The sequence below is a fragment of the Mustela erminea genome, chromosome 19, assembly GCF_009829155.1.
Source record: "Mustela erminea isolate mMusErm1 chromosome 19, mMusErm1.Pri, whole genome shotgun sequence".
Lineage (NCBI taxonomy): Eukaryota > Metazoa > Chordata > Mammalia > Carnivora > Mustelidae > Mustela > Mustela erminea.
The window spans coordinates 28,012,142-28,127,230 of NC_045632.1; the positions used below are offsets into that span (position 1 = coordinate 28,012,142).

The 115,089-nt window shown below is 43.7% G+C and overlaps 2 protein-coding genes, 1 long non-coding RNA gene and 1 pseudogene across 5 annotated transcripts; 3 read left to right on the forward strand and 1 right to left on the reverse strand.

Annotated features, from left to right (window-relative positions):
- Window positions 1-1,182: 1,182 nt before the first annotated feature.
- On the reverse strand, window positions 1,183-90,658 carry LOC116579626. Of its 2 annotated transcripts, XM_032325183.1 has the most exons (14): window positions 90,455-90,658; window positions 86,466-86,470; window positions 82,502-82,559; window positions 78,498-78,589; window positions 75,041-75,253; window positions 37,350-37,416; window positions 18,389-18,469; window positions 15,201-15,283; window positions 14,927-15,053; window positions 10,990-11,189; window positions 8,232-8,525; window positions 6,908-7,102; window positions 4,341-4,487; window positions 1,183-1,522 (listed from the first exon to the last, which is right to left on the reverse strand). In XM_032325183.1, the coding sequence occupies exons 6-14, from the start codon at window positions 37,406-37,408 to the stop codon at window positions 1,467-1,469; spliced, it is 1,242 nt and encodes a 413-aa protein (XP_032181074.1). In that variant the 5' UTR covers window positions 37,409-37,416; window positions 75,041-75,253; window positions 78,498-78,589; window positions 82,502-82,559; window positions 86,466-86,470; window positions 90,455-90,658; the 3' UTR covers window positions 1,183-1,466. The 2 variants fall into 2 exon arrangements, with proteins under 2 accessions (XP_032181074.1, XP_032181075.1); XM_032325184.1 differs by lacking the exons at window positions 82,502-82,559; window positions 86,466-86,470; window positions 90,455-90,658 and having other exon boundaries at window positions 8,232-8,507; window positions 78,498-78,737.
- On the forward strand, window positions 24,057-37,956 carry LOC116579628. Its single transcript, XR_004281351.1, has 3 exons — window positions 24,057-24,107; window positions 37,607-37,688; window positions 37,792-37,956. It is a non-coding gene; the product is annotated as an uncharacterized LOC116579628 (long non-coding RNA).
- Window positions 28,900-29,088, forward strand: LOC116580390 (annotated as a pseudogene).
- A 24-nt stretch (window positions 90,659-90,682) lies between the features above and the next one.
- On the forward strand, window positions 90,683-110,618 carry CNEP1R1 (CTD nuclear envelope phosphatase 1 regulatory subunit 1). 2 transcript variants are annotated; one of them, XM_032325185.1, is made up of 7 exons: window positions 90,683-90,816; window positions 91,912-91,983; window positions 95,427-95,500; window positions 99,162-99,275; window positions 99,765-99,874; window positions 100,000-100,054; window positions 109,249-110,618. In XM_032325185.1, the coding sequence occupies exons 1-7, from the start codon at window positions 90,792-90,794 to the stop codon at window positions 109,288-109,290; spliced, it is 492 nt and encodes a 163-aa protein (XP_032181076.1). In that variant the 5' UTR covers window positions 90,683-90,791; the 3' UTR covers window positions 109,291-110,618. The 2 variants fall into 2 exon arrangements, with proteins under 2 accessions (XP_032181076.1, XP_032181077.1); XM_032325186.1 differs by lacking the exon at window positions 99,162-99,275.
- Window positions 110,619-115,089: the final 4,471 nt, after the last annotated feature.

Consider the following 115,089-nt stretch of genomic DNA (forward strand, 5'->3'; position numbering starts at 1 on the left):
GAAATACACATCAAAACCACAATGAAATACCCCCCCACACCAGTCAGAATGACTAAAATTAACAAGTCAGGAAACAACAGATGCTGGCGAGGATGCGGAAAAGGGGGAACCCTCCCACACTGTTGGTGGGAATGCAAGCATGCGCAGCCACTCTGGAAAACAGTATGGAGGTTCCTCAAAAAGTTGAAAATAGAGCTACCCTATGACCCAGCAATCGCACTACTGGTTATTTATCCCAAAGATACAAATGTAGTTAACTGAAGGGGCACTTGCACCCCAATGTTTATAGCAGCAATGTCCACAATGGCAAAGAGCCCAGATGTCCACTGACAGATCAATGGATAAAGATGTGGTGTATACGTATGCATATATAATGGACTATTACTCAGCTATAAAAAGGAAAATGAAATCTTGCCATTTGCAATGACCTGGATGGAACTAGAGGGTATTATGCTAAGCGAAGTAAGTCAGAGAATGACAATCATCATATAATCTCACTCATATGTGGAATTTAAGAAACAAAACATGATCACAGGGGAGGAGAGGAAAAAATAAATCAAGGAAATCAGAGAGGGAGACAAACCGTTAAGAGACTCTTAATCACAGGAAATGAACTGAGGGTTGCTGGAGGGACGGTGGGTGGGGAGATGGGCTAACTGGGTGATGGACACTGAGGAGGGCACCTGATGGAATGAGCACTGGGTGTTACTTAAGACTGATCAATCACTGACCTCTAACCTCTGAAACCAATAATACATTATATGTTGATTAATTAAATTTAAATTTAAAAAAAGAAATGGACAAAAAATTTTTAAAAAGGGGAATGTGTTGATACAGAATATATGAGTGTTCATTGTATATGTTATTCAAATCTTCTGTATACTTCAATGTTTCATAATAAAAACAGTGGAACATAATGAAGTCAGAGTCTAAACGTAATGTGGCACCTTCCTGAAACAGAAAAATGACATTAGCAGAAAAGCTGGTAAAAAACGAATTAAGTCTACAATATAGTGAATATTCCTGTACTAATGCAAATTTCCTAATAAAGATACCATGGTTTTGTAAGATGTCAACACCAGGGCAAGTTGGATAAAGGGAGCTCCCCTTTATTATCCCTGGGAATTTTCTTAAATCTGAACTCATTCCAAAATAACAAGTCCTTAAAAAGTGGCAACCGGTATGTAAAAGCGAAAAGTTTTTATTTTATTTTAGTATGTATATAATTAACAACGTCAAGATTCAATTTCTGCAACAATGACCTTCCACACATCTCTACCTTGGCACAGACACTCCAAACAGAAAACATGTTTCCACGGGGCCACGTTACTGGGCAGAAGGGAAGCACATTCACACCCACGGCCCAGACACCAGACCCGTGGGATCAGACAGGGGCCTCGGTCCTGGAAGGAGGGTGAAGCCGCCATCTGGGCAGCAGCCACTCTGTTCTCCTGGCTCCGGGAGCTTTATTTCAGCAGAGATGGGTGCTGCGCCGTCTGCTTGTGCAGCACTGACTGAAGAGCTGCAAAGAGGAGGAACCAGCAGCATCAGTGACGTGTCCTGCCTCGTCTGCACAGGCCCAGCTGGCCCACAGCCCTCCAGCCGCGCCCACCTCTGCAGGCAGAAGCACACCCACCTAGCTGCGACCTCGGCAGGCGGACATCTGTGCCACGCTTGGGGCATCTTATAAGCTTTTCATGCATATTATCTCACTTAATCCTGGTGGCTGGTGCTAGACCTTGCCTTACAAAGCACTAGGGGACACCTGCCCCCAACACCACCTTCGCTGAGTTAGAAACACTTCACCCAAAGGTCCCTCTTTATCCACAGGAGATCCTGGTGCCTCTCCCTCTCCAGACATGCTAATACCCGACTTCTTCCAAAGCCAGCTCTTGGTTTCCCAGAAGCCCTGGGACAAACTACAACCATTCCTTCCCTCAAAATTTCTGCAGTCCTTCCACTGTGAAGGGAAGGATGTGGCAAAACTTGGACCCAAGCAAAACTTGACAACTTTCTGGACTGTGTGGTGGGTAAGAGCACTGAGCAGAGAGTCCCATGGCTGCTGTGCAGTGTCTGCCCCACCAGTACCACTATGTGACCCTGGCCAGGCTCCTCACCCCCTGAGCCTTAGTGACTCATGTGGAAAAGGGAGATGATCTCACTATGTACCTCGCAGGGTTGTTTGAAGACTAAATAAGATTACCTCAATGCCTGCCGCAGGACAAGAACTCAGTGCGTGGTAACTACTACCCTTATGCCTTGTATAGGCAGCCTCCATGTTTTCACTCTTGTTTTTTAAAAATGTTTTCTCGGGGGTGCCTGGGTGGCTCAGTGGGTTGAGCCTCTGCCTTGGCTCAGTGGGTTGAGCCTCTGGCTTGGGTCGTGGTCTCAGGGTCCTGGGATCAAGCACCACATCGGGCTCTCTGCTCAGTGGGGAGCCTGCTTCCTCCTCTCTGCCTACTTGTGATCTCTCTCTCTCTGTGTCAAATAAATAAATAAATAAATATCTTTATTTATTATTTTTTTAAGATTTTATTTATTTATTTGAGAGAGAGACACTGAGAGAGAGCATGAGCAAGAAGGTCAGAGAGAGAAGCAGACTCCCCGTGGAGCTGGGAGCCCGATGCAGGACTCGATCCCGGGACTCCAGGATCATGACCTGAGCCGAAGGCAGTTGTCCAACCAACTGAGCCACCCAGGCGTCCCTAAATAAATATCTTAAAAAATATATTTTAAAAATGTTTTCTCTATTAGTCCTGGAATCTGGGGCACAGAGGGCCATTTTAGGTAAGGAAAATTCTCAAAATTTCCCCAAAATGAGGTCTATCAGAAGAGGATCTTCAGAATGAAAGAGACTGTCTAGGTTCCCAGGAGGATAGGGATCATGAACCTATGCATGTTCCCTGTCTTGTCACCATTTTATAAACACACATCCATTATACCACAACCACAGCATGTACATCTTGCAAAACCAGATTTGACTAAAACACAGAAGATGAGACTTCACTTATTTTTTTAGAGTAAACTCTACCTCTAATGTAGGGCTTGAACTCACAACCTCGAGATCAACTAACAGAACCAGCCAGGTCCCCGAGGACTGAGACTTTAAAACAGCAGTAATTATCATGAAAAATGTGTCCTGCATGAAAAGCAGAGAGGGACAAAAGCTCACTTTCCTAAGAGCTGGGGTTTAGGCATCAAATCTCAAAAGAGAACTCAAACCTAACAATGAACCAAGAATAACTCTGGGCAGCGCCTTTACTTAGGCTCAGAAAGCCTGAATGACTAGAGATGAAGTCAGCAAAATGCCTGCTTGGCTGCCTTCCACCGCAGCATCGCAGCTCTCACCACCACCTTTGTGCCCTGGTGGGGTTGAGGGCAGCTTCGGGGCCTCTGGCCTCATCTCCCCCAGCCATACAGGAGGAAAGGGAGCACCAGAGAAGAGCTGGCCAGGCCTGCACTTAGAAAGAAGAGAGGAAAAGCCTGTCTTCCTGCGCAGACTCGGAGCCACAGCTGCATATCAATCAATCACTACCTTAAGTTATGACAGGTCGGGTCCCGGTCTACCTGCCAGGCAGCAGGGAGGCAGTGCATCTCCCCGAGCCAAGCAGAAACAAAGTGCACCCCTCCGAGTGACGTCAGCGATACGCGTGCACATGATTACATGACATTCAACCTCGTGAGAATATGCTCCCTTTGCCAACTTCTTGCAATCCTCCTGGAGAGTCACGGTCAAGGAGTTTCTTTTTCTAGTAGTGCTGGTTTCCCATTAACACCTCCCAGACCCTCAGTAATCTCCTTTCTTAACCAGAAGCTAGAAAAGCCCTACGCTCAGAGACTGAGACTGGCAGTAGTTTCTAGCGGCAATACTCTTCTGTGGTCTCCTTATTAGGGTTACCTTCTATTTTACAGCGACTGACAATAATGTCCATTTGTTAGAAATGTATTTTCCTTTTCAAGTACATCTGCAGCTTTAAAAGGGGCGGGGGGAAGACTAGGAAAATAGTAGGTTTCTACACTGTAAAAACATAACACACTTTCTTACCTACTGCTATAGCCTCTTGTCACATCCAGTAGCCTAGAACCACACTGACCACTTAGGCAGCCCCTAGCCACATGTGACTACTCTATAATTACTATGTGATGATACTCACTCAAATTAATTATACTTAAACACAACTGAAAATTCAGTTCCTCAGTCTTACCAGCCATGTTTCAACAGCCACATGCGGCCCACAGCTGTCACATCCAGCCACACAGCTGCAGAACATCTCTGTCGCAGAAAGCGCCAGTGGACAGCATGAGCCTAGAATGTCACTCCCAGCTCGCTGGCTACTCACCTGGAGGTGGTACTAGAAGGCCTGGTTTCTCCCCAAGCAGCGGACGCTTGGCACGCTTGGGGCGGGGGCATCCCAAAGGAGCAGGTCTCTTGGAGGGGGCTGCTGGGAGCAGGGGAGGGGCAAACAGACCTTTGGGATTGCCCAGTCCTGCAGAGAATGAAAAAACAAAACATAAACCAGAAGATATATGATGAAGGTGACTTCTGCTGCTCCCACAAAGGGACTTTTCCTTAATCTTTAGAGAAGGGCTGAGCAGGAGCACCTGCCACACACATAAATCTCAACTCCTCCGAGCTCTACCAAGCCCTCTCTGGGCCCAGACTAGGCCTCAGTGCTTATCCAGGGCCTCACAAACTAGAGTCTGGGGGCCAAAATCAGCCTGCTGTCTGTTTTGGTACGACCTATGAGCTGAGACAGTTTTCTCATTTTTAAATAATTATGCTTTCAGTGATTATAGAAGTACGTACACAATACCCTTAACTTTGCTTCTTGGCCTATAAACACTAAAGATAACGTATTTACTATTTGGCTCTTAAAAAGTTTGCGAACCCTTCATCTAGTCCACGTGTGCGTGCGTGTGTGTCTTGACATCCTGGTTCTCCACCCTCACCTTTCCACAAGTGGGATTTGTTCCAAATGTTCTCTTTGACACTCGGAATGTATTCTCTCAGCCATCAAACATTTTCCCGGACAGGTCATAAAAGCAGATACGTAACATACCTGAAGCATACTGTTCCCAAGAATCTAACATCCGTCCCCCCAGAACATCGGCCTGGACATGGTCCTGGGGGTCTCCCACATGGCCTAGCAACCTGTCACTCTCTCTCAGGCAGTCGATCTGCCCTGCCGTCCTCACCCAGTTGAACAGGGCATTTATTCCCACAGTTGATGCCAAGGCCCTGAGGCAGGCACCTAGCCCTATCTGAGGTCTGCATTTTTTTAAAAACCTTCAGCAAGGATGAGAAGCAACTCAGAGCAAAAAAAGCTCCCCCTGAGCCTTTCTTTTCTTAACTCACTGTCTTCTCACAGGAACCAGGTGTTAAGAATGTCCAGGGTGGACCAAGGGACTGGGCTGAGGCACAGGGGAGCGTGGTTGAGTGCAGCAGAAGGAAAGGAACAAGCACAAGGCATAGCAGGAGAGCCCCAGTTGTGACAGGAACAGAGAAGACTTGGAACTACACTCCCAATCATCCTAAAGGTCACCAGGTCAGAAAGGGAGGGGGCTCAGAAACGTTCACCCCTAGGGTGGATCTTCAACAGACACTGACTTCGCTAATAAGACATACACATGTACAGCGACCAAAGCAAAAGGACCCATTCTCTCTATTTTGATCCATGATAATAGCCAAGGTGGAAATATTATGCTCGTAAGGCTTTTGGGTAAAATGATCCCTGCTCACATGAAAGACCAAAGCAATATTTGACTCTTAGACACAAATGCATCCAGGGTCCAAGTTTTATTTGAGGCCCAGGAGAAAATCTGCCTTTCTATCAAGACTTCACTGCCAACTTTTGTCTTTAACATGGCAGACTGAAAACATGCTCTCATCCAGCTTCTTCTCTGCTCCCACTGTTAATACACAAGGAACACAGGAGAGGGGACAGAGTATACCAACGAATATTTGGAAGATGAGAACAGAAGGAGTGGGACTGCATTCCGGGTGCCTACAGAGGAGTTAAAACTTTTTGACCTTGGGGCGTCTGGGGGCGCTCAGTCAGTTAAGTGGCCAACTCTTGATTTCGGCTCAGGTCATGATCTCGGGGTTGTGGGGTCAAGCCCTGTGTCAGGCTCCCCACTCAGTGGGGAGTCTGCTTCTCTCCCTTCCCCTCTACTCCACTCCCTGCTCGCACATGCTCAATCTCACTCTCTCTCAATAATTAAATAAGTAAATGTTAACAAAACAAAAAACCTCTTTACCATCAAGAGGCAGGAAAGGCTCAGATACCAGCCACCCCAAGAACCAGAGGCATAATGGACACTGGGCTTGACCGGAACTTGGTCTCCCAAGTGGTTAGCGCCGCACCCAAGTCTCCTCCCAGAGAGAAGAGATGGATGTCTGGTAACAGGCTTGAGCGGCAGGATCCAGTCTGGCTGGAAGGGAGTCAACCCTGGGCATTTTCAGTTATGTAAGCCAGTCAGGTCTCCTTGTTTTAAGCTGAGTTAGGTCCCTGTCACTTACAATGGAAGGAGTCCACAGTAATACAACCTCATTTTAGGCAGATGTCAGATACTATTTATGCCAACTACTCAGAGAAGCCTGGAAAACACTATGGAATTCAGAGTGCATATTAAGAGAACTCTGTTTAAGCCATCCTCAATGTGGCCACCAACCTTGATAAGAAAGCTCCTCTACACGTCCCCCATGTTAAAACTTAAGCCATTCACTCAAGAGAAATGGCACCCACTGAAACCCCAGATGTCTCTTCTGGTCTTCTGAAATCTTAGCATTCGCTGTGACTATGCCAAAAGACACTGCAACTGTTCTCAACTGTCTGCTCTCTCAGAGCCATGCGCGTAGAGGCAGCAGAACCACTGTGAGCTCTTCCTCCTGGAGGGAGGCACTGACCTGGTGGTGGAAGGAGACCCCCTCCCGGTCTGTCCCCTAACAATGGGGACTTGGCAGGAAGTGGGGGATGAGGGCCCGAGAAGGAGGGCTTTCCGGGGGTTGGAAGAAGTGGAGGCGGCTTGCCCACGACAGAGGTACTCCTTCCTTGAAATGAGGAATGATCACTGGTAGCTGAAGACTCAAGTGTCTCAAAGCCTGGAAAAATGAAGAAAATGAATGGTCACCAGAAGTCTGCGGCAGAGGCTCAAGCTGCAAAAGGAACAACTCAAGGAAGTCAAAGAAGACCGTAATGTTTCTGACTTAGAGGTTTCTATGATCAAAGAGAAACAGAATGTTAACTAGACTTGTTGCGGTGATCATCAGAAGATATATACAAGTATCGAATCATTATGCTGTATACCTGAAAGTAATAGAATATGTCAATTATACTTAATCAATTAATCAATTAATAAATGACATAAGCACTCAGGGGGGAAAAAATGTGTTTCAAGTTTATGAGCACCCCCCAACACAACCCTGAGAAGAAGGTACAAAAATGTACAAAAATAAAATACATTTTGGGGCGCCTGGGGCCCCTGGGTGGCTCAGTTGGTGAAGGGTCTGCCTTCAGCTCAGGTCATGATCCCAGGGTCTTAGGATCAAGCCCTGTGCAGAGGGGAGTCTGCTTCTCCCTCTCCCTCTGTGCTCTCTCTTGGTCTCAAATAGATAAATAAAACCTTAAATAAAATCCATTCTACATTTTAAAAGATGAACGATTTCTTTAAAGCTTTAACATGGCCCTAGAAGTTCAGCTATGTTTCCCCATAGGGACAAGTGATTATTATTTCCTTCTCACCTACTCAACTCAAAACAAATAAACTGAAAAGTCACCATTTTAACAAGTTTGGCTCATAACTGGAATGCTCTTTACAATCTTCAAGATTAGGAACTACTTTTTTATGTTTACCATACACTTCAAAATAATCTACAAATGTTATCAATTAACAAGCTGAAACCTTTGAATCACAAAAGTAAACCCACAGGGAACAGAAACTATTTCCCACCTGTCCATCTATATAGAGAAGTCATCCTATTTATACATTAAAAATCTGATTCAAAAGGAAATTTAGCTTAAAAAAGAAAAGCATTTTAGTCTATAAAGGTTACACATTAAAAAACTGTGTAATTCCTGTGTGGAACATGTTCCTATCAGACACCTTTACATTACAGAAGTACAGTCTCTCGATTAAATAAGAAATTCTTAGTTTTACTTTCACATATGGATTTGCTGAATAGGATTTCCTGGGGTTTAAAATGGGGAGGGAAAACAGACAGTGCCAAATACCTTCCAGGTACCCTTTCCTGGTCTTCAGGTAGTCGATGAGCAGATTCAACTCATTCCTGTACAAATGCATGCCCTCACTCAACAGGAAGAGGAGGTGCTGAATGCCCGAAGGGACGGAGTAGCTGGTCAGTTGCTCCCGGGCCAAGAAGTCATCTGCCAGATCTCCAGCCTGCAAAGCAATTCCAGCACGTTCCTGCTGCTCCCGTTTCGAGAAAAATCTCCTGTATTCTTTAGCCACCAGGTCCAGGGCATCTTCCAGGGGCATATGACGATGTACTAGGGACGAGAAAGAGCCTGCTTTATATCAAATGGGCGCCTGGATTCCTTTTAAAATCAGAAAATAACATAGTTAATCCAACTACGTGTTGTTTAAGCTGTGTCAGCTTTCAGTACAGATGTGACTGTCTACTGATCCAACTGGCCTGGGACCCTCCAAAGCAGGTGCCTGTCAATTTCAAAATCAAACATTACGTTGTTTCAAAATTATAACAAGTGCAGCTTGATTTACCTTTTCCATACAGACCCGCTTTTCACAGTTGGACAGCTTCACGCTATACTGAGAGACAGAAAGAGAATGGAAATAGGTGCCATGTGTATCAATGGGAATTCTTAATGCTAAACAAATCTAGCCTAAAAAAAAGGCAGGATGCAACTTTACCCATTGCTGGCTACTGGGCATGTTTAAAGCAGAGAAAAAAAACCCTAAAAGTGAAGGCGTTTGATTTGGTTCCAGCAATCCAGTGGATAACCTGAGACAAGAATGATTCACAGAAGAAACAAAGAAGCAGAGAACAGAGCCTTCAAAGAAGCGAGCAGGTGAGACATGGGGCTACTGGTTTTCACTACATGCCTTTTAGTGTTAATCTCTTCACTCTGTACATGTAATACGTGGATAAAAGGCAGACAGACACACAGACATGTGGTGCAGGACTTCTACACTCTGTCACTGTAGGCTGAGGAGTAACCCACAATCTTCTGCGTGGCTCTGCAGTCTTTAGCTCAGGCCTCTGGGATCTTAAATCATGTTAAAAGCCTTTCCAGGTCAGGTCAGGAGTGCTCCAGGCCCTAAATACTACATATAAAATAAATTCTAGACACTAGGAATGGCTTTTACATAACTTAATGGCTACAGTCAATGCATAGGTGTCTCCTAATCTCTCCTGGGTTTACCTGCTGAGAATAAGACTTCATAAAAGTTTCATTTTAGATGAGAGGCCCCTACCCTGTCTTCCATGTATCACATCTGAACAAATTTAGGATCCAAGGGGCACTATGGAGCTACAGCGGAAATGATGGTATTTGGTTAAACCTTAAACTGTTTATGAGGCTTACATTTAGGAAGAAATATGAATGTATATTTGCCTACAGGTGCTGAAGTTTCACTGTTTGACTGTCTTCTTACATGTTTGTCTCCGCACAGAAGCAGCTTCATGGGCTTCTGCATAATGGCTGCGTGCAAGGTATAAAACACCACTGCCAGAAATAATGCACGTCAAAGAGAGGCCTACTTACTTTAGTGGTTATTTCCTCAGCGATCTTGCATGAATGTAAACAGATGTGATTAGTCCTCGGCACAACCTGTTCAATTAAACTCCCCCACCCCCATCCCCAGGAAGGTGGGGTTTGTAATTTCTGAGAGTATGCCTTTTCTTTTACACTTTGGTTTAGTCTTATTATTTGTTTAAAATAAATTAAACATTTTCTATGTTGAGAAAAACCGTTGTTTCACGCTCTTGGGAACAGTGCTAAACCAGAGCTGGCTAGGTGGGTATAGGTCACTATACAGAAGCAAAGCAAATGGAATGGCCAGAAGATGTCCTGGCATCCCCCAGATTATTGGGAAGCCAATACTCACTACTGTTTTTTCCAGACCCAACAATATAGCTGGTTTCTAGGACATCAGTCTGACACGGACTTCTGTGAAGGTCCCAGGAGCCACATGCAGGATATGAATTCAACTACTAGTGCTCCACTATGTATCTGCCCAGGGGAAAGGTCTCCCAACTCAGGGTGAAAATCCAACACCGCCAGGGCGACTCAAGCTGATAATGCGCCTGTTGGAGAAGCAGCCTGACTGCTGCCTACCTGAGCGGAGGAAGGAAGCAGAGCTGGCCTGCATCTCATGCAGTGCCTGGTGCGCATGAGGAACTCAGGAAGTGTGGACTTCAGAGAACAGCACCAAAAGCTTCCACAGAGCCAAGAGGACTACAGAACCCAGGTTCGTCTGGTTCTGACTCCAAGGGGGACGCTGAGGACCCTCCACAAGGCAGACTCTCCTCTCTGGAAGCAGCAACTCTGCCCAGGCGGCAAACAGGACGGTGGTCTAGGATGTGTGCATCTGCCTGAGGCTATGTATTTTAGGGTAGAGAAGGGCTCATTTCTGTGCACTCTCACGAGCCTAAGAATAATGAAATGTCTGAGGTATCGCAAGAGAGGCAAAGCTGGCATGAAGGGTAGTCTAAGATTGCATGAACATTTTAGACTTACCACGGAGGGCAGAAAAGATGGTGGTGAGATTTGGTCAAAATATTCTGGATTCTTAAGTAAGAAGCAATAAAGATGATTTAAGTATCAATTATCCTAATACACCGGAGAGTATTTTGTGACACCTATTCAAGTCACCATTTACTCAACTAGATCAAGGTTAGTTACTGACAAATATGAACCTTCAAAGTATACCAGCATACGAAGAAAAACTATTATATTTTTAAAGCAGGATCCATTTTAAATAAAAAGTTCTAGATTGAGCTAAACTTACTTTTTATAGACTCATGAAGTATAATTACAGTGCAAGAAGAAAGTTTTACATTAGACTGTTCAACAAGAATGCAAAATGGCGACCTATCATCCTTAACTTCATGGAGCGCTCTTGTAAGACTTGACTCGGAAGAGAGGTGAATCATTTCCACCACAAGGCCGTGATCCTGTAACCGATGACCTATGCCTGTTGCATATTCCCTTTAAAAAAAAAAACATACACACATACCACACACACACAAGAAAAAGGTAAGGTTATTGTCAACCAAACGAGAGGGGAAAAAAAAACCAAAACCCTACCTCACCAAGCGGTTGTTCCACAGGTATTTTGATGACAAGTTTAAGTAAGGCGGAGATATTATATCATTACTGTACTTGTGTAAATGAAGTGGAAGATGCTGTATTTTTTCAAAAATCATGCAGGCCCTGCAACTTGTTTTCATTCTTAGACATACTGAAAATATATAGTTAGAGGGGCGCCTGGCTGGCTCAGTGGGTTAAAGCCTCTATCTTCAGCTCAAGTCATGATCCCAGGGTCCTGGGATCAAGTCCTGCTTGAAGAAGCAGGGGAGCCTGCTTCTCCCCCCCCCCCCCCCGCCTCTCTGCCTACTTGTGATCTCTCTGTCAAATAAATAAATAAATAAATAAATCGTAAGAAAAAATTTCAGTAGTACGTTATCCCTTTATGGAATCAGTAAGAGAACTGGAGACAACTCTAACCAAAGGAAAACTTATTTTTCTGAAAATGTGGTGTCCTCATACGGTTGACCGTATACAGAATTTTATAAAAGAAGCAGAGCAGGTGAGAGCCGTGTTTTTGTGTGGCATGATACAGTGGGTAAGTAAGATAAACGGGGCCAGCATTTTTCAAGATGGACTCATTCAAATGTTATTTGATGAAATCATTTCAATTTAAAGACCATGAAACAAAATTTAAGATTGTTTGAAAGAACAGTTAAGACTAGTATCTTCAAAGAAAATAAGAGAATGCTCATCTACAATTAGTTCCGGGGACAGACCAGTATTTGTCTGCAACTGTGACAATTCCTTGCTAACAAGTGAATTGGTGAGGGACGCCTGGCTGGCTCAGACAGCAGAGTGTGCGACTCTTGATTACGGGGTTTTGAGTTTAAGCCCCACATTGGGGGGTAGAGTTTACTTAAGTAAGTAAGTAAGTAAATGTATAGCCAAACAAACATGCAAAAAAGAGTAAACAGGTGATTCTAGAGTTAACCATCTCAGTCAACACCAACCATCCCATAACCAACCTTGGATCAAACCCCAAAGTCCTCTCATCTCCCATTTTCTCAGCCTTGGGTCTTCAAGTCCTAGAGAATCGATCCCAGAACTCTCCTTTGGGTTTCTGCTTCCCTTCCTGCCCAATGCTTACTTAGAAACCTGCACAGAAACTTAAAATCTCAAATGACATGGATTCCCTGAAACCTCCCTGATTTACCTCCTTGGACCCTACAACGGTAGTCTGCTCTTCCTCTTACATATCCTCTGCTTAGAGCAGGAACGACTCAGCATATCGCATCTTCCACTTGTTAGTTATGCGCGTGTTTTACCTTATCAGGCTGCCTGTGGTACAAAAGAGGAACTGTGACTTAATTATCTGTATGTTCCTCGCTGACCTTAGCACACATAACAGGTACACATTAAGCGCCATGTTCTGCGTATTAAAAATTAAAATAATGTCCGGAAAAATGCTTTCTAGGCAATTTAGGAACATAAATGATGATTTCAGAAAACAAATTCAAGAGGAAAACAAGAAAAACAAGACATGGTTCGTATTTACAGAGTAACAGCCCATGAGTCAAAACTATCACAATAATTAAAAAAAAAACCTATCACAATAATAATTCACATTGGAGGACATGATGTGAAAACTAATTACTGTTTAGGAGTATAAAGGAATGAATTAGCCAACCAATGTATCACTACAAATCTCTTCCGACATCAAAGTGACAACAGAGCAGGCAGCAAGGCCCAGTTCACAGACTCTGGCAGACGCAGGATGCCCTCGGCCGAGGAGTTCCTAAGCTGCACCCGCCGAGGGTCCTAATCCGTGGCTAAACGCCAGAACTGCGGAACGCCGGGCAGAGGAGCGGTTTCCGAATACCACCCCAGATGGTGGGGGAGCAGAAGAGCAATCTCAAGGACTCCTCTCCACCACACAGCACTGTGCTCCAGTCCACACCAGCCAGCCTGACTTTGGAGTGGGAGACTGGCAAGGGCATCAGGGTGCGGGAGTCAAATGGCCACTGGAACCCATCACCGCTCTTAAAGAGCTACAAGGTGCTACAGATCTGATGTGATCTGTTCTAAGAAAGCCAATTTAGTCAAAGATTAATGCAGCTTCCCTGGTTGATGCAAATGACTATAGCAAAGTTGCTAAATGTTGAGGGAAAACCAAGCCACTATGCATGCTGAGTCTTTACTGCCTCTGGTTCAAAACTGGTTTAAATTACCACATGATCAAATTAATCCAGGGCATGTCTGCTTGTCTTTCAATTATTAAAGGGAAATCCCATAATTTTCTAATGTAAAAGGAATTGGCCTCTCCACCCTCCCCATGCTGTGACTGACCTCATTTCTTCCAGGCCGTTTTCTCCCAAGATCCAACCCAAATACCCTCCAAATGAGATGAAGCTATAATTTTGCTTTCACAAACTCTAACATTAAAGATGCTACCTACAAATACATTAGGTTTCTGTAAAGCAGGTATCACAGAATAAGAATTCTGAAGTCATTTCAAGATTGTCGATTTTCACACAGAGTGAGAACACCAGTGCTGCCTTCATGCTGAGTTATGTTTTGTGCGTGCCTGGTCTCCTGTTCAGGAATGATTAGTTCTCATGTCTGAAGTCTGCAGGATCCCTCACTCCGCACCTCGCCTGGAGTAAGTGCGCATGCCTCCCACCAACCGTTTGTCGACACGGTCTTCGCCAAGTACTACGAAACCCGACAGAATCCAGAGACAATTATCATCCCACATTAATTCTCCTGTCCGCCTTCAAGTGACAGCAATGGTGTACAAGATCAGGGCACTATGCGGACCCAAAGGACAAGCTGGAGACAGTCAAGAGGGCAGGAGACCAGGCCAAAACAGGCCAAAAGTGGCGTGGATGAGTTGCAGGTGTTAAGTAGCCTATACAAGTTACAAGTGTTAGCCTGCACGAGTTACAGATGGAGAAGAAGGAACGGGCATTCCACATCGAAGCAAAAATAGCAAGGACAAAGGCTGAAAGGAATTCAATGAGCAGTTAAGAAAGGAGAGGAACCCATCTCTGAAATTATCAGGGAGGCCAACTTGTGGGTCCTAAACTAGACTGTCAGCACCCCAAGGTAAAGGTGTGTCTGTTACGTTCACTCAAGTACTCCCAGAGCCTAGGACAGTGCCCAGCACACAGAATCCAGTCTGAAAATAGCCTTGTGTTTTTTTTTTCCCTGATTACGAAATCAATGGATACTCATTGTAGAAAACTCGAGCAATACAGAAAACTGAGTAAGAGAGTTATCATAAAAAAAAAAAAAAAGTTATCATCAGAAACCTCCCCAGCCACAGCCACAGGATGGTAAACCCAACAGCACATTCTTGTAATTCCTAGAGCAGTGTTCTTTTTTTTTTTTTTTAAGATTTTATTTATTCATTTGAGAGAGAGAGCATGAGAGGGGAGAAGGTCAGAGGGAGGAGATTCCCCATGGAGCTGGGAGCCCAATGCAAGACTTGATCCCAGGACTCCAGGACCACGACCTGAGCTGAAGGCAGTCGCCCAACCCACTGAGCCACCCAGGCGCCCCCTAGAGCCGTGTTCTAACAGCATTTCCTGAGTCTTTCCATTCTCTTTTAGTGACTTATGTACGTAAGGTTGAATACTTAATTATTCCATTTGTACACATTCTCATTCGACAGGCTAGAAAGAAATAAAATATACCTTTGCTCGTTGTTGATAGAAACAATAACACAATCTGAAGGCCTCTCTCGATCACGTTCTTTCTGAATCATTTGATAAAAGTGCTGGAAAAGCCGTTCTTTCTGAGTGTCCCTGCCACCGGCATCACCTGAAAAATATTGACGTGTTCATGCTCTTGCAAGGGCAAAAGCAATCACTGAAGGTTTTCAGGGTTTTTTACAAAAGTGAAAATGAATGGCAACAGCTCTATGAAGAATAGATGAGGAAAACAGGAGGATCTCAGCAAGACTCTTACCGAACTGAGTGGACTGGGGCCGCTCGTGGTTCTCTTCGTGCCTTTTTGAATAATCAACCACATTCCGCGGTAATTCTTCAACGCTATTGGATGCATGAAAACATAATAGTTTGTGCAAACTGAGTTTCCCTCTAAATGCGTCCCCAAAAGCCAAGAAATAAACACCAGGTCGCCTGGCACAATGCGTATGCACCCAAAGAAGGGCCGTGTCTACACAGGGATAGAAACACGCTCAATAATCTGTTCTCATTTTAAAATTATGGCGAGTTTCTGGAGTTTTTCTGTTCTCTCCCATTCAGTTCCTCTTGCCTGTTATGACAAAAAGTACTATGTGGAGCCATTGATCTTTGTCAAGACAGACTGATAGAAGCCCATACACGAAGGTGTTTATTTTATTTATTTATTTATTTATTAAAAAGATTTTATTTATTTATTTGACAGAGATCACAAGTAGGCAGAGAGGCAGGTAGAGAGAGGGGCACGGGGAAGCAGGCTCCCCGCGGAGCAAAGAGCCCAAGGCTCGATCCCAGGACCCTGAGGTCACGACCTGAGCCGAAGGCAGAGGCTTTAATCTACTGAGCCACCCAGGTGCCCCGAAGGTGTTTATTTTAAAGAGGAGATAATTCTAGCAGCCGTGTACACCATTTGAAGAAGCAGCGCTTACCTCTGAAGGTCTTCACTGGCTACGGGTAAAAAATGAGGCAATGAGGTCTGCTCACTTTACTCCTGAACACTCTACAGCCCCTGTGAGCCAGCCATTTTCCCTTGCTGAAGGCATGCAAAATAGCGCACAGATGCTGGGTAATCTATTAGCCATCTAAAGTAGTCCCCTTTGCTGTGATTTAACAGAAGAAAGGGGGGAATTCGAGGCACTCTGTACCCTAAATCAGGCATTTTTACTGCAGCTCTCCAGCATCCAGACACCAGTGTGTCTGTCCACAAGGAGTGTCCTGCCAGGGAGAGAACCACCTCGGCAGGCAGCAATTAGTTCCTTTCTCACCAGAGGCATCACGCTGCATGGCAAAGCGGCCACGGAACACGCTCAAACCACAACTATTCAGCAAGCTGCCAGCAAACGTCGATCCCTTTGCTTGTCTCCTGTACAATTTTCATTTGGGTTGTTGGCCACAACCAATTCCCTGACACAGCAAAGACGTGGCTCCAGACTCTTAAGAGGCAAAGCTTTTGCCTGAATCCAGGCCTCCCCTATTGCCTGAGCACCCTGAGCTCCCCAAGAATGCTTCCCTCCCCCACACAGACTTCATCTTTGTGTACTGTCTCCGACAAACACTAGCCGTTGGCTCCCGAGGCCATTCCTCAAGCTGCCTGCTTTCTCTACCCCTTGCTAGGCTGTGTTCTTGTTGGCTTTCTCTCACAGTTTATTCAGAATCTTTTTCAAAGTGGTCTGGAAACTGCTCACCACCACTCTAAGTAAATCAGACAGGGTTGGGGATGCACCCCAGAAGCTGGTATGTGGCCATCCAGGAAAAGCAGCCTGATGTTGAAATTGCAGCTGCCTGGGTATGAATCTCAGTGCTGTCACCTACTAACCGGGAAGCTTGAACGACTTACTTAACACTGCTATGCCTCAGTTTCCCCACCTGTGAAATGGGGCTATCGGAACCTCCCTAGAAGTGCTGTTATGAGGATTCAATGAGTTAAAGTAGGTAAAGCCCTTAGAACGGTGTCTGATGCAGGAGAAGCCTTCAACAGATGCAGGCCATTCTCATCCATCTCTGCCTTTAGGCTTCCTTCATGCCAGAGCTAAGAAAATCCCTCCTTCAGAAGATCGCCTACCAGTGCAAGTATTCGGAGTCTCATTGTCAGGAAACGTTACCTGAGAAAGACTAACCCCCATTAACAGTCACTCCTGAATTCTATACTTCCAAGTGCTTCCGCAGTCGAGGAAGGCATTTTTCAATTTTGAATTATTAATCTAATCTGACACAAATCTCATCCTTAATGCAGGCAAGAGAGAGGCCCTGTCAAGGTTCATACATATAAAAATCAATTCAGATACAGTTCAAGGAAAACTGCTTTTACCAAAACTACAGAGGTAGATCCAAAGCAGGAGTCCTGTAGTGCCGTGTTGATTTACCTCCTTAGTTACTTGGAACTCCACTGCTGAATGTGAAAGACAGACTCAACTACGTGAGATTACCTTCAAAACTGGTTTACAGACTTTGGAATCCTACATGGTGGTCAAAACCGATGAGGATCAATAATCCTCCGTGACATTTTACTTGAAAGAAAGTTCTAGAACAATATACCAGGATAAGCCATTTCAATTAAAAATAAGGGCAGAGTGGGGCGCCTGGGTGGCTCAGTCGTTAGGTGTCTGCCTTCAGCTCCGGTCGTGATCCTGGGGTCTGGGATCGAGCCCCATGTTGGGCTCCCTGCTCTGCGGGGAGTTGCTTCTCCCTCTCCCACTCCCCCTGCTTGTATTCCCTCTCTCACTGTCTATCTCTCTGTCAAATAAATAAAAATCTTTAAAATAAATAAATAAATAGAGGAAGGGTGGGGAGGACTCTGAAAGGGATTTTTATTTTTTAGTATCACTTTTTTATCTATTTATCCGTTCAGGAGAGAAAGAGAACACGGGAGAGGGAAGGGACAGAGAGAATCTCAAACAGACTCCATGCTAAGCGCGAGCAGGGCACAGAGCTCCATGGCACAGCCCTGAGATCATGACCTGAGCAGAAATCAACAGTCAGACGCTTAACAGACCCAGCCACCCACGTGCCCTTTCCCTTGCATTTCCCTTCCAAACCATTTTTCAGGGACTTTATTTGTACTGGAATACTGATTCACCTCCTAACTAAAATAAATTCGCGTTTTTAGAGCATCTACCCACGGTCAGATGGTGGCACAAAAAAGGTGGGGAGGTGTGGAAGAAGGGAGTGGAGGGCCTGCTGCAGCGGGTCACCCAGGGAGAGCTCACAAAGGGGCTCGGGTGGTCAAGTCCCTCCAGTTCGTAAGCCTGTTTTAGTTACTAGAGTCCAAATGGCTCTAGGAAGGGAGAAGTTAAAGCAGAATGGCTTAATATGATCAAGCTGACCTGAGGGACTTCCCAAAAAGCAAATATTAATAGCATCAATTTTAACAAACACGTAAGTCTGCACAGTAAGAACACATCTACATTACTACTAAAGCTTTTAGCAAATTGAGCCAGAACAATAAAACTTTACCTTAGCATGTCTTCACCCTCCTTTAAGTAGCCCTCTTGGGGAGAATAAGAAGTCGGCGGAAAAGGTTTATATGGCTTGCTGCTAAAAAACCAACAAAGACAAAATTACACTTAAGAAGAAATTATTTCCCATAGCCCACATGTTACTTTCCACAGTTCTGGTACACTCAAAGGTGATTAAATCTTCAGTGAGACTGGATTTTTAAAACTCGAACAATGCTTTTCTGAAGACTTCTTTTTTTTTTTTCTTTCAGAATCTCTATTCTATTTTGAAATGCTTATTTCTATTTTTGTCTAATTTGTTTGCTCAATGCTTTTCCAGAGCTGACAACTGAAGGCAGAGCTCTCTCACAAGAAAAGACCATTATAAATGCACGAAAGGAAAGGGGCTTCAACATAATGAATCAGATTTACCCAAATGAACGGAATTAAACCGAAATAGAAGTAAGAATGCAATGCTGGTGGTGTTTGGTAATTTTTTAAAAATCCGATTTTTTTTTTAGAAGCTTCTCTTTGGTAGATGCTCCACCAACATCACCATAAATTTTCACAAATTATCAGGCACCTTTAATGCATGTATCTGACATCAACTCCACAATGGCACTTATCAAGAACGTTCCTGAATCATTCGTGTGCATCAATTCTAAGCAGTCGAAGTCCTCGATTAAAACCACTGTTAGGTTTACATGCCAAATGCATTCCATGCACGTCGACAACGTCTTCCTCATTTAGAAGTGGTAGTGGTTAATGAATTAACACTGATCTAAATCCAAGACAAAAATAAGGGGCAAAGCCTAAGAAGAAAATGCCTGCTCCAAACTGTTAGCTGAAAGAAACAAGGGGCTAAACAAGAGGAACTACGATGAATTTGGACCGAGAGGGTTAAAGAGTTATTAGAAAGCTTTCCTTTTCCAAAAAGGATCAGGAGCACAGATGCTCCACTCGACCCTCTTCTCAATGATCCTAGCCAAGTTTGAAGGCCATGAGAAGGAATAAGCAGATGGTTCAATGTGAGTAAGTCAAAAGGAAGTTGCATTTGCCTTATTCGGCTTCCTAGCAACTAGACTGAATGATGCCAAGAAAGCCAGCCGGCTCTAAGGAGAAACACTGCAGGACACTTGGAACCCAGTGGCTGGGCAGGGGAGAGAAGGCCCCAGACACCCTCACCTGGCAAAACAAATCCAGCGCCGCCGGACACCCACACTTCCCACCTCATCAGGACCTTCCCTTTCCCCTGCAGTTCCCACTCTAACCGACCTGGCCACACTAATGCCCACCACTCGAGGACAAGGACAACCTTTCAAACTCCAGTAACATCAGATGAGCAGTCTGGCCCGGCCGCCATCAAAGAGTAAGTCCCACTTCTCCGTGGGAGAGAAGGCCCAAAGCACTCAACGCACCTCAGCCAGCTGGACAAAGGAGTCCGCAGGCCAAAAGGCCCGCACTCAAACACGGCAGCTCCCGCTCTGAGAAAGGCAGACAGCCGTGTACACTGGCTGGGATCCCAGAAGCCTGAGAAACATCCCTCCCAGAGCCACGGTGTGTTCCTTTTCTCCTCCTTAAAAACATTCCCTAAGTACCGTGGATGCTGGTGGTTCACAAATTGGGCTACTAAAAGGAACCACACTCAGAAGGAATTGTCTTTGTGTAAGTACATAAACAGGAACAGGAGATAAATCCACAAATGGCCAAAGGAAGGCCTGGATGTTATTAAACGCTGCAAGGTTATCTTAAGCCCTGGCATTTTGCTATGTATTCTGGGCTTCCTCTAACTGGTGGCACCCATTAAAACTTCAATTCCTCTCCTACTCCGTGGGTAGCAGGTCAGTCAGAAATGGGACTTCTAATTACAAATATATCTTGGGAAATGAATAGTTTCCAAGATGTTCAATGAAAATGTTTTCAATGCATTATACTTAAGACTTATAACAACCAATCAAGCTGGGTATTACCAATCTCCCAACGCTTTTTAGAAAAAGATGAGGAAATGGAGAGTCAGTTCACACGACTTGCTACACAGCTAAGCCATAAAGCCCAAATTCAAATCCAGGTATGTATGACTCAAAAAACCAGGCTCCCTCCAATACCTCATAGCCCAGAAAGTCTGGGCTTAACACAGGAGGTCTGCAAGCAAAATAAAACTAGGAAAAGCCATGAAAGAAGGATAAATCTTAACGAATAAAGATATTAAGCCATTCTGTATTTTTACGGAATGTAAATTCACGCGGGCATAAATTCCCATTTGAGAGAGAGTACAGCAGTGGGCTCCCCAGGGAAATGGCTGCCTGCCCACGTGCGCTAGCAGGTGGAGAGCCTCCTCCGCGCATCTGGATGGACCACCTAAGGATGAGCGATTCAAAATTCAAGCCTCGAGACTGATATAGAGGAACCAGAATTCTCATATGCTGCTAGTACGAATGGTACAATCACTTCAGAAAATCATCTGGCAGTTTCTTAAAAGGTGAAACACATAATCAAGCCAGTAGATATTTACCAGGTAAAAATGAAAGCACAGATCTACTAAAAAACTTGTGTATGAATGTTCATAGCAGATTTGCAAAGAGCCAAAAACTAGTGAGAGAGCACTAAGGAACACAATTCAGTCCATGGCACCATAAATTGGACTACTACTCAACACCAAAGAAATGGAAGTACTGATCCACCCAACAACACAGATGAATCTCAAAATAATTATTCTGAGGGAAACCAGAAACTTTTCCATACAAATATACACTGTATGATTCCATTTAAATAATTCACATAAATTATATATACAATATACAGAAACTTATAAAAAATGCAAGCTAGGGGAGCCTGGGTAGCTTAGTCGGTTAAGCAGCTGCCTTCAGCTCAGGTCATGATCCGAGGATCCTGGTATCAAGCCCTGTGTCAGGCTCCCTACTCAGTGGGGAGCCTGCTTCTCCCTCTTCCTCTGCTTGTGCTCTCTCACTCTTAAAAAAAGAAAAGAAAATGCAGGCTAATCTATCATGACAAAAGTGACAGACTAGCTGTTGCCAAGACAAAGGGTAATGACAATGACAAATAAGTAAACTTTGGGGAATGATAGCCGTGTTCATTACCTTGATTGTAGTGCCGGTCGGTCATCCACATGTCAAAACTGAAGTTGTACTTTTTAAAAATGTGCAGGGTATTTACTATGTATTATTACACATCAATAACCATACGACAATAAAACAAAAAAAATCCAAGCCTTTCTCCCGTTTCATACCTTCCCTCTGTCACATCAATTGTGTTTTCTTTCTTTCCTTTCTTTTTTTTTTAAGTTTATTTATTTATTTTTAAGTAATCTCTATACCCAACGTGGGGCTCAAACTCACAACCCCAAGATCAAGAGTCACACAGTCTTCTGAATGAGCCAGCCACACACCTCAACATCAATGTGTTTTCAAAATGTTTCAAGTTTTAGCACCAGTCAGAAATCATGCAGATTCTGTTGTCTTTACATGGAGAGAAGCTTACACATCTATGAAAAGAGAGTCCGTGGAAACACTTCCTCGCTATTTCAAATTAAATGTACATGTCACTCCCAAAGCCTCCAGGAATGCTAGTACGATTATTTTTAACTTGTTACTATTGTATCTCAATTACTTCAACTTATTAGACAGCTGATCTATTAAGTTCTCAGGGTAGGACCCACTGGGGATAAATTTTAAAATTAAAAAGATTTTTAAGAATCTACTCTTAGAAGTTCCATCATAATTTCAAATTTCACTGAAAACAATTTGAATTTTAACACTCCTCTGGAGAAATTTCAATCAAGCCTCCAGAAATAGGAAAAGAGTAGTAGCATGGCCCTGTCAAAGGACACAAATCAAAAAAAGTCATAGGTTTCCTCTATAATATTCTTTAAAAAAAAAAAAAAAAAACAGGGTGAGTAACAGCTGAACAGTGTCACCATGCAATTCAGCAATCACACCCCACTGATTTGAAAACATTATGTCCACACAAAAACCTCCACATGAATGTTTATAGCAGCTTTATTCATAATGGCCCCAAACCGGAAGCAACCAAGATGCCCTTCAGTAGGTGACACAGATAAACTGGCACAACCAGACAATGAGAATTATTAAGTGATAAAAAGAAAACAGCTATCAAGCCACAAAGAGACTTGGCTTAATCTTAAAATGCATATTGCTAAGTGAAAGAAGCCAGTCTAAACAGGATATATACTGTATGGTTCCAATTACACGACATTCCGGAAAAGGCAAAACTATAAAGATGGGTGAAAAGATCAGTGGCTGCCAGAGGTTTGACAGGATGGAATTGAATAGGCGAAGCACAGGGGTTTTTTCCAGGCGGTGAAATTATTCTGCATGAAACAGTGATGGTGGATACATGACACTATGCATTTGTCAAAACCCACTGAACTTCACAGCATAAAGAGTGAACCTTAATGTATGCAGATTTTAACAAATCATTTAGAAGTCGAGAGAATCCCAGGATGGAATACAGAATGTGACAAAACAATTACAAATTGTCTATGAACGTATGAAACCACCTCACGGAAGGGAGGGAGGGAAGAGGTAGGAGCTCACCTTTGTACAGTTTTGCATAGAACCCGGTGGGATAGGATTTGGCCCGCGGTTGTAGGTTTCCAACCCTTGCTCTAAAGCCTAACGAGGCCCTCAAGTGGTAACTTTCAGAAGCCTGTGAAAGGAGGGCCATGTGATGTGGGATCTGTGCCACAGGGAAGGCGGCCAGACCCACGGCTTTGCCCGCATCTGGTCCAGAGTTGTTGCCAAAGTCCTGATCCGGACTTAAAAGATACCTAATGCCCAGCCCCCACCCTGCCACAGCCCCCCCACCGGTCTAACCTAATTCTCTACTTCCACCTGCACTCCTGGGGGGCTATGCCTGGTAGGTCTGTCTTAAACACCACCACCCCACCGCACCCCTGCAAACACCCACGTGGCTTCCATCCAGAGCTCTGTCCAAATGTTACCTTATCTGTCCGGCCCTCCCTCACCATCCTTACCACCTGTGCTCCCTACCCTCTGACCCAGCTTCATTTTTCTCTCTGTCACACACACACACACACACACACACACACACACACACACGTTTTAAACATAAACTTTATTTTTTACAGCACTTCTAGATTTTCAGAAAAATTGTAAAGATAGTACTATGTAAGAAATCTCCCAGATAACTTACACTTAGTTTATATTATTAGCATCTTTTAAATTGGACTACCTTTACTACAACTAGTGAACCAACGCTGACACACTATTAAAAGAAGTCCATACTCTATTCTTTTTTTTTCATTATTTATTTATTTATTTGACAGAGAGATCACAAGTAGGCTGAGAGGCAGAGAGAGAGAGAGAGAAGCAGGCTCCCCCCTGAGCAGAGAGCCCGATGCGGGGCTCGATCCCATGACCCTGAGATCATGACCTGAGCCGAAGGCAGAGGCTTAACCCACTGAGCCACCCAGGTGCCCCCCTACTCTATTCTGATCTTCTCCCTTTTTACCTACTGTCTTTCTTTCTGGTCCAGGATACCACATTTCATTCTTTGGTCATGTCTCCCCAGGCTCCTCTTGGCTGAAGCAGTTTCTCAAACATTCCTTGCTTTTGACGACCTCAACAGTGTGGGGGAACACTGATCACATACTACGTATTTTTACTTATTTGGATATTATCTCATCCCAAGCAGGAAGGTAAGCTTCTAGAAGACAGAAGATATCTAGAAGATAGACGGTAAGATTCTAGAAGGTAATCTTCTAGATTTTTGTCTGTTTACAGTTTCCCCAGCAAATGGAACAGGGCTTGCCACAATGTAAGCTGTTCAATGAGTAACTGCGGAATCAATGAATTTACTAAAATGAATTTTTCTTTTTTTAAACTCTAAAACTCCCTAGACTTTCAGGTTTCATAAAGGCCAGCCCTTCTCATTTAACACATGAAGACAATTAGGTCTTGAGGATTAGGTAACTTTCTTTTGGTTCTTAAGATTTATTTATTTGAGGGGCGCCTGGGTGGCTCAGTTGGTTAAGAGCCTGCCTTTGGCTCAGGTCATGATCTTGGGGTCCTGGAGTTGAGCCCTCCATCAGCCTCCCTGCTTGGTGGGGAGTCTGCTTCTCCCTCAGCCTGTAGCTATCCTTGCTTGTGTGCTCTCTCTCAAATGAATCAATAAAATCGTAAAAAAAAAAAAAAAAAAGATTTGAGGGAGAGTGAGCGAGCATGCAAGCAGCAGGGAGGGGCAGAGGGAGAGGGAGAAAATCCTCAAGTCGACTCCTTGCCAAGCCCAAGCTCGACACAGGGCTCAATCCCACAACCCTGAGATCATGACCTGAGCCTAAATAAAGAGCTGGACACTCAACCAACTGAGCCATCTTGGCACCCCAGGCTAGGTTAACTTTTTAGTTACAGGAACCAGAACTGGAATTTCCTCGACCTTTTGTGACCGCCACACACAGAAAACCGGGATTTCACTGCACACAAGGACATCTCAACCACTGCCGGTCTGACACTTCGTGTTACCCACAGGGAACCTGGGAGCAGATACTCATTCTCAGCTATCTCAACAGCTTTTTCTGCATAATGGTGTTTATTTAGGTCAATGACTTGAATACTTTACTGCATTTTTGCCCTTATTATTTTTTAAGTGTAAGTAAAAAAAAAAAAAAAACAAAAGGGAAAAAAAATGCTGACACCAGTAATTAGGAGAAGTCACCTAGCAGGTGACAAAGAGGAGTGAGATCTTTTAGGTCAAATCAGATTCTGCGCAGGCCTTGGATGATCACCTAAAACCAGCACCAAGTGCTAGAAAACCCTATGAACGACAGTGTGTAAATGGAGAAATGTGAATTCCTGCCACCACAGACAGTTCTATTTTTTTACTCATTCCTTCCTCTTTAGTATCTTTTCAGGAAAAGATGTCAGGGAGTCTCCCCACTCATTATACCTGTTTTGCAACCTTTCAACATGTGCTTTAGTGATAACCAAATGGGAATCCAGTAACTGCTGGATAAAATCGCTAAGCAAGAACTTCAAATATATACTTTCTCAACTCACCCAGAGCCCAATACATTGCATGTGTTAAATAAATACTTATGGAACACATGAAAATCAAGTGATTCAAAGCTTTATCAGAAATGAACAATATGTGGGATGCTTGGGTGGCTCAGTTGGTTAAGCACCGAACCCCTTGATTTCAGCTAAGGTCGTATCTCGGGGTTGTGCCCCATGTGAGGCTCTGCACTGGATGTGGAGCCTGCTTAAGATTCTCTTTCTTCCTCTCCCTCTGCCACTGCCCTCACCCTCTCTTTAAAAAAAAAAAAAAAGAATGCTGCATAAACATGGAAAAATTATTTCTAGTGCTTCTACTCTTCTATATATTCCATGCAAATATCAGCTATTAAAGCAAATACTTTTTAGATACACAGAAGTGTCCTCTGCCAAACCCGTATTCTGGGAAAATTTATGAACTTCAAGCATATCAAACAGACAGACTTAAGAAAATTTTACTTAGGTGTTTTTTACTCTATCTTCTTCCAAAAGCCTTAAGGGTGCTACCTAAGAAAGTTGATTCATATATTAACATCTCATTAAGCAGTATGACTGGGATATATGGTAGTTCATACACACACAGAGACATAGTATCAAAGCTTTTCACTTTAAGATTTTTCTTTTTTTTTTTTAATCTTTCTTCCAAGATTTTATTTACTTACTTTTGAGAGGGAAAGTGCATGCTTGAGTACAAGCATGGAGGGGGGAATGCAGAGGGAGAAACATATTTCCTACTGAGCAGGGAGCCCCAGTCAGGACTCCATCCCAGGACCCTGGGACCATGACCTGAGACAAAGGCAGATACCCAACTGACTGAGCCACCCAGGTACCTCATCTTTAAGTTTTATCTAATCAGCCTTTCTAAAATGTACTAGACCCATCTTGTCCTCCTTTAACAAGTAAAATAGTCTTTCATTGTTTATCTGTTTGTTGGCTACTCCAAGTCAGTTATGACCATCACTCCCCTATTTTCTCAAATGTAAGACGTGTACTTTTTCATATATGAAATTAGGGATCCTTCTTACAATAATATATACATTTGATGTTGTGTGTTTTCCTTTTTTTTTTTAATTTTTTAAATAAAGATTTTATTTATTTATTTGACAGAGATCACAAGTAGGCAGAGAGGCAGGCAGAGAGGTAGGCAGAGAGAGGAGGAAGCAAGCTCCCTGCTGAGCGGAGAGCCCAATGTGGGGCTCCATCCCAGGACCCTAAGACCATGACCTGAGCCAAAGGCAGAGGCTTTAACCCACTGAGCCACCCAGGCACCCCGTGTGTTTTCCTTTTAAAAGCTACTACTAAGGGCACCTGGTGGCTCAGTTGGTTAAGCAACTACCTTCAGCTCAGGTCATGATCCTGGGGTCCTGGGACTGAGTCTCACATAGGGCTCACCATGCTCTACAGGGAGCCTGGTTCTCCCTTTCCTTCTGCCTGTGCTCCCTATGCTTATGCTCTCTCCCTCTCTCTCTCTGTCAAATAAATAAATAAAATCTTTTAAAAAAAGGTTAAGTCACCTATTAAGGGTGGCTCAGTAGGTGCGGTTGCCTTCAGCCCAGGTCATGATCCAGGGGTTCTGGGATCAAGGCCCAGGTCAGGCTCCCTGCTGAGAGGGGAGTCTGCTTTTTCCTCTCGCTTTACCCCTCCCACTGCTTGTGCTTTCTTTCACTTGCTCTCTCAAATAAATAAATAAAATCTTTAAAAGTAAATAAAAAATAAATGACACCACAAGATGCATTTGGCATAGACTATGGGAAACTAGAAGACAAAAAGGACATGCTTCTTCAATTAAAAAAATATTTAAAAAAAAATGGGGGCATTTTTTTAACCCAAAAGTGGTTTAAATAAATAAATAAAGTCTTAAAAAAAAAAATGAGGGGACCTACAGATTTAAGAAGACTTAAGAAACATCAACCACTACAGAAAGAACATTCCACCCAACAACAGCAGAATACACATTTTTCAAGTGTATACTCAACATTCCAAGGATAGACCATGTTAGGTCAAAAAACAAGTCTTAACAAATTCAGAAACATTATGATCATAAAAAGTATCTTTTTCTGGGGCGCCTGGGTGGCTCAGTCATTAAGCATCTGCCTCTAGCTCAGGTCACCATCCAGGGAATCAAGCCCAGCATCAGGCCCTCTGCTCAGAAGGGAGCCTGCTTCCCCCTCCCCACCCCCGCCTGCCTCTCCCCTACTTGTGATTTCTGTCAAATAAAGAAATAAAATCTTCTTTTTTTGGTAAGATTTTATTTCTTCATTTGATAGGCAGAGATCACAGGTAGGCAGAGGGCAGGCAGAGAGAGAGGAGAAAGCAGGCTCCCCACTGAGCAGGAAGCTCGACGTGGGGCTCAATCCCAGGACGCTGGGATCATGACCTGAGCCGAAGGCAGCGGCCTTAACCCTCTGAGCCACCCAGGAGCCCCAAGAAATAAAATCTTTGGAAAAAAAATATATATCTTTTTCTGATCACAGTAAAAATGGAGAAATTCATACCCTTTTAAACACCAATGGGTCAAAGAAACCAGTGAGAAATCAAAAAATGCTCTGACACCATGAAAATGAAAACACAACACAGCAAAACTGAGATGCAGTGAAAGTAATGCTAAGAGGAAAAATGTACAGCTGTAAACATTTACATGAAAAAAGGTCTCAAATCGGGGCACCTGGGTGGCTTAGTTGGTAAAGCGTCTCCCTTCCACTCAGGTCATGAACCCAGGGTCCTGGAATCAAGCCGCACATCAGGCTTCCTGCTCAAAAGGAGGCTGCTTCCCCCTCTCCCTCTGCTTGTGCTCTCTCTCTCTGTCAAATAAATAAATAAAATCTTTTAAAAAAGATCTCTAATCAACACCTAACTTTACCACTTAAGGAACTAGAAAAAGAACAGATAACCCAAAGCTAGCAGGCGGAAGGACATAATAAAGATTAGATCAGAGATAAATAAAGATTAGAAAAACAATACACAAAAATCAATAAAATGAAGAGTTAGTTCTTTGGAGAGATCAACAAAATTGATAAACCTTTAACCAGGATTAAAAAACACACACACACAAATAACTAAAATTGTTATAAAAGAGAAAACATTACTACCATTTTAACATAAATAGAAAGGATTGTAAGAGTACTATGAGGGCACCTGGGTGACGAATTCACTTGTATGTCCGACTCTTGGTTTCAGCTCAGGTCGTGACCTCAGTGTCATGATCTCGGGATTGTGGGACTGGGCCCCACGTGGGGCTCAGCACAGCTGCTTGGGATTCTCTCTCCCTCTCTCTCTGCCTCTCCCATTCATAGGCACTCTCTCTCAAAAACAAGTATTAATAAAAAGAGAGAGGGGACTATGTGTAATGATACACGACAAACTGGATAACCTTGAAGAAATGCACAAATTCCTAGAAATACACAACCTACCAAGACTGAATCATGAACAAATAAAAAATCTGAAAAATCTGTAACTAGTAAGAAGATTAAAAACTCCATGGAAGACTCTACTTCCAGGGACCATTTCTATAGTTTGTTACTAGAAAAGTTTCTCTGAATGTGTGAAGTACTGAATACCCTGAGGAGGGGTGTAGTATTCTCTCCTGAGCATAAAGCCAGCTCTGGCTGTTGCTTCTGCAGCTGCCTTTTGCCACTGTTGACTTTTCTTATCCTTTGGGAGAGCAAGAGGTAAAACAGAAACAAAAACAAGAACAAGCAAGCAAGCAATTTCCATAAAGAACACTCTAAACCAGATGGCTTCACTGGTGAACCCTACCAAACATTTAAAGTAGTAACAGATCTTTCTCAAACTCCTCCAAAAAACTGAAGAGAAGGAAATGCTTTCTTACTCATTCTATGAAGCCAGCATTACCCTGATACCAAAGCCAGAGAGACACTACCAGAAAACTGTACATCAATGTACTTTATAAACACTGCTGCAAAAACCTTCCAAAAATGGTTAACAATTGGGATTCAAAAGAACATTAAAATGATTATTATACACCATAACCAAGCACAATTTATTCCTTTAATGCAAGGATGGTTCAACATATGAAAATCAATCAATGTGCAGTAACAGTATGAAGGAATTCACGTGATCTTAACTGATGCAGGAATCACTTGACAAAATTCAATAACCTTTCATGATTTAAAAAAAAGTACTCTACAACTATTCTACAAATTAAAAATACAAGTAAACTACCTCAACATAATAAACGCTATATATGAAAAGCCCAAAGCTAACATCATGCTCAATGGTGAGACAACTGCAAGCTTTTCCTCTAAGATCTGGAACAAGACTAAGATGCCCACTTTTTTTTTTTTTTAAGATTTTATTTATTCATTTGACAGACAGAGATCACAAGTAGGCAGAGAGGCAGGCAGAGAGAGAGGGGGAGAAGCAGGCTCCTTGCCGAGCAGAGAGCCCTATGCGGAGCTTGATTCCAGAACCCAGGGATCATGACCCGAGCCAAAGGCAGAGACTTTAACCCACTGAGCCACCCAGTCGCCCCACAGATGCCCACTTTCACCACTTCTTTCCAACGAGAGACTGGAAGTCCTAGCCACAGCAATTAAGAAACAGAAAGAAATAAGAGGCATCCAAATTGAAAAAGTAAAATTATCTCTATTGATGACATGATGTTATATATGTAGGGAAAATCTTACGAAGCAATGCACCAAAAACAGCTTTAAAAAAAAAAAAACTGTTAGCCCTGGGGCTAATAATACATTGTATGTCAATAAAAAAATAAAAAATTAAAAAAAAAAAACAGAAAACGGGGCGCCTGGATGGCTCAGTGGGTTGAAGCCTCTGCCTTCGGCTCAGATCATGATCCCAGCATCCTGGGATCAAGCCCCACATTGGGCTGTCCGCTTGGCGGGGAGCCTGCTTCCCCCCTCTCTCTCTGCCTACTTGTGATCTGTCTGTCAAATAAATAAATAAAGTCTTTAAAAAAAAAGAAAAAAACCTGTTAGAATAATAAACAAATTAAGCTAAACTGTAGGACACAAAATCAACTTGCAAGAAACAGTTGCAATTCTATACACTACCAATGAACAATATGAAAAGAAATTCAGAAAACAATTCCATTTACAATAAGAAAAAACCAATAAAATACTTAGGAATAATCTTAAACAAGGAGGTCAAAGACTATGTACACTGAAAACTATGAAGTGTTGTTGAAAGAAGTTAAAGACGACACCATTAAGTGGAAAGATATACCATCTTCACGAGCTGGAATATTTAGTATTATTATGATGTCAATATTACCTGAAACAATGTACAGACTCAGTGTAATTCCTATCAAAATCCCAATGACTTTTTTGCAAAAGCTGAACATTCCATCCTACATTTCATATGGAATTCCAAGGGACCCAAAATAACCAAAATAATCTTGAAAAAAAAAAAAGAACAAAGTTGGAAGTTTCACACTTCCTGATTTCAAAACTATTACAAAGCACAGGAATGAGAACAGTGTGGTACTGTTATAAAAACAGATACACAGACCAAAAGAACTGAAAGTCCAGAAATAGACCCTCAAATATGAGGGTTAAATAATTTTTTAGGAAGTGCCAAGACCATTCAATGGTAAAAGGATAGTCTTCAACAAACTGGGCTGGGAAAACTAGCATCCACATGCGAAAGAATGAAGTTGGACCCTTTTACCTTACACCATATACAAAAATTAACTCAAAGTGTATCTAAGATTTAAATATAAGACCTGAAACTATTAAAGCCTTAGAAGAAAAGATGGGGGAATAGCTTTATGACACGGGATTTGGCAATGATTTCTTGAATATGACACTAAACGCAAAGACGACAAAAGAAAAAAACATAAACTGGACTACACCAAAATTACTTTTGCACATAAAAGGTTACTTACAGGGTGAAAAGGCAACTCACAAGATGAGAAAGAATATCTACAATCCATATAACTGATAACAGTTTTCTACGCCAAATACATAAAGAATCCTACAATTCAACAACAAAAAAACGAACCCAATCCAAAAATTGGCAAAGGACTTGAACAGACATTCTCCAACAAGATATATAATAGGCACTCAGCACCTAAAAAGATGCTCTATTTCACTAATTATCAGAAAAATGCAAATCAAAACCACAATAAGGTATGCCCGGCTGGCTCAGTTAGTAGAGCATGCAACCCCTTATCTCAGGATTTGAGTTTAAATTGAGTTTAAAACTCAAGTCCCACACTGGGCATAGAGCTTACTTTAAAAAAAAAAAAAAAAAAGAAAGAAAGAAACAGAGAGAGAACACAGTAAGATATCACTTCACACCCATTAGGATGGCTACCATCAAAAAACAACAACAACAACAACCACCCAGAAACAAGTATTGGTGGGGTTGGAGAGCAGTTGGAACCTTTGTGCACTGTTGGAGCGATTATAAAATAGTGTGACGGCGGGGCGCCTGGGTGGCTCGGTGGGTTGAAGCCTCTGCCTTCGGCTCAGGTCATGATCCCAGGGTCCTGGGATCGAGCCCCACATCGGGCTCTCTGCTCAGCAGGGAGCCTGCTTCCTCCTCTCTCTCTCTGCCTGCCTCTCTGCCTATTTGTGATCTCTGTCTGTCAAATAAATAAATAAAATCTTTAAAAAAAAAAATAGTGTGAAGGCTATGGAAAATAGTCTGGAAGCTCCTCAAAATTTTAAAATTAGAACTTCCATATGATCTCACAATCCCACTTCTGGGTATATATTCAAAAGAGCTGCAATATCGAAGAGGTATTTGCACACCCATGTGCGTAGCAGCATTATTCATAATTGCCAAGAAGTGGAAGCAATCCAAATGTCATCAATGGAAGAAGAGAGAATCAAAATGTGGTTTACACAAACTGTATTTGTTAGTTCTCCAGAGAAACACAACCAATAGGACGTATACATAGAGATTTATAAGTAATTGGTTCATTTGACTACAGAGGCTGGCACGTGTAAAATATTCAGGGTAGACTGGCAAGCTGGAGACTAAAGAGAGCCAATGTTTCAGTGTGAGTCTGAAGGTAGTCTGCTGAAGTACTAGTGAGAGCTGATGCAGCAGATGAAGTCCAAAGGCAATCTACCAGAGAATTCTCAATTGCTGAAGGAGGTGGATCCTTTTTGTTCTCTTCAGGCTTTAACAGATTGGATGAGGCTCATTCACATTTTGAAAGGCAATCTCTTTTATTTAAAGCCCACCAATTTAAATATTACTCTTCTCCAAAAACACCCTCACAGAAATATCCAGAACAATGTTTGACCAAATACTTAGGCACCACATGACCCAGCCAATATATAAAATTAACCATCATACATACCATGGAGTATTATGCGGTCTTAAAAGGAAGGAAATCCGGTCACATGCCACAACATGTATGAACCTTGAGGACATTATGCTAAGTGAAATAAATCAGTCACAAAAGTACAATGACAGGATTTCACTTAAAATATGAGGTAACTAAATGTAGGTTAAGTGCCTGACATTAATTAAGCTTCTGACTGCCAAGACATCCATTTCAAAGATACCACCCTGAATAAACATATTATCAAGGTATATGACACAGACACTAGGTAAAACCAGATTAGGAACTAGGTCACCAGTAAAGTTCCCCTTATAGAAAAATGCTGGGCCACCATGAATAAACATATTGCCAAGGTATATGACACAGACACTAGGTAAAACAACCAGATTAGGAACTAAGTCACCAGTGAAGTTCCACTTATAGAAATATGCTGGGTGATGTAGATAACTGACCACTTAAATGATCCTGCTTCCACTCTCCCATGCCCTCATTTCTGCTCTTATGCTTCAAATTAGCCAATATGAGTGACCCCTCAAAACCCCAGACATTCCACCTGCAAACCCTAATGAAGTCAGAGGCCCAGCTCCTCCCTCTAGCTCTCTCTCTCTGCTTGGGACCTTACTTGTATCATAACCTCCAGGACTTGAAGTCATAAATCCTGTTCCTCAAAATTCCCTGATTTGTTTTTGCTGAGGTGCATCCTGTGATCATTAAGAACCAAAACCAGAGGCACTTGGGTGGCTCAGTGGGTTAAAGCCTCTGCCTTCGGCTCAGGTCATGATCCCGGGCTCCTGGGATGGAGCCCCACATTGGGCTCTCTGCTCAGCAGGGAGCCTGCTTCCTCCTCTCTCTCTGCCTGCCTCCCGACCTACTTGTGATCTCTGTGTCTGTCAAATGAATAAATAAAATCATTAAAAAAAAAAAAAGAACCAAAACCAGTCACAGCCTCGACCCCCCGCGGGGTAAGTATCAATGGAGCCCACCATCAGAGAGGCCCAGGTATTCCTAGCTGACAGCATCACCATCAAGATGTGGGGTGGAACACAGCACTGAAGTAGTCAAAATTCTAGAAATAGGAAGTAGAATGATGGTTAATAAGCTGGGAAGGGGGGGGGGGGTGCCTGGGTGGCTGAGTGGGTTGGGGCCTCTGCCTTTGGCTCGGGTCATGATCCCAGATCCTGGGATCGAGCCCCACCCACATCAGGCTCTCTGCTCATCAGGGAGCGTGCTTGCCACCCCGCCCCCCGCCTGCCTCTCTGCCTACTTGTGATCTCTGTCAAATAAATAAATAAAATCTTTGGAAAAAAAAGAGAAAAAAAAAGCTGGGAAGAGGGCAAAGGGACTTGTTCAATAGGTACAGAGGTAATTAGGGTACCTGGGTAGCTCAGTCAGTTAAGTGTCTGCCTTTGGCTTTGGTTATGATCCCAGGTTCCTGTGATCAAGCCCCATATCGGGCTCTCGGGGTCCCTGCTCAGTGGGGAGCCGCTTCTCCCTCTCCCTGTTCCCCTGCTCCTCCCCCTACTTGTGCTCTCCAGCTCTCTCAAATAAGTAAGTAGTCTTTTTTAAAAAAATGGCTAAAATGGTAATTTTTATGTTATATATACTTTACCCAATAAGAGAGATAATCAACTAAATGTAGTATGTAGGCTTTATTCAGATCTCAATTCAAATTAAATAACTATAAGATAATCAAGAAAATATAAATGGTGTCTAGATATCTAATGTTATTAAACTATTGATTTGGGGGAGTTATATGCAGTGACTATGTAATAAAAACAGAGTTCTTAACTTCCAGAAACACATACTGAAATATAAATATATAAACATGTTCTCAGAGATTGGCTTCAAAATAATTTCAAGCTGGGGTGAGAACCAAGACTAGGCTCAGGGCTAGCCAAGGGTCAGTAATACTGGAAAAAAGTGATGGGTACAGAACAGTACATTACACTGTTTCTCTAATTCTGCTTATGTTTGAAAAAAAAGGGTTTTTTTGGGTTTTTTTGTTTTTAACAAATGGCATCTTAGAATTAAAGAAACAGTAACAGTGCTATCCCATCACGGAGCAATGCTCTCGGGTACTACTGAGACCACTGGTCCTAATGTCCTGCGGCAGGCAGAATGGCCTAAGACACATCCACAGCAAAACTGCTAGAGCTTGTGAACAGGTTAGTTTATGTCCCAAAGGGGCTTTAGAGACATGATTAAGGACACAGACTTCGAGCTGGGGGAAACCACACTGAATATCTGAATGAGTCCAATGTAATCACTAGAGTCCTTTAAAGCAGAGAAACTTTCTGGTCTGCAATTAAGAGAGAAGAGTTGGAGGAGAGATCTGAAGCGTGACAGGGACTGGCTCTGAAGACAGAGGAAGGGGTTTCCAGCCAGGAATGCCAGTGGCCTCTGGAAGCTACGAATGGCCCTCAGCTGACAGCCAGCAAGGAGATGGAGACGTCTCCTCAGTCCTCCAACTGCGAGGAACTAAATACTACCAACACTCTGCACAAGCAAGAACATGTGCGGTCTCTTACAACCTCTTCAGAGAGGAACACAGCCTGCTGACACCTTGAATTTTAGAATGGAGAGACCCAGGTTGCTCTTCTGACCTACAGAGCTATAAGGTAACAAATGTGTTCTTTTAAAGTGCTAAATGTATGCTAATCTGACATGGCAGAAATGGAAAACCACACATGGTCCAAAACATCTAGGACTTTTTTTTTTTTTTTTTTTTAAAGATTTTATTTATTTATTTATTTGACACAGAGATAGTGAGTCACAAGCAGGAGAGAGGCTGGCGGGGAAAGCTCCATGCTGAGCAGAGAGCCTACTGAGCCACCCAGGCGCCCCAAAATGTCTATGACTTTTAATGTTTCTGTCCGCCTCTACATTTTTTCCCTACTGTCCTTTGGTGTAAGGGTATAGGCTATGACTGCTGCTTATTCACCACTTCATATGTGCTATGGCAGTGGGAAGCAAATACACGTTCGCTCACTCATTCAGTCAACACCAGTGAGCAGCTAGCCCAGCAGTCCCTGCTCTGTATCAGGCAGGCGGCAAGGTGGACACTAGGGCTGTCATGGGGACCAGCTTAAGAGACTGGTGTATGTACCCAGACCTACAGGGGCACCCACACTGGTTTCATCTACAGCACCCAGACTCCAACCAAACACAACCAGCCATGAGTGCTGGGTGGAGCTAGTCTTCTCAGGCTGCAAAGTTTCTCAGATAATTGGTACCAGCAATTTGCTGGTTCTAAAACCCAAAGCAGGAGACATACAAGCTGCGTAGTTAAATGTGCATCTCCCTTGGCCCAAGACTTCAAAAACCAGCAGGCATGCGGCCTGGGAATCTGTATTTTATCGGGCTCTTCAACTGATTCTTAGGCATCCCTAAGCTTGAGAAGCAAGCCACAGTGGAGTCCTGGGGCCCTAACCCCATCTCTCTGGGAGTAACAAGGCTCTGAGTAAGGGCTGCAAAGTTGATAAGTAAAAACTTGTCTAAAAACAACAGTTGAGGGGTGCCTGGGTGGCTTAGGGGGTTAAAGCCTCTGCCTTCAGCTCGGGTCATGATCTCAGGGTCCTGGGATCGAGCCCCACATGGGGCTCTCTGCTCAGCAGGGAGCCTGCTTCCCTTCCTCTCTCTGCCTGCCTCTCTGCCTGCTTGGATCTGTGTCTGTCAAAATAAATAAATAAAATCTTTAAAAAAAAAAAAAAAAAAACAACAGTTGAGGGGTTAAAAAAAATACAAACATCTAACGGTAACTGTTTTGGTGACTGAAGAGGTAAAATGCTGAGTATACAATTAAATTTACAGACTATCCTCGAACATGTAAAAATTAAGAAGTTTGTGGGGCGCCTGGGTAGCTCAGGCAATAAGCATCTGCCTTCGGCTCAGGTCATGATCTCAGGTTCCTGGGATCGAGCCCCGCACTGGGCTCCCTGCTCAGTGGGAAGTCTGTTTCTCCCTCTCCAACTCCCCCTGCTTGTGTTCCATCTCACTGTGTGTGTGTGTGTGTGTGTGTGTGTGTGTTTCTGTCAAATAAATAAATAAAAATCTTATTAAAAACAAAAAAAACAGAAGTTAGTTTGCAAGTTTCCCTAGCAATATAACAAAAACATGAAGAGCAGGTACCAATCTGTTAACAGTGCCAAATGCTCAAGAGTGGGCTTATAGAAGATTTGCACTTTTTTGTGTTATACATTTCAGTGTTGTTTGAAAAATTAAAAACAAGTATTTACTATACTTCTTAAGCATCTATATTCCAAAATAAAAAGTTTAAAGAACGTGTTACTTCTGCTCTTAGAAGACTGAAAAAAATGTCATTTTGTAAGTTATATAAACTAAAAGTAAAATCAGCAACAACTGCTAAAATTATTTATTTATTTATTTATTTGACAGAGAGAGAGATCACAAATAAGCAGAAAGGCAGGCAGAGAGAGAGGGGGAAGCAGGCTCCCCGCCAAGCAGAGAGCCCAATGTGGGACTCAATCCTAGGACCCTGGGATCAATCATGACCTGAACTGAAGGCAAAGGCTTTAACCCACTGAGCCACCCAGGCGCCCCTAAAATTAAATCTTGACATCTTCATCTAATTTTGCTATTTTACCCTGGGAACATGTAAAAACCAATACACATATTTAAAAAATATTTCAGTTTACCTTTTAGCTACCGAAGATCTTCCATATTGTCTTCTGCGAAGCCTGGCAGACGAAGACATCTTAAGTCCTAGGAAAAGAAGTTGAGGGTTTTTTTAGGATTAAATCAGAAAACCATTTTACAATCAAGAGCAGTGTGAAACATTTACAAGCAGCAGTGCTTGCTTCCAACCTCCACCCATAACAACTCTTCAAGCAAACACAATAATGAAGACCAGCTAATCACAACCCTAAAATACCCTCCCAATTCTATTTCTCAGCTAAAGAAAAAGTCGAAGTCATCTAGGGAAGTTCCAAGGGGCACTGGCAAAAATGCTCACAGATTGGAGGAAAGGAAAAGGGGTAAGTATGATTTTAAATGCACAGTGGCAAGGTGAAACAAACAAATGAAACAAACTTGATTGCAGGGATTTCAGTTCCACTTTGGTGTCCTGTCTTCCTTTAGAACCATGTGATGCTTCACAAGGAGACATGGCAAAGGCAAACGACCACAAAACACACTGCCCAGATTTGGAGCCAGAAAGGATACTTTTCTTTTCCTTAATGAACTGATTTGTGCATTACCTACACTGAAAGATGCTGAGATGTCTATGACTAAAAGGGAGAACAAATAAACCATTAAAATGAGGAGAAAAAGAAGCAAAGTATTTTTTTAAAGACTTGAGGGAGAGCACACATGTGCACACACTCGCAGACATGTGCGGCGAGGGGGGAGGGGCGCAGAGAGCTCCCAAACCGACTTCACCTCAAGCATGGAAGCCTGATGTGGGGCTCCACGGCACATGAGATTAAGAGTCAGCTGCTCAAATGACTGTACCACCGAGGTACCCGTCCATTATTTTAAATGCTATAATTCACACACCATAAAATTCACCCTTCTAAAGTTAAATTTTATGGTGTTTTTTAGTACATTCACAAAGTTGTGCAACCATCACCACTTCTGAAATTCCAGAACATTCTCACCATTCTCCCTCCACCAAAAAAAATTCCAGCAGCAGTCACTCTCTATACTCTCCTCCTCACAGCCTCTGGTAACCAATCATGAACTTCCAGTCTTTTTGGAATTATGTTATTTCAGACTGTGATATAAATGGATGTCCTCTTTTATGTCTGGCTTCTTTCATATAGCATGCTTTGGGTTGTTGTAGGATGCATCAGTATTTGTTCCTTTTATGGCTAAATACTATTCCACTGTATGGATATACCACTTGTTCATCCATTCACCAGTGGATGGTCCTTCGGGTTGCTTCCATTTTTTTGGTTATTATGAACAATGCTGCTATGAACATTTGTGTAACAAATTTTTGTGTGAACACATATTCCGTCTCTTGGGTATGCACTTAGGAGTGGAACTGCTGGGTGACAGGGTAATTATGTTTAACTTTTTGAGGAACAGCCAGACTGTCTGCCACACATGCTGTACTATTTTATTTTACATTTCCACCAGTAATACCATACATGAGAGTTTCAATTTCCCCCAACCTTGCCACCTGACATCAACCTTAAACAGGAAGACATTCTGTGCGGATCATAGGCATGAGCATGATGGATACTCAACGCAACTGCAGGCCCCCAGCTTCCACAAGTACTCTTCCTCACACGGACTTGATCTAACAGGCTGAGGAAAGGCCTGTAACCTCCTCCTCCTCTCCTCTCGCTCAATCACACTATCCCACCACACAGAAGACAGACCAACTGCCCACCACCCAGAATCTCACTTGATCCAGTGGATTACCGCAGTGTAAAAACTTCAGAATGAGATTAAAGCAAGCAGAGAAGGCAGAACAATGCAAATAACTTCAGCAAGACATACTGAAGGAAACGAGAGTCTTTTTCATCCAGTTCCCAGCATGGTTCTAAGCACTGTCCATCCTAGAAGACTGGAAAGTTCAACATAAAGATGGACGTGTTTGATTACACCATAACCAATAATCAACTAAAAACTGATCACAGACCTAAATAAAAGAGTCAAAGTATACAATTCTTAACTTTTAAAAATATTTTATTTATTAATCTGTCAGAGAGAGCGAGTGAGTGAATAAGCCGGGGGAGTGGGAAGCAGAAGGAGAAGCAGGTTGCCTGGTGAGCAAGGAGCCTGATGTCGGAGTCAATCCCAGAACCCTGGGATCAAGACCTGGGCCAAAGGCAGACACTTAACTGACAGAGCCACCCAGATGTCCCTGAAGTATGCAATTCTTAGAAGAAAACACGGGAGTAAATATTTACAACCTTGGATTAGAGAAAGATTTTTGGATATGGCACCAAAAGCACAAGCATTAAAAAGCTGACAGGCTGGGGGGGTGCCTGGGTGGCTCAGTCGGTTAAGCATCTGACTCTCAATTTCAGCTCAGTCTTAATTTCAGGATCATGAGACCAAGCCCCACAGCAGGCTCTGTGCTGAGTATGGAGCCTACTTAAGATTCTCTCTCTCCCATGACCTCTGCCCCTCCCCTCCATCGTATGCTATCAAAAAAAAGGTAAAAAAACTTGACAAGTTGGGGGTGCCTGGATGGCTCAGGTGATAAGCATCTACCTTTGGCTCAGGTCATGATCTCAGTGTCCTGGGATCAAGCCCCACATCCGGCTCTCTGGTCAGCAGAGAGTCTGCTTCCCCCTCCCCCTCTGCCTGCTTCTCTGCCTAATTGTGATCTCTCTATGTCAAATAAGTAAAATCTTTAAAAAAAAAAAAATTGACAAGTTGATTTTATCAAAACTTTAAAATTTTGTGCTTTAAAAGACACCATTAAAAAAAATATTTGTAGGGGCACCTGGGTGGCTCAGTAGGTTAAGCATCTGCTTTCAGCTCAGGTCACAATTCTGGAGTCCCCAGATGAAGCCCCACATTGGGTTCCCTGCTCAACAGGGAGTCTATTTCTCCCCAGTGCTCTTCATCCCACTTGTGTTCTCTGGCTCTCTCTCTCAAATAAATACATAAAATCTTTTTTTTTTTTTTTTTTTAAGGATTCTATGTATTTATTTGACACATAGATAGAAATCACAAGTAGGCAGAGAAAGCAGCAGAGAGATTGGGGGAAGGAGACTCCCCACTGAGCAGAGAGCCTGATGCGGGGGCTCAATCCCAGGACCCTGAGATCATGACTGAGGCTTAACCCTCTGAGCCACCCAGGTGCTTCTAAATACATAAAATCTTAAAAAATAAAAAAAGAAAGAAAGATAATACAAAGAGGAAATCTTTAAAAAAAAAAACTTGTAAATCTCGTATCTGATAAAGACCTTATATTCAGGACATAAAAGGAACTCTTACAATTCAATAATAAAAAGAAAAACAACACAATTTTAAAACAGGCAAATGGGGAAGCCTGGGTGACTCAGTTGGTTGAGCTGCTGCCTTTGGCTCAGGTCCTGATCCCAGCTGTGATCAAGTCCCGCATCGGGCTCCCTGCTTGGTGGGGAGGCTGCTTCTCTCTCTGCCTCTGCCTGCCACTCTGTCTGCTGGTGCGCTCTATCTCGCACGCGTTCTCTCTCTCTCGCTCTCTCTCTGACAAATACATAAATAAATAAATAAAATCTTTAAATAAGTAAAACGGGCAAATGATTTTTTTAATTTGATTTGATTGATTTGAGAGCAACAGCACAAGAAGGGGGAGGAGGAGAGGAAAAGAATCAAGCTGACTCCATACTGACTGTGCGTGGAGCTCAACTAGGGGGTCAATCCCAAGACCCTGAGATCATGACCTGAGCCAAAACCAAGAGTTGGACATTCAACTGACTGAGCTACCCACGTGCCCCTAAAATGGACAAAGGATTTAAGTAGACATTTCTTCCAAGAAGATGTACACATGGCACAAAACACATGAAAAGGTGCTCAACATCGTCAGTCATAAGGAAAGTACAAATCAAAACTACAATGATATCACACCCGTAAGGATGGCCACTATAAAAAAAACAGAAAATAATAAATGCTGGTAGATGTGTGGAGGAACTGGAATCCTTACACACTGTTGGCGGACATGTAAAATGGTGCAGCCACTATAGAAAACAGAATGGCAGCTCCTCAAACAATTAAAAACAGAATTATCTATCATTCAGTAATTCCACTTCTGGGTATATACCCAAAAGAACTGAAAGCAAGGTCTTGGGAAACGTTTGTACACCTATATTCATGGCAGCACAGTTCACACACAACAGCCAAAAGATACAAGCAATCCAAGTGTCCATCAATGGAAGAATGAATGAACAAAATGTGTTATATACATAGACTGGAATATTCACCCTTAAAAAGGAACGAAATTCTGATACACCCTACACCATGTATGAATCTCGAGGACATTATACCGGCTGGAATAAGCCAGTTACGAAACGGCAAACATTTTATGAATCCACTTATATGGGGTTATCTAAAGGAGTCAAATATATAGAAACAGAAAGCAGAATGGAGGTTGCCTGAGGTTAGGAGGAGGGAGAATAGGGAGCTGCTGTTTAATGTGCAAGAAGTTTCAGTTTTGCAAAAAGTCCCAGAGACTGGTTGCACATAAGGTGAACATACTTTCCGCCACTGAATTGGACACACAAAAGCACTTAAGATGAAAGCACCTGGGGTGGCTCAGTCAGCTGAGCATCTGACTCTTGATTTTGGTTCAGAGCCCCACATGGGGCTCCATGCTTAGCAGTGTACTTGAGATTCTCTCTCCCTCCCCCCACACATGAATGCTGGGGTGCCTGGGTGGCTCAGTGGGTTAAGCCTCAGCCTTTGGGTCGGGTCATGGTCTCAGGGTCCTGGGATCGAGCCCCGCGTCGGGCTGTCTGCTCAGTCGCAAGCCTGCATCCCCCTCTCTCTCTGCCTGCCTCTGCCTACTTGTGATCTCTCTCTCTGTCAAATAACTAAATAAAATCTTTTAAATAAATAAATAAATGTCAAAATCAATAAATACATAAATAAAAAACAAAATGAATGTCTTTTTATTTTATTTTATTTTTTTTAAAGATTTTATTTATTTATTTGAGAGAGAGACAGTGAGAGAGAACATGAGCGAGAAGGTCAGAGAGAGAAGCAGACTCCCCGTGGAGCTGGGAGACCTATGTGGGACTCGATCCCAGGACTCCGGGATCATGACCTGAGCCGAAGGCAGTCGTCCAACCAACTGAGCCACCCAGGCATCCCAAATGAATGTCTTTTTAAAAAAATGGTTACGACAGCAATTTTGTCATGTGTGTCTTACCACAATTTTTTAAAATTCATGTACTAGTGACACACATTCCACTCATTTCAAGTGTGCCACCCAGTGACTAGTTACTCAAGAAGTCTATACATGGCACTATCCTCACAGCAGTGTCGTCAGCATCTGTCACACACAGCGCTATTACAGTACCACTGGCTCTAGTCTCGGTTTTGTTTTGTTTTTTAGTTTAAATCACAAAGAGACAGCACTTCACTGACTAAGATGGGTATCACCGAAAGTGTTGGGTCAGCGGCCCTGGGAATGCACGAGGAAAATGGCCTCCAGGCCGCAATCTTCCCCTACCCAGGACTTTCCCACCAGAAGGACATCTGTCAAGGTCACCCTGAGTAAACCAAAACCTATACCAGAAACAGAAACCAGCCACTTTGGGACTTTCCAACCCCAACCTCTAACCTTACCAAATATGGTTATGAGCCCCCACCCTTCCCTGGCCTAGTAAATGCTCACTTAACCCCTTACCGCACGACTTCACTGACTGTCCTCTCCTAGGAGAGTTGCAGAACCTCACCCGAGGGTGCCTTTAATAAAGCTTGCCTTGTGCCTATCTGGCCTTGGTGTCGTGTATCTCGCCTGTAAAACCTTACAAAAAGGTCAAAGGCTGGTGAGGAGGTGAAGAAAGTGGAACCCTCATCTACTGCTGCTGGGAATGTAAAATAGCCCCTCTGGAAAGCAGTTTAGTAGGTTCTTAAAAAGTTAAACATAAACAGCCATTCAACCCACCTACCCAAGAGAAATGAAACACACATCCACACTCAGACTTGTGGGCGAATGATCACAGAAGCATTACTCACAAGAACCAAACGACGAAAACAATTCAAATGTCCATCAACTGGTGAACGGGTAAAAAGAAAAAAAATGTGGGATATCCGTGCCATGAAATACTACTCAGCAATAAAAAGGAATTAAGTACTGAGATATGCTACAACATGCATGAATCCCAAAACCAGCACAACACAGTGAAAGCCAGTCACCAAACATATTACTGGTGGAGGTGGTCACTGAGACGACATGACCTGTGAGCAGGATCTCAGCAACAGGAGGCTCCTTACCCCCTTCTCTGTCCTTGGACTATGCATCCAGCTTGCCATTCCTACTCCCAGAAGCTGCCCTAGAACAAAGCCTTCAGAGAGCGACGTGATGTTGAGACCATCTGGACAGTACATGACTGAATGCAGGTGAAGATCTCTATAGAAACTGGTAAGATCTGGCAGGTAGGTGCAGAGATCTACTTATCTTGTAGCTGCCCAAGACACATCTTCTATTTGAGCTCCTTTGCTTATTATACCTCACACCTACCCATCGGCAGTGGTCTGCCTCTTTCTTGGGTCTCTTTCTGCCCTCTGCCCATTTCAGATTATACCCAGAAGCTTCCAAGGAGCTTACAAACCAACAATTATATAATTATGATTCCATTTATAAGAAATATACAGAAAATGTGAATTCAAAGAAACAGAAAGCTTACTGGTTGCCCAGGGTGGAATGGGAAGTGACTAAAATGGGGTACGGGGCATCTTTCTGGGGGGACAAAAATTTTCAAAATGGACTGTAGTGAAGGTATTATGTAAATTTACTAAAAACCATTAAATTTAAAATGACTGAATTATGTGGGATGTAAATTACACATCTCAGTAATATACTGTTTAAAAAGTGAACTCAGACTTCTCGGTTGGACACTGAGGGTCAATTTGGCCAGAACGGTGCTCTGCCACTTAATTTCCATAAACCAAATGAGTGCAATCTACACCTCCTGGATTTTACTCAAAATAGGACTAAAACATACATATGAAAACCACAGCATAGGATGGTCATGATACCCTTTTGCAAGTCCTTATTAGTATAATAAAAACATACATTAGTTGTCAATTTACAAGTCTGTAAGAAGGAGATAAATTTTTCCACCGTGAGCTTGGGAAGAGGGTCACCCCACAGGTCAGCCTGTCATGGGAACTAGCAAAATGAAACCTCAGAGACCCACCCAAACCCAATAGCATTCTCAACGCTTAGCTAAGGGCAGGATTAGAGAGCCAACACTGAATTGCAGGTAGCCTCTTGTCTGCTCCCACTCCCCATGGCTGGAGGCATTTGCCTTGCGAAATAGGTAGCCTCAAAAAAACCAAAAAACAAAAACAAAATAGGTAGCCTCTTGGCCAGCTGGGACTGGGATAAAGCTGAATTACAAAGATGACCAAAGGCAAAACAAAACCATAAACCTCAGTTTGGAGCTTTCAATATTCAATTCCTTCAGGAGTCGTTATTTTATTTATTTAAGTAATCTCTACACTCAAAAGGGGGCTCAAACTCAGGAACAGTCTCACACTTCTCCCACTGAGCCAGCCAGGCACCCTTCCTTCAAGACTCAATACTGACCTTAGGGCGCCTGGGTGGCTCACTGGGTTAAAGCCTCTGCCTTCGGCCTAGGTCATGATCCCAGGGTCCTGGGCTCGAGCCCGCATCGGGCTCCCTGCTCAGCAGTGAGCCTGCTTCCTCCTTATCTCTCTGCCTGCTTCTCTGCCTACTTGTGGTCTCTGTCTGTCAAATAAATAAATAAAATCTTTAAAAAAAAAAAAAAAAAGAGTAATACTGACCTTAACTCATTTCTTTCCCGGTCACCAGACTCCCACAGAAGACCCAAACATGCCATACTTGTTCAAATGCCTCTTTCAGACAGGGCACAACCCTCTTGATCACTCCCATACTCCCAGCCTAGCCAACCTTAACCTCAGACTCCCCAACTCAGGCATGGAGCTTAGTGCAGGGGATACAGGGCGAGCAGGTAAGAACACTGTCTTGCTCTCCTAGGAATAATTTATTAATCAAGCATTACGCAGTCAGAACGGTTATTAAATAATCACTGAAGCAAAATTAGAACTGTATGGTAATAGGCAGGGAAGCACAGGCACTTTGGAAATGGTGCAACAGAATGTATCTGTTCTAAACTTTTATCCATATTAACTCATCGAACCATCAATAAAGTGAGATCTATCATTACCCTATTTTGAGGATGAGAAAGTGGACACAGAGAGGTAAGATAACTTGCCCAGGTACACACAGCTCGTCAGCGGTGCACCCACATGCACCCACGCATCTGACCGCAGAAGCCTGGTGCAATCACCCAATCTGCTGCCTTGGTAAATACTGGCAGAAAGAATGAACTGGAGACAGTCACAGCACATTAGCACATTACCCCACCCACTCCCAAGGAGGTAAAGGGAGGCCGAGGCAGGGCTAATCCAGATGACGACTAGGACACGCCAAAGCGGGAAGGCAAGAGGATGCACAGGCAGGCTTTAAGAGGCAGGGGAGGCTGCCGGGGGTTCCCGGTTCATCCCCAGGTAATGCACCAGGCCCACCTGCCCACTTCCCAACTGGAGAAACTGAGGTCCCCAAGGAGCCAGAACATAGGCTCTGAGGCACCCACCCGCCTCCACCTCCCCAGGCTCTCCAGCCGGGAGGTGTTTAGGGGCACAAGGCCTGCAGGGAGGCAAGACCGGGGCCCCTCCGCCCTTGGTGGGGCACTTACCCCGCCGGACCAAGGTGTTCTTCCAGGGTTCCCTCACTCAGGGTCCCGCGCCTTTCCTCCTCAAGCTTTTCCACTTTCACCTCGCCCTGCGCGCCTGCGCGCCTGCGCCCCCGCCCCCCAACAGGCCCCGCCCCCCACACCTCGCGGGCAAGCGGCCCACAGCGCCCCTGCAGGCTGGGAGGTGTAGGCCCACTGCCTTCTTGACCAGTCTTTCTTGTTCGTTTTCCTCTGCCCTTTCCTTGCACATCCCTCCTTGCCCTTCCTTCCCCCCTCACCTTCCCTTTGCCTTTTTCATGTTTTCAATCACACAGTAGTTCTTTCACTCATTCCTACATTTAACAATTATGTATGTGCAAAACAGACAAACAACCACCAAACAAAACAATTAAATGTGCTCCGGAAACTGCTCACTGGGGAGAATGCAGGGAAGACAAAAATCCTATGCCCATCAGCTTACATTCTAGAAGATGACGACAACAAATGAGTGACTTTCTAACTTTGTTATCCCCACTCACAGATGCAACACATTTTACATCCCTTTCCAGTGTACACACACACACACACACACCCATAAAACTAAAACTCAAGTTTCACAAAATAATACTTGATGGGCAGCTCATCAAGAGACAACCAGAAAACTTGTGACCGAGCACAACTAACTTTGTTAGACTTCCTGCAGTAATGGAGAATTCTACATTGACAGTCTCAGTAGTATCTCAGACAGGGGGGACAAGGAAAGGAAATTTATAGGGTTGGGGTCTGGGCTTGGGTAGTTCAAGCAGGTCTTTCAAGACAAGACCTAATAGGCAGGAAAGACATTGCAAAGCAGGTAGAAAGATTGAATTTTAGAAGGACATTTTATTTCCTTTAGTTTACTGGCTATCAATTATTGAATTTAAAAAGCTATGGAACTTCCTCTTTAATAAAGATTTTATATATTTGTTTGACAAAGAGAGAGAGAGACCACAAGCAGAGGCAGCAGCATTCAATGGGAGAGGGAGAAGCAGGCTCCCTGCTGAGCAAGGAGCCCAGGACTCTGGGCTCATGACTTAAGTCAAAGGCAGATGCTTAACCAACTGAGCCACCCACGTGCCCCCACATTTTTTTTTAAGTAGGTCCGCACAGAGCACAGAGCCCAAGATGGAGCTCAAATTCACAACTCTGAAATTAAGACCTGAGCAGAGACCAAGAATAGGTCGCCCAACCAACTGGGCCACCCAGGCACACAATGATATATAGCTTTAATGAAAAACATCCTCCTAATTCAATTTGTTTTAATTCTTATTTATTTGAGGGAGAGAGAGAGAGAGGGAAAACACAAGCGGGGAAGAGGGGCAGAGGGGGAGAGAGAGAGAAGCAGACTCTCTGCCAAGCAGGGAGTCAGATGTGGGATTTGATCCCAAGACCCCAGGAGTATGACCTGAGCTGAAGGCAGACGCATAACTGATTAAGCCACCCAGGTTACTCATTCTCCTAGTTTGAAAGAAATGTTAAATGTAATTTCCTTGATATTTATGTACTAAATAAATTGTAAGTTGAATTATTTTTAACAACAAGGATTGTCGGGGTACCTGGGTGGCTCAGTGGGTTAAAGCCTCTGCCTTCGGCTCAGGTCATGATCCCAGGGTCCTGGGATCAAGCCCCGCAAGAGGCTCTCTGCTTAGCAGGGAGCCTGCTTCCCCCTCTCTCTCTGCCTGCTGCTCTGCCTACTTGTGATCTCTGTCTGCCAAATAAATAAATGAAATCTTTAAAAAAACAAAAACAAAAACAAAAAAAGGATTGTCTGAGATTGGGCAAATGTCTTGACATAAATTTTAGGATTAGAGAACACATCAAGGCAAGGGTCTTAAAGCAAGTCTCAGTAAGTAAAACTGTTTGATAGGCAACTTGTTCTCCTAGATGCGCAATCCCGATGGGATTCCCAGTGTGAGAGCCCATCCTGCAAACTGTCCAGAAAAATAGGTTTAAACAAATTCCTAAACCAATTATTTACTGATTTATAGACTTATCTTACTGAGCACAGCATCATCTTTGCTGTATTCTACAGGTCAAAGCAATAGCAAAGAGCATCCAGACTCAAGGAAAGGGGAAGAGACGCCCATCTCTTGATACAAGGAGTATCAAAGAATGTGACCAACTTAAATCTGCCACACATTTAAGGGCACCCGTCTGGCTCAGTAGGTAAGAACATGTGACTCTTGATCTTGTGGTTCTGAGTTCAAGCCCCATGCTGGGTGTAGAGATTACTTAAATTATTTTTAAGAAATCATCCACATTTGGATTATTTGGAAAATAAGGGGTTCCTTAGGGAACTCTCCTATGTCCTTCGGGATATAGGAGAAGCAGGCCACATGGATTGGCTGATCATTGTAAATTAAACTTTCCTTCTGGGGGCACCTGGATGGACCCTGCATCAAACTCCCTGCTCAGTCGAGAGGGCTGCTTCTCCTTCTCCCTCTGCCCTTCCTTTTGCTCATGCCCCACCCACCTAAGAAATAAATAAAATCTTTTTTTTGAAGATTTTATTTATTTACTTGAGAGAGAGAGAGATCACAAGTATGCAGAGAGGCAGGCAGAGAGAGAGGGGGAAGCAGGCACCAGGCTGAGCAGAGAGGCCGATGCGGGGGCTCGATCCCAGGACCCTGAGACCATGACCCGACCCAAAGGCTGAGTCTTAACCCACTGAGTCACCCAGGTGCCCCAATAAATAAAATCTTTTTAAAAAAATTTTAAAATGAGGGGCACCTGGGTGGTTCAGTCTGTTGGGCATCTGCCTTCAGCTCAGGTCACTGTACTAGGGCCCTGGGATTGAGCCCCATGTTGGGCTCTCTGCTTAGTGGGGAGCCTGCTTCTCCCTTTCCCAGTGCCTGCCATTCCCACTGCTTATGCTCTCTCTCACTCTCTCAAAAAAATAAAATCTTTTAAAAAAAATTTTTTTAATGAAATAAATAAACTTTCTTTCTGGCAGGGAAACCTAATTAAAACTTCTCTCAACACTTTCTAGTGCCAACCTTGGGTCTCAAAGTTGGGTCCAGTCTTTCCAAATACATTTTCCTTTTCTGCAAACTATATCAAAACATGAATTAGGCTGGTGTTTGTTAGGTCTATGACTGTACCGATTTTTTTTTTCTTTTAAAGATTTTATTTATTTATTTGACAAAGAGAGATCACAAGTAGGCAGAGAGGCAAGCAGAGAGAGAAAGAGCAGGAAGCAGGCTCCCTGCCGAGCAGAGAGCCTGATGTGGGACTCAATCCCAGGACCCTGAGATCGTGACCTGAGCTGAAGGAAGAGGCTTAACCCACTGAGCCACCCAGGCGCCCTTACTGATTTTCAAGAAAGTCCTATCCCCCTATGCTTTTGTCTCTGAAAAAGTGTTTTACCTGTTTTGGCTAGGAAATGAGGAATATTGGAAAGCAACCAGCATACAAAGCAAAATTGGAAATGTGCATAGTGATCACTTTTTCCCCAAAGATTAGATACTGAAAGAGCCATTTGTAACCAGCTGTAATAGCGTACCCAGAAAAAAAATGATAAAACTAAAAAAAAAAAAAAAAGGTTAACATAAAAGCAATTCTTTCCACCTTTATGGTACAGTAAATAGGCAGAGAATGCAGAAGAGCATGACTAGAATTAGCCTACGAAGATCTCAAGAGTAAAACCAGAAAGACAAGGTGAGAGTTTGGGGCACCTGGGTGGCTCATTGGGTTAAGCCGCTGCCTTCAGCTCAGGTCATGATCTCAGGGTCCTGGGATCGAGTCCCGCATCGGGCTCTCTGCTCAGCGGGGAGCCTGCTTCCCTCTCTCTGCCAGCCTCTCTGCCTACCTGTGATCTCTCTGTGTCAAATAAATAAAATCTTTAAAAAAAAAAAAAAAAGACAAGGTGAGAGTTTGATTCAGAATTTGTAAAGTATTCTTCATTTCATCTACTTGGTCTGATGGCCTTGGAATAGCTGTTCTTCTTCTCATGCTGCTTGCTTCTAGAGGAATCCGAGAATCTTGAGATGGCAGCCCAATTGTCAAAAGGTAATGAATCGATAACAAAAGGTGTAGATACATATAGTGGAATATTATTCAGCCTTCAAAGGGACGGAAATTCTGACACATTCTGACACATCCATGATGTGATGAACCTTGAGCACCAAATGTTAAGTGAAATCAGTTATTCACAGAAGAGTAAAATACTATTTGACTCTCCTGACACAGGGTACTTAAAGTCAAAATCATGGAGACAGAAAGTAGAATGGTGGTCACCAGGAACTGGGGGAAGGGAAGGTCAGTGTTTAATGGGCAGTTTTAGTTTTGCAAGATGAAAAGTATTCTGGACATGGTGGTAGTGATCATTACACAGCTATGTGAATACACTTAATGCACCAAAACTGTACACTTAAAAATAGTTAAAATAGGAGCACCTGGGTGGCTCAGTCATTTGGGCGTCTGCCTTCGACTTGGGTCATAATCCCAAAGATCCTGGGATCAAGCTTGGAGTTGGGTATCCTGTTCAGCTGGGAACCAGCTTGTCCCTCTACCTCCCCCACCCACCCTCCATCTCATTCTCTCTCTCCCTTTCTTGAGTAAATAAATAAAATCTCTGGAGCACCTGAGTAGCTCAGTGGGTTAAACGTTCACCTTCAGCTCAGGTCTTGATCTCAGGGTCCTAGAACTGAGTCCCACATTGGACTCCTGGCTCAGCTGGGAGCGGGTTTCTCCCTCTCCCTCTACCCCTCCTCCCTGCTCGTGTACTCTCAATCTCTCTCTCTTTCAAATAAATAAATATTTTTCTAAATAAAAAAATAAAATCTTTTTTTTAAAAGATTTTATTTATTTATTTGACATGGAGACAGAGATTACAAGTAGGCAGAGAGGCAGATAGAGGGAGAGAGAGGAGGAAGCAGGCTCCCCACTGAGCAGAGAGCCCAATGCGGGGCTGTATCCCAGGACCCTGAGATCATGACCTGAGCCGAAGGCAGAGACTTTAACACACTGACCCACCCAGGTGCCCCAATAAAATCTTTTTTAAAAAATAGCTAAAATAAGGGGCACCTGGGTGAGTCAATCACTTGAGCATCTGACACCTTAATTCAGGTCAGGTCAGGATCTCAGGTCATGATCTCAGGTCCCGGGATGGAGCCCTGCCTTAGGCTCCATGCTCAGTGTGGAGTCAGCTTGCCCCTCTCCCTCTGCTCCTTCCCCCACTTAAGCTCACTTTCTCTCTCTCCCCCTCAAATACATAAATAAAACTTTTAAAAAATATTAAAATAAAAAATAGTCAAAATAGTAAATGTTGGTGTGCCTGGGTAGCTCAGGTGCCTTTGGGGGCACCTGGGTGGCTCAGAGGGTTAGACCCCTACTCAGGTCATGATCTCAGGGTCCTGAAACTGAGTCCCGCATTGGACTCTTGGATCAGCAGGGAGCCTGCTTACCCCTCTCTTTCTCTTTCTGCCTGCCTCTCTGCCTACTTGTGATCTGCCAAATAAATAATAAATAATCTTAAAAAAAAAAAAAAAAGGAAAAAAAAAAGAAAGAAAAGAAAACTCACTTAAAAAAAAAAAAAAAAAAGCTTCTGTCTTTGGCTCAGGTCATAGATCCAGGGCCCAGGAATGGAGCCCCACATCAGGCTCCCTGCTCAGCAGGAAGCCAGCTTCTCCCTCTCCCACTCCCCATGCTTGTGTTCCCCCTCACTGTCTATGTCAAATAAATAAATAAATCTTTAAAAAAAAAAGTAAATGTTGTTCTGTTTATTTTACTGTAATAAAAAATACATTTAAAAGGGCAATAAAACCCAAAACGTGTTAAAGAGTCTTTCCTTGGGGCACCTGAGTGGCTCAGTGGGTTAAGCCGCTGCCTTCAGCTCGGGTCATGATCTCGGGGTCCTGGGATCGAGCACCTCATGGGGCTCCTTGCTCAGCAGGGAGCATGCTTCTCTCTCTGCCTCTGCCTGCCGCTCTGCCTGCTTGTGCGCTTGCGTGCTCTCTCTGACAAATAAAATCTTGGGAAAAAAAAAAAAAGATTCTTACCCTGATACTAGAGCAAGAAAGGTGAATTTATTGAAGATGTAAAGGAAAGACTCTTTTTTCTTTTTTTTAAAGATGTTATTTATTTATTTGACAGACAGAGATCACAAGTTGGCAGAGAGGCAGGCAGAGACGAGGAGGAGGTGAGCAAGGAGCCCAAGGTGGGACTCGATCCCAGGACACTGGGATCATGACCTGAGCTGAAGGCAGCGGCATAACCGACTGAGCCACCCAGGTGCCCTCAGGATAAGAATCTAATCTATGCTCACAGGAAACTGTTTCTAGAACACCTTTTCAAACATCTGCAGCTTTACTAAACCCCTCTGGCTCCCAATACAATTTGGATCTGTTAGGTCATCTTCAGGGTTGTGTAAAGTAATAAAAGGAAATCTCAATAAAATAAAGCCAAGAGGCCAGATGGGGGAGGTCTTATGCCATACTACTTGATGTCAAACAGAGGAAGAATGGTCAATTACAGACCCAGCAGAAGAATAATCACAAGAAAGAATGATCATTACAGACCCCAATAGAAAAGATGTTCACTTCATCTCCTCTATCAACTACGCCAGCAACTCAGCCAATGAGAACCATTATCACGCTGAAATCTTGCTTTTTTCCAGGGGACTTTTGTTCAAAACAACCTCTCCCAGATTCCTCCTTCTTCTCCATAAAATAACATTTATCTTTCTTTGTTGTACTAGCCTATGGATTTTGCTGCAGTGGCCCTGTCCAGAATTGCAATTTTCTGATATTCCCAAATAAACCCATTTTTTGATGGTAAAGTAACTGTTTTATGTTTAGGGACATTACTTGGTGTCATAAGTGGGATCTGGCAAGGACGCGCGCGCGCACGCGCGCACACACACACACACACATATACACACAAAACTCCAAGACTGGTAAGCAAACAGGAGCTGGTATCCACAGGGCCCGTTGAGCTCTTTGCTTTCTTGCTGACTCTGGAGTTGAAGTGACGTATGTCTCTCCTGAATTTCTAACTCTGCTCTCTGCATTTTAAGCTCCCTGGCCTTTATTTGGGCATCTGTCTGAAGGGTTTTCCTTTCTGAGAGTACTCATTTGGCCTTTAGTCTGACTCCATTTTGGAACTGTACTGTTCCTATCATGATTGTGCTGGTTGTTGGCCCAATTCCTTTTGGGAACTGGGCCATTCCTATTAGAATAGCAGTTTAGGAATTTTTCTTTTTGCTCTAGAGAAAAACCCTTAAGGGGCACCTGGCTGTTTCAGTCAGTAGAGCACGTAACTCCTGATCTCAGGGATGTGAGTTCAAGCCCCACATGGAGTGTAGAGATTACTTAAAAATAAAATCTTAAAAAAAAAAGAAAGAAAAAAAAAACCTCTAAGAAATGGAATTCCAGGGACACCTGGGTGGCTCAGCTGGCTAAACGGCTGCCTTCGGCTCAGGTCATGATGCCAGCATCCTGGGATCGAGTCTCACATGGGGCTCTTTGCTCAGCAGGAAGCCTGCTTCTCCCTCTGCCTCTGCCTGATACTCTGCCTGTGCTTGCTCTCTCTGACAAAAAAAAAAAAAAAAGAAATGGGATTCCAGTCATCAAAATATTTTGAGTCACCCCACACACACACTATTTCTGGGACTCCTGCCAGTTTTATGTTTAAAAACTTTGGTCTTGGGGGTGCCAGGATGGCTCAGTCGGTTAAGTGTCTGCCTTCAGCTCAGATCATGATCCCAGGTGCTTGGAATCAGGCCCCCAGGACAGGCTCCCTGGTCAGCAGGAGTCAGGGTCTCCCTCTCCCTCTGCCTCTTCCACCTGCTCACATGCACAAACTCTCTCTCTCTGAAATAAATAAAATCTTTTAAAAATGAATTTAAAATGGCACCTGGGTGGCTCAGTGGGTTAGGCCTCTGCCTTTGGCTCAGGTCATGATCCCACCTGGGACTGAGCCCCACATCAGGCTCTCTGCTTGGCAGGGAGCCTGCTTCCTCCTCTCTCTCTGCCTGTCTCTCTGCCTGCTTGTGATCACTCTCTGTCAAATAAATGAAATTTCTTTAAATGAATTTAAAAAGACTAAAAATAAACACTTTGGGGTGCCTGGGTGGCTCAGGTTGTTAAGTGTCTGCCTTCAGCTCAGGTCATGATCCCAGAGTCCTGGAATGAGTACCACATGGGTTCCCTGCTCTGTGGGGAGCCTGCTTCTCCCTCCACCTCTCTCTCTCTCTGTCTCTAATAAACAAATAGAATCTTTAAAAATAAATGAATGTATAAATGAATGAATGAAAATAAAAACTCTGGTCCCTTGGTGAGCCTAGTTGGGTCAATCAGGAGAGTGTGTGACTCTTGATCTCAGGGTTTTGAGTTTGAGTCCCACAGTGGGGTATGGAAATTACTTAAAAATAGACCAATTTTTAAAATAAATAAATAAATATGGGGGGCCTGGATGGCTCAGTTGGTTCAGCATTTGCCCTCGGCTCGGGTCATGATCTCTCTGGGTCCTAGGATCAAGTCCTACATAAGGCTTCCTGCTCAGAAGGGAGTCTGCTTCCCTCTCTCTCTCCCACTGCTCATTCTGTCTCTCTCTCAAATAAACAGAATCTTAAAAAAAAATAAACTACAAAAATAAATAAATAACTAGAAACTATTTTCTAACTAAATGGACTGACATAACCAAAAATAATTCCAAACACCAATGTCCATTACAGGGAATTTTCAGTCTCCCCAAACTTACTTTTCTCAAAACCAAATTGCACAACCATGGCTTTAGAGTTGTCAAAGCTGAAATGGATGCCTATTTTGTTAAGTACTATGAAGCTTCCAAATATTATCAGGAATCTAAAATTGCCACTCTGGAATGCCCGGGTGGCTCAGTCATTTGAGCGCCTGCTTCTGCTGGGGTCATGAACCCAGTGTCCTGGGATCAAGTCCTGTGCTGGGCTCCTTGCTCAGCAGGGAGCCTGCTTCTCCCTCCGCCTGCCGCTTCCCCTGTGTGCGTGCTCTCTCTCTCTGACAAACAGATAAAATATTTTTTCAAAATGAATAATAAAAATAAAAAATAAAGTTGCCCCTCTGCAAAATACAATGTCCAGACTAAGTGAGACAAACAATTAGAAAAAGACAAACAGGTTTCTAGGGGACCAAATAAATCTGAAATTTCTTACATTCCCAGGACAAAAGTTGGATTGTGAGCCACAGAAAAAGAATTTCCTAAAGTGACTGAGGACCTCCATAGGTTTGCTGATGAATTTAACATAGTTATTCAAACTGACCCACCTGGTTTCTCAGATCTGTATCACTGAGCCCACATGCTTGTTGGTGACAGCCAAGCCAAACAGTGAAGGACATTTATCCATGGGAGCATGCTGAACAGGATTTGGAAAAACAAAACCCTAACTTTTGGTAAATGCTGAAAACACATGCGGAAAACTTCCACAGAGCAATTGTGGTATCGTCTGGTTGGCCTGTCGACTGGAACAAATTCAGGCGTGCGCACAAAGATTTGAAGAACTTGTTTATGGCTCTTATACTACAGATTTTTTTTTTTAAGATTTTATTTCTTTATTTGACAGAGATCACAAGCAGGCAGAGAGACTGGCAGAGAGAGAGGAGGAAGCAGGCTCCCTGCTGAGCAGAGAGCCTGACGAGGGGCTTGATCCCAGGACACCGAGACCATGACCTGAGCCGAAGGCAGCAGCTTAACCCACTGAGCCACCCATGCACCCCACTACAGATTGTTTTCAAAAAAAATCTGGGCTTCCTTCAGATGTTGAATCCACTTGGGTAGGCTTTAACTCCGTATTTGTTAATGGCCTGAACCAGGAAACTTCTCTTTTAAAAGACAAGGATGGGGGTGCCTGGGTGGCTTAGTGGGTTAAACATCTGCCTTTGGCTTGGATCATGATAATGGGGTCCTGGGATCAAGCCCTACATCAGGCTCCTTGCTCAACGGGGACTCTGCTTCTTCCTCTCCCTCCTCCTGCTTGTGCTCTCTGTCTCAAAGAAATAAATTTATTGTTTTAAAATTTTATTTATTTACTTGACAGAGAGACAGATCACAAGTAGGCAGAGCAGCTGGCAGAGAGGGGGAAGAAGGCTCCCTGCTGAGCAGAGAGCCCCGATGCAGGGCTCGATCCCAGGACCCTGAGACCATGACCTTAGCCAAAGGCAGGCTTCACCCACTGAGTCACCCAGACACCCCTAAAAATAAGTAAATTTAAAAAAAAAAACCTTTAAAAAAAAATAATAAGGGACAAGAATTAAATGGGAAACTGTGTCTGCTCCACACTGAGTTAATGTGGCAAACCAGCTCACCTGCATGCTAGGTCAGTCACCTAAAAGACAGACCACTCAAATTCTTAATTTTGCATTCTGACAAATGGAGGCTCCTAAGCAAAACCCAAAAAGTCTCTGCTGCTACTGCAAAGAGCCAGAACACTGGAAAAAAGATTGTTACCAACTTAAGGCACCTTCGGCCCACCAGCCAGCCTTTCCAACGGCTTCCTAATTCCCAAAGATGGCGTTCCGAGAAACTATCAAGGATCTTCCCACTCCTCCCTTCTACTCAGCCTGGAGGAAAAAAACTCTCCAGATTAGGAATGAATCTCTCTGTGTCCTTACTGACATCAGTGCTACACCGTCAGCACTTAATCCCACTGCTATAAAGCAGGCCTTGGCTCAGAGTACTAAAATAGTTCAAATAGTGTGGTTCTCTAACGAACCTCAACAGATTCCAATTTCTGAACTATTCCCTTTTGTTTAGGCCCCTTTAGTTACCCAACCTTTTCCCCTTAGTTCCTTTCTCTCTCTCTTTTTTTTTTTTTAAAGATTTTTTAACTAATTTATTTCACAGACAGAGATCACAAGTAGGCAAAGAGGTAGGCAGAGAGGGAGAGAGGAAGAAGCAGGCTCACTGCTGAGCAGAGACCGATGCGGGACTCGATTCCGTGGGACTCGATTCCACAACCCTGAGATCATGACCTGAGCTGAAGCCTCTGCCTGGGGGAGAGGCCCCCTGGGGGGGGGGCACCCAGGCACCCCCATTCCTCCCTATTTTTACTAGACAGAGATTTCTTAGAAAAATATCATGCTGGAATATCTTTTTCCCAAAAGGGTTTAAATAATTCCAGAAACTGGCAGCAGTAATCAAACTAGCCAACTGGGTGAATTAAAGGACGCATCGATACTTTGATCTGCTCTATCTCTGACACCACTACACTTGAGTGGGGGACACTGATTGTGTATTCTTACTGGTAAGCTACCAACCTCATTAGGAGCAAAATCTTCAACTGATATTGGCAGAATCCACAGTGCATCTCCCCTAGATCACTCAAAATCCCTCCCCAGAACTAGTCAATACTCTATAAAGAAGCCCTTCATAGTATCAAGCCCATAATAGAGGATTACAAGAGTCAGGGCCTCATCATCCCCTGCACTCATTCCTCTAATACCCCAACTTTACCCATGAGAAAACCCAATGACTGAGGATGAAGTTTTGTCCAGGACTTCCAAGGAATAAATAACACTGTCATCCCTTGGCACCTCATTGTTCCTAAGCCCCATCTGCTATTGATAACCACTGCCACTGAAAGCAAATTTTTTTGCTGTCACTGATTGACACAGGACATGTTTTAGTATTCTGGTTAGTATAGTCAACCTCTTTTTGCTTTCACCTGGGAAGAAATGCAATATACCTACACAGTGATGGCTCAAGGCTTCAGAGAGCCCTTTCTTTCTTACAAGGATATAAAGGCTTCTGCAGCCTCTACTTTGTTCAACGCATAGACTGCTTCTCTGCTCCACTTTTCAAACCTCTACACAGGAAGACAGTCCACTTGTTAAACTTTGGTCCTTAGGGCGCATGGGTGGCTCAGTTGGTCAAGCGTCTGACTCTTGATTTCAGCTCAGGTCATGATCCCAGGGGCCTGGTCTTGAGCCCTGCATAGGGCTCCATGCTCAGTGGGGAATCTGCTTTTCTCCCTCTCCCTCTGCCCCTCCCCTTGGCTCATGCTCTCTCTCTCTCTCAAATAAACAAATAACTCTTTAAAAATTAAATTATAAAAAAGAAAAAAGGACCTTAAAGCACATAAAGTCTTCATAGAAAATTGTAGTCTGCTCAAGCTCAGATTTGATACTTAGGGCACCTGATCTCAGAACAATGGTTACATCTGGGACTAGGTAGATTTCATGGCATCCTGAACTTCCTCAAACCTAAAACTAAGCAATAATGATGAGCTTCTCTTGGACTAGCTGGCTACTGTCAAAACTGGATTCCGAACTTATGGCTCAACTTCTATGTATGCGCTTTACTAAGAAACAACCAACACCCACACCTGGGTGGTTCAGTTGGTTAAGCCGGTGCCTTTGGCTCAGGTCAGGATCCCAGAATCCTGGGACTGAGCCTCACATCAGGCTCCTGGCTCAGTGGAGAGCCTGCTGCTTCTCTCTCTGCCTCTGCCTGCCAGTCTGCCAGCTTGTGCTCTCTCTCTCTGTATCTGTTTCTGACAAATAAATAAAATCTTTAAAAAAGAAAAAACCGGGGCGCCTGGGTGGCTCAGTGGGTTAAACTGCTGCCTTCGGCTCAGGTCATGATCTCAGGATCCTGGGATCGAGTCCCGCATCAGGCTCTCTGCTCAGCAGGGAGCCTGCTTCCTCCTCTCTCTCTCTCTGTCTGCCTCTCCATCTACTTGTGATCTCTGTCAAATAAATAAATAAAATCTTAAAAAAAAAAAAAAAAAAAAGAAAAAACAGGGCGCCTGGGTGGCTCAGTGGGTTGGGCCACTGCCTTCGGCCAGGGTCATGATCCCAGCGTCCTGGGATCGAGTCCCGCATCAGGCTCTCTGTTCAGCAGGGAGCCTGCTTCCTCCTCTCTCTCTCTCTGCCTACTTGTGATCTCTCTCTGTCAAATAAATAAATTCCTGGGGCGCCTGGGTGGCTCAGTGGGTTAAAGCCTCTGCCTTCAGCTCCGGTCATGATCCCAGGGTCCTGGGATCAAGCTCCACATCGGGCTCTCTGCTCAGTGGGGAGCCTGCTTCCCCCACTCTCTCTCTCTCTGCCTGCCTCTCTGCCTACTTGTGATCTCTGTCTGTCAAATAAATAAATAAATAAAAATCTTAAAAATAAATAAATAAATAAATAAATTCCTAAAAAAATATTTTTTTTTAAAAAAGAAACTGACCCTATTATTTAGAAAGATCAGGAGGACATAGCTCTTGAGACTTTAAAGAAAAGCCTCAAATAAAGTCCCCTGCCCTTGGCCATCCTATCAGCTCCTATTTACTTTTTGTATGTGAGAGGGAAGGACATCCCTTTAAGTGCTCACCCCAAAACAGAGAGACCATCATCAATCCATAGGGCATTATAACAAACAAGAGGATCCTGGGGCTTGGGGACATCCCCCTTGCCTTAGAGCCATTCCTGCCACTGCCCTATTGGTTAAGGTGACTGAAGAAACTGCCAGAGGACATTCTTAACCAGCCTTATGCCCCCTGCATCAAAAGCCCTCCTGAATTCCATCACTCAACCCTTTGCTGCCAATCACCTCACCTCCTATGACATCTTCCACTAACTGCTCCTCCTATAACATTTTTAAAAATATTTTATTTATTTATTTGACAGAGCAAGCAAGAGAGCACAACAGGGAGAGCAGCAGAGGTACAGGGAGAAGCAGGCTCCCTGCTGAGCAAAGGAGCCCAAGGCGGGGCTCAATACCAGGACTCCAGGATCATGATCTGAGCGGAAAGCATATGCTCAACCTTCTGAGCCACTCATGCACCCCTCCTATAACTTCTTGAAGCAATAACCTCCACCCTGCTCAGATTCTACCCACCACACCCCCCGACCCCACCTCCACAGATGAGACCCCTCGTGACTGCTTCACCCTGACTAATCACCTCTTGCCTCCCCGTTACTATTTATAGAAAACTACTCTAGCTGAAGATTTTTCATGGCTTACTGATGGGTCCTTTTTTTTTTTTTTTTTTAAAGATTTTATTTATTTGACAGAGAGAAATCACAAGTAGATGGAGAGGCAGGCAGAGAGAGAGGGGGAAGCAGGCTCCCTGCTGAGCAGAGAGCCCGATGCGGGACTCGATCCCAGGACCCTGAGATCATGACCTGAGCCGAAGGCAGCGGCTTAACCCACTGAGCCACCCAGGCGCCCTGATGGGTCCTTTTTTAAGATTTTTTTTTTTTTTTTAAGTAATCTCTACGGCAACATGGGGCTCGAACTCACAACCCCGGGATCAAGAGCCGTACACCACTGTCTGAGCCAGCCAGGCGCCCCCTGGTGGATGTTATTTAAAGGATGAAAATGCTAAATACTGCGCTGGGCATGCTACTGCAACTGTTTGATGTCAGTGAGGCAGCGTGTTTGCCTCTGGCTCCTTCACCCAATGGGCTGTGATACACCTTTACTCGGGCTTGTACCTCAGATGGAAGTAAAACCGCAGACATTCGTACAGATAACTGATACCCCTTTGAAGTAGCTCATAACCTGGGAATGGCATGGAAACAGTGAGGTTTCCTTACCTCGAATGGGAATGAAATTTAAAATGGCTTCTATACCCAAAATTGATTGATGCCCTAATTTTGCCAGCTGCTCCGGCTATTAAATGTCCTTGGCATTCCAGACTCAACCCCCTGGAGGCCAGCGGAAACCACCTCACCGATTATTTCCAGCCAAAATTCTCTCTCAAGGAAACCAATAGTCAACCTCTGTCACGGTCCAGAGGGATGTTCTCTCAAATGACAATTTGAAAAAATTGACAAAAGACACTGAACAATTGGCCCCAGAAAAGGAAAAATATTGGAAATCTAATAAATGTTGGTTCACTAAAAAAGAGAGAACTCTGGTTTGGACCCAATACTGTTCCAGCCATTCCAGAAATTCTAAAATTCCCACTACTTACTACTGTATGTGCCTTAAACCAAAGTGATAGCATTCCTGAACAAATAATGGCAGAGGAATATTAATAAGGCTACAAAGTGCCTACCTCTTGTGTCCCACCTGTCCAAAGTCCAGTCCAAGGACCCGTGCTCAGTCTGCACCCAGACCCTGTGAACTGCCCATGGCCCAATGGAGGTCTGGCCAATCGGTTTCATACAGCTCCTCCCATCTCATGGATGGGATATGTTTCAGTCATGGTTTGTTTGTTTTCTCACTGGTCTAAGGCTTTCATCTGTAAATGGGCCACAGCTTCTTGTGTGGCTAAAATCCTGTTAAAAAGACTATACGTACCTGGGGAATCCTTCCTGGACTTCCTAGTGATCAACGAACCCATTTTCCCGGTGAGGTGCTTCAATAAATCTGTGCTCTTCAGCCAGTTGTACAACACTTTCACTGTGCGCGCCATCCTTAATACTTCAGTTCAGCGCTAATGGCACCATTAAGATACAACTGGCAAAATTTGTAGAATCCTAAATACTTTCTGAGGCACCTAGGTTATGCATCTGCCTTCGCCTCGGGTCACGGTCACAGAGTCCCAATATCCCCCACCTCCAGCTCCCTGTTCAGTGGGGAGTCTACTTCTTCCTCTGCCCCTCCCCCCCAACTGGCCAAACCTCTTTCTCTTTCAAATAAATCTTTAAGAAGAAAGAGAGAAAGAGAAAAAGGAAGGAAGGAAGGAAGGAAGAAAGAAATCCTCTAACAACTTTGACCACAAGCATTGCTGTTGGTCCTTCTGAATCTCAGATCCACCTTTTTCGGAACTCACCGAGTCTCATCCTTTGAGACAGTCATAGGACGCCCAATGCATTTGGTCCCTGCCTCCTTTGAGCCACAGCTGATAAAAGATATACTTCAAGAGTGTAAAGGCCTAATTGCTTCTATTAAAAATAGCCATGCTGGGATGCCTGGCTGGCTCAGTCGGTAGAGCATGAAACTTTTTTTTTTTTTTTTAAGTAGGCTTCACGCCCAGCATGGAGCCCAATGCAGGGCTTGAACTCACGCCCCTGAGATCAAGACCTGAGCAGAGATCAAGAGTCGGATGCTTAACCAACTGAGCCACCCAGGCGCCCCCTTGAGCATGCAACTTTTGATCTTAGGGTCGTGGAGCCTACTTTTAAAAAAAATGCTTTGGTAGAGCAGTCTTTTTACAGTGTGTGCTCAGAAGATGGAGATCTTAAAGCATCACATCTTGCAACCTGAAGATTTTATCTATTTAAAGCACACACACACACACACACACACACACACACACACACTTCCAAAAGACTCTCTTAAGCCTCACTGGAAAGGCCCCATCAGATACTGCTAACCAATCCCGTGTGACCAAATTCCAGGAACTAGACTCTGGGATTTGCATGACACATTTAAAGAAAGCACCAAATCCTGACTGGGCCTGCACACCATCTGGTGACCTTCAAGTATATGTCCCAGAATTGAAGACATCTGATGACAGGGCACCCGACCACCTCAGTCAGTGGAGTGCGCAACTCCTAATCTTGGGGTTTTGGGTTTGAGCCCCACATTGGGAGTACAGATTACTTGAGCCTGGGTGGCTCAGCTGTTAAGCGTCTGCCTTCGGCAGATCAGGTCATGATCCCAGGGTCCTGGGATCGAGTCCCACATCAGGCTACCTGCTCAGTGGGAAACCTGCTTCCTCCCTCCCCCACGACCCCTGCTTGTGTTCCCTCTCTCTCTCTGTCTCTGTCAAACAAACAAATAAATAAATCTTTTTTAAAAAAAGGTATCTGGTAATAGGATATCTGACAATAGTTTTCCCAAAACGCCCAGACCAGACCGATTATAAGGTTCAGGACTCAAAGAAGTCTGTCTTTTTCAACTGGACTATTAGCTGATCCTGGGTTCATGTTGGGGTTGGTTTTTTTTTTTTTTTGCTTTTTTTTTTTTTTTAATTTATTTATTTGACAGAGAGAGAGATCACAAGTAGGCAGAGAGGCAAGCAGAGAGAGAGGAGGAAGCAGGCTCTCTGCTGAGCAGAGAGCCTGATGCGGGGCTCGATCCCAGGACCCTTCGATCATGACCTGAGCCAAAGGCAGAGGCTTAACCCACTGAGCCATCCAGGCGCCCCTATTTTGGGGGTTTTAAAGATTTTATTTATTCATTTTTTGGAGCGCTTGGGTGACTCAGTCGGTTAAGTGCCTTCTTTAGGCTCAGGTCATGATCCTGACATCCTGGGATCGAGTCCTGCACTGGGCTCCTTGCTCAGCAAGGAGTCTGCTTCTCCCTCTCCCTGCTGCTCCCCCTGCTGGTGTGCCGTCTCTCTCTGTCAAATAAATGAATAAACACGGTCTTCAAAAAAAAAAAAAAAGAGAGAGAGAGAGAGAGATGGGTTCTGGAGGGAGACAAACCATAAGAGACTCTTAATCTCAATGAACAAACGGAGGGTTGCTGGAGTGGGGGGCTAGGGATAGGGTGGCTGGGTTATGCACACTGGGGAGGGTATGTGCTATGGTGAGTGTTACGAAATGTGTTAGCCTGATGATTCACAGACCTGTACCCCAGGGGCAAATAATACATTACATGTTAATAAAGAAAAAATGATTTTATTTATTCATTTGAGAGAGCAATCATGAGGTCGGAGTGGGGGGCAGTGAGGGGCAAAGGCAGAGGGAGAAGTCGTCTCACACTGAGCATGGAGCCCGACATGGGGCTCCATCCCAAGACCTCAAGATCATGACCTAAGCCAAAGGCAGATGCTTAACTGACTGTGCAACCCAGGTACCTCCTGATTCGCAGTTCTTATCTGGATTCCTGATTTCTAAATTTACAACGTTACAGGCTGTATTACTGATCCTACCTTTGATTCCAGTTATTTTGATCTAACAATGCTGTCAACATGTCTGTGAAGCGCTGATGTTCTGCAAAAGGTTCATCAGCTATTGCTGCCTGTTTACACCTGCACTGCATCTTCTTAACTGCCCTCCCTGAACTCTCTAGCTGTGCTTCTGCAGTACCCACTATTCTGCCTCCATGGCTACTTTAAACAGGGACTTCCTGAAGGCAAAGTCGACTCTGGGTTTGCCTGGAGTCAGAGGGAGAACTTCTGTCCTCTAAGTTAGAAAAAGTGTCAATGAATATTTTCAATTGGCTACTTTCAGACCCTGGGTCCTGACTTAGAACCACTGTATGATGTGGAATTGTCATGTTATTTTCATTCTGTATTTACTGCCTATTAAACCTTTGTAGAAACGATGGGCCCAAGATGATGATCTTCAATGCTCACGATCTTTTTTTTTTTTTTTTTTTTTTTTCTTTAAAGATTTTATTTATTTATTTGTCAGAGAGAGGGCGAGAGCGAGCACAGGCAGACAGAGTGGAAGGCAGAGTCAGAGGGAAAGGGAGAAGCAGGCTCCCTGCGGAGCAAGGAGCCCGATGTGGGACTCGATCCCAGGACGCTGGGATCATGACCTGAGCCGAAGGCAGCTGCTTAACCAACTGAGCCACCCAGGCGTCCCTTCAATGCTCACGATCTTAATAAATATGGACAATACTTGGTTAAGTGCCTGACTTCTCCCTCCTACCCCTCCTTGTTGCACAAAGGTGATGGTAGGTTTCTGTTTTCTTTTTTTTTTAAATGATTTTATTCACTTGTGTGTGTGTGAGAGAGAGCACAAGCAAGCAGAGGGAGAAGCAGGCTCTCCACTGAACAAGGGGCCCGATGTGGGACTTGATCCCAGGATCCTGAGATCGTGACCTGAGGCCAAGTAAGAAGCTTAACTGACTGAGCCACCCAGTCACCCCTGTGACAGCAGGTTTCTAATCTGTACAATTTCTCTCCAGCCTGGGACATGACACCCAAGAAAGGCCCTTCTTGGCACCAAAGACAAAAGGCCAGGGAATTAAGAAAACTTGACTCTTGATCAGTGATGCTTTCATAGAAGTATCTGGATCAAAAGGAGGAAATGTGAAAATAAAGAAACTCCTCCCTAAAATAAACTCGGGAGGCCAGAATGGGAAGCCATACACTCAGTGTCCATTATAGGAAAGAATCATGAACCACCAAAGGAAGAAGATGTACACTGCATCTCCCACAAGAAATTGACTACCCCTGCAGGGCTCAATCCCAAGACCCCAAAACCATGACCTGAGCAGAAGGCAGAGGCTTAACCCACTGAGCCACCCAGGCACCCCTCTATTCAATTTCTGCAGCCAAGCACCTAACCAATCTATGAACCAATTGATAAAGATCTAGGGGTGCCTGGCTGGCTCAGTCGGTGGAGCACATGACTCCTGATCTCAGGGTTGTAAGTTCGAGTCCCACTTTGGTTATAGAGATCGCATAAAAATAAAATCTTGGGGCACCGAGGTGGCTCATTTGGTTAAGCATCTGCCTTTGTCTCAGGTCATGATCCCAGGCTCCTCGGATTGAGCCCTTCATCAGGCTCTCTGCCCAGTGGGGAGTCTTTGTCTCCCTTCCGTCAAATAAATAAAATATTTTTAAAAAATCAGATCAAATCAACTCAACTCTTAAAAGAGCACCAGAGTGGCACAGGAGTCCAATTCTTGGTTTCAGCTTTGGTCATGAGATTAAGCCCTGTGTTGGTCTCCCTGCTCAGTGCACAGTGTGTTTAGGACTTTCTCTATCTCTAGCCCCTCAAATAAATAAATAAATATTTTCAAAAGTAATAAACAGAAAGAAAATCTTAATAAAATTTTGATACAGATCTGGAAGTCTGGGACTATATGTTCCCAGAACCATTTCAAATTCATCTGTATGGATTTTTTTCTTTTTGTAAGTCTAACCTTCTATTCCTCCAACACTCTGAATACAAGGGAATCTGTATGCTCTCGGTATGGGTTTTTTAATTACTATTTTTAATTACAGTAAAGAATGCATAATATAAAATCTACGACAGATGTTAAGTATACAGTTCTGGCTCATGAAGCCTATTCACAATATTGTGCAACCATTACCACCGTCCAGAACACTTTTCATCTTTTTTTTTTTTTTTTAAGATTTTATTCATTTATTTGACAGACAGAGATCACAAGTAGGCACAGAGTCAGGTGGAGAGGGAGACAAAGAGGGAGAGGGAAGCAGGCTCCCAGCTGAGCAGGGAGCCCAATGCAGGGCTAGATCCCAGGACCCTACATGACCTGATCTGAAAGCAGAGGCTTAACCCACTGTGCCACCCAGGCTCCCCAAGAACACTTTTCTTCTTATAAAGGTGAAACGTGGGGCACCTGGGTGGACTCAGTCGTTAAGCGTCTGCCTGACTGATATAATCACTTTCACTTGAGCCCTGTTTATACTTGTGAGCTATTTCAACAGACTAAATGTCCACCAATTGTGAGCTGGTTACATATCTACCTGAACTGAAATGGAAAGATTTCCATGTCGTATTTTTAAAGATTTTATTTATTTACTTGACACAAAGAGAGATCACAAGCAGGCAGAGAGACAGATGCGGGGCTCAATCCCAGGACCCTGAGATCCTGACCTGAGTTGAAGACAGAGGCTTAACCCACTGAGCCACCCAGGCGCCCCTCCATGTCATATTTTTAAATGAAGCAAGCATCTCACACAACCGTAAAGGATGCTATCCATGAATGCAAAAAAGAAAAACAAATCCGGGGCACTTGGGTGGCTCAGTATGTTGGGTGTCTGCCTTTCACTCAGGTCATGATCCCAGGGTCCTGGGATCAAGCCCTGCATTGGGCTGCCTGCCCAGTAGGGACCTTGCATCTCCCTCTCTGCCTGTCACTCTGCCTAATTGTGATCTCTCTGTCAAATAAATAGATAAAATCTTTAAAAGAAAAACCCTGTATGTATATAAATGTATTTGGTATATATGCAAAAATGTGTAAGTAGATAAAATAAAGATATTTACCAAACCAGCAATAAATGTGGTTACCCTGGAGATGGGGCGTGGGTCTGAAGAGTGGGTGGTAAAAATAAACTTAAATGTATATTCCTTACATTTCTGTATCATTTGAAGCTTTGACAACTATAATACATTCCATACGACATAAATGAAATGATTTTTAAAACCATCAAGGCCGGGGCACCAAGGTGGCTCAGTGGGTTAAGCCTCTGCCTTCTGCTCAGGTCATGATCCCAGGGTCCTGGGATCGAGTCCTGCATCGGGCTCTCTGCTCAGCAGGGAGCCTGCTTCCCCCTCTCTCTCTGCCTGCTGCTCTGCCGGCTCGTGATATCTCTAGTCAAATAAATAAATAAAATCTTAATAAGTAAATAAATAAAACCATCAAGGCCTTTTTTTTAAAGTAAACTCTACACCCAACATGGGTCACGAACTCAGGACCCCAAGATCAAGGGTCTCATGCTCTACCGACCAAGCCAGCAGGGGACCCCCTCTACAACCTTCTTGAAACCCAGCCCACTTTTGACCCCTTGCATCCCTTATTTGGCTTTGCTTCTGCTTTCCAAGCTATAGAAGTCCCTCTCTCCTTCATCTTTCCTTGCCTTTGGTCCTTTGACAAACATTTTTTGAGTATGCATTATGTACTAAACAATGCACCAGATGCCATGGTGAGCCAAAGAGCCAAGGTCTCCCAGGGAGCTTGTAGGCTGTTCAAGAAACCAGACATCAAGCAGAGACAAATAAACCAAGCAACTGCCAAAGACAACAGAGTTAGAAGGGAAAACAGGGCACTCTGTTTGGCTATGAAAGGGCATTAACTGGGGCACCTGGGTGGCTCGGTGGGTTAAAGCCTCAGCCTTCGGCTCAGGTCATGATCACAGGTTCTGGGATCGAGTCCCGCATCGGGCTCTCTGCTCAGCAGGGAGCCTGCTTCCCTCTCTCTCTCTCTGTCTGCCTCTCCGTCTACTTGTGATCTCTCTCTGTCAAATAAATAAATAAAATCTTAAAAAAAAAAAAAAGAGGGACGCCTGGGTGGCTCAGTTGGTTAAGCAGCTGCCTTCGGCTCAGGTCATGATCCCAGCGTCCTGGGATCGAGTCCCACATCGGGTTCCTTGCTCAGCGGGGAGCCTGCTTCTCCCTCTGCCTCTGCCTGCCATTCTGTCTGCCTGTGCTCGCTCTCTCCCCCCCCCTCTCTGATAAATAAATAAAAAAAAAATCTTTAAAAAAAAAAAAAAAAGAAAGAAAGAAAGAAAATCTTTAAAAGAAAAAAAAAAGAAGAAGAAGTCAGACTCCCCACTCAGCAGGGAGCCCGATGTGGGACTCGATCCCAGAACCCTGGAATCATGACCAGAGCCAAAGAAAGATACTTAACAACTGAGCCACCCCAGAGTCCCTAACTTACAATTTTTTTAAACCCTCTCTTAAATCTGCCCTACAGAGGGGGTGCCTGGGTGGCTCAGTGGGTTAAGCCGCTGTGAAAGAATGAAACCGGGCCATTATTTTATGCTACACAAAAATTAACTCAAAATAGATTAAAGCTGGGATGCCTGGGTGGCTCAGTTGGTTGGACGACTGCCTTCGGCTCAGGTCATGATCCCGGAGTCCTGGGATCGAGTCCCGCATCAGGCTCCCAGCTCCACGGGGAGTCTGCTTCTCTCTCTGACCTTCTCCTTGCTCATGCTCTCTCTCACTGTCTCTCTCTCAAATAAATAAATAAAATCTTTAAAAAAAAAAAGAAAAAAAAAATAGATTAAAGCTTTGAATGTTAAGACTTGAAGCCATAAAACTCCTAGAAGAAAACATAAGGAGTAAAGTCTTTGACATCAGTCTTGGTAATGATTTTTTTGGGGAGTTGTTGACAAAAGCAAAGGCAATAAAAGCAAAAAGAAGTGGGGCTACATCAAAGTACAAAGCTTCCATAGAGCAAAGAAAAACATCAACAAAATAGAAAGGCAACCTATGGAGTGGGAGAAAGTATCTGCAAATCATGTATCCGGTAAGGGGTTAATATCCAAAATGTATAAGAGCTCACATAACTCAATGGAAAAAAAAAATCTGATTAAAAAGTGGATAGAGGGGGTGCCTGGGTGGCTCAGTCATTAAGCATCTGCTTTGGCTCAGGTCATGATCCCAGCACCCTGGGATCGAGCCCCGCATCAGGCTCCCTGCTCCGAAGGAACCCTGCTTCTCCCTCTCCCTGCTTGTATTCCCTCTCTTGCTGTGTCTCTCTATCTATGTCAAATAAATAAATAACATCTTTTTAAAAAAGGTTTAGAGAGGGGCATCTGGGTGTCTCAGTCAGTTAAGCATTCGACTCTTGGATCTCAGCTCAAGTCTTGATCTCAGGGTCATGAGTTCAATCCCTGAGCTGGGCCACGCTGAGCATGGAAACTACTTAATTAAAAAAAGAAAAAAAGGGGGCACCTGGGTGGCTCAGTCAGTTAAGCATCTGCCTTTGGCTCACTCAGGTCATGATCCCAGGGTCCTGGGATTGAGCCCTGCATCGGGCTCCCTGCTTAGCAGGAAGCCTGCTTCTCCCTCTCCGTCTGCTGCTCTTTATTCTGATTTTCTATACTGGGTAAGTATTATTTGGTATTTTTTTTTAACTTGAAGGTAAAAATACCTTTATAAATAAAATAAGTGAATCAAACCTGTGAGATACTTTAATATGTCAATACATGATTAAGTTTTAAAAACAGTTGGTTTGGGGGCGCCTGGGTGGCTCAGTGGTTAAGTGTCTGCCTTCGGCTCAGGTCATGATCCAAGAGTCCTGGGATTGAGCCTCGCTTAGCAGGGAGCCTGCTTCCTCCTCTCTCTCTCTCTCTCTCTCTCTGCCTGCCTCTCTGCCTCCTTGTGATCTCTGGCTGCCAAATAAATAAATAAAATCTTAAGAAAAAAAAAAGGAAAGAAAGAAAGAAAGAAAGAAAATTGAAAATAGAACTACCATGGTTGCCTGGTGACTGACTCAGTTGAGCATCCGACTCTTGGTGTCAGCTCTATTCCTGATCTTGGGGTCATGGGATTAAGCCCCATGTCCACTTGGGATTCTCTCCCCGCACCTTGCCCCATCCCCCTGCACTCTCTTTCAAATAAATTTTAAAATCTGTAAGAAAAAATACAACTACTCGGGACAAAAAAGAATAACTGCCCAAGTTCTTGGTGACTAAAGATTTAAATTTTCAAAATTTGTCATTAAGCATTTGCCTTCAGCTAAGGTCATGATCTCAAGGTTCTGGGATCAACCCCTTCCTTGGGCTCCCTGCTCAGAGCGGCTCTGCTTCCCTTCTCCCTCTGCCTGCTGCTGCCCACGCTATCCTCTCTCTCTCTCTCTCTGTCGAAGAAATAAACAAAATCTTTATTTATTTTTTTTTAAGATTTTATTTATTTATTTGTAAGAAAGAGGGAGAGCGAGAAAGCGAGCGCAGGCAGGCAGAGGCAGAGGGAGAAGCAGGCTCCCTGCTGAGCAAGGACCTCCCCCCCCCCATGTGGGACTCGATCCCAGGACACTGGGATCATGACCTGAGCCGAAGGCAGCTGCTTCACCAACTGGGCCACCCAGGCGTCCCAAATTGCACGCGGATGGCAAGGAATAAAAAAAATCTTTAAAAAAAAAAAAAAATGATTTCTGGAGTCAGTACCAATTCCAAAGTCTCAACAGCGGGTGTCATAAAACCTGCTCAACTGAGTCTAACGTGGATATGCGAGCAAAGCATGTACAATACTCAAAACAAGGGTGTCTGGGTGGCTTAGGTCATAGACTCAGGTTCCTGGGATCAAGCCCTGGGTTGGGCTCCCCTCTCAGTGGGAAATTGGCTTCTCCTCTTTCTCGGCCCCTCCCCCAGCTCACGCATGCTTTCTTGCCCCCTCGTGCGCGTGCGCTCTCTCTCTCTCTCAAATAAATGACTGAAATCTTTAAGAAAGAAAGAATACTCAAAACACTCCAAAATTAAAATAGAATACTAAGTATTGGACAAGAATAGTCTTCCCCTTAAAAAAAAAAAAAAAAAGAATAGTCTTCCCCTGATGAAAGGAAGTGAGGAGAGCACAGAAATGGACCCACACATTAAGAGTTTGGTAAGTGACAGCCTAACGTGAGCAATCAATGGGGACAGGACAGGTTATCCAGCACAGGGTGCTGGGTCAATTGGTAATTCATAAAGAAATAAAGAAAAATTGCCCAAGTTCTTGGGGACTAAAGATTTAAATTTTCAAAATTTGTTAAGCAGAAAATTTTGGAGGCTATCTTTAGGAGTTCAGAAAAAAGAGAAGAATTTTTTTTTTTAATTCAAAAAGTACGAACTACAGGGGCGCCTGAGTGGCTCAGTGGGTTCAAGCCTCTGCCTTCAGCTCAGGTCATGGTCTCAGGGTCCTGGGATCCAGCCCCGCATTAGCGGGGAGCCTGCTTCCCCGCCCCTACCACCTGCCTCTCTGCCAACTTACGATCTGTCAAATAAATAAATAAAAATCTAAAAAAATAAAATAAAACTACATGTTTAAAAAAAAAAAAAACATGTGGAATACACATCAATTCTAATATGGGGCTGGTGAGGGGTCAATTATTTTAGCTACTTAGGAGAGCAATTTGTTCTGATGAAGTTGACTATGCTCACACTCCCTGAACCAGCATCTCTCTCCCAGATACATACCCAGAATCTACCACAGGTTTTTCTTTCTCTTCCTTTCTTTTTTTTCTTAGGTAAGCTGTACTCCCAAAGTGGGACCTGAACTCCAACCCCAAGATCAAGAGTTACATGCTCTAGTGACTGCACCAGCCAGGCTCCCCTAGACTAGGGGATTTTCCACACTGTGGATTGGTTGGTCATTAAATCATTTTGCGGATCAACAGCTTTTTAAATTTAAAAAAAAATTCTTTTTAGGCATTCAGAACGAAATGCTCTCCATCCTCCTGGTTGCTTGCTTGCTTGATTTCAAGTAAGCTCTAGGCCCAACATGGGGCTCAAACTCATGACCCAACTCACAACCCAGAGATCAAGAGTCACATGCTCTGGGGATGTGGTCAGCCAGATGCCCCAGATCATCTTCTTTTCTATTTATTTTTTTAAGATTTTATTTATTTAGGGGCACCTGGGTGGCTCAGTGGGTTAAAGCCTCTGCCTTCAGCTCAGGTCATGATCCCAGAATTCTGGGATCGAGCCCCACAGCCCTGAGCCCCACAGCCCTACCTCGGGCTCTCTGCTCAGCAGGGAGTCGGCTTCCTCCTCTCTCTCTCTGCCTGCCTGTCTGCCTACTTGTGACCTGTGTCTGTCAAAAAAATAAATAAAATCTTTTTTGTTTTTAAGATTGTATTTATTTATTTGACAGACAGAGATCACAAGCAGGCAGAGAGGCAGGCAGAGAGAGGAAGGGAAGCAGGCTCCCTGCTGAGCAGAGAACCCGATGCGGGGCTAGATCCCAGGACTCTGGGATCATGACCTGAGCCAAAGGCAGAGGCTTTAACCCACTGAGCCGCCCAGGCGCCCCCCTCAACTTCTGTTTTAAAAAATGAAGTAGAATGGAGGCGCCTGGGTGGCTCAGTCGGTTAATCATCTGCCTTTGGCTCGAGTCAGTAACCCAGGGTCCTGGGATCGAGTCCTGCCTCCCTGCTCAGCAGGAAGTCTGCTTCTCCCTCTCCCTCTGTCTCTCCCCCTGCTCATGCTCTCTCTCATTCTTGCTCTTAAATAAACAAATAAAATCTTTTAAAAAAAAAGAAATAGGGGGCACCTAGGTGGCTCAGTGGGTTAAAGCCTCTGCCTTCGGCTCAGGTCATGATCCCAGGGTCCCGGGATCAAGCCCCGCATTGGGCTCTTGCTTGGCAGGGAGCCTGCTTCCTCCTCTCTCTCTGCCTGCTGCTCTGCCTACTTGTGATCTCTCTTTGTGTGTCAAATCAAATAAATAAATAATATCTTTTAAAAAAAATTAAAAAAAAATTTTTTTAATTAAACAGAATAATATAGAAAATGCCAAGTTGCACCACTCAAAGCAGGATAAATGTATGTGTCTAGTGTACTGGGTCCTGACAAAGCACAGAGACGAATGGGGATGGGGGGATGAAGGCCAGTACTTAGAAGAAACCCCTATGGGAGTGCACCAGGTGACACGAACAAGCATCGTTCGTAACAGGAATAAGACAGAAAAGCAAAGTAGCAATCAAATGCCTATTAGCAGCAAATAATGGATCCTACGGTGGATTACTAAGTAGCAACAGAAACATGACTGTCCAGGGTCACCTGGGTGGCTCTGCTGGTTGAGCGGCTGCCTTCAGCTCAGGTCATGATCCCAGCGTCCTGGGATCGAGTCTCACCACTGGGCTCCTAGCTCCTCGGGGAACCTGCTTCTCCCTCTGCCTCTGCCTGCCTGTACTGTCTCTCTGACAAACAAATAAATAAAATCTTAAAAAAAAAGAAAAGAAAAGACTGTCCAGTAGCTACATCCACCAACACAAAAGGATCTTAGAATCAGTACTGGTAAACAAGTCAACCAATTCTCGGAGGAGTATTCACAATATGACACTATTTTTGTAAAATTTACAAGCAAAAACAGATAATAAATTGCTTAGGAATATATATACATGTAGTAAAACTATAGAAGAAAGCACGGGTGGGGAGCCTGGCTGGGTCAGTCAGAAGAGCATTCAACTCTTGATCTAGGGGTTATGAGTTCAAGTAGAGATTACTTGATAAATGATGATAGATAGATAAAAAAAAAAGCAAAGGAATAGTTTTAAAAGAACTTTTTTTTTTTTTTTTTTAAAGAACAAGTTCCCAGTAGTGTTGAGGTCATTCAGGACATCAAAGAATTTACTACTGTTCCATTTCCTAGGTAGGGAGGTGGGCTCACAGACGGTTCTGTGGTCATGCTTCTTAACCTCCACAGGCGTCCTTCATTTTTGTACATATCAAACATTATGCCATTTTAAAAAAAGAAAGTGGCCTCTTGGATTGCACTAAGTGATGTGGGAAACAAAGGCAGAAGAAAAATTATTAAATTCCCTTACTGCCCATTGACAAGTCCTTGAAGCAGGCAGCGTGACTTTCCTCTAGAGACTCAACTGTCTGATACTGATACTTTTTCTAAAGGCCCTACTCCCAGGACCCTGTAAGTTTACCTGAACATTGAAAAACTTCCTTTGGAATCTTCCTTCATCTCTACCCTCCCCTAAGATATATCTTGGCAATCATTCCCCCCAAGTATATGACCCACCCATATGCACAAGAAGGGTCTCATGGCTAAGATTTTCTTTGAAGATAACAAAATGACCCTTTCCCAACATAGCTGGCCCCCTCAAGGTCCTGGAAACCTCGCTTCCAAAATTCCTTGGATACTTAAACTATCCCTAACCCCCTCCTAACTTGTAAGGATACAATGGGCCACTCCTCCTGACCTCAGTATAGCTCTTTCTGCCCAGAGGTCCTGTCCCTGTGCTTTAACAAAGCCGCCTTTTCGCACCAAAAATGTCTCAAGAATTTTCTTTCCTGGCCATGGGCTTCAAACCCCAACATCTTTCCTACATCACTAAGGAGAATGGCTAGAGGCAGGGGAGTTCCACAGGGAAAGGTGCAGGTAGGCAGTAGATCGGAGCCATTGCGATGGTCTCTGAGAAATGATGGCGGGGTGGCAATGCACGGAGAAACAGATTTGAAAGGTGTTTTGAAGGTAGCACGGACTTGCTAATGCAGTGCCCATAAGGAATGAGGAGGAAGGAAAATCGTTAACCACTGGCCAATGGAACACACTCCAAAACAGATCCCTGCACACATAGAAACTTTTACAGCACAGCACTCTCCAGGAAGACCAACAGGGAAGAGGCTGACTAGGAGTAAATAGCGCTGGAACAACTGGTAGACCACATGGAAACGAAGACGCATTGGATAGGTCTCTGAACAGGGTAAAGACGAGTAGGAAAGGCAAAACTTGAGAATATTTAGAAGAAAAAGTGAATGGCTCCAAGATCCATTCTGAACACTGGAAATGGGGAAAAGAACATGAACAACTCGTAGATTTTTGGCTTAAGTATCTGGATGGATAATAAAAATATTAACAGCAAACATTTCCGTAACACTAACGATGACCAAGGTGGGGACTTCTCTAAGCATTTTGCATGCTTTATTGTGCTCAGCCCTCACACCAATCCCGGAAGGGAGCTTTTCTTATTGTTGTTAACATTTAAAAGGGAAAAACAGCAGCAGAGGAAGTCAGGTAACTTACCTGAGATCCCGCAGCCGGTAAGTGGCACGTTCGGCTGCAAAAACTCTGTCCATGTAAGAGTGACAACCCGTGCGTAGCGGGCTGAGGGGCTCCAGAAGCACGAGGAGGAAGAAAAAAAGCCCAGTTCTTCTTAGGAGAATTCAACCTTGGAGGCAGGACTTCTGGGATTTCCTGTCCCCACCTCCCGCTCACCTCCCCAGGAGGGCACGTACGCTGCGGAACATAATGAAAAGGAGGAGTGTTATGTTAATTTAAAAAAAAAAAAAAAAAGTCCCTGAAACCTGCAGTCCCAAGCTGTCCCCTCTCTGAGGGGCTAACCATTCCTGGGATGCTCAGACTGTCATTCCATTTTCTTTTTTTGTAACCATCAAAGCTATCAAGTATGTATTACGTGGCATTAGTGTACATTTTCTTTTTCTTTTCTTTTTTTTTTTTTTAAGATTTTTACTTATTTGAACAGAGAAACACAGCGAGAGAGGGAGCACAAGTAGGGGCAGAGGGAGAGGGAGAAGCAGACTTCCCCCTGAGCAGGAAGCCCAACGCGGGGTTCGAGCGCAGGACCCTGGGATTATGACCCAAGCCAAAACCAGACGCTTATCGACTGAGCCACCCAAGCACCCAACTATACATTTCCTTATTTGGTAAAATACACCATTTTAGCCATTTTTAAGTGTACAACTGGGTAGCATTAGGTACACTCCCATTGTGAGCAAACATCAAGCTTCATTCACATTTAACACATCTTGAGCTTTTGATATGTGCCAGGCAACCATTCTAGGCACTGAAGGAGATAAACCTGATCTTCACCGGGATGCAGCTCAACATTCTAGTTAAAGACAGACAATAAACATGAAATTAGTAAGTATATAAATGTGATTGGATCAAATATTAACAGGAGCTAGGAAGAAAACAGGACAGGGCGGTAATTACCGTTGCTATGAAGAATTTTCTTTGTTTCAGCAGCGATTTGAGGCCTGAGCAAGGGGTATCTTACTATATCCGCCACTCCAGCCCTTTGGGGATAACGCCCATCTCTATTTTGTGGGAAGTGAAGCACAGAGAGCCTCAAATTCCACAATGAATAAGTAGGAAGGCGTGGGGGCCTGACAATCATGGTAAAAGCTGGAGTGATCCAAGGACTCCTGAGGGAGGGAACATTGAGCCAAACCCAATATGCAAGAGCAAGCCAAGGGCAAAAGAGCTCCACGGCGACGCAAGTGCAAAGGCCCTGAGACACCTGGGCCTCTCATGGAACGACAAAGCGCCCACGTGAGTGGAGTCAAATAAACCAAAGAGGGAAGTTTAGGGAATGGGGGAGGAGACAGAGGTGGCAGAAAGTCTTCTAAGAAGCAGTGACAGAGGCTGTCAGAGACAGAACCCACCAAGCCAAGCCGTGAGAATGATCAATTATCCGGTTCGGCCCAAGACAAACTGGTCACCCTAGTAAGTAATATTATTCAAACTTTATGCTAAGTGCAAAGGAAAGCAATGGAAAATTTTACGTAAGGGAGGGACAGGACCGCTGGCTACATCTGGAGGATGGGAGGCAGCAGAAAGGGAAACAGTTGAGGGGATCTTGCAATCTTCCAGGCAAGGGTGATGGTGGCCAGGACTTGGGCAGTAGAGGTCGAGGTGAGAAGTGAGAAAATTTGGGATTCAGTTTGGGAAAAAAGTGGTAGGACATGATGGATGGGCTTTAAGGAGTGTTGGGGGAGGGGAAAAGAGAAATAACCAAAGCTGACCCACAGGTTCTTGGTTGAACACCTGGCGGATGCTGGGCCGTTTACTAAAACAGTGAAGATGGATAAACAGCAGGTTTGGGGGAGAATCCAAGTGAGCGCCCGTCCTCTAAGCAGTCCCCCAGCGCCCAGACTGAGACAGAGAGGGAGGGGAGGCTCCAAAGAACCGGAATGCCAGTTCCCTCGCTCTGGGAGTGCAGTCTCCTCTCCGGCGATTCCCCGCCCCCACACTGAAGCTCACTTTACAGAAGAAAGGCCCATCTCCAGCCACTCAGAATTACAATGGAGCGGGCGGGGTATGGAAAAGACTGGGTGTGGGGAGGAGGGGGGCAATCAGGCCACCTTTTTTTTTTTTTTTTTAAATTAAAGACTTTTCGTTTCCATTTTATTTTTAAGTAATCGCTACCCTGAGATCAAAAGTCCTACACACCATGAACTGAGACAGCCAGGTGCCGCCAGGGCCCCTTGTTTGAAAATGAGGCATCTCGGAAGTCTCTTAAAACAAGGAACGTTGGGGCGCCTGGGTGGTTCAGTGGGTTAAAGCCTCTGCCTTTGGCACAGGTCATGGTCCCCGGGTCCTGCAACTGAGCCCTGCATCGGGCTCTCTGCTTGGCGGGGAGCCTGCTTCCTCCTCTCTCTCTGCCTGCCTCTCTGCCTACTTGTGATCTGTCTGTCAAATAAATAAAAAAACAAGGAACGTTAGGATGCCTGGGTGGCTCAGTGGGTTAAAGCTCCTGCTGCCTTCGACCCAGGTCATGATCTCAGGGTCTTGGGATCGAGTTTTGCATCGGGCTCTCAGCTCAGCAGGGAGCCTGCTTCCCCCACTCCCCCTCTGCCTGCCTCTCTGCCTACTTGTGATCTTTCTCTCTCTCTCTCTGTCAAATAAATAAATAATCTTTTTTTAAAAAACATATTTAAGGCGTGTGGTTTTTGTTTTTGCTTTTGTTTTTAAGGTTTCACTTATTGGAGCACCTGGGTGGCTCAGTGGGTTAAAACCTCTGCCTTCGGCTCAGGTCATGATCCCGGGATCCCGGGATCAAGCCCCATATCAGGCTCTCTGCTCAGCAGGGAGCCTGTTCCCCCCCCCTTTCTCTTTGCCTGCCTCTCTGCCTACTTGTGATCTCTGTCTTCCAAATAAATAAATAAAATCTTTAGGGGCGCCTGGGTGGCTCAGTGGGTTAAGCCTCTGCCTTCAGCTCAGGTCATGATCTCATGATCCAGGGTCATGGAATTGAGCCCCGCATTGGGCTCTCTGCTCAGCAGGGAGCCTGCTTCCTCCTCTCTCTCCGCCTGCCTCTCTGCCTACTTGTGATCTCTCTCTCTCTGTCAAATAAATAAATAAAATCTTTTTTTTTTATCTTAAAAAAAAAAAGGATTTCACTTATTTGAGAGAGATTGCAGAAGCAGGGGGAGGGACAGACGGAGCTGGAGAAGCCAACCTCCCGCTGAGCAGGGGGCCAGATCCCAGTCATGGTCCTGGGACTCCGGGACCATGACCTGAGCCCATGGCAGACATTTTAACAGACTAAGCCACCCAGGTGCCCCTAAGTTGTGTTATAAAAGCCTTTTTATTTACAAAAACTATTAGCAAAAAAATTAGCAAAGATGTATTTAAATTTACTAAAATTAGAGTGTTTCTGTTGCGAGCAAAACCCCTGCGTCCCGCCAGGAGGTCGCAGCGTGTAAAGAGGAGATAGATGGATTATGATGTAACTCACTTGATCTTTATTGGGACGAGGTCTGCACCACTATCGTGGCCGGGTCACGGTCCATTGACGTTGTCACGGAGAAGGAGACGTCGCCTCACAATCTAGACAGAGAGGTCACCGCAAAAGTTGAGACTGAGAACCAGCGAGTGGTCGGCAACGAAACTGCCGGGGCATCGGTAGCACCGGCGATGATGTCCTCCTGACAGGGAACCCGCTTCGCCTCAGTCCAACCCGATGCCTCTTTAGATACTGTGCTAAGTCTCCTTCATAAACATATTACATCACTTACGCTTACACACCAAAAACATACACATGTCATAAACATGTTTTGGTTTACGATATTTCGCACAAGTTATAATATTTACAACTTGTTACTCCGCGCTAATCTTATCACTACACGCATATGGTCTAGGCTTATTTGCTATGTGGTATTTGCTATGTGGTTAGTTTGTTACCACTACATGCATATGGTCTAGGCTTATTTGCTATGTGGTTAGTTTGTATTTTGTTCCTTTTGCCTGTTTTTCATTTAGTAGGGGTTTGCACTTACTACATATTATTTATTTATTTATTTATTACGCTTTATTTATTAAAGGTTCATACTCACTACAGTTTCCCAGTTGTTTTTTGAGTGTGTTGGGTTAAGCAAGTTGTCTCTAAGTAAAAGAGGACCACACAAAATTAGCTCTTGTTTGATAACTTTTTTTTTTAAGATTTTATTTATTTATTTGACAGAGATCACAAGTAGGCAGAGAGGCAGGCAGAGAGAGTGAGGGGGAAGCAGGCTCCCCACTGAGCAGAGAGCCCGATGTGGGGCTCGATCCCAGGGTCCTGGAATCATGACCTGAGCCCAAGGCAGAGTCTTTAACCCACTGAGCCACCCAGGCGCCCCTTGTTTGATAACTCTTGCTAAAACATTTCTGATATTTTCCAGAAACTCCGGAGATGGGCGGGTCTGAGGACAGAGTAGGACATCCTTTTGCAGAAGAGGAAGCTGCTACAGTCCTAAGAAGGACCTAATCTAGTGAGAGAGCAATAAAATATTTTTCGATGATAGATTATTGATGTAGGAAACATTAGGGTTCGAAGCCGGTGGCCAAAAAAGAATTCTTGAGACATCTTTGGTGCAAAACGTTGGTTTTATTGAAGCACAGGGACAGGACCCCTGGGTGGAAAGAGCTACACTTGGGGTCATTAAGGAGTGACCCATTATATCCTTCCAGGTTGGGAGGGGGTTAGGGATAGTGTAAGTCTCGAAGGAATTCTGGAAGCAAGGTTTCCAGGACCCTGAGGGGCTAGCTATTACTGGGAAAGGGTCATTTTGTTATCGTCTAAGAAAATCTCAGTCATGAGACCCCAGATAATTACCAACGCATGTCTTGGTGGGTTAAAAATCTTAAAAAAAAAAAAAAAAGTCCTTTGGTAGTGGACAAAAATCCTCTTCCAGTCCAGGAGTTGAACCAATCATTAAAGGAAAGAGATGGATCATTCAAAGCATCCACTTTTTAAAAGATATTATTTATTTATTTGACAGAAAGAGAGACAGCAAGAGAGCGAACACAGGCAGGGGGAGTGGGAGAGGGAGAAGTAGGCTTTCGGCTGAGCAGGGAGCCAGATGTGGGTCTCTATCTCAGTACACGGGGATCCTGACCTGAGCCAACAACGACCAAGCTGCCCAGGGACCCTTAAAGCAACAACTTGAGTATTCATGTCAGAGTCCCAGAAATACTTTGTGTTAATCTGGAACATACACATCGCATTCAGTATTTATGATAGCAGCACACGTTTCAGCTTGTGTAGCAGTTAAGATATCTAATGTTCTATTTTGTAAAACTGCTTTACACATTTGTGTTAGTTCAGTATTTAGTAGATAAATGCTATTTTGAGCGTCACTGAGGGCTTTGTGTACTTATTAAGAGTTTCTATGTGCCGAACAACGTTCCCCAGTCCCAAAGAGGGAACTAAAATGGATGTCAGTTGGTTATACCAATGAGACATAGAACTTGTCCAACATTATTTTAACTTTGGATGGTTAACCAGGTTGATAATGGTCTTAATAATGCATCCGTGCCTCTAAGCAAAACCCAGAGTACAGGGGTCTGTGCAGCCTGGGGGAAGCCATGAACACAAGTTAGAGCCATATAGCCATTGGGTCCCATTAGGAGGTAGTCATATAATTCCGGGCCCTTTCAACTGCAGTCAAGGTGTCAAGGGCTAGTCAGTTTGGAGGGCCATCTTTTGAATTTGTGTAATAAAAGACAGTCCATTGTTACTTTGCAGGGACACCGGGAGTCCAAATCTAAGGACAATTTCTCTTAGACTTAATATTTGTTTATCTTGTGCTATGTTCTTGGCTGCACGGTTTACCAAATTGTTTCCCCTAGATCCTAAGGTCCTATCCTTTGATGTCCTTTGAGGTGAATTATAGTTCTGTCCTTAGGCGTACAGCCTTAAGTAGAGTAATAATTTCAGGCCCCTATTTGATTGGGGAGTTATGGCTTGATAATAATCCTTTGTTCTTCCAAATGGTTCTGTGAGCATGTAGGACTAGGAAAGCATATTTGGAGTCAGAATAAATATTAATTTATAGTGCTTTGGTGATTGCAAAGCACAAGTGAACACTACAGCATACCCAGCTTTTCTTACTCCTTTTTCCATGAAACCATTGCCATCAGTAAACCAACTGTCATCTGTATTTTCAATAGGGGCATCTTTTAAATTTGGTTGACTAGGGCACCAGGGTGGCTCAGTGGGTTGAGCCTCTGCCTTCAGCTTGGATCATGATCTCAGGGTCTTGGGATCGAGCCCCGCGTCGGGCTCTCTACGCGGCGGGGCGCCTGCTTCCCCCTCTCTCTGCCTGCCTCTCTGCCTACTTGTGTTCTCTGTCTGTTAAATAAATAAATAAAATCTTTAAAAAAAAAATTGGTTGACTAGCATAAACAAGACCAGTAACCTCTGAACACTTACGCTCTATAGAAGGACAAGGTCAGGTCCAGGCATAAAGGTAGCGGAGCTTAAAGTTTGACAGGTTTCAAGTGTTATTTCAGGCAAATCTGTAAGTGTAGCCTGGTATTTAATTAAAGTCAGCCTCCCATCATCCATTGGTGGCCTTGGCCTCTAAGACACTCTGGACCTGATGTGAAGTCATTACAATCAGGGATGGTCCCATAGTGAGCTTTGAAGCTCCGACCAGGAGAACTGTTGTATGCTTGGCTAAAGCCTTTGTTTGCAATTGTCAAGAGAAGTGGCTTTTAGGATAAATATAACTAAGGGATAATACTACCAAGAAGACTTCTTTGTTTGAGGTACAGCCTTAACAGTGTGTTAATTATGAGGAATCACTGGCAAGTGGGAGAAGACTTGTCTCAGGAGATAAGGGCATCCCCAGCTGCATCATCAAGTCCAATCATAGGGAAAGTGGGGTCATCCATTATCTCCACAAAGTCCATAGTTAACCCGATAGACTGGATATGCTCTGACTTTCAGGAAAAAAAATTCATCATCCCAGCCCCCTAGAATGTTTCAAGATGCCAGTTGCGTTATACAATCCTTAGGGAATTGATCCCATTTCCCAGTTGTTCAAATCATCATATGCCCATGGGGTCCTGTTATTATCCCCACAGAATAACAACCAAGAAGATTGTCTATACATGAGCTACTGCGGTAATTTCTCTGAAGTTTATCTCAAGTTCTCTAGTTTAAGTAAATGGCAAACATTCAAAGACAATCAGATCTAGGATTTGACATCCACAAAGGTGTGTTATTGAAACATAATTTTTCTCTCTAAAATAACCCTCATTTTAAACCAGCAATAGCCAAACCAGGACTAATTTATTTGAAAAACAAGGTCCGTTTTGACAGACTTGGCCTAATTTACATAAGGTCAGCAAGAATAATGATTGATCATATAGATCTTTTAGAATTTGCTTTGCTGGGACTCTTGTAAGGGATCTCTAAGTTGAGAGAGGCCAGAAGCCAAGCCAAGTACTTGCCATCAGAGATGTCAGCAATACCTGTCAATGTGCAGATTCCTCTTCATGAAATCTCCAGTGTATTCTGAGGTTCCTGCACCTGTCCGGAAATGACATTCTTTACTCACCTGGTGAGGCTGCTGGGAACCTGTAAGCAAGGTACCAGGCCAACAGTTCCAAGGGGCTTTTTGGCTCCAGGTTTCATAAAGTCAACCTCACTTCCTCAAAGCTGTTTGGTCATATCTGAGTCTATGCATGTCTCTCTCAAATAAGACAGTCCAGGGGACGCCTGGGAGGCTCAGTGGGTTAAGCCTCTGCCTTTGGCTCGGGTCATGATCTCAGGGTTCTAGAATCGAGCCCCACATCAGGCTCTCTGCTCAGTGGGGAGCCTGCTTCGCCCTCTTTGTGCCTGCCTCTCTGCCTACCTGTGATCTCTCTCTCTCTCTGTCAAATAAATAAATAAATAAATAAATATCTTTAAAAAAAAAAAAAAAAGGACACTCCAGTCATAGCCTTGGTAAAATAACCAATGTTTCCAATGGTTAAATAAAACCTTAAAAAAAAAAAATAAGTTTCCTCTTGTAGAAGATTCATAAAAAGGACTGTTAGGACAAACAACAAGTAAAGATATTCAATATCTTTAAGATCAAAACTGAAATGGGGGGGCGCCTGGGTGGCTCAGTGGGTTAAGCCGCTACCTTCGGCTCAGGTCATGATCTCAGAGTCGTGGGATCGAGCCCCGCGTCGGGCTCTCTGCTCAGCAGGGAGCCTGCTTCCTCCTCTCTCTCTGCCTGCCTCTCTGCCTGCTTGTGATCTCTGTCTGTCAAATGAAAAAATAAAATCTTTAAAAAAAAAAAAAAAAACTGAAATGGGTAAGAATTTCCAGAACTAACTGAACGCTGCATCCAAACTGAACAGGAATTAACATGGGACTAAATGAACTAAAGAGATCATCTCTTACAAGGGGAACAGATTCTCATCGAATTTATGCAAATGACAGAGATTGCCATGGAGAAAAGAATACTTATTGAGACCTTTTTCATTTCAGAGGGTTCAGGTAGGAAAGTTAAATGCTTTGATTTGTTTACAAATAAATACTTCATCACGTTTCTGTAGGTCATAGATATCTTAAGAGAAAGTTTCCTTAATCTGGCAGAGCAAACATTAGAGAACCAACAGTGTTTCAAACAAGAGTCACAATAGTATAATCTCTTTAGTTCATTTAGTCTCTGTTACTAATTCTTTTTTTTTTTTTTTTTAAGATTTTATTTATTTGACAGAGAGAGATCACAAGTAGGCAGAGAGGCAGGCAGAGAGAGAGGGGGAAGCAGGCTCCCCGCCAAGCAGAGAGCCCGATGCGGGGCTCGATCCCAAGACCCTGAGATCATGACCTGAGCCGAAGGCAGAGGCTTAACCCACTGAGCCACCCAGGTGCCCCTCTGTTACTAATTCTTGTTCAGTTTGAATGCAGTGTTTAGTTAGTTCTGGAAATTCCTACCCATTTCAGTTTTTGATCTTAAAGATATTGAATAGGGCGCTTGGGTGGCTCAGTGGGTTAAGCCGCTGCCTTCGGCTCAGGTCATGATCTCAGAGTCCTGGGATTGAGTCCCGCATTGGGCTCTCTGCTCAGCAGGGAGCCTGCTTCCTCCCCTCTCTCTCTGCCTGCCTTTCTGCCTACTTGTGATCTCTCTGTCAAATAAATAAATAAAAATTTAAAAAAAATCCTTAAAAAAAAAAAGATATTGAATATCTTTACTTGTTGTTTGTCCTAACAGTCCTTTTTATGAATCTTCTTCAAGAGGAAACGTACTCTTTTTTTTTTTTTAAGATTTTATTTATTTATTTATTTGACAGAGAAACAGCGAGAGAGGTAGCACAAGCAGGGGGAGTGAGAGAGGGAGAGGGAGAGGCAGGCTTCCCACTGATCATGACCTAAGCCCAAGGCAGATGCTTAATGACTGAGCCACCCAGGCACCCCAGGAAATTTATTTCCCAAGAGACTGAGAAAAATTATAAATAACAAAAACTCAGATATTGACATTGTTAATGATCTGAGAGTTTGTTATGATGCAATTGACAAGGAAACTTGGTTATTTCTGTGACACGTAACACTTCAAAAGACAGAATATCGAGTGATGATGACCTTTTCCCAGAAGGTAACATACCAAACAAACAAACCTGATTAGTCAATGAGACTTTGTTCATGATTTTAATCTTGGGGAAGTTTGTTAAAACCTCCAAGTTTTAAAGGGCATGCCTAACTAGGATTAGGGATGTTAAAGACATGATAAAGGCAACAGATAGAAACTGGTTTCTCTGGGTGGCCAAAGAGAAAACAACTGTTGACATTTTGTTATCAAGAGCAGACCAACAATTCAAGAACACGTGTCTTTTTGAACTGAGAGAAAGCAAACTTTGAGTCTTCTGCCAGTGTACTCTAAGATCCGTTCATTTCAATCTTTGTCTCTCCTGACCACACCTACAATTCCTCTCCAAGGATTTCCCTTCAGAAAGCTTATACAACTTTCCTTTGTATTCAGATTTTGTCCCAAGTTATTTCTTTCCAAACAACCAGTCTCATGCAAGACAAAATTACCTTCTTTTACCTTCAACAAAAATGCAGTCCCTTTCCTTGTATCTTTCTTAGGTATCTCCTACTTTTCTACGTAGAGTTGTTTCCCTAATTCCCATCAGTCAGTCTTAATTACATTCTACATGAGTAGAATTTTTTTTTAAAGATTTTATTTATTTATTTGACAGACAGAGATCACAAGTAGTCAGAGAGGCAGGCAGAGAGAGAGGAGGAAGCAGGCTCCCCACAGCAGGGAGCCCGATGCGGGGCTCGATCCCAGGACCCTGGGATCACAACCCGAGCTGAAGACAGAGGCTCTAACCCACCGAGCCACCCAGATGCCCCTACATTAGTAGAATTTTGCACTCTTAGAAACCTTCATCTCCCGTGAAGACGAAGTACTAACCAACTGTGAACTGTTACGTCAGAATTCTTTATTTGGGGGCGCCTGGGTAGCTCAGTGGGTTAAGCCGCTGCCTTCGGCTCAGGTCATGATCTCAGGGTCCTGGGATCGAGTCCCGCATCGAGCTCTCTGCTCAGCGGGGAGCCTGCTTCCCACCCCCCTCTCTGCCTGCCTCTCCATCTACTTGTGATCTCTCTCTGTCAAATAAATAAATAAAAATTTTTTTTTAAAGATTTTATTTATTTGAGAGAGTAAGTGAGCTTGTTTGGAGGTTCTAGCAGGGGAGCGAAGCTCCTCCTATACCCTTGACCGAGGAATGGTCCTCTCCTCTCTCAACCTCTTCGATGGAGCCCACAGCTTCCGGGAGGGACACACACGGAGCCGTGAGGGAGGAAGGGGACACTAGCCAGCCAGATCAGCCGAATCAACCCTGGCGATCAATGGGGTGACATTGATGTCACAGCCAGAGAGAGCACAGAGAGCAAGCAGGGGCAGTAAAAGGGAGAGGGAGAAGCAGGCTCCCCTGCTGAGCAGGGAGCCCAATGCAAAGCTCAATCCCGGGACTCTGGGATCATGACCTGAGCCCAAGGCAGCAAGCTTAACCCACTGAGCCACCCAGGGGCCCCACACCAGAATTCTTTAGATGGCAAATTTATGAACCCGTTAAGCACAAAGCATGTTTACCAACAGACCCAAATATCCTTTGTTTTTTGTAAAAAGAAGTCAAAAGCATAAACCTATATCCGGTAATTGATGCGTTAGCACTTTATCCTACCTGGAAAAGACCTAGGTGTGCAGTGAAATTAATCCCATTTATTGTCCCAGCAAAATGATTTTAAGTTTCAGGTACCCAAAGACTTTGAAAGCTATACCTTAATTACCCTTTGAAAACTTTGAGGCAGACAAGATTAACCAAGCTTTTAAGTCGTCTTCTTGCTAACAAATTGCAACGGATCACACGAGCTTATTTGACCTTCAGCAAACCTTGATAGAATCCAAGTTTCCGGTTTAGTCCTGGTATCTTCAAAGACTTAATCTTAATTCAATCACCAAACTTAGTTTACATGCTGAATTCTGTTCCACTGGGGGATCTTCCCCATTGTCATTTTTTACCGGAGACCCTGCTGGGGAACTCTGGAGTGGGTGGTGTTAGGTCTAGGGGGGTGCTCTTCTTGCTCCTTGACCGTGAGGGGAGAAGAAACCCTGAGGGGAGAAAGGGCATGGTGCCTGAGGCACTGAGAATGATGGTCTAGAAACCAGTTATGAAGGCCGTGCCAGAGGTGGTGCAGAAAGAGGAGGAGTACGGGGAGACAGAACAGGCAAAGTGTTACCAGAAGGTTGAGAAAGGGTTCCCGGTTTTAGAGCTCATCAGCTCCCACAGGGAAGCAGATAACCATGTTTTCCCACCATAACCCTCGTGTCTATTAGGAGGAGGAACACTGACAAGAGTCAGGTTCCCCTTCACTAGGGAGGGCCTGTGTTTCTGGCACTCTGGTTTTATCTGCAGGAGGCCTGTTTAGATGATTATCTTCCAGCAGGTCAGGAAAGGGTTTACTAGCCAGACACCTTTGGGCAAATACTTTCTGCCCTGTTTCCTGCAGGTGAGATCTAACTGACTGATCCCACTGTGGCCATGAAGGGTTACAGGAGATCAGTCCTTTCCTAAATTTTGCAATCCGAGTTGTTTTCAGTGAGTTAAAAGACATCCCAAGGGGCACCTGAGTGGCCCATCCGGTTAAGCATCTGACTCTTGATTTCAGCTCAGGTCATGATCTCAGGGTCATGAGATCAAGCCCCGCGTCCAGCTCTGCGCTGAGTCTCCTTACCCCTCTCCCTTTCTTCCTCCTCTCTCTCTCTTTCACTCTTAAAAAAATGTTACTAAGGGAACCGAAGAAGAAGCCTAGTATTGAGGCCATGCTCCCAGAAAAGTAAAGAAGGTTCATTACTGTATCCCACCCCTAACTCCTGGGTGGCGTCCCACTCAGGACATGTCAGAGGTCCCAGGGTGTCGAAAGCAACTGGAGGAATCCCCCAAAGATTCAGAATCACTGTTGATCACCATCCTGCCCTCCCATGAAGGCATTCCTGCCCTCAAAGGCCTCATAGGAGGGATGCCTGTGTCCGTCCCCTCCCCAGCGCATCCTAGGCTGCCGATGGGTGCCCAGTGAAGGGACTGAAATTCTCTGGGCTGAGCCGTCATATGGCCTGAAGTTTGCCTACTGCCCTGCCACTTTTTTTTTTTTAAAGATTTTATTTATTTATTTGACAGATAGAGATCACAAGTAGGAGAGAGGCAGGCAGAGGGAGTAGGCGGAAGCAGGCTCCCCACTGAGCAGAGAGCCCGATATGGGGCTTGATCCCAGGACCCCGGGATCATGACTGGAGTCGAAGGCAGAGGCTTAACCCACTGAGCCATCCAGGCACCACAGCCCTGCCACTTTTAACCCATGGAAAATAATAGAAAAGTTTTGTAAGAGGGAAATTACCAAATACTGTAATTTAAGTAGTTAGTAGAGGACATCGATGGAAAACAGCAAACATAGAAATCCATCAAAGCGGCGCCAAGCAGGCTCTCTGCCAAGCAGAGCCACCAGGTACGCCCCCCACGCAAAATTTTTTAAATAAATAAAAATGTATGAAGGGGCACCTGGGTGGCTCAGTTGGTTAACGTCTGCCTTTGGATCAGGTCATAATTTCAGGGCAGAGGCATGCTGAGGGCAAAGCCAACAAGATTTGCCAAGTGATCTGATGTACCTCGTGGAAGAAGAGAGAGAGAAAGGTCAATAGTAACTCCAGCCACAGTGTTGGAATTGATCAATTCACCTGCTCATCTATAAACTCATCTCCGCGACGGGTGTGGTAGACACTCTTGGACTCAAAGCTGTTGATGGAGGGTTTAAAGGAGCTACAGCAGTCCCGAAGTATAAAATGTGTAGTGCCAACCCCCCTAGAGAAATATAACAATCGTTAGCTATTGTCCTGGACTGCCCTCTTCAAAGTGGATCTTCATCTCATCCCTGATGTTTTCAGCTGGTGTTTCATTTTGTTTCCACACTGAGTTCTACCCTTACAGAAGGCAGGAATTAGTTGTAGATATCTTTGCATTCCCAGTTTATGTCCCAGTGCCTGAACATTTACGGCTTCTTGTTGACTGTGTTCTTGCCAAATCTCACTGACACAATGCTTTTACAAATCTATATCCTTTGGTCTCCCCAATACCTTGGGTTCCAATTTTCCTAACCTATGAGGCCCATTTTCCCCCTAATGTATACTCTTTCTCTTTTTTTTTTTAAGATTTATTTATTTATTTATTTATTGGACAGAGAGATCACAAGCAGACAGAGAGGCAGGCAGAGAGAAAGAGAGAGAGAGAAGCAGACTCCCCGCCGAGCAGAGAGCCCGACGCAGGACTCGATCCCAGGACCCCGAGATCATGACCTGAGCCGAAGGCAGCGGCTTAACCCACTGAGCCACCCAGGCGCCCCGCTAATGTATACTCTTTCAAAGGCACGTTCAACATTTATTTGAGCACAGTTGAAAATGAAAGAGGAGAGGGAATACCCAGGAGGTAGTCCTTGGTCTTCCTTCTGTTGTCCCAAGTTCTTGCTAGAAATAGAAACTTGCTTACCCCATCAGGCAAACAGGCTAACCTGCAATTACCAGGTCTTGCTTTTTTTTTTTTTTAAATCATTTATTTAAGTAATCTCTACACCCCGTATGGGGCTCAAAATCACAAACTGAGATCAAGAGCCACAGGTTCCACCTACGGAACCCACCACGTGTCCCATCTGGTCTCCTTTGAAGGCAAGTTAGCAAAGCTCCCATTATCACAGTACTTTGGACTGTCCTATTCAGCCATCTGTCTCACTCCTCACCTCCCCAGGATCTTGCCCAGGAGAGTCTGTAATATAACAGATATTCAATAACCATTCTCTAACACTGTTGGGTCCCAAAGGGAAGGGTGATTAACAAGAGTTGGTGCTGGAGAAATAGAGCATTGATCAAGAAGTGGAAATGGAGAGTTTGACTTATGGCTTAAATTTGTTTGTTTACTTATTTACCCCTCCTTTGGCTCATCATATGGAATTACTGTTAGTTCCTTCATACAACTATCTTTATCTGAAATCAATTACTTATTTGCGTGTGTGTGTGTGTGTGTGTGTTTTAAGTAAACCGTACACCTAACACCTAGGGGCACACTCCAACTCAGGACCCCAAGATCAAGAGTCGCATTACTTATTGCATATTTATCACCTGCTGTAATGGGAAAGCAGTCTCCTCTATCTTGCTCTAATAAGACAGGAATCTCCTCTGTCTTGGTCATAAGTGCATTTATTTTTTTTTTTAAGATTTTATTTATTTATTTGACACAGAGAGAGAGAGATCACAAGTAGGCAGAGAAGCCAGCAAAGAGAGATGGGGAAGCAGGCTCTTTGCTGAGCAAAGAGCTGGATTTGGAGCTCAATCCCAGGACCCTGGGACCATGACCTGAGCGGAAGGCAGAGGCTTTAACCCACTGAGCCACCCAGGCGCCCCTCATAAGTGTATCCTGCTAAAACATAGTGCCTAGAACATCTCCCAATAAATAGTTCTTGAATGAATGAATGACCACAAGGAAATTAAAAAAGAAGCATTTTAACTAAATATAAAAGAAGCATTTTAACTAAATATAAACGTAGTCATACTTTCTTTGCCTTATTTATGATTTATGAAAGTTGGTAAACTTTGGGAAAATTGGGTAACAATTTTAATTTTAATTTTTAATTTTTAATTTTAATTTTAACCAAGGGAGAAATGCTTCCTTAAGTAGTTGGGCTTTCAAGGAAAGAGGTACTCTAACCTAAATGCATCATTTGGGTTTTCATTGGCTTTGTATCCCCCCGAGTCCTAGAGGGAAGAGCTAGCTCCTTTATTTCTTTACCCCTCGTCAGTAACCAGAACACTGCCCAGTAAGTAAAGGGCGCTCAATAAATATTTGAGGAATGAAAGAACCGGCAGGAAACTAAGAATACACAGTTACGAGCGAATTGGCTCCGACAGGCTGCAGTTCCTCCCCGGGGCAGGAGGCGGCGCCAGCGTTACACCAGCCTGGCCGCCGGCAGGTCTTGGTCCCTCCGGCAGACCGTCCAAACGCTAGGCCCCGAGGCCCATGCCGGAGCTAACCAATAGAAAGCCGTCTTAGTTGTCGGGTCTGGCAGAGATGCCCAATGGCCGCAGCGGGTGTAGGCAAGGGGCGGTGCGACGGCGAGGGGCGGAGGGAAGCGGTTAGAGGTGGGAGTTGGCGTTGCGGGCCGGGCGGGGGCCGCGGAGCTGCGATGCGGACGGGGCCGCGGCGGTGACCCGAGCTGCCGCCCGACATGAACTCGCTGGAGCAGGCGGAAGGTAGAGTGGGCTTCCTGGGTCGCCCAGGCAGGTCCCGGGCTCCTCCCGGAAGCTGGAGGGGCTAGAGTCGCGGAGACCCCGCCCCGGGGAGAGGAGGCCGCGAAGGATGGACTGAAGGGGTCGGGGCCGCGGGGGCCTCGGGGGCCTCGGGGGCCTCGGGGCGGCCGGAGACGGCCGGACTCAGGTTCCCGCGCGCGTGGCCAGCGCGGGCGCTGGGGGACGTTGCGTCAGCTCTCCCATCCCCCCAGCTCAGAGCGGGAGCCCCTAGTCTGGGCAACTTTTGTTTTTTATTCATTAACAGGCATTTCGCATTTTGCGGTTTGTGTATGCTAATTCGCCTAATTTTTATTTTGAGAGCCCCGGGAAATGGACCCGTAATTCCTGCTGTGGTTTCTGGTTTACTGTCACAGGAAGGGAGTGGCGTGGTCTCCTTTTAAACTTGAAAAGACTCGATTGGGGGAAGATAGCCCACCTCGCTCCCTCAGGAGCACTTTGGACGCCCCTTTCCGAAGGCCTCCGCGCTTGAGCTCTGATAGTGCCCGGTGGGTCACCTGTAACCCATTCTGTGGGAGGAAAGGGGAGGGTCTCCACACCCACCCGTTAGCCGAATCAGAAACCCAGTGAGACCGGACGCGAAGCGTAGCGGTTAGTGACACAGAAGGGCTAGAAATCGGAATCGGGTCGTTGCGGTCAAAGAGACCTCGAAGACTTTGATGTTAGGGAAGAAGTTGTTCTAGTAGAAGATTCTTGGTTCCGGCAGAATTAAAACTCGACCTGATTCTGATCCTTTTATTTGCAACCCCCAAAATTCTAGCTTTTGGCGCCGGCTGAGGCTGCTGCTGATTTTCCACATACCATTTTACGAAGCTCCTAAAAGTGAACCAGCCAGTTTCCTTATATGTGAAATTGGAATTAAAGAAACGTAATGTTTCTGTCAAGTGCTTAAAGCTGTCCTAGTAAACGAAGTAAACAGTGCAGTGATACATGTAAGTTGGTGTGTAAGACCTGAAGCAGTTAGAGTATCTAAAATTTCATCTTAATGGATGCAAACTAGTAAGAGTGGCTCAATTGGAAAATTGAAATCTTTTTACCTAGATCTCAAGGCTTTTGAGAGGAGACTTACAGAATATATTCATTGTTTGCAACCTGCCACTGGACGTTGGAGAAGTAAGTTCTTGAACGTTTCTTTGGAAAATAAACTGATAGTTGGTACTTTTCTCTCTGCCTGGCAATGATTTGCTTTTGTGTAAACTCATTTACTAACAAATGCTTTACTAAACCGTAAGATTTCCTTGGTGTTCTGACAGTGTGTGAGTTTTTTTTTTAACTTAGTAACCAACGCATCCTAAAGAAAAAAGTTTTTAAGATTTTATTTTTAAGTACAGCCTTTGTGGGGCTCGAACTCACAACCCTGAGATGGAGAGTGGCAGGCTCTACCGATGGAGCCAGCAGGCACCCCCACCAAAGAAATCTTTAAGGAAAGGAAGTGGCTCTACTAAAAGGACAATATTTCATATGGTTGGATTTTCATTTTTCCATCAAAATACATGCACTTTTTTTTATTAAGTATTAATAAAAAGTATTAACAAGTAAATTAAACAAGTAATATAAACAATATAAACAAGTAATTAAGAAGTATTAACAATATTGATAAACGACACACACAAAAACTTCAGGAGGATCTTTAGCAGTTTTAGAATTTGCCTACAAACTATCGAAATAAAATTCTGTTGAGGAAAATCATATTTAACATACACCAGCAAAGGTTATGAAATCAGCTTTGGTCGATTTTAGCAGACAAGGAATGTGTTGCTTTGCAGCCTGTCCTGGCAAACAAATTCACCTTGCAACTGGCTTTTCAAAATGTCATGAGTACTGTAAAATAGGGTTTGAAAAAATGGTTATTGCCCCATGGAAATACTTAGGAAATGCAGATAAATATGTAAATGATGACCTCAGCAAACAAAATGCTTTGCTAACTTACGTTGGGACCAGTTTTAGTTTCTTGGACATGTGTTACTGAAATTTAATTCCTGCCAATAGGGAAGTACAACAGCACATGTTGAAAACATGTTTTATTTATTTTTTTTTTTTTTAAGATTTTATTTATTTATTTGAGAGAGAGACAGTGAGAGAGAACATGAGCGAGGAGAAGGTCAGAGGGAGAAGCAGACTCCCCATGGAGCTGGGAGCCCGATGTGGGACTCGATCCCGGGACTCCAGGATCATGACCTGAGCCAAAGGCAGTCGTCCAACCAACTGAGCCACCCAGGCGCCCCGAAAAACATGTTTATTTCAAAGTATAATTCAGTTTGTGGGGCCAGAGAGCACTGTTGAAGTTAGGAGCCTTTTTCTGGGTCAGGATTTTTCATGGTATTTTTATTCGATCTATTTGCAAAGTTCTGTGTGTATGCTGTGAGAGTTCTGGTTGGTCAGAATTTACAAGTAATGATTTTTTCAGGTTCTTTGGCTTAAGGGAGGAATTACCCCTAAAACCTTACTTCACTGCTACTTGAAAATCTTTTTTAAAATGTATATGATGCTATGGTATCTTACAATATAGTGAATATACTTTACTTTTCCTGTGATTCATGGTCTCAGTGCTTACATACAAATGACATCAGCTTGGTTAATGTACAGCGAAAAGTATGTATGTGAGTCCCTGCCAGTGGGTTTGCTTTTGCTTTTGTTTCTTTTTTCTTTTTTCTTTTTTAAGATTTTATTTATTTATTTGACAGAGAGACAGATCACAAGTACAATTAGTTAGAGAGGCAGGCAGAGAAGGTTGGGGGGGGGGAGCAGGCTCCCCGCTGAGCAGAGAGCCCACGTTCCATCCCAGGACCCTGGGATCATGACCTGAGCTGAAGGCAGAGGCTTTAACCCACTGAGCCACCCAGGCACCCCTGCTTCATTTTTCAAAAGAAAAATCTGTGTAGTATGACGTATTTCTTACTGGAAGTACCGCATTATAAGAAATTTTTAATCTGTTCTGAAAATGTAATTCTGAAATTTTGATTCTGTTCTTAAATAACTAAAATGAGATTGTTTTCCTGTGATTTGCCACTTCTAAAAGTAAATCACCAGGGGCGCCTGGGTGGCTCAGTGGGTTAAAGCCTCTGCCTTCGGTTCAGGTCATGATCCCAGCGTCCTGGGATCGAGCCCCGCATCGGGCTCTCTGCTCAGCAGGGAGCCTGCTTCCTCCTCTCTCTCTGCCTGCCTCTCTGCTTACTTGTGATCTCTGTCTGTCAAATAAATAAATAAAATCTTAAAAAAAAAAAAAAAGTAAATCACCAGGAATTCTAGATAAAGTTTTATGTTTCTATTGCTCTTTGAATCTTGGTCTTTATATTTTAAAACTGTATGTGTCCTAACTGAAGGACAGTACCTTGATATCCAGAATATTAACTAGGTCATGGTGCCCCTTTATTATTTTCTAGTCGTACCACTTATTCCTTTTTTTTTTTTTAAATTCCTTTTTTTTTTCTTTAAAATTTTATTTATTTTTTAAAACATTTTTTAGAAGATTTTATTTGTTTATTTGTCAGGGAGAGAGAGAGAGAATGCACAAGCAGGGGAAGCTGCAGGCAGAGGGAGAAGGCAGCTCCCCACTAAACAAGGAGCCAGAAGTGGGACTCGATCCCAGGACCTTGGGATCATGACCTGAGCCAAAGGCAGCTGCTTCACCGACTAAGACATCCAGGCATCCCTAAGATTTTTTTTTTTTTAATATTTTATTTATTCGACAGAGAGAAATCACAAGTAGGCAGAGAGGCAGGAGGAAGCAGGCTCCCTGTGGAGCAGAGAGCCCGATGCGGGACTCGATCCCAGGACCCTGGGATCACAACCTGAGCCGAAGGCAGAGGCTTAATCCACTGAGCCACCCAGGCGCCCCCTAAGATTTTATTTTTAAGTAATCTCTACATCTACCTTGGGGCTCAGACCTACAGCCCTGAGATCAAGCAAGAGTCACAGATTCAACCAGTGAAGCTACCCAGGCACCTCTGTATCATTCATTCTTGAATTTTGTTTAGGATCTATTTAGAATTCCTAAAATAATTCTAGCTTAGTGAGGAGAAAGTTTTCTGAGTTCTACCATCAGTAATTTCTACCCTGAACTTCCTTTAAGTCTCTGAAGAAAACCTGACACTGATCAGTGTGCTCCACATTCTTGATAACCAGCCGTTTTAGCAGCCGTTGTTTAAAGGCAGAATCCTCTAGCCAGGATTCTCATTGCATTCATAATGGAGTCATTGTTTGGTTTGTTTACGTAGAAAATGAGAGGTGTTTTTGTTTTTTAATTTGAATTTGTAGGATCTGCAAAATCAGCACAGAGCATGTCAAAAGTTCCTACTGCTTTTAATTTGTTGATCTTGGTAAGTTCTGCCTAAAGTAATAATGGGAATAATATCTTTCTCAATTACTAAGGTTCATAGTATGTAAGAGAATTCCTCAAGAGTCATACAACAAGTTTCCTAATTCCTCAGTCAAATGTATTTTCCATTTAATAAAGTGCTGCATCCTTTGGCTTTCATTGATTAGGAATTGGTGGTATTAGTATAAATATATTAACAGCTTATTTCCTTACTAATTTCGTGTTTATCTTTCATCAGTGCTTCTTATAGTGGTATCTGTCTGCACAGCTACTGGTGCCTGGAACTGGTTAATAGATCCCGAGACACAAAAGGTAGAAGTTTTGATTTAAAATCTTTACTGGATTAAATGAGATAATGTAGCAGTGCTTTGTTCATTGTAAAGTATTACCCAAATGCTACCTATTATTACTAGTAGTGACATTAATAATTATATTAAATACATGCCTTTTATTAATTTGGTTAAGAAAAACTTTGGTTGTGTGTTGTAGATTAAGTATCTTTTACAGGGAAAAAGACCTAAGAAATACCCACTTCCACTACTTCTTACTCATTTCTGAACTTCTTACGTATCTTTCTACATTTCATATTCATAATTTGTACATATTTCAGTATAAAAATTGTATTCTCTTTTGTTCATTTAATATCATCTGTGTCAGCTTTTAAAAATTATAAAATTTTGGGGCGCCTGGGTGGCTCAGTGGGTTAAAGCCTCTGCCTTCGGCTCAGGTCATGATCCCAGAGTCCTGGGATCGAGCCCCACATCGGGCTCTCTGCTCAGCAGGGAGCCTGCTTCCTCCTCTCTCTCTGCCTGCTTGTGATCTTTGTCTGTCAAATAAATAAATAAAATCTTTTAAAAAAAAAATAAATAAAAAATAAAAATTATAAAATTTCATTTTCTTCTGTGACTTAAATTTGGTAGTACCTTTCATCATGCCACAAAGCATTTGAAATGTCTTCACAGGAAACATGATAAAACAGCAAAATTTTAATGTAATAAAACATCAAGATCGAGGGGAAAAAAAAAAGATTAGAATAGAGGGTCAAAGGAAGGAAACCCGGTCACAGGTAAGGTCATATGGGCCATCACGCTTGCCAGAACTGAGTTGTAAATTATTCTCTGAGTTACCTCATCCATAAAGTCACAGTTGGTTCCATGGTTTTCCTTCTCTTTGAAAAGAACACATGTATGAGTTCCATAAGCTAGCAAAGATTTTGTTCTCCACGTTTATCTTTAAAAAAATTTCCTGCCTGAAATTTAATATAGGAAACCCTGAGAGAACTCCCATTGGGCACTGTACAAGAACATCCCTATACCGAATGCAATAAAAGATTTCATAATGTTACTTCTGGAAGCATCCTTTTGATCAAATCTGATAGAATGTTTCTCAGAATTCTACTTCTTTCCACTAACTTGTGCCTTAATTTCAAACTGAGTTTTATTTATTTATTTATTTATTTAAAGATTTTATTTATTTATTTGACAGGCAGAATTACAAGTAGGCAGAGAGGCAGGCAGAGAGAGAGGAGGAAGCAGGCTCCCTGCTGAGCAGAGAGCCTGATGCGGGGCTCCATCCCAGGACCCTGGGATCATGACCTGAGCCGAAGGCAGAGGCTTTAACCCACTGAGCCACCCAGGCGCCCCTGAGTTTTTTTTTAATTAGAGAAGCAGTAGTGTCCAGTACTTCAGTGATGGTTTTTTGTTTTTGTTTTTGTTTTTGTTTTTTGCCTCAGTGCAGCTTTATTTAGGTAATAGTGGTGTTCTAATTTTTCTCAAATTTCAAGCCCACATCCCTTTTTAAACTGTAATTAGGTAGACTGCTTCCAGTAGCTTTATTTATAACCTGTTGGTTTATACAAAAGAAAAACCTAATAGCAAAGCTTTTGTCAGCAATCCAGATGGCAGTTTAGGCAGCCGGGGGTTTATTTAGCGTGTAGTCTCCCTGGCTTTATCCATTGGGGTGGAGATAGAAAAGAATAGGAGGTAGGGGAGACTGGTGATGGAATTTTACATTAATAGAGGGGTTTTTATGGCAGATAGGAAATTCTCTTGTGTGTTCATTTATAAAAGTCTGCTCTTAAGGCTCTGCTTGGTGTTCATCTTCAGGGGAAGAGTGAGGAGGCTGGCAAGAAGATTGAAAAGGTCTATCTTGGGAAATGAATCTGACTTCTAATTGGGAAAAATATAAGCTGATTTCAGCTAGTTGAGATCTTAATAAAACACAGAATTAAATGTAATTTGAAATAGACCCAAAATTCTGTAGTTAATGTAATTTTCTAAATTAGGTGAGAATATAACTATTAGCCTAAGGGTTAGCTCTTTAGATTTCAGTATTTAATAACCTCAAAGCTGATAGGAGTTTTAAGCAGCAATTGTCTCTAGCAGGAGTTGCAAACTCAAAAGTCAGTGCATGATTATCTGGAAGAATCCAAGGAGAAAAGGAATAGAGCAAGCTAGAAAGTACATGAATGCCTGATCTAAAGGGAGAACCGATATTTAGATGCAGTTGATCATTGCTGTGGAGGAAAGAAGGGCGATGTTGACTGATCTAATTAAAATTAACATGTAAGACACTACATGTGCTTACATTGTGCAGGCCACGTGAAATCTAGCTGGCCTGTGGGAATTAAACTCTCCTTGAAGGTTTTAAGAAGACATTCCTCTGGATTATTAACCTTTTCAGAATTTCATCCTTCTGGGAGCTTCTTCCCTTCTGATGTTGTCAGTCTCTCATTTCTTCATTTGACAAATTTATTTAACCAGTAGCGTACTAGGCCAGCTGCCTGTTCTTTTTTGTAAGTTTAGTTCTTGATCTTGAAGTATGTATGCATCTCTTGGTATAAGAGTGGAGTATAGATGCCTTTGGCTTAGTTCTGTTGCTCCCATTTAGTTCCTAGTCCATTGGATTTCTTTTTCCAGACTCTAAACACATCTTTTTTCCTCTTTCAAACTAGAGTGCTATCCCCCCAGTAGTCTGGCTTCAGTGCCCACTCTTGTTTCAGTCCTGGATCCTAGACTCTTGTCTTACATACTCTCGTCATCTTATTTCCTGCTGTCATCTCTTATGCCCAGATCTGAAATTAGCTCTTTGTTTCTCTTAAATGCTCATTCTTTTTTTTTTTTTTTTTTTAATTTGAGAGAGAGGGAAAGTGAGCACGGCAAGTGGTGGGGGAGAAGGACAGAGAGAGAGAGAGAGAATCTTGAGCACATTCCCAGCTGAGGGCAAGACAAGGCTTGATCACAACCCTGAAAATACAACCTGAGCAAAATGTAAGACTTGTACACTCAGCTGACTATGCCACCCAGGCGCTGCCCCCTTTTTTTTTTTTTTAAGTTTTATCTAAGTAATCTCTGTACCTCCTATGGGGCTCAGACTCTCAACCACAAGATCAGGAGTCACATGCTCTTCTGACTGAGCCAGCCGGGTGCCCCTAAATCTACCTTCTTTATAGGTAGCTACTAATCATCTTTCCCTGCTTGAGTGTCCTCTGTCCATTTATTTATTTATTTATTTTTAAAGATTTTATTTATTCATTTGACAGACAGAGATCCCAAGTAGGCAGAGAAGCAGGCAGAGAGAGGAGGAAGCAGGCCTCCTGCTGAGCAGAGAGCCCGATGTGAGGTTCGATCCCAGGACCGTGGGATCACGACCCGAGCCGAAGGCAGAGGCTTTAACCTACTGAGCCACCCAGGCGCCCCTAAATAAATAAAATCTTTAAAAATAAATAAGTCTCAGTAGCTTCAAAACCAAACTCACTTTTTGCTTCCACAGAGAGGGGAGGATTATACTGGAGCCGAATCTTCTGGGGCCATGTAGGAGAGGAGGAGTACGGTAGCATGTATGTGGGTGCAGCAGGAAATGGTTGGACTGGGACCAGGTTATGAATGCTAGAGGCTGCCCCAGTCCTGAAAGGAAGCTTTTCAACGGGGAGAGTAACTATATCACTTCTGACTTGTGTTTTCATTGACTTCAGACCAGAGACCTTATCTTCACTTGTTCAGCAGTATTAATTGAGCATGTATGTTTGCCAAGCACTATTTCAGATACTGGAAGAACAGAGATGCACAAGACCACGTCTACTCCTGTGGTGCTTACAGTCTTGTGCTTTTATATATGTGTGTGTGTGTCTGTGTGTATGTAATCTTTATGTCCAACATGGGTCTCGAGCTCATGACTACTGAGGTAAAGAGACATGCTGTACTAGCTGAGCCAGTCAGATGTCTCTCATCTGCTTTTTAAATTGTTTTTTTTTTTTTTTTTTTTTTACCAGGGAGAGTTTAGTAAACATTTTGGTAGGATGGTTTTTGATTATAAGAATGAATTTTTAATGGTTAAAGTCTTTGAAATTGATGGAGGGAATATTGCTATATTATCTTGCTATGTTAAAGATACAAAATAGAAAACTGGTTTTATTTTATGGCACAGCAAAACAGAACTAGGATTATTTTAAATTCTTCAAATCCTCATGTTTCAGATGATTAAAATCCTACGTATATTTATGCATAAGTGGGGAGGTAAAAATTAGTATTGTTCTGAGATTCTGAACATTTTTATATCTCAAACTCTTCTTTTCCAGGTGTCCTTCTTCACATCTTTATGGAATCACCCATTTTTCACTATTAGCTGTATTACTCTAATAGGCTTGTTCTTTGCCGGAATACACAAGAGGGTCGTTGCACCATCAATGTATCCTTTACCAAAATTGACTTTTATTCTCTGAATGAAATTAAAGCACCTTTTTGATCATCTGGGTGTTGTTTTAAAAGCTTATTCTTCATATGATAAATTTTCCTTTGACCACATTTTTTCAGCATAGCTGCTCGATGTCGAACTGTATTAGCAGAATACAACATGTCTTGTGATGATGTGAGTATTGTTTACATTAGAAAATTGTAGATGTGCATGAAAGGACTGAAATGTTTTGGTTTAAATAAAGCAGACATTAATAAATTGTCTGCATGGGGCATCTGGGTGGTTCAGTCGGTTAAGCATCTGCCTTCGGCTCAGGTCATGATCCCAGAGTCTAGGGATCCCCAAGTCCTACATCAGGCTCCCTGCTCAGCAGGGAGTATGCTTCTCCCTCGGGTCCATTCACCCTGCTTGTGCTCATTCTTTCTCAAATAAATAAAATCTTTAAAAAAAATTGTCTGCATGGATTAATAGTGGAGATATTCCTTATAGTATTGATCCTAAGACATATTTATATCTCAGAAATTGAGATGCATCTAATGATCTCTAGTATCATACAGGTCAACTGGTAGAGTTGACAGTATTTTTTTTTTTTTTTTAAACACGTAAGCTGTATGCCAAGTATGGGGCTTGAACTCATGACCCTGAGATCTAGAGTCACATGCTGTACCCCTGAGCCAGCCAGGTACCCCCAGTTTAATCTTTCTTTTCTTTTTTCTTTTTAATTTATTTTAGAGAGAGAGCACAATCAGGGAGGAGGAAGAGATGGAGAGGGGGAAGCAGGCTCCCCCCTGAGCAGGGAGCCTGTTGTGGGGCTCCAATCCAGAATCGTGGGATCACAACCTGAACCCAAGGCAGATGGTTAACTGACTGAGCCATCCAGGCACCCCTCCCCCCAGTTTAATCTTAATGACATAGAATCATGATGTGTCTTATGATTTGTTTTTAAGATTTTATTTATTTATTTGGCAGAGAGAGAGAAAGACAGTGAGAGTGGGAACACAGCAAGGGCAGTGGGAGAGGGAGAAGTAGGCCTCCCACCAAGCAGGGAGCCTGATGCGGGGCTTGATCCCAGGACTCTGGGATCATGACCTGAGCTGAAAGCAGACTCTTAACCACTGAGCCACCTAGGTGCCCCCAAACCGACTTTTTTTTTGTTTGTTTTGTTTGTTTTAAAAGAATTTATTTATTTATTTGACAGGCGCCCCCTGACTGTTTTTAAAAGTTAATCATGTGTTGATATACTAAAGTATCTCACAGGTTTGATTCACTTGTTTTATTTATAAAGGTATTTTTACCTTCAAGTTAAAAAAACTATCAAATAGGGGTGCCTGGGTGGCTCGGTGGGTTAAGCCTCTGCCTTCGGCTCAGGTCATGATCTCAGGGTCCTGGGATCGAGCCCCACATCAGGCTCTCTGCTCGTCAGGGAGCCTGCTTCCTCCTCTCTCTCTCTCTCTCTCTCTCTGCGCCTGCCTCTCTGCTTGCTTGTGATCTCTCTCTGTCAAAGAAATAAATAAAATCTTAAAAAAAAAAAACTATTAAATAATACTTATCCAGTATAAAAAATAAGAATAAAGAGAAAAAAATGATACTAAGCCAGGAAGGCCACTAGATCATCGAAGAGAATAAAGACTAAATAAACACTTTAATTTTTTAAAAAATTAGAGGAAGTATAGTATTTCAAGTCAAAAGGGGAGAAATGGGCTAATAATGTTGAGGTAATTGGCTTTTCATTTGAGAAAATAATGAATTTAGATCTCTTCTTCACATCAATTAAGAAGATTAAATTCCAGATAAAGTTTTAAATATATTTAAAAAGACATACCTATCTCATAAGCATTAGAGGAAAGTATATATGAATGGTTTTTGTTTTTTAAGATTTCTTTATTAGTATAATAAGTAATAAAACATGCACACGCACATGAGTTGGGGGAAGAGTAGAGGAAGAGAGAAACCCAGGCAGACTCCCTGCTCGGTATGGAGCCCAACATGGAGCTCGAGATCATGACCTGACTTGAAACCAGGAGTTGGACGTTTAACCCACTGTGCCACCCAGGTGCCTCAGAGATGAATATGTTTATGATCTTGGTGTAGAAAAACTTTTTAAGACTCAGAACAAAAAACCATCATGGAAGAGGTTGGATACCTTTAATTGCACCAACATTTGAAAATCTCGTACAGCAAAAGGCAAGAAATTGAGCAGTGATTAGAAGAAATTGTTTGTGGGGCACCTGGCTGGCTCTGTCGGTGAGCATGTGACTCTTCATCTCAGGGTTGTGAGTTTGAGCCCCATGTTGGATGTAGAGATTACTGGAAAAAAAGTACATATAAAACGAAAGTATTGGCAAGATATCTAATAGAGGATAGAATGTAAAATAAAGGCCTATTAAAAATCAATAAAAAAAAGATAAATAGTACATTTGAAATGTGGAAAGAAGTAAGGCATCTCACAGAAGTGGGACTACAGATAGCCTCATTTGTAATTGGGGAAATGGACAGTAAAAACTGAGTTATCTTTTTCTTTTTCTTCTCTTTTTCCTTTTTAAGAGAGAGAGAGTGAGAGCGAACATGAGTGGAGGGTCTTGGGGGGAAGCAGGAGAGGGAGAAGCAGACTCCCCACTGAGCAGGGAACCCATCACAGGGCTTGATCCCAGGACCCTAAATTATTACCTGAGCCCAAGGCAGATGCTTAACCAACTGAGCTACCCAGGTCCCCTTAAAGCTGAGTTTTCATTTGTCTTACCTACCTTTACATTGGTAGAAATTAAAAGTCCAGTGCTGTGGTAAAGTAGATGAACCCATGCACTGCTTGTTGAGAATATACACTGGGATAGCCATGTTAGAGGGCAGTTTTCATCGTTCCTGTAAAATGTAAAATTGGCATGCCTCATGACCTAACCATTCTACTTCTCTCCATCTGCCCTTGGTGGGGACCATCAGTCACATGCACACGAGGAGTCAGGTACAAGGTCATTATTGCAACATGCTTTGCAGTAGGGAAAAAATGGAAAACAGCTTTACATTTCCCAATTAGGGGATGGTAAAATAGGCTGAGGTATAGCCACATTGTAGGAAACCATAAGTAAATCTGTCAGTATGGCCATGGAAGGCTCTGCAGGGCATAATGTGAAGTACAAGAAGTAAATTATTAGATGATATACTCAGTTTGGGATTTTTTTTTTTTTTTTTTTAGTTTTTCAGTTTTTTTCCCCCAGTACCATTTTCTTTTTAATTCCAGTATAGTTAATATACAGTGTTATATTAGTTTCAGGTGTACCATAGAGTGATTTCAGCGCTTCTGTACATCACTGTGTGCTTATTATGACAAGGGCACCCCTTAATCCCCATCATCTATTTCCCCCGTTCCCCCACCCACTTCCCCTCCTGTAACCATCAGTTTGTTCTCTGTAATTATGAGTCATTTTCTTGATTGTGTTTTTTTCTTCTCTTGTTTTTGTTTTTTCTTAAATTGCACATATGAGTGAAATTACACAGTATTTGTCTTTTTCTGTTTCACTTAGCATTATACTCTAGAGCTCCGTCTATGTAGTGCAAATAGCAAGATTTCATTCTTTTTTGTGGCTGAATAATACTCCAACGTGCACGCAGTTTGTGTGTGTGTATCACATCTTCATCTGTAAGAAAGTTTTTTTTAAAGATTTTATTTATTTATTTATTTGACAGACAGAGATCACAAGTAGGCAGAGAGGCAGGCAGAGGGGAGCGGGAAGTAGGCTCCCCGCTGAGCAGAGAGCCCCATGTGGGGCTTGATCCCAGGACCCTGGGATCATGACCTGAGCCGAGGCAGAGGCATTAACCCACTAAGCCACCCAGGTGTCCCCTGTAAGAAAGTTTTAATTATGAAAATTTCCAGACAAAAAAATGGAGAGTATAATAAACTGTGTCCCCACTGGTCAGTGTCAACAATAATTAGCTCATGGCCATTCTTATTTTATGTGTACCCCTGCCCACCTTCCTTCATCAGATTATTTTGAAACAAATCCCAAGTCATATTTTTTTTTTTAAAGATTTTATTTATTTATTTGACAGACAGAGATCACAAGTAGGCAGAGAGGCAGGCAGAGAGAGAGAGAGAGAGAGGGAAGCAGGCTTCCTGCGGAGCAGGGAGCCCGATGTGGGGCTCGATCCCAGGACCCTGAGATCGTGGCCCGAGCCGAAGGCAGCAGCCCAAACCACTGAGCCACCCAGGCGCCCCCCAAGTCATATTTTTTTACCTTCAAATATTTTAGCATGTTAGAAACACCAGATTTTATTTAAAGTTTGATTTATTTATGGGGCACCTGGGTGGCTCCGTGGGTTAAAGCCTCTCCTCAGCTCAGGTCATGATCCCAGGATCCTGGGATCAAGCCCCGCATTGGGTGCTCTGCTCAGTGGGGAGCTTGCTTCCCCCCCCCTCGCCTGCCTCTCCACCTACTTGTGATCTCTGCATATCAAATGAATAAATAAAATCTTTTTTTTTTTTTTTAAGATTTTACTCATTTATTTGATAGAGATCACAGGTAGGCAGAGAGGCAAGCAAAGAGAGAGGGGGAGGCAGGCTCCCTGCTGATCAGGGATCCCAGTGCAGGGTTTGATCCCAGGACCTAAGACCATGACCTGAGCCGAAGGTGGAGGCTTAACCCACTGAGCCACCCAGGCACCCCAGAAATAAAATCTTAAAAAAAAAAAGATTTATTTTATTTTTGGGAGAAAGGAGGAGGGGCTGAGGGAGAGAGAGAATCTCAAGCAGACTCCCTGCTGAGCACAGAGCCTGACACACGGGCTTGATCTCATGATCCCGAATTCATGACCCAAGCCGAAACCCAAGAGTTGGACGCTTAACCGGTTTAGCCAGATGGCTCAGAGACATCAGATTTTTTATTATTTATATATGTGGATGTAAATCATAGAACCCAGTCTGGAAGAGTTCATGCTAAAACTGTTTTCTTCTCTTAAGAGGGCTAGAATTTGAGATAAATGGAAGGAAGAATTTTAGCTTATCTATATTTGAAAACATTTTAAATTGTTTGCTTATTTTTTAAGTAATCCTATACCCAACATGGAGTTTAAAGTCATATCCCCAAGGTCAAGAGTCATGCTTCACTGACTGAGTCATTCAGGTTTTATGTATTTGATTTTTTAATAAATTACATTAATGTCTTTTTTTTTTAAATATTTTATTTATTTATTTGACAGAGAGAAATCACAAGTAGATGGAGAGGCAGGCAGAGAGAGAGAGAGGGAAGCAGGCTTCTTGCTGAGCAGAGAGCCCGATGCGGGACTCGATCCCAGGACCCTGAGATCATGACCTGAGCCGAAGGCAGCGGCTTAACCCACTGAGCCACCCAGGCACCCCCATTAATGTCTTTTCATGTAGTTTAAAATAGATTAAGACCTTGGGGAGTGCCTGGGTGGCTCAGTGGGTTAAGCCTCTGCCTTCGACTCAGGTCATGATCCCAGGGTCCTGGGATCGAGCCCTGCTTTGGGCTCTCTGCTCAACAGGGAGCCTGCTTCCCCCTCTCTGCCCGCTGCTCTGCCTACTTGTGATCTCTCTCTGTCAAATTAATAAAATCTTTAAAAAAAAAAACAAAAACCTTGGGTGAAACAAATAGTGGTCTGTTTACACAGTGGAATACTGTGTATTGTGTATCATAATAATATAAAACAGTATAGACTGCTGGGACATAATAACATGGATGAATCTCAGAAGCACATTGAGTGAAAGAAGTAGATGCAAAAGAGCACATACTCTCTGATTCCATGTGTTTAAAGACCAGAGACAGGCAAAATTTATGGGAAGTAGTTATATCTATTTCAGGAGTGGGGCTCCCATTGACCAGAAGGGGATGTGGAAGAACTTTCTGGGTGGTGGTGATCTCTGTAGTGTGAACGGGGTGGTGCCTATGTGGGCATATGTGTGTGTGTGTGTGAAGATTTTTACTTCGTTAGCACACACGCAGGGGGAGAGGCAGAGTGAGAGAATCTCAAGCAGATACTGCACTGAGCCTGGTGCGGGGCTCAAGCTCATGACCCTCAGATCATGACGTAAGCCAAAATCAAGAGTTGGACACTTGACTGGCTGAGCCGCCCAGGCAGTATATAAGTTATATACTGTATATAAGTAATACCTCAATAAAACAGTGAAAAAATTAGCATCAAAGTTCTACCAACATTACCAGGGATATACCAAAAGTTAAACGGCTAAAAATGAAGTTAAAGTGAGAATCTTGTGATCAGAATCTTGACAGCACTTTTAACCCAAGAATCACAGTAACAAAATATTAATGAAACCACCTAGAGTCTCACCAACCAAAGATGTTTTATGTTGTGTTGCCCATTCTCATTTGCTTCTTAGGTATTACGGAGTTTTCAGACCTGCTTCTTTGATCCAGTATTAGGCTTTAAGAGCCACCATTTGGGCACCTGGGTGGCTCAGTGGGTTAAGCTGCTGCCTTCAGCTCAGGTCATAATCTCAGGGTCCTGGGATTGAGTCCCGCATCGGGCTCTCTGCTTGGCAGGGGGCCTGCTTCCCTTCCTCTCTCTCTGCCTGCCTCTCTGCCTACTTGTGATCTCTCTCTGTCAAATAAATAAAATCTTTAAAAAATAAAAGAGCCACCATTTGTTGGACATGAACCACGTGCAAAGTCTTGGGCTTTTTATCTACACTATACCAGTTAAGGTCTTCTGTTTTGGGGCATCTGGGTGGCTTAGTCAGTTTGGTGTCCAACTCTTGATTTCAGCCCAGGTCTTGATCTCAGGTTCATGAATTCAGGCCTCATGATGAGCTCCATGCTGGGCATGGAGCCTTGTTTTATTTTGTTTTGAAAAGCGAGAGGATCTTCCATTTTGTTTAATTACACACTGCCCTATTTTATGGATACCTCATGATATCCCTGTTGGTCATACAGTTGTTTGCAGTTTCCATACTGCATATGTTTTATATTCTCTGCCAGAACTTAAGCTGCACGAGGATGAGGGAGTGTGTCTAGTTCATTCTTGGATCCCACAAGGCCTGGCCCACAGCAGACACTCAGTAAATGTTGAAAGGAAGAATAAGTAACATTTTTTTTATTTTAGAGTATGCACAAGGAAGCACAAGTTGGATAGAGGCAGAGGGAGAGATTCTTCAAGTAGACTTCATTGCTGAGCTCAGAACCCAATGCAGGGTTTTATGTCACAACCCATGAGATCATGACATGACCTGAAACCAAGAGTCCGTCGCTTAACCAGCTGACTCGCCTAGGTGCCCAAATTAGTAACATCTTTATGTACAGCTTTGTGCTTGTGTCCTTCAGGTGAACTCCCAAACATGGAGTTATTTGAACTATATGGCATGTACCTTTTCTTTGGGTAAATAACACAGTTGGGCCAGGGCACCTGGCTGGCCCAGTCAGTGGAGCATCTAACTCTTGATCTTGGGAATGTGAGTTCAAGCCCCATGTTGGGCGTAGAGCTTACTTTATTTTTAAAGGTTTATTTATTTATGTATTTGACAGAGAATGAACACTGGCAGGGGAAGTGGCAGGGAGAGGGAGAAGGGCTCAATCCCAGGATCATGACTCAAGCCAAAGGCAGACCGTTAACCAACTTAGCCACCCAGGTGTCCCTAGAACTATATTTATTTATTTATTTGTTTCGTCAGTTTTTAAAAAGATTTTATTTGTCAGAGAGAGCACAAGTAGGGCGAGTAGTAGGCAGAGGGAGAAGCAGGCTTCCTGCTGAGCAGGGCGGCCGATGTGGGACTTGGTCCCAGACTCCTGGGGTCATGACCTGAGCCAGAGGCAGACACCTAACCGACGGAGTCACCCCTAGAGCTTGCTTAAAAGAAAGGCGGGGGGGGGGGGGCAGTTGACCTTACAGAAGAGTTATATCTACTTACACTGAACATCAGCAGTGTGTAAGTGTCTAGTGCTCAATCATTGGTTTACATTTTCACCTGAAAGTAAAAGTTTAATGTTAGTGAAGGAAAAATGTTTTTGTTCAGATACATATACTTATGTTTTATAAATTCCATTTGACAAGGAGCATGGATTTATACATGTTGGGATTTTATTTATAGGATTGATTGGCAGATTTTTAGGTAGCCAGTGGACAGGAAGTTCATCAAATTGTTTTGTTTATTTATTTATTTATTTATAAGATTTATTTATTTATTTGTTTGTTTGGCAGAGAGCAAGAGACAGCTAGAGAGGGAACACAAAGGAAGGGGAGTGGAAGACGGAGAAGCAGGCTTCCCGCTGGGCAGGGAGCCCGATGCAGGGCTTGATCCCAGGACCCTGGCATCATGACCTGAGCCAAAGGCAGACGCTTAATGACTGAGGCACCCAGGCACTCCAAATGGGTTGTTTTAAAGTAATGATTTTAGGGGTGCCTGGGTTTGTTAAGCATCTGCCTCTGGCTCAGGTCATGTCATGATCCTGGGTCCGGGGGTCGAGGTGTGCATGTGGCTCCCTGGTCCACAGGGAGTCTACTTCTCCCTCTGCCTGCCACTCCTCCTGCTTGTGCTCTTTCTCTCTCTCTCTCTCTCTGTTAAATATATAAATGAAATCCTTTTTTTTTAAAGATTTTATTTATTTGAGAGAAAGAGCTCAAGTGAGTCTACAAGTAGGCAGAATGGCAGGGAGAGGGAGAAGCAGGCTCCCGCTGAGCTGGGAGCCTGATGCGGGGCTCAATCCCAGGACCCTGGGATCATGACCTGAGCTGAAGGTAGATGCTTAGCTGACTGAGCCACCCAGGCGCCCCTATAAATAAAATCTTAATAATGAAGATTTTAGGAAGAAAACTCCACACAAAACTTGGAAAACATAACTGTTCATTGGTTAATATTTACTTCATATATTGGGGTGCCTGGGTTAAAGTGGGTTCATTGGGTTAAAGCCTCTGCCTTCGGCTTGGGTCATGATCTCTGGGTCCTGGGATCGAGTCCCGAATCGGGCTCTCTGCTTGGCAGGGAGACTGCTTCCTCCTTTCTCTCTTTCTCTCTCTGCCTGCCTCTGTCTACTTGTGATCTCTCTCTGTCAAATAAATAAAATCTTTTAAAAAATATTTAGGGACACCTGGGTGGCTCAGTGGGTTAAAGCCTCTGCTTTCGGCTCAGGTCATGATCCCAGGATCTTGGGATCGAGCCCTGCATCGGGCTCTCTGCTCAGCAGGGAGCCTGCTTTCCTTCCTCTCTCTCTGCCTGCCTCTCTGCCTACTTGTGATCTCTGTCTGTCAAATAAATTAAAAAATACGTATATTAAAAAAATATATTTAAACTTCATATAAAGGATGTTCTGGTACCCTTCAAATGTACTTCAAGGCTTATGGATAAGTGGTGATGTTTTTAATGGAACTGTGTATTGAAAAACTTTTTTCCTTCATTTTTACAGACAGGAAAACTCATTTTGAAACCTAGGCCTCATGTTCAGTGACAGTCTGCACTCATTGTTCTGGGACCTAAAACAGCCTTTCTTCAAATGAGTGATAAAGCAAAAAGCCATAAAGGATTCCTTTTACAGTTGGATATGTGAAGGTCATAGCAACAACTGACAAGAAGTGTGCAATATTTACCCAGATGATCTCGATGATGATGACTCGTCTCCCCCGTGCTTGGTACCTTTGATTATCTGTGTTACAGTATTAGTGTCACTTTAGTACTTCAGACCCTGCAGAGACTTCTGCAGATGAAGTATGTCTGTATGTTACTAAGTTAAACTTAGAAACAGAACCTCATCCAGTTTTTATAATGTATTTTTGCAAACTACTGTAAATAGCAAATCAATGCCAATGTCAAAGAGGGAAGCGTTCCGTGGACTTTGTTCTCCTGCACCAGTATCGTGGGAGCATCCATTGGCCGGCCCCATGGCTCTTCACACCCAGCTATCGTGCATAGCTGTGCCTTTCATTCTTACACCCCTCTGTTCTAATCATAATGCAAGAAAAACATCGGATCGAGTGTAAACTGAGAAAGACTCATCTCCATTATGTTGTGGGAAATTATAGATATTCTTCTGAGAAACCATTTTTGTTAAACCAGATAGTGAACTTCAACCACTCTCATGGTAACCATTTCCGGTTTGTTGTTTTCCTTCAATGCTAAATATACTTTATATTTTTTTTAATAATTTTAAGAACACTCCAAAGGCTTCTGAATATACAAGTTTAGTTATAAATTATGTACTGTCTGGGAATTTGATAGTCCTTGTTTTAGATCATTGGATCTTAACGCCGCGGTTGGCGTGCTGTTACACTAGTGTTGCACGGGTGTAATTGATCAGCCGCTCCATCACGGGGTGACTTGGGAGCGGCGCCCCAAACTAGAGTCTACAATTCTCACTGTTCCGAGAGTGTTAATGACATACTGTGTATGCATTTTAGCCACCTGTACTATAATTGCCCTTAATCTTAAACTATTGGGATTGCTGTAAATATTTTAAAGAACTGGAGGTGCCTTTTACCTGTTTATTAGATGATTTTGAAAAGGTTTAAATTATTTCATGAGCAGTCTTTTAAATTCCATTTAACATGAAGCTGAAAATTCACTCACAGGACAAAAACTTTTTAACAAGGCTACCATTTAACTTAACTGTCCATCTTGGCTTTAATGTGTTTGAGATTTTATTCTTGAAACTGCAGCAATAAGACCCTCTCTGCTCCTACGAAGTCATCAGAGGGTACTCTATGTATTCGGCACAGTTTGATTATCTGTAAATTTTGTAGGTAAATATGTGCATAAAAATAAATACTTTATATATAATTAGCGACTGGGCTTTTTTTCCTCGATTCATAGAAAGTCTGTAGCACTTAAGGTTAAAAAGCACAATACATGTGTCAGATACAGATTAGTTCCAGATGAGGTCCCTTACTTGAACTGTCTAGTAGAAGGCAGACACTCAACGACTGTGCCATTAAAGACAGAACTAGCACCAGAGTCCAAGTTTCTTGACTCAGATTGAAAAACTGTTGGTGTGTGTGTTGGGGGGGATACTTAACTCAGGAGCCATTAGAATGTGATCATTAAGAATGTAGATTCTTGGGGCACTTGTGTGGCTCAGTTGGTTAAGCATCTGCCTTCGGCTCTGGTCATGATCCCGGGATCGAGCCCTGAGTTGGGCTCTATGCTCAGTGGGGAGTCTGCTCTCCCTCTCCGTCTGCTACGCTCCCCCCGACCCCTGCCACTCATGCCCCTGCCTCAAAACGTTTTGTTTTATTTTTTAATTATTGGGGTGTCTGGGTGGCTCAGTTGGTTAAGCAGCTCCCTTCGGCTCAGGTCATGATCCCGGAATCCTGGGATCGAATCCTGGGTCAGGCACTTCAGTGGGGAGTCTGCTTCTCCCTCTGCCCTTCTCCCCTACTCACAGTCCCTCTCTATCTCAAACAAATAAATAAAAATCTAAAGAAAATAGGGGCGCCTGGGTGGCTCAGTCGTTAAGTGTCTGCCTTCAGCTCAGGTCCTGATCCCAGGATCCTGGGATCGAGCCCTACATCAGGCTCCCTGCTTGGCGGGAAGCCTGCTTCTCTCTCTCCCACTCCCCCTGCTTGTGTTCCCTCTCTTGCTGTTTCTCTGTCAAATAAATAAAAACTTAAAAATAGGAGTCACGTGTTCTTCCCACTGAGCCAGCCAGGCATCCCTTGATTGACATTTTATGGAGACTGGGCTAAGAATTGTTTTGGCTGACAGATCTGTCCTCAGCCCTGACAGCTCCCCTGTCATTTCCTCCTGCTGAAACCGCAGAAACTCAAGTTTTATTCTTCCTTAAACACTACACTTTCTATATACTTTTGCACCAAGTATCATTTCTTTTATCCTCTAAACATTGGGAGCACATTTTGTCTGCATCATGAAACACTTCTATTTTCTTTTTCTTTTTCATTTATTTGACAGATCACAAAGTAGAGAGGCATGCAGAGGGGCAGGGAGAAGCAGGCTCCCTGCCGAGCAGAGAGCCCGATGCGGGGCTCGATTTCAGGACCCTGGGATCATGATCTGAGCTGAAGGCAGAGGTTTAACCCACTGAGCCAGGCACCCCTGAAACACATTTTAAAAACATGTTTTTAAAGTATGATTGTCTGCTGTGCAAGTCTGAAAGAAAAAATGAAAGTGAAAGGATGTCTTATGGAAAGTTTTTAGGGTTTCTTTTTTTTTTTTTTTTTTAAGATTTTATTTATTTGACAAGAGCACAAGTAGGCAGAGTGGCAGGCAGAGGGAGAGGGAGAAGCAAAGCAGGCTCTCTGCCAGGCAGGGAGCTGGATTTGATGCTCTTTGCCAGGATCCTGGGATCATGACCTGAGCTAAAGGCAGCTGTTTAACTGACTGAGCCACCCAGGTTCCCCTGTGGTTTCTCTTTTTATCATCTTTGCAGACTGCCCTTTACGTGGCAAGGGTATGTGGGTGGGTAGGACGGTATGGAAAATGTGTGAGGTAGACTTTGCCCTCTCAGAACTGGTGGGGAATGCAGGCCAATGATCCAGCAGTTACCACATGGTCTAAGTGCTAGAAAAGGTCAGTGTAGATGCCCAGGGGAAGGGGGTCCAGCCTGCACTGGGTTCTCTAAAGAAGTTCTTTCCAAAGGCATCTGAAGGGTCACTGGGTCAGGGGGACACACAGGCAGTTTTTTGAATGTGGCTGGCAGCATGATGTCATCTGCCAGGTCGGGGGGCTTTAGGCAGTGTGTAGTGGAAGAGTCCCAGGGGGAAGGCTGACTTGTTTAGGGTCCTGGTTCATCCATTAGCTACTTGGGGTGGTGACTCCTCTCTGAACATTACTATGCTCATTTGGACCTATTCGTAGCTGTCTTGCAGAACTGTTATAAGGACTAAATGAAATAATGTATGTAAGATAACTTCTTTGTGTTCTAACTTCCTTCTGAGTTCTTGTTCTTTGTAGATGCTTAGTATCCAAGATCCCTAGTACCCAGTACCTTAGTACCTGGCAGGATGCTCTGTTGAAAGAATTAATCTTGACGTTGGTATTGAAATTGGGTTTGTACATAATTACACTAAAAAAATCACTTTCTTACATAATTTGCTTATCTAGTTTTGGGAGAGGTTACTTTTTTTTTTTAATTAAAGATTTTTATTTATTTGACACACAGAGAGAGAAATCACAGGTAGGCAGAGAGGCAGGCAGAGAGAGAGGAAGAAGCAGGCTCCCCGCTGAGCAGAGAGCCCGATGTGGGACTCGATCCCAGGACCTTGAGATCATGACCTGAGCCGAAGGCAGAGGATTAACCCACTGAGCCACCCAGGCGCCCCTTTTTTTTTTTTTTTTTTTTAAAGATTTTTATTTAGGGAGAGGTTACTTTTTTAAAAAATATTTTTTTTTTTTTTAAAGATTTTATTTATTTATTTGTCAGAGAGAGAGCGAGAGCGAGCACAGGCAGACAGAGTGGAAGGCAGAGTCAGAGGGAGAGGGAGAAGCAGGCTCCCTGCGGAGCAAGGAGCCCGATGTGGGACTCGATCCCAGGACGCCGGGATCATGACCTGAGCCGAAGGCAGCTGCTTAACCAACTGAGCCACCCAGGCGTCCCTAAAAAAATATTTTTAACTATTTCTACACCCAGCATGGGGCTCGAACTCACAAACCCAAGATCAAGAGTCACAGACTCCACTGACTGAGCCAGCCAGAGGCCCCCGGTTTTGGGAGATGTATGGGTGGGTCAGTCGGTTAAGCATCTGCCTTTGGTTCAGGTCATGATCCTGGGGTCTTGGCATCGAGTCCCACATTGGGCTCTGTGCTCAGCAGAGAGTCTGCTTCTCCCTTTCTCTTTCCCTCTGCTTCTCCCCTGCTCGCTTGCACGACCTCTCTCTCTCTCTCAAGTGGGTAAATAAAATCTTAAAAAGGGGCACCTATGACTCAGTTGTTCAGCGTCTGCCTTCAGCTCAGGTCATGATCCCAGGGTCCTGGTATCAAGCCCTACGTCGGGCTCTGCTCAGTGGGAAGCTTGCTTCTCCCTTTCCCACTCCCCCTGCTTGTTCTCCCTCTCTCTGTGTGTCTCTCTCTGTCAAGGTAATGAATAAAATCTTAAGTAGAAAATAAATAAAATCTATTAAAAAAAGACTAAATGCGAAGATTTATCTTTCTTTCCCCCCAGAGAGGGAAAGGGAGTTGTGGAGAGGGAAGAGAATCTTAAGATTTTATCCATTTACTTGACAGAGATCACAAGTAGGCAGAGAGGCAGGCAGAGAGAGGAGGAAGCAGGCTCCATGCTGAGCAGAGAGCCCGATGCAGGGCTTGATTCCAGGACCCTGAGATCATGACCTGAGCCAAAGACAGAGGCTTAATCCACTAAGCCACCCAGGCCCCTCCCCCCATTTTTATTTTTAAAGATTTATTTTTTATTTGAGAGAGAGAGAGCCAGCTAGCCGCAGACTTCCTGCTGAGCACAGAGATGACGTGGGGCTCAGTCCCACGTCACCTCTGTGCTCAGCAGGAAGTCATGACCTGAGCCGAAATCAAGAGTTGGCCACTTAACAAGCTGAGCTACTCAGGTGCCTCTGTTTTGTTTTGTCTTTTAAATTTTTATTTAAATTCTAGTTAGTTAACATCCTGTGCAGTATTGGCTTCACAAGTAGAATTCAGTGATTCATCACTTAAAACATGCAGTGCTCATCATAACAAGTCCCCTCTTAATTTTTTTTTTTTAAGATTTTATTTATTTGAGAGAAAGAGAGAGAGCAGAAGAGGAGAGAGGACAGTGGGAGAAACAGACTCTCTGGCGATCAGAGAGCCTCATGTGGGACTCAATCCCAGACTCCAGGATCATGACCTGAACAGAAGGCAGTTGCTTAACCAACTGAGCCACCCAGGAGCCCCAACAAGTCCCCTCGTTAATCCCCATCATCCACCTGGCCCATCCCTCACCCACGTCCCTCCATCAACCCTCAGTTTGTTCACTGTCATTAAGAGTCTTTTTTTTTTTTTAAGATTTTATTTATTGATTTATTGATTTATTGATTTATTTGACAGACAGAGATCACAGGTAGGTAAGAAGCAGGGAGAGAGAGAGGAGGAAGCAGGCTCCCCGCTGAGCAGAGAGCCCGGTGCAGGGCTTGATCCCAGCACCCTGGGATCATGACCCGAGCCAAAGGCAGAGGCTTTAACCCACTGAGCCACCCAGGCGCCCCTGTTATTAAGAGTCTTATGGTTTGTTTCCTTTTCTCTCTGTGCTGCTGCCCCCTGTATGTTCATCTGTTTTGTTTCTTAAATTCCACAGATGAGTGAAATCATA

What these genes read in the sequence shown, in the direction of transcription:
- LOC116579626 (XM_032325183.1), bottom strand. Translation starts at nt 37,408, where the DNA reads ATGTCTTCGTCTGCCAGGCTTCGCAGAAGACAATATGGAAGATCTTCG. An exon ending in AGATCTTCGGTAGCTAAAAG is followed by an intron (nt 18,470 to 37,349) that starts GTAAACTGAAAT and finishes TTGGTTTTTTAG; the next exon opens with CAGCAAGCCATATAAACCTT. An exon ending in ACTTCATGAGTCTATAAAAA is followed by an intron (nt 8,526 to 10,989) that starts GTAAGTTTAGCT and finishes GATATAAAGCAG; the next exon opens with GCTCTTTCTCGTCCCTAGTA.
- CNEP1R1 (XM_032325185.1), top strand. Translation starts at nt 90,792, where the DNA reads ATGAACTCGCTGGAGCAGGCGGAAG. An exon ending in AGACCACGTCTACTCCTGTG is followed by an intron (nt 99,276 to 99,764) that starts GTGCTTACAGTC and finishes CTTCTTTTCCAG; the next exon opens with GTGTCCTTCTTCACATCTTT. An exon ending in ACAACATGTCTTGTGATGAT is followed by an intron (nt 100,055 to 109,248) that starts GTGAGTATTGTT and finishes TCATTTTTACAG; the next exon opens with ACAGGAAAACTCATTTTGAA.